The sequence below is a fragment of the Gorilla gorilla genome, chromosome 2 (genome assembly GCF_029281585.2).
Source record: "Gorilla gorilla gorilla isolate KB3781 chromosome 2, NHGRI_mGorGor1-v2.1_pri, whole genome shotgun sequence".
In the NCBI taxonomy this organism is placed as follows: Eukaryota; Metazoa; Chordata; class Mammalia; order Primates; family Hominidae; genus Gorilla; species Gorilla gorilla.
In genome coordinates, this window is record NC_086017.1 from 69397301 (window position 1) to 69541479 (window position 144179).

At 41.1% G+C, this 144179-nt stretch overlaps 1 long non-coding RNA gene across 1 annotated transcript; it reads right to left on the reverse strand.

The window, feature by feature from the left end:
- Positions 1-23146: 23146 nt before the first annotated feature.
- LOC129532298 (uncharacterized) lies at positions 23147-104190 on the reverse strand. Its single transcript, XR_008677982.2, has 3 exons — positions 104107-104190; positions 24702-24808; positions 23147-24139 (listed from the first exon to the last, which is right to left on the reverse strand). It is a non-coding gene; the product is annotated as an uncharacterized lncRNA (long non-coding RNA).
- Between the last annotated feature and the right edge of the window lie 39989 nt (positions 104191-144179).

The window sequence follows — 144179 nt, forward strand, 5'->3', positions numbered from 1 at the left end:
AAAGATAAGTTGTTTTAAAAAAATTAAATAAAACATTTCAACAATACTAACAGAATGGTGAATTACATAGCAAACACCCATGTGCCTTTTACCCAGCTTTATGAAATTTGATTTCTACCAAATGTGCATGAGGTATTTCTAAGAAATAAAACATTACAGATATGTTAAATTTCCATGTATACCACTCTCCGATTCCATTTCTCTCTTGCCTTCCAGAGAGAAAAGTTATCCTGAATTTGGGGTTTATCATTTCTGTGTATATATATTTTTACTACTTATATATCCTGAAAGAATATAAAGAATTGGTATTTTAAAATAAATGTGTACAAATGACACTGTACTATATATGTATCATTCTGCATCTACTCAGCATTATGTTTTTGAGAGTTATCCTTGACACAGGAAGCTCTAGTTGATATTTTTGGACTGATTAATAGTATATTATATCTTTAGTATATCATATTTTAAAGACATTTATGTTGCTGGATATTTACATTGTTTTATAAATTTTTGCCTTTACAAATAATGCTTGAATGAATTTCTCATCTTGTGAAAATGAGAGAGTATAGGTTGGGTATGGGTTGGGTATCGGTAAGTAGACATGAAATTGGAATTGCTAGGTCACAGGAATCACCCATGTACAATTTTACTAAAACTTTACTGCTTTCCAAAGTGGTCTTATCAGTTTACACTCCCACCAGCTGCATACAGGGCTCATATTACTCCATATCTTTTTCAGCACGTACTATTGACAGACATTTAAATTTGTGTCAATCTAATGAGTATGAAATGGTGCATCAGAGTCCAGCTGGGACACTCTCAGTCTTTCAACAGAGGAAATTTAACACAGACAATTGATTAGACAGATGATAGACTAGCTGAGAAACCAAACTAGATAGCGAAGCAACATTCACAATAGTAGAAGGCCACTCTCGATGGTACGGCTCCAGGACCAATGGAGGAGATGGTGTTAACAGAAATCAGAAACTAGGGTCACCTGTCTGAAATTAATACCAAAGGGGGATGCAGGAGGCGAGGTGGGAGCTGGACACAACAAGACCTCCAGGGGCTCATGGAGGCTGCCAGAGGTCCTGCAGGAAACAAAGTGGAAAGGGGAAGAATGCCTGTGTTCTCCCTCTTTCTGTCGTTCATTCCTCCCCCAGTGCCTTCCACTGGCCAAACTTAACCTGGAAGCCTGACATAGTTACATGTGATATGAACAAGAGCAGGGGAAGAGAGGAAAATCAGTGTGAAAGTTGATTGGAACAAATGGCACTGCATTGTAGTTTTCAGTTGCATGTCTCTGATTTAGAGTGAACATTTTTCCATCTGTTTGTCATTTTGTTTCCTTGCCTATGAATTGTTATCTATTTGTTTTTATCCATATTTTTCCTATTGGTTGTCTGTTTTTAATTTGTTTTAGAGATTCATTATATAGTCTAGATATTAATCTTTGTCAGTTATACGTAGTGTTAACATTACTCGTAATCTGGCTAATTTCCCCTTTTGTTTAGCCTCTTTTGTGATATAGAAGTTTGAAATCTAATATACAAATTTGGTCTTTTAAGCTTAAGGCTTGTGTTTTAGTCAAGAAAATCCTTCCATATTCTAAATCATATTCCTCTATATTGCCTTGTAAAAATTCTAGTTTAACTCTTCATATTTATGTCTTTAATGCACTGGGGTTTATTTTGCGTATAATGTGATATAGATATCTTTAAAAAATTTCTTCCCAAAACGTAACCACTTATTCCAGACCATTTTTAATACTATATTTTTTAAATTGCTACCCTTGTCATATATTCAGTGTCCAGGTGTGTTGGCTCCTTCTCGTGTGAATCTATTTCTAGAATCTCTACTATGTGTCATTGGTCTAGTTTATACCCATGAGCAACATGCTGTCTTAATATATCATTAAAATCTGATTCCCAGCAAGACTAGTCCCCCCACGTTGTCTTATTCCAAACTTGAGCAGGCTATTCCAGATTTTTCAATGCTTTGTATACATTTTAGAATAATTTTATGAAGTTCCATAATAAAACTGTTAAGGTTTTAATTTATGTTTTGCTGAACATAGAGATGAATATGAACAAAGCTGTCATTTTTATAGTTGGATCTTACCATTAACATGGTGTGTGTGTGTGTGTGTAATTCGTTTTTACAGGAAACATTTTATATATGTTTTATAATTTCCTCCATAAAATTATTACATACATTTGGTTGATTTTTTTCTCAGCAAGTTATAGTTTGGCTTATTACAAGTGGCATTTTTACTGAGTTGCTGCTAGTGCAGAAGAACACAGAGAATTCTTATGTATTCAACTTCTATCTAGAAAACTTGCCAAAATGTTTTATTAGTTCTAACTTTGTAGATTCCCTTGGATTGTCATGAAAATGAAATCATACCACATGTGACTTAGGGTAGATTTATTTCTTCCTTCCCAACCCTTTCACTTATTTTTTATGTCTTTACCACACTGGCCTGAATCTATGGAACAGATGTTGTGAAAGCTGTTTGTCCTTAGCTTTAAAAGGTATTCTAATATTCCATCATTAAAGATGCTTTTGGCTCTAGGGCTTTTGTTAATTTCTTTATCCAGGTGAAGGAAGGTCGCTTGTCTTCTTTGTTTGCTAAAAGTGGTAAAAATTGAATTAAATAATAGGTTTAAATTGAATTAGATTCTTTTCCTGCATCTACTGATATGATCACATGGCTTTTCTCAAACAGTACTTTGAAGACTAATGCTCTGCCTGAGTAAAATCTGAACTTGAAAAACATAAAAATCAATACTGCATATTTCCTTTGGACATAGATAGATGTAAAAGCATTTTTTAAAGGACTGTGAGACAATGTACAAAACTGATTATAGGTGGCACTTTTGGAGAGGGGGAGAGAAATGGAAAGGAGGTGGGTGGGGATAGGAGTGATGATCATAGAAAAAGAGCACTTGGCTTCCTCTGTAATGTCCTAATACTTTTTTAAAAGGGGAGCTGTGTTTACATTCGACTTCCATCGTTGTTTTAACAATGTTTATATAGAAAAAACAAGTGTATCAAATTAATGATGATAAATTTTTAGTTACAGAAATATGTATGAGTGCCACTCTTTTCTTTGTACTTTTCTATAACTATTTTCCAAAAACAACCAAAAAGCCCGTTAGAAAGTATTATTCACCTTATTAGTGACATATGGTTTAAATCAGGTTCAAAATTTCAAATGTAGAGTGAAAAAGTTGAAAGTGTGAACTTTGTTTCTTTATATTCATCATCAATCAACTAAGACTCATATATTTTAAGTACCTAATTGAGTATGGTTGGGCGAGATAATTACATAGACCCATTATCTAATAGTATGGATGGAAAATATAGACAGCCTTTTCAACGAAGCATTTAAGCCAACATGTGAATCGAAAGTGAAATATTGCTATCACATACGGACCGATAGCAATGGCTTTTCTTGCTTGCGGGCAATATAGACACCAATTCCTATTTGTTTTATATAATTAAACAGTATATACTGTACTTCTCTCTAGGATGGTCTCATTCTCTCTAATTTTCATGTTTTTCTCTGTTTAAGACCCAGGCACTCAACAATCAAGCTTTTTACCTCATGGATGAAGTAAGAGTAAAATGACCCAACATAAAAATTTGAGTACCTAGTGCTGGATTGTCCAACTGGCTGACAGACTGACAGTGTGAGCCTGGGCTTAGGGGGCCAGCGGGACAGACACACATATGCGTGCGCGCACACACACACACACACACACACATATGTATATATGTGTGTATATACATTGACAGTTTTAAACAAGAGATTTCAAATTTAAAGAATGCAAGTAATCATAATCAGAAAACTCAGAGTTGGGCTTATGTTTATGCTCTGGTATTGATTTAATTTTGAATTACATGGTGAGGGCGAGTGGATGAGGAGAATGAGTATCAAAGTCCTAATGTTTTGGGCAGCTAACCACTTAAATTGGCCCTGTGAACACATCTCCCAGGAGCTTTGTGATAGAATTTTTGTGTTTTCATATAGGTGACTCAACCAGGCATGATGTTCATAAATTAAAGACTGGGTGAAGCATAGCTCAGGAGGTGTGTGTGTGTGTGTGTGTGTGTGTGTGTGTGTGTGTGTGTGTGTGAAATATGTATTTAATCCCGAACAAACTAAAAAAAAAAAAGTCAGACCCTCTCTGATGAAATATCCCAAATCAGTAATAGATGGATGATTAGCCTGCAAAGGAGATCAACAACAACAAAAACTACACCCAGAGCATTTGGGATCTGGAGGGACAAGTTTGAGGATGTGAAGGAGGACACCTAGGCAGAGGGAAGAGAGAAGCAAAGGCTGGAAGCAGAAGCCAAGGGTGTCCTCTCTCAGCATTTCTCCCCTGACGTCCGCATTGACATCTCTGAGCTTGTTCATCCTTCTTAAACTTCCTCCTTTAATGATGTTTTTCAACACTAATCTCTATCGTGTTATGGTCAGAATAAGTCAAAGGGGGAAGAGAGACTGAAGATTGGGATATTAGTGACTCAAAATATTGGATTTCTTGGAAATCTTGCATATAAAGAAGGTGGGCACATAGGCTTTATTTTTTATCTGAATATGCAGAGAACATGAAGGTACATTTTGCACACTTTGTTACATTGTTTGAAGTTACGAAGAGAAAGGAATTGGAAATTGTTAGGCTTTAATAATGTCGGGAAATAAAATTTTATTGAAAAAATTCTGAAGAAATTAGAGAAACAGATTTATCTTAGCTAAATATCAATAATAGTATTTTTCAAATACCACCAATGGCTACTTATGTGATTTTTTATAAAGATCAACTCAGGCGCTTAAGGGTTAGGCTTTGGAGCTAGATTTCAATGCCAGTTCCGCTGTATTCTGACTTCTAACTTGCACAAGTTGCTTAATCACCCTGAGCTTCAGTTTTCTCATCTCTAAAATAAGATAATGATACCTCCCTCATAAGTTTTCTATGACGAATAAACGATACAATGCAGTAAAACTTAGCGTGGTGCCTTATGCAGGGCAAAGTACGGTAAATGGCAATGGTGTAGAGGTGGTGGTTATTCAACATTGAGTTTATCAATAGTATATTTTGTGTATGTGTAAGAATGGTATTGTAAATCAGTTGCATATACAAAAAGCCAAATTCAATGGCTTAATGCTGGTGTATTTTTCTCATGTCCAGGGAAAGACATCCTCGGGCTTGTGTGGCTGATGAGTAAATCCTCAACCACTCAAGCTCCTTCTTCCAGCTTCCTGTTCTGCCATCCTTAGCATATGACCCTTATCCTCACAGTCTCAAGATCCTCCTACCCCTTCTGGAATCACACCCCTGCTCCCTGGAAGACCTGGGCCAACAAAGTCAGTCCTTTTTCACCAGGCAAACACTGCTTTCCTAGAAGCTCCAGCCAGTGGGCTTCCTCTAACACCTCATTTGCTGGAGTTCAGTCACGTGAGCATCCCTCGTACAAAGGAGCCTGGGAAACTATTTTTTAGATAGTCCTGCCCCAAACAAAGTTGTGATTCTGGTAGTAAGAAAAGAAGGGAGGATAGATATTGAGTGAGCAGTGTCTGCCATAGTTTGGCATTAAGAATTGCTGCCTGCCTGTCTAAAGTCTTAAAAATAGGAGAGGGAGGAGGGGAGAGAGAGAGAGGGAAAGAAGACATTGCATATGGCCTGGTTTAACAGAGGAGCTATTGTGGCATGGCAACACCCAGTATCTCTTTAGAAGAAAGCAACATTAAATACTAGGCAAGACTTTTTAGTTGCTCCTAATATCCTCCTATCATAGAGGGGAGCATAGTGTTCTGGTTAAGAACATAGCACAGAAATCAAACAGTCATGACTTGGAATTCTGGCCCTGACCCTATTTGAATGTGTGACTTTGGGTTATTTACTGTCTCTAAAATGTAAACTCCTCTGACAGCAGAGCTTAGTTTTATCCCTGCTGTAGCCCCATCCACTAGGAGAGCCCTTTCCTTGTAGTGGGCATTCAGCATTAGTTGAATGGATAAATGGGTGGATGAATAAATGAACTTCTCAGAATCCTGGATTCCTCAGCAGTAAAAGGAATTAATAAAGACCATCTTTAGAGGTGATCATGAAGATATTAAATGAAAGAATATATGTTTTATAGGACACTCTGTTGACTCCGTGTTATAAACATATAGTTTCACTGGGAGCTTCCTGAAGGTTCCCTGAATCTAAGAGGCTCTGTGGACCATTTCTGAGGACCTCTTCAGGCAGCTATTCATGTCCAAATCTGTTTTTTTCTTAGATAAGCCACACTATTATGGTAACATTTAAGTTTGTTAATGTACTCAAAGCAAATATCTATGTGGTGGATCCCTAAAATTTATTGGATGGAGAGGAGAAAGTATGTGTGACTGTATTTACACACACACATGCAATGGTGACTTTATTTTGAATAAAAGTTTGCTGAGCTTTCAATATCAGCTATTTCAGAACAGGCTTGTTGCTGATTAAGGGTTAGCACACTAAATTAATGGTAAATTAATACTCATTTCTGTGCTAGTACACGAGAAAGACAGGAAAATTAGCTAAATTAGATGCGGGTAGTGATATCCATCATGGCCAAGAATAATGGTATCTAAAAGGATTTTCTGTGAAACTCTGCGTATGAGGGACATTCATAAACCCCAAAACTCTGATGTCCTTATTTAGTTATTTGCAGTGGATGAGTCTTTACAAAATAGTGGTTTAAAAGAAAATCCCCCTTGGTAGCAGGTGCCAAGCACATACAACATTTAACGCTGGCTGACTTACAGTGTTTATGAGAAAATTCTGATTTAAGATTCAGAATGACTTCATGCTGGCAAAGTAGAAATCACCAAATTGGAGTACAATGCAAGCAACCCATAAAAAGCCAAATCACTTTCTAACATTCCTAAGCTAGTTCATGATAATCCCTCATCATCAACTCCTTGCTGTTACAGAGTAGGGTTTTTACCCCAATGCCACAGAGTGAGGTATCTTTTTTGGGAAGAGAAGTACTTGCTCATGCTTTCTAATTTAAATTGTTTATCAGTTGGGTGTAACCATGTTACTCATGCCCATTTAAAATGTGTTCTTCTGTGGCAAGACCTTCAGCACCACCACAATGCAAAAGCAACTGCAACAAGCAACTCAACAAGAGAATGATCCACTTCTATGTAAAAGATGATGCCTTACGGAGGATGTTCTTCTATGTTGTGTCATTGTGAAGAGACTTAATTTCCAACCCCATAAAACACAGATTCCAGAAGACATCAAATGGTACCTGCCTATCCTTCTGAGCTCAGTGGCTCATGGGACCCTCTCCAGCCAACTCTGATGCTTGGGTCTGTGGGCCCCATTGAGTATATGTCTGCTTTGTATTTCTGCCTTGGCCATTCACCCTGCTCCAGCTTATAATGGGAATATTGACTGACCATTGACTAGGCCTAGGCAGGCAGACTTTGCAGTAATTATGAATGAAAGATGTCAGTGGCAAAGCATCTCATTCCAGATATTTCTACACATAGTCGATACTGTCTTTCGTAAGCATCACTGAGCTCCAAATGGCTTGCAGTCATAAGGGAATGACCAATTGAATAGCTATTATTTCATCCAATTGATGCTATGCTTTTTGTGCAAAGGGAAACAGGAATGCAGAAGCACGCACATTTTACACCAGCCTGGTTCTTGCTTTCAATAGCTGCTGCAAAATATTAGCTCTTTTCCCTACGAAGCCAGCTCCTGGGGAGAGGATATAGGTTGCAAGTGGAAAACCATGTTAATTTTCAATAGAGGTTACAAAAGAATAGAAATTGCTACCCAAACTTAATCGTTAATGCTTTTACTTCCACAGAAAGATGAGTGTTTACTTCCCAGAGTCTCTTGAATCTGCTTTAGCAGTAAAATAAGGAATATGGCTAAGAAAATAATTCAGATTAAAACATAGCATATTATTGGATTTGTGCAACATGCCTGGGTCTGGGCAAAGACACAAATCAAGGCTTCGGTATGATGAGTTTCCTGTCCACCATGAAGTCCAATCCACTTTCAAACAGAGGAGGTCTCTCCTCACATTCTAGGTGCCATTGTGTGTCAAAGCCACTTTACATTTTTATGATTACTATCCAAATATTTACCAGGATTTCATTATTTGCCCACAATTATCTTGATGAGAAGAGCTTAATCATTTTAACAGATAGTGAAAGCAATTACTTAGTACCTTCTAAAGCAATGTCCAGAAGATGCCAGATTTGAGGAGCAGAGTTGGGAGAAAGGGAATTCATACCAGGCAGGTTAAATTGCCCCAAGAGCACACAGCCAATAATGGGCAAAACCAGAAACTGACCCCAGAGCTGATACTTCTCATCACTATGCTCTATAGCCTCTCCACTAGCAATACTAGTAGCACTGAGATTAGTCAATAGTTGAAGCAGTAAAGAAGGAGTAATAATAGCAACAGTAGCATCAGCCATTGTTTGTTGAATTCTTACTAAGAACCAGATATTGAGGTTGCATACTAAGCATTTTCATGGATTATCCTTTTTTTATTACCAAAACAATCCTATGAAATAAATGCTATTATCCTCATTTTACAGAAGAGGAAATTAAAGCTCAGAAAGTGAGATTTGCTTGGATAAGAGATGTTAGGTTACTGAGCTGGGATTTCAACATAAGAGTCAGGCTTTTTTGCTTGTGTTCTAAATGATACCCTATCATCCCTCCGTAGAGAAAAGGAGAAAGGAGACATCAGCTCTGCTAACATCATAAAAGGGCCAAACACTGAACATGGGGATATTTGAATGTTGGAATGATAGAGAAGTCAGATTTCCTATCAGGTTTGGTTTGCCCTCTCCATTCAGGAGAGTGCTGAAGCCAGGAACTGTGTGAGCCTGTCCAAAATGAGCATGGGATTTCTAGGCTCCTCAGACAGGACCTCAAACCACAGGAATAAACAGATGGTGATGGATTGATGCATATGCTTCGGCAAGGCACTGTGCTGGGTTCTGTAAGGCAACTGTCTTCTGTGATGCAACCCTGTGATGTGTTGAAACACACTACCAATGAAGTAGAATAATTTATGACTCAGAGATGCTAAGTAACCTTGTGTTCTCCCAGTGAGTGAGAAACAAGGGGCAAGATGATTCATAGGTCTGTCTGACTCTAGAGTCTGCAGTACTGGGAATCAACTCTGGAAAGGGGTCCACGTGTTTGTGATCCTGCTCCCCATTCCACAGCTGAGCCTGCATCTCGACTGTGTCATTCCCGTCTTTGCTGTTAACACCCATTTATTAGGTTTCTCAGAACACTGCAATTGAGGTGTTGGCTAGGACTAAAGTCTCAGCAGAAAACTCAACTGGGGAAGGATCTGCTTTCAAGTTTACTCAGCGTCTTGGTAAAATTCAATCTCACTGATTGACAGAGGGTCTCATTGCTAGCTGTCAGCCAGAGGCGGCCCTCAGTTTCTTGACCTGTGACCCTCTCCATAGGGGAGTTCACAATGCAGAAGCTTGCTTCATTCATGCATGTAAGGGAAAGAGTCTACCAGCATGATGGGAGTTAAAATCTTATGTAGCGTAATTATGGAAGTGGCATCCTATCACCTTTGCCATATTCTGTTGATTAGAAGCAAGTCCTGTCCAGGACTAACTGGGAGGGAATTACACAAATTCATTAATACCAGAAGGCAGAGTTCACTGGGGCCATCTTAGGGTCTGTCCGTCACTGCGGCCCACGGCTGAGTTCTGCAGTGTTTGGAAGTGCAACACTGCACAATACCTTCCCTCGGAGGAGTGCTTTGGAACAGACTTTTTGAGTGGCTGCTGTTGGAAGTACTTCTACATTTACATGAACACAGACCAAGGCAATCCAGCAAAATGCCATTTCCTTAATTAAACAGATTAACCAGTAAACCGAATTGCATTCTGCATGGTGGACTTTAACTAACAAGGCTAATGTAGCCAGTGTGGTTCTCAGTGGAAGGCTTCCCCAGTCTCTTCTCTTTCCTCTCTCTACTGACCCCACTTCCTCTGCCATTTTCTTTGTATTCTGTACCTCCTTGAATTTTTCATCTCATATTTTTCTGCATCAAGATGACAGTTTTGTGTGTATATGAAATGTTCATTTTAATTATACATGCTTGGTAATAAGTGTATAGTCAGGTTGGCATCAGCCTTGGATGCAAAATCCTTCCTTTCAACTGATTATATCTTGAAAGGATTTGCAGCCCTGGGCACCTAGACATTGTAATGCATCATTGTTCACTAGATGAACATCAGGGGACAGAAATTAAAGCAGAAGCAGGGGACGGTGGCAGCCTTGGCCCTGAAATCAGCCAAGATGAAGGAGGATCAAGTGAAGCCAACAACTTGGAGTTGGAGGGGGAGGGTCCAAGTGCTCAGCCTCTGGCCTTCTCACAGTTTGATGGGATGACAAGCCATGGCTAAAGGTGCCACGAGGCCTTCTCAGGAAAGAATTAAGAAGTAGGCCAAACGTAAGGTGTTAGTCCCTAATGCAGTGCAGCAGACAGGACCTGGCAGAGAAGGCAGACCCTCTCAGAGCAGTGAGAAATGAGGAGTTGGCAGAACACATGCCCCAAGAATCACAGAGGCTTAGGTACCCCCTCTGAATATTGACTCCTGTGACATAACCATGTGGCACTTAGAGAGATCCTTGCCTTTGAAACTGAAAGGTAAAAGGCCTGAGAATCAGGTGCTCAGACCACAGAAGCAGAGTAGAGGTCAGATCCACTGAATCTTAGAACTGGAAGGAACTTTTGAAGAACCTCTAAATTTAGTACCCTAATGTGGCAGATGAGGAAACTCAAATTTAGATAGGCAATGGACTTAAACGAGGCTGCATTGATGAAGGTGTCATGTGCCCTTTGCGCCTGTCCATTTGCTTCTCTTAAGCAAGTATCCCAAAGTGCTGCTGCATAACCAGCTCCACCAACTGGGAATGAGAGAAGGTAGTGTTTTGTTTTGAGTGGATGTTGTAAATGGGTCTCTAGCCACCTCTTCTATGCGTGGTAGAGTGTGTTAGCTGTTCCAGCAAATCTCCCAGTGACCTTCCCTCTGAGAGATTTATACACCTCTGTCCCACTTAGGTAATCTCTGTGACTTGTTTTTGGCCAATGCAATGTGAGTGTATTAGGCTATTCTTGCATTGCTGTAAGGCAATACCTGAGAATGGGTAATTTATAAGAAAAGAGATTTCACTGGCTCATAGTTCTGCAGGCTGTACAGGAAGCATTGCAGCATCTGCTTCTGAGGAGGTCTCAGGAAGTTTCTAATCATGACAGAAGGTAAAGAGGGAACACACCTATCACATGGCAGGGGCAGGAGCAAGAAAGAGAGCAGGAAGGTGTGACACACTTTTAAATGACCAGAGCTCATGAGAACTCACTCACTATCATGAGGAGAGCACCAAGGGGATGGTGCTAAACCATTCATGAGAAATCCGCTCCCATTATCCAGTCACCTCCCACAAGGTCCCTACCTCCAACATTGGGGATTAAATTTGAACAAGAGATTTGGGAAGGGACATATATCCAAACTATATGAGTGGGTTGAAGTGAAGTGTGTCACTTCAGAGTCTTTTCCTCTGCCATGAGACAGGCAAGTGTTCTGGTCAGAAGCTGCCTCTCAGCCTGGATCCCAGAATGAAGGTGATATGGTCAGAGCCATAGCCCACTGCCGATGGACATACGGTGTGAGCCACGTTTGTTACCGGGCTTATTCTGGCTGTCACCACAACATGACTTGGCCTACCCTCAGTGACTTGACATGGTGGGCAGGCTCCATACACTCACACATATGTGTACAGTCACCTTTCCTCAGGTCCATGATCTTTCTCTAGGTTGCCTCCTTTTCCTGTGTGACCAGCCCTGTGAATGCCATCCCTTACTCAAGGAACCTGGGATAATCCTGGTCACCTCCCCGTGTTCCAGCCAAGTCACCAAGTGCTGCACTTCTTCCCATACCCTGCCTCCACCCTGGTTCATGCTGCTCATCACTGCCTTAGCTGCCAAGCGGGCTGCTTTGACTCCAGTCTTGACCTTCCCTCTCCAATCCAGTCCTCGTAGGTGGCGAGAGGGAGCCAAGCCCACTAGAAGGTTTTTAAGAGGGTTGCTTATTGCAAGATCAGCCTGAATGTGGCCTATAAAGTTCTTCCAGCAATAGCATCCATCTGTCTCTGGCTGTGTTCCTATCAGGATGCATTTCTTCCGTCTTGTCCAATTTCTTTCTCTCTGTCTCTGTTTTAATTTAAAAGGCCATTTTTCTGCATGGAAGCTCCACCTCCAACCTGCACCGCTCAGCAACCAGTCATCCATCCTCTGCCCTGTGCCCTCATTTACTTGCCTAACTCTGACTCATTATTGGGACCTCAGTTTGGAGTCACTTTGTCTAGGAACCTTTCCCAGACTACTTGAGTATATGCTGGGAGTGAGTCCTCTGGCTCACAGCACCACCCTATCCTGCCCCCTGCAGCTCTGCATGAGGCTGCGCTTCAGTTGACAGGCGACTATTCCCCAGTAGACTACACTCACCGCCAGGTCCCCCATGCCTTGCAAAGCAGTTTCTGGCACATGGTAGATGCCCCTTGAACATTTGCTGCTGAATGTTGGTTTTTCATCTTGAAGGCAAAAGAAAACAATGCCCAGACATGGGAGCAAAAGACCTTATCCTAAAACCAAAGGCTGTTTTGGATACAAAATGTTATATTTCATGTGAGGAAAAAATGCAGCATTGGAAAGAACTAGAACCCTCAAAAATATATGAAATGAGCTACATATATCATTAAACATGGCGCATGGGTCTGTCTGTTCTGAGTGTGCATAAAATCACAAATTTTTCATTGAGACGTAAATATTTAAAAACAGACAAAAAAAGTGACCGTGAGCGCCAGGAGAGTTTGGCTAGCAGTGCGAGGTGAGGAGGGGCAAGAGGTGAATGAGAGCGTGCTGGATTCTGTGGTCCCAGGCAGGCTCTGTGAGGTGTGGGTGTGCATGAGAACAGTGTTTTATTTTTAAAGATACTTCCTCAAGAGGTTGTTCATTAGGGAGTCCAAACGTTTCCTTGCTGTTCTCTGCTGCAAACATGACCTGATTCTGGAGATGGAGTTTGGAGGGATGTTAAGATCTAAGAGTCAGTGGAGTTGAAGAAGGCAGGGGTTGGGGGGTACAGAAATGTCCCACAGGCCTTGTGGTTGATGAGTGAGTCTACATAGTTGTGGTTGGTCTTCTGGGCAGACAAACTGGTGTTGGTAATGGTTTTCATTCCAATGGCTCTGAAGGAGTGATTCTTGGTATACAGTACATTGATGTGCATTTGAGTTGTGGTCTGTTTCTGCCACCAGAGCATCGCCACTTGTGATTGGTCCAGAGACTAAGGCAGTTAGGGAACACTGAGCCTGGATCTACCCAAATTCCTCAGGTAGGAGGTGGGGTTGCCATTTACTAACTCTGAACAATCACATGCCTCTGCATGATACTGATGATAAGCATCTACTTGGACAAGGCTACCAGATTTAAAAATCTTTGTTGGTAGGTAGATAGGCAGGTAGACGTCTTAGTTTGTTTTTTAATGCTATAGCAGAATACCTGAGGCTACATAATTTACGAAGGGAAGAGGTTTATTTGGCTCACAATTCTGGAGGCTGGAAGTTCGAGATTTGGCAGCTACATCTGGTGAGGGCCTCAGGCTGCTTCAACTCATGGCAGAAACTGTGCAAAGAGATCACACAGCGAGAGAGAAAAACCAGGGAAGCCAGACTCTTTGTAACAACCCACTCTCCTGGGAACTAATCCATTACTAAGAACTCATTTAGCTCCTGGGAGGGTATTAATTTATTCATAAGGGCTCCACCTCCATGACCCAGACACCTCCCATTAGGCCCCCACCTGCCAACACTGCCACATTAGGGATCAAATTTCAACATGAGTTTTGGTAGCGCAAACCATACCAAGATAGACATACAGGCTGACTGATAGATGGCTGGCTGGATGGGATGGATTAGCAGGTGGATATAACTATGCAGAGAGATGTAATAGAAAAAAGAACACTTTATAAGGAGTACAATGAGGGGAATATGTTCTTTTACGACCCTTGTTTGCAACTTATTAAAAGTCAACATGCTTGTTAGGTGGTGTTTTATAATTGCAAAGCAGAAGGTCTAAATAAATAGGAAGTTCTACCAAAGATTTAATTAACCTAACCTGTAAAACATCTTTAATTGATCTGTATAATCAACAAATGATTAATACATCATTTAGAATGAGGTGTCACAAAGGGGAGGCTGATAAACTTAAAACCCCTTTGTCTAGGCTTAAGAGAATTTCTCAAGAAGCAAGAGAGCTCATTTCTCCTGTGATAACACTATTTCTCTCCACTTATAAAATGACATCAGCTGCATAATGAGCAGATTAGGCACAAAATCACCAGCAAAGTACTGCACCTGCTAAAGCAATTAGCCCGTGTGCTTTCCTCCTGGGAGAAGCAGACACAGGTTATATGCAGAATACAAGGGCAGCACCTGAGCTAAGTGGGCTGCTTTGTCCATAACAACATGTATGTGGTTTGGCTGATTTTAGAGAGCATGAAGGAAGGGGAAGAATGGTTATGATTCTCTCCCCAGAACCAGTAGTCCTTTCTTCATGTCTGTATAGACATGCATAATATGTCAACCTGAACACCTTCCTTTTGTGTGAAACACATCTCTCCTGCTTCTTTAGGGGGTCGTTTTTTCCCTACTCCAACTACATGATTCTCATAAGGGCTTCTAAACACAGTACCCACTCTCAGGAATGGGCACAAGATTCAAGCGGGCCAATCATAGTAGGCCCAGGCCATGAGTCAAGCCAATCAGAATTCTTCTCAGGAAATTTTTAAGAGGGTGTCACTTTTTTTCTTTAGTTGTATAGCTATGAGGATTGGCTATTTGGGAGAACAAAGCCAGCTTGCAGAAAGGAACATGTGATGGTGATACTGAATGTTAACTTGGTTGCATTGAAGGATGCAAAGTATTGTTCATGGGTGTGTCTGTGAGGGTATTGCCGAAGGAGATTAACATTTGAGTCAGTGGACTGGGAAAGGCAGACCCATGCTCAATCTGGGTGGGCACCATCTAATCAGCTGCCAGAGAAGCCAGAATAAAAGTAGGCAGAAGAACATGGAAAGACTAGACTGACTTAGTCTCCCAACCTACATTTTTCTCCCTTGCTGGATGCTCCCTGCCCTTGAACATCTGACTCCAAATTCTTCAGCTTTGGTACTCTTCCGCTTACACCAGTGGTTTGCCAGGGGCTCTCAGGCCTTCAGCCACAGACTGAAGGCTGCACTGTCAGCTTCCCTACTTTTGAGGTTTTGGGACTCAGACTGGCTTCCTTACTCCTCAGCTTGCAGATGGCCTATTGTGGGACCTCACCTTGTGATCATGTGAGTCAATACTCCTTAATAAACTCCCCTTTTTGTAAACATCTATCCTATTAGTTCTGTCCCTGTAAAGAACCCTAATAGAGAAAAGAAGTAAGAAACAGCTAGAAAAAGGGAGTCCAGAGTCCAGATAACACTTAAATCATCAAATCTCCCCAGCTTCCCTGATTCTTTCCTTTCTGAGACTTGGCTGCTCAGCATGTCCAGACCTGTGCGCTTCTTCCAGCATTCTTTCAGGAAGTACTTAACGTTCTCAGGCTGTCTGATCTAGTTTTTTGTCATTGGCAAAGAAATGAGTCCTAAATATCTTTTCTTCTTTCACACTCACTTACCTAATGAGTAACTGAGTAGGTAATGAATACCTACATTACAAATGCATAAGGCCTCACATTTGCCCTAAAGGACCTGATGCTTTGCGGGGGAGACTGAAAGAGACAACAGTGGCATAGTTTGGTTAGGAGAATGATGTGACATGAAAACATTTGTCAAAACATGAAAACCCAGTTTGGGTTGTGATACATTAAGCTTTCTTTCTTTCTTTATTTTACTTTAAGTTCTGAGATACATGTGCAGAACGTGCAGGTTTGTTACGTAAGTATACAAGTGCCATGGTGGTTTGCTGCACCTGTCAACCTGTCATCTAGGCTTAAAGCCCTGCATGCATTAGGTGTTTGTCCTAATACTCTCCCTCCCCTTGCGCCCCCACCCTCTGACAGGCCCCAGTGTGTGATGTTCCCCTCCCTGTGTCCACGCGTTCTCACTGTTCAACTTCCACTTATGAATGAGAACATGCGGTGTTTGGTTTTCTTTTCCTGTGTTAGTTGGCTTAGGATGATGGCTTCCAGCTTCATCCATGTCCCTGCAAAGGACATGATCTCATTCTTTGTTATGGCTGCACAGTGTTCCATAGCGTATATGTGCCACATTTTCTGTATCCAGTCTATCTCTGATGGGCATTTGGGTTGGTTCCAAGTATTTGCTATTGTAAATAGTGCTGCAATAAACGTGTGTACATGTGTCTTTACAGTAGAATGATTTCTAATCCTTTGAGTATATACCCAGTAATGGGATGGCTGGGTCAAATGGTATTTCTGGTTCTAGATCCTTTAGGAATTGTCACACTGTCTTCCACAATGGTTGAACTAATTTACAGTCCCACCAACAGTGTAAAAGCATTCCTATTTGTCCACAGCCTCGTCAGCATCTGTTGTTTCCTGACTTTTAAGTAATCACCATTCTAACTGGCATGAGATGGTATCCCATTGTGGTTTTGATTTGCATTTCTCTAATGACCAGTGATAACACTAAGTTTTCTTAAAATGATTCTTAGTTTAAATACTTTCCTTATATTCCACCATGTGAACTGGTGTTTTTTATTAAAATATTTTAAATTTTTTAAAGCTTTTTCAGTCAAACAAGTATGGAAAATGTCAAATTAAACCAAAATAAGTAGAATTCTTTGCTGCAGAACTTGTTGCTGATGCACTTTGGAGTATCATAGAGACAAATTGAGTATGCAGGGATTCCCAAAGTTCCTGAAGCAAATGCATTTTTCTTGCAATGTCTGATCAAATTTCAGAGAAGCAGTGTTGACTTGAACACAGTTTGGGATCTCCATTCGATCATTATGAGCTCCTCATTACTTCCTGAAAGAATGCTGGGGGAAGCGCACCGGTCTGGACATGCTGAGCAGCCAAGTCTCAGAAAAGCAAGGATCAGGGAAGCTGGGGAGGTTTGATGACTGAAATGTTATCTGGACTCTAGACTCCTCTTTTTCTAGCTGTTTCTTACTTCTATATTAGGGTTCTTTAGAGGGACAGAACTCATAGGAGAAAGGTATATATAAGCTCTCTACTTGATGATTATGAGCTTCTCAGTTGGTGTAGGCTAAGATCCTGGCAGAGGTAGGCATGGGAGAAGCTCTGGATTAGTTGAATCCCAAGGCATCATCCTCTCTCTGCTACCATTGTGGGGAGGACACCAGAGCAAATCTTCCTTCTTGCTGGGATTAAGCAGCCTGCTAAGCCCTCAAAAGGAGTTCCTATATTACAATATGAAGAGCTGTTTTACTTTCTTTACGCCTAAGGTGGCACTACACAATGAGCAATAGATGTCATCTATATGGATGTTTAGAGGCATGAACCATAGAGGAAGATGGCAAAAGCTCCCACTCTTCTTTACCTCCTTTGACCCTTAAAAAAATTCCATAGAAGTTTGCATTACTATTTTCCCCTTTTCATTGCAAATACTTTTATAACAAGATATTGCTTCAACTACAGCACGCTGCTGGGAAAAAACTGCAGATGGGAAGGCTGAGGCTAAATGCCGCTGACAGGCAGGGGAGCTTCCTGTTGGCTCCAACATTTAGCTCTGATGGTTCGATGGACATTTGAGAATTGGAATTTACGAAGTAGAGGAATTTCTGCATATTCACCTTGATACTGTAGCATCAGAAGGTCACCAGAATGCAGCCTCCACTTTTAAGGAAGTGGAAGACCAAGGTTTCCATTTATACTCTGGTTCAATGTCTCAATTTGGTACATTTTTATGCTTTTGCTACTTATTGATTTGAGCAACGTGAATTACTCTTTGGCAAACAGGGCTGCATTAATGCGTTAAAAGCTCATTATGAGGATAATGGACACAAAGTAAAAAGGAATCAAATGATGTAAGTGTTAAAGGTTTTTCCCTAGACAGCTGAGAATAAATTGAAAACAAATTCAATTAAAATAACATTCAACCTTTTTTATTTCTTCCACGGTGTGCTTCCTCTGAAGGAGGTGCCTAAAGCTAACATGCTGCTTTGAAGGGCTACCCCGTCCTGCACCAGACAGATGTGGGAAGACCAATGCAAAACGTGTGTCCATGATGGGCTGATTTAGGAAGCTGTTCTCTAAAGCCACACGTTTCTGCCTCCCGCAGATATCTCTATGTCTGTTTGCCATATCCCTTTCTGCTTTCTTTTGGTTAAAAATCAGAAGACCCCTCAAAGCAAGGCAAGCTTCCCATCATGTAATAACCTTCCCGCATCTCAGCCTTATGCCCCAAGCTGAAATCTGGGTCTATCTTCACCCCAACCTTCGCTGCTGCTTTAGTTTCACAAGCGCAGTCAGGCTTCCTCTATCCACAGGGATTTTCAAGCCAGCCCCAGCAGTCATGCAGTTTTTCCTTCCTTTTCTTATTTACTGTTCTACTCTATCATTTTTATTATGAAAGTCCGACTCCCTCTTTTAAGGAGACAAAGGATGGAGTGGTGTATTTTATAAGGAAATGCTCGCTGTTTCTTCCTTCCCTCTAATCACTGCTGCCCTTCCACAGGTAACCAAGGGCAGTAGCTGGGTGTGGATTGCCAGCCTACACATTTCCTTTTCCCCACTTCCCTACATCCAACCCATCTCAAAGCTCTTTAATTCTATCTTTAAAATGTTTTTCGAAGCAGTGCATTTCTTACCTTCTTTCCTAGTCATTGTCACCCATTAGGTGTATTTATTTCCTAGGGCTGCTGGAATGAAGCACCGCAAACTGGGTGACTTAAAGCAACAGGATTGTATTATCTCACCATTCTGGAGGCTAGAAATCTGAAAATCAAAGGGTCAGTAGGGCCAGGCTCCCTCTGAAACCTGCAAGGGAGTCCTTCCTTGCCTCTTCCTGGCTTCTGGAGGTCTCTGGCCTTACTTGGCCTTACTTGGCTTGCAGCTGCAGCACGCCACACTCTGCCTTTATGCCATCTGGGGTTGTCCCTGTGTGCCTGTCTTCACATGCCAGCCTTTTTATAAGGACACCAGGCATTTGTTGGACCCTACTCCAGTATGACCTCATCTTAATAAATTATATCTGCAATGGACCCTATTTCCAAATAAGGTCACATTCCAAGGAGTAGGGGGTTAGGGCTTCAACACATTTTGGCGGGGGAGGAGGGGACACAATCGGACCCATAGCACAAGGCTACAGTGGACTAGCCTCTTACTTTCTCAGAGTAGAACCTGCCCAGCAGCCAGAAGAGTTCCTTCAATTTCATGGAGATCCAGGCACTCTTCTCCTTAAAACCCACCCTTACAAGGCTTCTGTTGCACCTAAGGTAAAATCCAAGCTCCTGATGCAGTTGGCAAGGCTTTTTTATCTGGATCCCGCTCAGCTGTGCTTCTCAAAGCCTTTACCTTCATTCAGCCCCCTCGCCCTCCTCCGTTGCCCTCCTCCCTCACCTTCCTCCCTCACCCTCCTCATTCTTTGCTGAGTTAGCCCTGCTCCTCCATCACATCATACTTTGAATGCTTCTCCTTCCTGGTGGCCTTTCCTGACCCCTCCAAAATCTTGGCCGTATGTATGCAGCCTTTTTTTCCTCTCTCACTCTCCTACGTGCTTATCTCACCTGTACTGATGTCATCCTCAGGGCATTTGTTTAATGTCTGTCTTAAACAAGTGTTGACGAACTAGGGCTAATGGGCCAAATTTGGCCTGTGGTCTATTTTTGAAAGACCCTTGATATGAGAATGGTTTTTTATATTTTTTAGTGTTGTTAAAAACAAGCATACAAAAAATACAAAGAAAATATGCTTCAGAGACTGCATGTGGCCTGCAAAGCCTTAAATATTTATGCTCTGGCTCTTTATAGAAATGTGTGATGATCCCTGGTCTTACCTACTATCAACTCCCTGGGAGCCAGAATCTTGTCTGTTTTATTTGCTGCTGTGTCTGGAAAATCTTGCAAGGGGTCTGGCACTTACTAAGATCCTTGCTAGATATACAGTGGTGAAGTGAATGAGTTATTCAATGAATGGTTGGTTCTCAGTGACTGTTGATTTAGGAGAAACCAATCTTTTCATAACAGCCAGAGAGACTTCTCTGGTAGTATGTATGGATTTTGAGAATCTGGCAATTCAGTCATTTAATAAATAGTGAGGACCAGTGATGTTTTAGACATTAGTTGAGTAACCAAGGAGGGAGACTGATTGAGCACTTCTCTTGGGAAACTCATCTGAAGAAGAGATGCAAAATGTGATGAAGGGTTTTAACCAGGGCATCACTTGTGAAAGAGAAATTTAAACAGTGTATTGCTGAAGGCTGGGTGTGATGGTTCACACCTGTAATCCCAGCACTTTGGGAGGCCAAGGAGGGTGGATCATGAGGTCAGAAGTTCGAGACCAGCCTGGCCAATATGGTGAAACCCCATCTCTACTAAAAATACAAAAATTGGCTGGGCATGGTGGCTCACGCCTGTAATCCCAGCACTTTGGGAGGCCAAGGTGGGTAGATCATGAGGTCAGGAGTTTGAGACCAGCCTGCCCAATATGGTGAAACCCCATCTCTACTAAAAATACAAAAATTAGCTGGGCATGGTGGCATGCATCTGTAGTCCCAGTTACTTGGGAGGCTGAGGCCAAAGAATCGCTTGAACCCAGGAGGCACAGGTTGCAGTGAGTCAAGATTGCTCCAAGGCACTCCAGCCTGGGCAACAGAGTGAGACTCCGTCTCAAACAAACAAACAAACAAAAAACCAGTGGATTTCTGAAGGTTCAGTTCCTCCTCGGTGGTAGGGAAGAGAAGAAGGGGATGCTGTCATCTAATTTTATATTATCAATACACAAACACTGTTCTCCTACAGACAAATTTTCCCCAGATGGGCTGCTTGTTGCTTTGCCTCTGGTCCAAACAGGACCATCTCTCATGAGTCATTCTCACTTTGTTGCCCTCAAAGTGCAGGTAGTTGTGGAAAAAAACAAAACTTTAAGCATCCTCAACTCCAGCCTAAATGAGAAAGCTGGTTGTCCTGTGCAGCCTATGGAAACTCTTGAGGAATGAACCAGAGACCGCGTCCCTTAGTAGACAGCTGAGCAGCCCTTCCTTATCCAACCACCATCTTTCACCACAAGGCATGTCCTTATGGCTGTCATTTAAAATCCCACCTCAGCTTTTATTTTTTCCAGGTTGCTGCAGTTTTAATGCCTATTTTCAGAAGCAGGATGAATCTGAGATACACAATCTGCCAGTTGACCTAGCTTCTTACAATTCAGTGATTCATTTCAAAATCTCTCCCTGTGAATCTTGAGAAATCAAGCTTAAGGATAGTGTTAAGTTGTACAGAAGGTCTTTGTTCTTCCCACTTTTGGCTAAATTAGAATCAGTTTGTCTTGGACTTATTCTAAGCCTTTCTACTAGAACTTACCGAGATCTTTTATTTCCTAACTGTATTTAAATTTTCTTTTTAATGTAAGTCCTTGAGAGGTGGCTTTTGTCCTCCAAAGGGGTAGTAGCCTCATCATACAGCTGGAAGTGCCCTTCTTCTCCTCAGTTCTTCCTGCAGCTCCCAACTTGAAGTCCACCCCCCTCCTGGAGGCCTTCCTTCAGCACCAGCAGCTAAACACACCTGTTTTTGAGGCTCCCACGCCTCCCCCAACAAATGAAAAGCCAAATCAAGGGCCCAAATTTGCAGAATAATTAAAATTATATCATTTGTCTATCACAATGAAAGATACAATGGGACTCAAATTCACTGACACACAAGAAGATGGAGAATTCATTAAAAGAACATGTAGCATAGAAGCTGAGTCCTGCGGTGTGGTGGTGAGGTCCTGGCACAGGACTGATCAGAGCCGCAAGTGTGACATCTTTCGGTCTGTAAGTTGCCCCCTGCACCTTTGCAAGGCTCTGCAGCATTGGGAATGGGAGGCCCTTTGAAATGAGAGGCCTGGCCAAACACTGCTGGGTTTTCTCTGTGTTCAGTGGATCTTTTTCCCCATTGTTCACCAGCACAGTGTCCTGTTCATTTCCTTTAAAGCATATCTTCCAATTTGTAACTATTTTACTTACTTTACCTGTTTGCATTCTGTGCCCTTTCCTTGCCCCCACCAGAATGTAAACTCCATGAAGGTGGGGTACATGTAGTATGTAATGCAGTCTCCTGGTCTCCCCAGCAGTCTCAGTGCCTGGCCTCCTGTAGACCCTGTGAGAGTGGCAGTGCCATTCGCAGGGCCTGTCGGTGGTAGGGTTGGGTAGGTGTGAGCAATCCACCACACCTGAGGGCATGGAAGATGGTCCGCTAGTCCTGCCGTGTTGGGCAGTGGTTTAACACCAAGGCCAACCCCCAGTCTGGCAACTGAACTGTTTCATGCTGTTTATCAGCAGTGCCCCTCCTCAGCTCCACGAGCTGCTTGGGTCTGTGGTTGAGCTAAGTTTATTCAGTTTCAATAATAAATATAAATAAATATGAAGGCTAAATAAATGCATAAGACTTTTGCCCCTTGGTCTTTGTTTTCCTGTTGGTCTCTATCTCTTTCATGTTCTCATATGACTGTACTGACCCATCCCTGATTCTCGCTGGGTTCCTGTTTCCCAGAACCTCCTTCTTTCACTCTAGCCATCACTCATCTGTGATCTCTCAAGTTGGATCCCCATTGTCAGTACCGGGGAGCCTCTACTTGTGATCATAAGACTCCATCATGTCAATGACCTCTCATGCTATTGCATTATGGTAGTCCACCCTTATCTTCAGGTGACCATTCCAAGACCCCCAGTGGATGTCTGAGACCACGAATGGTACAAAACCCTGTATACCTATATATACTATGTTTTTTTCCTATACATACATGCCTATGATAAAGTTTAATATAAGTTAGGCACAGTAAGAAATTAATGACAACAATAATAAAAATAGAACAATTACAACAATATCCCAGCATCACTACTCTTATGCTTTGGGGCTTTTAATAAGTACAATACAGGTTCCGTGAACACAAGCACGCAGTCCCTTGGCAGTCGATCTAATAAACAAACTCGCTGCCAAGTGACTAATGGGCAGGGAGTGTGGACAGTGCAGACACACTGTACAAAGGGAGGATTCACATCCCAGGCAGGACAGAGCAGGATTTCATCACACTCAGAGAGCATGCAATTTAAAGTTGATGAATTGTTTATTTCTGGAGTTCTCCATTTAATATCTTCTGACTCCCAATTGACTTTGGGTAACTGGAACCATGAAAGCAAAATTGTGCATAAGGAGTATTACTGTGTTTGGTCTTTCCATGTTAAATTAAGTATTTAGATCAAACATAGGGATTGGAAATGTGAATTCTGGAGCCAGGCAGCCTGGGTTCAAGTCCCAGCTCCACCAGTGGCAAGCTAGAAATCCTTGTGTAATTTGCTGGGACTGTCTGTGCCTCAGTTTTCTCACCTGTAAAATAAGGATAGTAATTGTATCTTCTTCAGAGAGTTGTTGTAAGGATTAAATGCCTTAATCCATGAAAACACATGTGACAATACCTGGCATATGGTAGGTGGTCAACATGGGTCAGCTTCTGTATGGTCTTACACATTAATGCATTTGGCTCAGAAGAAGTCTCCTAGAGTCCTCTTCCTAGGTGCTAAGAGCCTTCCATTGTGTGTGAGGCTTTCTCTGTGTTGAAATGTGTGTTTAAAATAAGGACTTGGGCCGGGTGCGGTGGCTCACGCCTGTAATCCCAGCACTTTGGGAGGCCGAGGTGGGCGGATCACGAGGTCAAGAGATCGAGACCGTCCTGACTAACACGGTGAAACCCCGTCTCTACTAAAAATACAAAAAATTAGCCGGGCGTGGTGGCGGGCGCCTGTAGTCCCAGCTTCTCGGTAGTCTGAGGCAGGAGAATGGCGTGAACCCAGGAGGCGGAGCTTGCAGTGAGCCGAGATCGCGCCACTGCACTCCAGGGTGACAGAGCGAGACTCCGTCTGAAAAAAAATAAAAAATAAAATTAAATAAAATAAGGACTTGACAAGAGCTGCTCACTGCCCAGGAGAGGTGGAACCTGGCGCAGTAAGCCCTGGGGTTGGACAGCATCTCTGTTCACCCAGCTCAGTGGGGGTGGCCCCTGCCTCAATTCCTGGTGGGCTGCATTGTCTCACACTTGGTGGAAGCCCTGGGGAGAGGAAGGGACATAGCCAAGGAGACCTGGAGCCTGTGGCGGCCTAAGCCTCCAGCAGAGGCCAGAAGGCAACAGGCTTTGATGTGCTGCCAGGCTAAGAATGGGGCAAAATGCCAAGGAACAGAGTGATTGGCACCTCAGGCCTGCTGTCTCTGAATTATCATCTGCTTCTAGAGTTGCAAAGGCAGGTGTTGTCCTGAGAGACAGGCAGGGACAGATGCCACACATGCAGGAGCATGGCAGACGGATTCAAGCTGTGACCCTCCAGAGACCACAATGATGGCTGGGTCCTCCATGCCCCCTTGGATCTCAAACCACCGGGCAGGTGACTGTCAGCCTTCCTGCACCGTTACCACCCGCGTAGTTACCTGTCTGTGGGCAGCTTCTCCCGAGCAGTTCTCCAAGTGGCCAGCAGATGGCGGTATTTCTCCTGTGTTCCAGCCAGAGGCTTTCAATTGGCGTAGCATTTCCACTGCTGAGAACCAGGGAGAATTAAGTACTGGTAACATTTTGAAAATAAAATGTAGCAGGCAAAATACCTTGGAGACCACAAATTGGGAGAGCCTTTTAATTTTTTAAATTTTTCAGAAAAAAGATGAAATATACATTAGAATTTACAAAACACTTTTATATTCATTATCTCACCGTAAAAAGGGAAAAGATGAAAATCAGTTTTAACCCCCTTTTGGAAAACAGGTAGGCTGCAGCTGAGTCTTCCATCTGCATGATTGTTAGACTGTAAATTAGATCACTCGGTGCTAGTATGTGACAATATTATTATTGCTGTAATGATATTGATAATGAGAATATCAGAAATAATAGCTGCTATTTATTAAATGCCACTATGGGCTAAGCATTTTACATGCATTATCTTGTTTAATCCATAGAATAACAACACGATGCAGGGATACACAGTGATTTACTGTTGAATCTTGAGACTATAGCAGCAGCCTCGTGCGTATTGTCCCAGAAGTAACTCAGCATCACCAGACAAAAGCCACCAAGAGTTAACTCACAGCGGGATTCGTCCTCTCAAATAAAAACATGCCAACCTGTCCCTTTTGCTTAGAATTTAATTCTGCTACTATTTTCCTATGTCCTGGTTAGCGGAACATACTATATATTACATTAATAATAACAGCAACAACAATAACAACTATCATTTATTCAATGCCTAGTATGTGCCAGGTGCTATTCTAAGAAAATCTTAAAACCTCACAGCAGCATTACTGGGTAGGAACTTTTAATCACCACTTTACTGACGAGGGAAATAAAGCTCAGAGAGGTCTGGCAGTACTTCTAAAGTCACACAGCTAGCAAACAGCAGTTAACTCCAGGGCTAGGAATCTGTCACTAAGTTAATGACCCTCGTGTCTTAATTGTCTGAATGAATTTCCTACTGTATATTCCGTGGTTTCATCGCAGCGTCATCATTAGTCTGACGTTCTGCTTGTAAGAGCATTTTCTTGATGTTCCATTCTTTGCCATGGGATTTTTTTTTTTTTTTTTATGGTGAGTTTTGCCTCTGAGCTGGTGTCCATGCTAATTCCAAACCAAAAATACAGTCCCAGTTGGTGAGTCCAGATTGGTGTTAGGGACACACTCCATATCCCAAGATAACCCTGTATTTCTAAATTATTGGAGGGATTTGACTGTTTGGCAGAGCAAATGGGCATGCAAGATGTTCGTCTCAGCAGAGTTATTTTACGTCTTTTTTGAGTATGTCTCTTTTCTCTGGCTCAGAAGAAAGGGCGCTGTAGGATGACTATAACTAACAGTAATTTATTATATATTTTAGATAGCTAGAAGAGAGGCTTTTGAATATCCCCAACAGAAAGAAATGATTGATGTTTGAGTTGATGTATGTGAATTATCTTGATTTGACCTCTATACATTGTACATATTGTAACTTCATGTTATACCCCATAAGTATGTACAATTATTATTTATCAATTAAAAATAAAAAGAAGCAAAGGGCACTTTGCTTCCTTCCTCAGCAGGTGTCTCATGGCCAGCACTGGCCGGAGTGTCACAGTTCTGAAGCCTTAACTTAGATCTCTCTCTGTTGTTCTCTCCCCTCCTCCCCTCTCCCCTTTGTCCCTACTCCACTTTCCTTCCTCTCTTGTGCACTCTATTTCCAGACACACTTTTGGGTACCCCATTTGGATGAGAAAATACAGGTTAGGTGTACATATCAGCTTCCTGTGTGCTGTCAAACTTTCTTTATAACATTTGGATTTTGGAAGTGCCTCATGGGTATATAGGATGGATTTTTGCCAGAAGGGCTTATTTTCAGGTCTCGTGAATACCTCTATCAGGTGAAGACAGCTGTCTCTTAAAACTCAAGTAATAGTGCCTGAGGCCTGGTTAGAAATCCTGTTGTCTCTGCAAATGGGACTGTGGCTGGTATCTGGGTTCCCCGTTCTCAGCCTTCACATCCCAGTTCCCAAAAGTCTCAATTCCCAAGGCTCAGGTGGACCACTTCCTTCCTTTCTGCTGCCAGAGGAAGACATCCTATTTTAGGGGCCACCCTCCAAGTCAGGAGCTGCCATCAGTACTCAGACGGTAGTACCAGCTGCAGAATGCATTTCAGAGCTCAGGGAGCCTTGAGGCAGGACAGGCTGGAGGTTTCCTGCAGTCAGTTTACCAGGAGAATGTTTTCAGAGTGGGGTCTGTGGAATGTTATTGGCTACCACATGTACGTAGGCATATGTGCGCTCTCTCTCCCTCTTTTTCTTTTTTTTTTCTCTCTCTCTCTCACTCTGTCACACACACACACACGCACACACACACACAGTCACACTGCTACAACCAGGATACAAAATGGTTCCCTGGCTGAGCAAGCCCCGGGAACATTGGATTAAACTGTTTTCTCTCAAAGGTCTTAATTCTAAAAAAGGGTCACAGCTTGGAGGGTTTTCTACATTTTTTTAGGCCAAGGAGTCTCTTCTGGCAGACCATGTCATGGGGCTGGTCATCTGTGGAACACACTTTTGGAAACTCTGCACTTGAGATATAGTTGTAAGTGCTAGTTCTTGTCTAAAGGCAGAAAAGTACCTCTTTGCCAAACACCCAGCTCAGCCCTTGAGGAGGGAGGCAACCGGATGTAGCTGTGCTGTGTGCCACTCCCTTGGAATGAGCAATGCCCAGGCAAGACCAGGCCCCTGTGTCAACAACCGATTACTCTCTTTAGTGCACTTCTCAGTGTGGGCTTCAGTCCCCACACTCCATGTTTTCCCTAGGGGTCCACAAGTTCACTCTGTGCGTCATTGTCACTTAACCTCAGGGTAGCTTTTGGGGCTGGCCTTATCTTCTGAGAGTTCCCATTTTGGCAGAGCTTCTGAGCTCTTCCACCAGCATCATGGTCTCCATGTATGCCTGGATGCAGCTCTTCTAATGAGACTGATCCCAAAGCTTGGAAACCTCCATGGTACTAGTCTGGCACTGCCAGCACCATGCCATGGTGTTCCTCCCAGAGCAGGGCAGGACTGACACTCAGGACATTACTGGGATTGAATATCAGACACCATGACTTCCTTTGTATGGCCCTGCCCACGCCTCTCTGTCCTCGGGCCACTTCAGGCCCTGCGGACCAGATACTTCTTGCCTCCCTGCAAATCTTTCATGAAAAAAAACAGCCCCGCTATAACAGGGCTACAAAAGGCAAAGGTAGCAGTCTAGTTTGGGGTCTTCTTAGAAGCAGTAGGTTTGGGGATTGGGTTGGGGGAGGCCTCTAACATCTTAGCCCAGCATCTTGGGACAGTGGATGTTACTACCTCGTGACTGTTGTTAACCTGACCTTTCCTACATCTGCCCTAATACAGAAACTAGGACTCTGTATCTCATCTCTGTCATCCTACAGTGAGGTGATTGCAGAGATCCTGCACTGATGTGAAGCCCATCTGGGATCTCTAGACACAAGGCCACCGGCATGAGCATGGCAGCCCAGGGAGAATACAGGTGGTGTACCTCTATGCCAAACGGATCAGAATGCTTCATACACGTAGCACAGATTAAAGGCTCCAATGACACCTTGAGTCAGGATTTTAGGAAATGAACAGAGATTGTAAGTCTCTCAAAAGCCACTCCAGACATAAAAACAAAATACAATAAATTATCCTAGACTGGAACCTTTACTAAAGGGAAAATATTGGCCAAAGGGCATCATCCTAACAATTGCCAAAGTTAGAGAATGCACTGTAGGTTACATAAAAATGGTACCTCAAAGTTAAATTTCCTGAATGTGATAACTGCACTGTGGTTACGTAACAGAACATCTTTATTCTTAGGAGGCATACCGTGAAGTATTAAGAGGTTAAGGGACATAAAGTATGCAACCTACTCTCAGCAGTTCATAAAAAATACTAATAAATATCTACAAGATAAATTCTTTAAAATTCATTAATCTGGGTGAAGAATACATTATTTTTGTATCTATTTGTCACACTTTTCTGTAAGTTTGAAAATATTTCAAATATTATCCAAGGGGGTAGTTGTTTAGAGATGAATTTCATCTCTGAGATGTAAAACATGCAAAAATATATCCCAAAACCAAGACCTGCAGAAACTGAGTTGGATATTTGCCCTGGTCTCCTTAGCCCAGGGGTTCCAGTGCTCCATGAGGCCACTCCCCGGAGCTAGATGAAAAGCCAGGCCTCCTGAACAGGTCCTTGATGGGGGGATCTTAGCCTTTTCTCCCTTTAGAGGAGTTGATGGCCAGATGTGGGGAATTCTGGCTGAAAGTAGATGCATAAATGCGAAGATAGCACAACACTACTTTGGTGAAAGTCGGGAAGTCTTTTTGCTTCACCTAACAAGGTCTGCATGTTTTTCTGAATGCTAACCTTATTACAAGGTATATGAACTCCAACCTGGCATTCATAGATCCCCAGAGCCCATGATAATAACTCAAAGGCATGCTACAAAGTAAATGATCAAATTCTATGATCATTTGTTGCCCCATAATTAGAAACTGGCCATCCAGGTATTTCCCCCAATGGTGCCGCTGACCTGCACCCAGACAGACCTATGACCTGTGAGCTGCTGTCCCCACCTGCCTCCCCCATCACCCAGCTCTCCCAGCACTTAGTGCCCAGCCACTGGGTGGAAACTTCCAGTCTTCAGGATCCACCTTGACAACTCCAACAAGTCTGCTTCTGTGTGCTCCTCAGGCTGTCAACAGCAGGGGTGCCAGAGTATAGGGGGGCACCATGAAGTGGTGAAAAGAGCCTCTCCTCCATAGCCTGTCACATTTTGTCGCTGGCACCTCAAGGCCACCCTGTTCACACCCGGAGTCTCCCCATTTATCCTAGGAACTGCGATTCTGCTTTGAGCTGAAATGTTGCCAAGCCTCACATGTAAAAAAATAAATACACAAATAAATCAAAATGAAACAGAAAAAAGACACAAGGATTCTGTCTGCCTGTCACCCCTACGACTGTACAGTCTCAAACTCAGTGCATGATGCCTGCTGAGAGACAAACCTAACACTTTCTGCTTCATCCCCTAGTACTTCCCCCAACCCAGATTTTTCTTTGTCACTGTATATGAAACAGAAACCTGCTCTGCATATTAGTGGATTTAAACAGCTCTCAGGAGATGATGGTAGAGTAGAAACATTACCAGAAGTTGTAGCTGTTCCAACCAAGTGGCCACCTTTTTTGTGTCTGGCTCAGTGCTGAGTGCTTTATGTGATTTATCTCATTCAGTACTTCTAATCATTAAGTTCTATGTCATCCCCATCTTTCAGATGAAGAAACCAGGAAGTTAACTGATGTGTTCAAGATCTCACAGTTAGCAAGAAGTGGAACCTGAACAATTGTCCAGACACATCTGACTCCAAAGTCCATATTCTTCACCCACTATATGATTTTGCTCCCCTCCCTGTAAACTACGGAACTGATGTGGGGCTGGGTGTTTTCTTCTAGCGTCTGGACTCTAGCAAAGGCTGCCCTGCCCAAAATGACCTGTTCCCCAGAATTTCTACAGGGAGAGGCTATAATACCTTTATGAGTCATATTTACCTACACTAATGACTGTTAACAACATTAAAGCTGAAACTTTAAAAACGAGTCAACTTGCAATAATCTAATGGAAGCCAGAACATACCTAACTCATTCCCATTTTAGATTTGACTTTGGGATACATTGAGTATTTTGGAAATGACAGACTCCTCTATTTTGTTGGCTCTGGGTGATTAGACTGAGTTTGCCTTCTGTGGGTTCCCCTGAGTCAAAGGAAAGAGAGGTAGCTCAGAAGCATATGGCATCACCAAGAAAAGTTGGTCTGAGAGTGAACATCTATAACAGAAAGCCCAGAATGTGAATTATTCAAAATTAGACAATATAGATTGCACATGCTTCTTGTTAAATAGATTTCAGGTGAGGAACTTGTTGCTTCTCTGTGCAGTTGAGTTCCTCATCCATGCCCAAAAATATAGGTAGAATTTATGTTCTGACAGATGCTTATTTATCCCGTTTTGTACCCATAATCTACACTTGTCTTAATTTCCTCTCAATTATGCTCAGGCATTAACTAATAACGACTAACTACAACCCCAAATAATTATTGCTATCTGTTCCCTTTGTAAATATAACCCCAGCACAGAGCTAGAAGAATAATGGCATATTTACAGAAGGCAGCTAATTAAACTGAGTTCCAATTGCTTTCACTTTGCCAGAAGGAGCCATTTTCACAGCAAAAATTGGGTGGATGCTTGCATGCTTACCAGGAACAACCTGAGGTAACATAATTCAGGGTTCCCGAGGCAAAAATTCAGTGCAAGACAAATATACACAAGCAATAAAAATCTCATTAAGGAAGATACGAAGATTGTTTTACCGTAGTCCAGCCATTAAAAGGGGGTATCATTTTGGTGGGTTTATTTAAGGAACAGTATATATTTCATTGTTTCATAATGAAAGTAATTGCAAGGGACTCTTAGACAATCCTTGAAGAACATTTTTGTCTTCTGTTTGAATCTTTCTTTTCTAGTTTATGAAACTACTTCACCATCTTTAGCCTCATCATTTCTAAACTTTCTAACAGATCTGAGCATTGTTAAGCCCAATACCCAAAATTGTGAAAGTCCAAACACCCACCCTTACCCCTTCTCCTCCATCTGCTCCTCATTTATTTCAGGAATTTGGTCTTAAGCACAACATGATCTTTCATGTAGAGTATGGATGCTTCTGTGGTGTGATTTCTGGAGTTTAACTCAACTCATTAGCAACAGTCATACGAATGCAAGTTCCTCTGACAAACTTAGGTTGGAAAGCATGTCTTCAGTTTTCTTTCTCTTCTGGGTTTATAGGTTATTCAAACCCAAACCAAACAAACACCTTCCTGAAATAACAACAGAAAAGGAACCCGACACCTTGCATTGTAAAGATGCCAGATGTTGTCTTGTATTAGTCTGTTTTAACGCTGCTGTTAAAGACATATCTGAGACTAGGTAATTTATAAAGATAAAGAGGGTTAATGAACTCACAGTTCCATGTGGGCGTGGAGGCCTCAAAGTCATGGTGGAAGGCTAAAGGCATGTCTTACATGGCGGCAGGCAAGAGAGAATGAGAGCCAAGTGAAAGGGAAAACCCGTTATAAAATAATCAGATCTCCTGAGACTTATTCACTACTATGAGAATAGTATGGGGGAACCGCCCCCATGATTCAACTTATCTCCCACTGGGTCCCTCCCAAAACACGTGGGAATTACAGGAGCTACAGTGCAAGATGAGATTTGGGTGGGGACACAGCCAAACCATATCTCATCTCTAAAGGAAGAATATGTCTTCCTTGTCCTAGCTTTAGGAGAGAAACTCAGGAACGTTTTAGTGCATACTTACCTGGATTACTTAAACAATATTTTCAGTTGCAACACTTTGCTGTGTTTCTGGATGCTGTGCTGAGTTTTCTTCCTGCCTGTGTGCAATTTCTGAATTCATTTCTATCTACTGGAAGTAGTGATTTGGCAGGCATCAGCACTTTTTCCATGTTTAATTAATTCCTCTAATTTTGTGGTAAATGAGAATAATGGGACTTAATTTTGCTATTTATGTAAAATTGATTGGTAATTATGGGGAGCACAGGAGATTTGGCTTTACAAACAAAAATTAAGTGACCTCTCCATCATGGTTCCTTGGCATGCCTCATTCACTCATCAGGGAAAAGCAGAAATGGCAGCAGAGCAGATGCTGGAGGGAGACGAGGGCAGGTTTTGACTTTTGCAGAAGTTGAAATATGGAAATGCGCAGGGTCTTGTTGAAAAGTCCAAATGAACTCAAGCCAGAATCATTCAGAAGATAAGATGTATAGGACAGAAACCTGTTTAACTGTTCTTTATTATCTCATATTTGGCATGATTTGGTCACCTTAATTTCAATATATTCCTATCTTTTGTGTTCTGACCAAACCAGGGATGGGTGGCAGGAAGAAGGTCTCTTCCTAGAGGTGTTTCATGTTAAAGGAAGCTCTCATAAGATGTGGTCTCAAGACAGAAGGTTTTTACAATTATTAATTTCTCTCTTGAAACTGGATGTAGCTCCAGATCTCTGATTCTTGGTAAATGATACTTACATTGTAAAAACTAGTTTGTTACAGGTTGATATCTAGACTTAAATGATGTCTACATCTCTGTGTCTATATCTGTTTCTATAAGTGCCTCTCTCTACACACACACACACACACACACACACACACACACAGAAATTTTGCTTTCAACTCAAGGAGTCTTGGATTAGAAGACAATATACATGAAAATTATTATCATCCCTAAGTATTAAGATTTAGTTATTATCATGATAGAATTTATTTTTAAAGAAATGTGGGCCGGGTACGGTGGCTCACGCCTGTAATCCCAGCACTTTGGGAGGCCGAGGTGGGCGGATCACGAGGTCAGGAGTTCAAGACTAGCCTGACCAACATGGTGAAACCCCGTCTCTACTAAAAATACAAAAATTAGCCGGGCGTGGTGGCGCATGCCTGTAATCCCAGCTACTCAGGAGGCTGAGGCAGGAGAATCACTTGAACCCAGGAGGCGAAGATTGCAGTGAGCTGAGATCGTGCCACTGCACTCTAGCCTGGGTGACAGAGCGAGACTCTGACTCAAAAACAAATAAAAAAAAAGTGGCCGAGCTCAGCGGCTCAAGCCTGTAATCCCAGCACTTTGGAAGGCTGAGGTGGGTGGATCACCTGAGGTCAGGAGTTCGAGACCAGCCTGGCTAACATGGTGAAAGCCTGTCTCTACTAAAAGTAATAAAAAAAAAAAATTAGCTGGGTGTGGTGGCAAGCATCTGTAGTTCCAGCTACTTGGGAGGCTGAGGCAGGAGAATCGCTTGAACCTGGGAGGCGTAGGTTGCAGTGAGCTGAGATTGCACCATTGCACTCCAGCCTGGGTGACAAGAGCAAAACTCTGTCTCCCAAAAAATAAATGAAAATTATTCTGAATAATTTTGTTTTCCTTCTTTTTGGCAGCATCAAAATTCAGTTCCTTGATGGGCAACATTCAGTCTTCTGGCTAGATGACAAGCAGTTCTGGTAGGGTTGTCATAAAGAAAAAGAGGCCGGAGGTTGCAGTGAGCCGAGATCATACCACTGCACTCCAGCCTGGGCTACAGAGCTGGAGTGAGACTCCATCTCAAAAAAAAGAAAAAGAAAAAGAAAAAGAGACAAATCATGCCCCGTTACTGTGCCAGTAGCATAGCATAGACATTCTCAGGTGAAATCAAAGAGACATTACATCCTGGAAGCTGATGTCCAACTTCAAAGACCTGATAAAATGAATTCTTGTGATTTAGCCACACAGAGCTATGGAAAATTATGGACAATATCTCAATTAGTTGATACTTATTACCTACATATTATAACTGTTTATTTTAGGAGCCTGGACAGTAATAGCTGAAATTTTCAAAACTATTACTTAGAAATAATAAGAAATTATTACTTTGAAATAAGATGTGTTTATCTCAGTACCACCCTTCATGGGGATCAGATTTTACCTTATAATGGAATAGACAGGAATATCTGGCAGTATTAATATTCATTTTCCGCCAAGATATTTTTTTCTTCAATAAAGTAATTCACTTCATCTGTGCTTTGTAAATCAATGCAGAGTTTCAGAAAGATTCACATTTAAGAAAGCTTTTGCCTTGGCTAAAACAAGAGCAGAGTGCCCAGAACATAAACACTAGCAACAGGTTGTGCCCTGGGTTGGTAATTTCCCACCTGTGACCCATTTGGAATCAGATCATCAGGGAACAGACTCAGCATTCTACGTGCCTTACAACATTCCATCCATTGAGGTTTAAGGTGGAAAATAGAGTTGAGACAACAAAGAGGCCTAGGGGATCAATTGCAAATACCACTGCATAATGAATAATATTTCCCTAATTTTTTTTATATTGATTCTACACCTATGGTCTCCCAAAACAGTTTTGATAACTTTAAAACTCAGAGGCTCATACTGCCTTCCTGGAAAAGAGATTCAAAGTACCCAGGCAAAAACCCAAATTCATTCTTTCAGATTTATTTTTCTTTCAAAAACCTACTTTCTGGTAAATCAAATCAGATAATCATTTCTGCTTGTTAAAACTATTAAATCAGGAGGTTTGGGGATAGTAGCAACAGTGGCAGCAAAATGTTTGCGTCTTCCTGAATCTTCACATAGAATCAGACTGAAAGACTACTCAGCAAAACCAAAGCTCATGGTTTCAGACCAAAGCAAGGTGACAGGGTATACCTCAAACCTCAAAATGCAACCCAGTATCAGCATTTGTCTAACAGAAAACAGAGGAAAGCAATGGGCATCTGACAGACCAAAGAACAGGAGAACCCCAAAAGAGCCAACAGACACTAGCTGGAATGCACAGCAGGCAGATTTTAAAGTGGCAGCAAAAACGGGGAGGGGTTTTGCTGCATCCCATAACAGATGAGTGCCTGTCAGGACTTAAGGAGCTGGGGCAGTCTTATCTGCATGAACTCTCCACTCTGACTCCCCAGGGTCCCTCCAGGACAGGACTCTGCACCAACGAGAAACTGTTGGGAGTTGAATCAAAATTTAACAGGACAGGGACAATAGATGCAACAGAAAAACAAGATCTGGATAAAAATAGGAGAGAGGAACAGATACAAAGAATCTCAAAAACAGGCCACCGTATTTTTAATACTACGTGAAAACAACTGAAAAGAGAGTTCTATTAAGTAAAAGAAATCTTCTCTGAACCAAGCTTTCTTCTAAAAGTTCAAGGAGAGTAATTTTACATAGATATGAGCAAAAGAAAAGTATCCAGGTCAAATCCCATACAAAATTATTATAACAAAGAAAGAGAATAAATGGTAGAAGATATCCTTATACATGATGAAAACATGCCAGAGATAGATACTCAAAAAACAAAGATAAAAAATTGGGACATTCTGTTTTTTTTTTTAAAAAAAAAGTCTAAAATATGTTGAGAAAACGATATAAGATATAAAAAAAAAACAAATCAAAATTAAAAATATTCAAATTAGGTGACAAAGCTCAAGGAATTAAAATAAAAATAAAAAATCATTTAAAAAATAGTGGCTAAACTAGAAGGAACAAAGGAGTAAATAAACAAAATATAATGCCTTAAGAAATATAGAAGATAAAAGGAGGGAATTTTTTAAAATCAAAAAGAAATGAAGAGATAAAAAGGATTCACATTAAATTGACAAATATTGAAGAGGCAAAGAAGATCCAGTATATAGATAATGGGAGTTTGTGAGAAAGAAAACTGAAGCAAGGAAGAAGAACAAATCTAAAAATATAATTAAGAATTTTATCCTGGAGTTAAAAATTTTTAAAGTGCATATTGTGAAAGACATTTTTTCAATATCAACCAATAGCGAGATATAGCCCAATAAAATGTCTGAACTTTTTTTAAAAATGGAAAATAACATTTGGGCATCCTAACAAAGAGAACCCTTGACTTACAAGGGAAAGAATATCAGATGTCATCAAGACTATTTGACAGCAACATTTTACTTCAGAAGAAAATGGAATTAAGAAGGCATAAGGAAAGTCATCATCCACCAAAATTGACCTTCTAGTGTAAAGGGCATAGACAGTCATCAGTATCCAAATTGGAAAGAAAAGTCACATTAGCCTTGTTTGCAGATGACATGGTCTTATACCTAGAAAAAACTAAAGACTCCACCAAAAAAACCTGTTAGTACTGAAAAACAAATTCAATAAAGTTGCAGGATACAAAATCAACTTACAAAAATTAGTAACATTTATATATAACAATATCAAACAATCTGAAAATAAAAAGAAATCTCATTTACAATAGCTACAAAAATATATAAAATAACTAGGAATCAAGCTAATCAAGGAAGTGAAAGACCTACAAAAGGAAAAGTACAAAGCTCTGGTGAAAGAAATTCAAGAGGACACAAAAAAGTGGAAAGATATTTCATGCTCATGGATTGAAAAAATTAATATTATTAAAATAAGGATACTACCAAAAGCAATTTACATATTCACTGCAATCCCTGTTGAAATATTAATGACATTCTTCACAGATATAGGGAAAAAAATCCTAAAATTTATATGGAACCACAAAAGACTCTGAAGAGCCAAGGCAATCCTGAGCAAAAAGAGCAAAGCTGTAGGCATCATACTACCTGACATCAAATTTACTATAAAGCTATAGTAACCAAAACAGCATGGCACTGATGTAAAAAGAGACACATAGACCAGTGCAACAGAATAGAGAACCTATATGTAAATCCACACATTCACAGCCGACTCATCTTTGACAAAGGCACCAGAAACGTATAATGGAGAAAGGGCAGTCTTTTCAATAAATAGGGGTAGAAAAACTGGATAACTATTATGCAGAAGGAAACTATATATTGTAAATGAAAATCTAATCAATAGATTAAAAGACTTAAATCTAAGGCCTGAAACTATGAAAGTACTAGAAGTAAACATTGGAGATATATTCCAGGACACTGGTCTGGGCAAAGGTTTTTTGTGTAAGACCTCAAAAGCACAGGCAACCAAAGAAAAAATAAGTGGGATTACCTCAAGCTGAAACGCTTCTGCACAGCAAAGGAAACAATCAACAAAGAAAAGAGACAACCCGCAGAATGGGAGCTAATATTTGCAAACTAGGCATCCAACAGGGATTAATGACCAGAGGAGTTCAAACAACTCAATAGCAAAAGGAACAGTCTAACTTAAAAATGAGAAAAAGATATGAACAGACATTTATCAAAAGAATACGTATAAATGGCCAACAATTATGTGAAAACATGTTCATCGCTAGTTGTCAAAGAAATACAAATCAAAACCACAATGAGATCTCATCTCACCCCAGTTAAAATGACTTGTGTCAAGAAGACAGACAATAATAGATGCTGGTGAGGATGTGGAGAAAGGGGAACCCTCATATACCTTCGGTGGGAGTGTAAAACAGTAAGTACAGCCATTGTAGAGAACAGAGTGGAGGTTCCTCAAAAAACCAAACATAGAGCTACCATATGTTCCAGCAATTCTACTACTGGAGAAAAAGAAAGAAAAAAAAAATATATATATATATACATATTTGTGTGTATATATGTGTGTACACACACACACACACACACACACATATATATACTTTTTTTTTTTGAGACAGCGTCTTGCTCTTTAGCTCAGGCTGGAGTGAAGTGGTGCCATCTTGGCTCACTGCAACTTCTGTCCCCCTGGGTTCAAGAAATTCTCCTGCCTCAACTTCCCAAGTAGCTGCCTTAGCCTCCCATGTAACAGGCCAGACGTGATGGCTCATACCTATATTCCCAGTGCTACTGGGAGGCCGAGTTCAGGTGGATAGCTTGAGCTCAGGAATTTGAGACAAGCCTGAACCACTGCACTCCAGCCTGGGCAACAGAGCGAGATTCTGTCTCTAAAGATCAAAAACAAAAAAAGGTAGCAGTGGGAAATGTTATGTGTGCATTTTACCACAATTTAGTTTACAGATGCCTGCCACCACATCTGGCTAAGTTTTTGTATTTTTATTAGAGACAGGGTTTTGCCATGTTGGCCAGGCTGGCCTTGAACTCCTGACCTCAGATGATCCACCCACCTCGGCCTCCCAAAGTGCTAGGATTATAGGCGTGAGCCACTGCACCTGGCCAAGAAATCCATATATTGAAGTGCCATCTGCACTCCCATGTTACAGCATTATTTACAACGGCCAAAATCAACCTATGTAAGTGCCCATCAGAGGACAAATGAATAAAGAGAATGTGGTATATACACACAATGGAATATTATTCAACCCTAAAAAGTCATAAAATCCTGTCATTTGTGGCAACATGGATCGAACCAGAGACCATGATAAGCGAAGCACTGGAAAACAAATATTGCATATTCTCATTTGTATGTGGAAACTTAAAAAGTGGATCTTATGAAGGTAGAGATTAGATTGGTGTGTATCAGAGGCTAGGAAAGATAAAGGGAAGTGGGGAGATGAAAGAGAAAAAATAAGAATATAAATGTATTTATTACCACCAAACTTTACACTTGAAAATGGTAACAGGCCAGATGTGGTGGCTCATACCTATATTCCCAGTGCTACTGGGAGGCCGAGTTCAGGTGGATAGCTTGAGCTCAGGAATTTGAGACAAGCCTGAACCACTGCACTCCAGCCTGGGCAACAGAGCAAGATTCTGTCTCTAAAGATCAAAAACAAAAAAAGGTAGCAGTGGTAAATGTTATGTGTGTATTTTACCACAATTTAAAAAATTAAGAAAAAGGAAAAAAATAAATAGAAATGTAAGATTTCAGGGGTTACCTTTCCCATTATCTTTTTTTTTTTTTTGTCAAGGAATCTAGTAGAGAATCGTCTTCAGATTACCAAAATGACTAGAGACTTCAATGTTAGAACTGGCAGTAGGCACTAAATGTATTGTGACAGTACTTCTGTATCTATGACTAAGAAGAGAAAGATTCTGGTAAGTAATGCTTGTATGATTTGAGGATGCAGACATAGTACCACAATAAAATGAGGAGAAAGATGGGAGAGCATATGTAAAAAATGTTCTATAATCAGGAATCATTATTGATGGCTTTAGTGTTGTTATTCCAAGACTCATGTATGTATACAAGTGTCATGTAGGAAAATTAAAGTAAATTTCTTAAGCTCCCAAATTTGAATTAAAAATATCATTATGAATTCATGATATATTTAGACGTTGAGCATTGATGACTTCTACATTCAAAAAAGAGCGAAAAACAAGACATGATGTGTCTCCAGGTGAAATAACCCAGTACCACCATTAGTCTTGCCAAAAGCATCAAACTTGAATGTAATTAAGCCTCTTGATCCAGTTGTTAGTTTGCAAGAAATACCAAAGAAAGAGGCTTATGTTGAATTGTCTGTGTGTGCAACCAGTAAAATCCAGACTGCAGGAAACTCTAAATGTATGGCACAGGTTCTTCAACAAATACATAGTAAGGGGAAAAAATGGTTGGAGGGAAAAATATCTCAACTAGAATACCTTCTTCACCTTGCATTTATATTGGAAGAATAATAGAAGAATTTAAGAATTGCCTTAAAACTCCTGAAATTTCTTAAACAATTGGTTGTATGATAAGAAAATGTAGGGAAGATTTGAGGATTCAACTCATGGCCATGATAGCAATAGCTATTATGCATGGAGAGCCTACCATGTATCTGGTACTGTAATAAGAACCTTCAATGTATTAGCTCTAATCTTTATAGCAATATAGAAATTCTGTGAAATAGTAAATATAATCCCCATTTTACAGTTGAGGAAATAGAAGCACTGACAGGTTAAGAAAATTTCACAAGATAATTAATACATAGCTGAGTCAATGGGCTAACCCAGGCCGATGGACTTCATAGCTCATAATTTTTAACTACATTGTATAAAAAATCAACTTGAAAATGTGTATTAAGAAGCCTATGTTGTAACCTTAATGCTATCATTTGGGAACTTAAAAAGGTTGTGTTAATATATCTTTTGTTACAGTTCAGACATAAAGCTAAAAATGATGGTGTGGGATTTAGCATTAGCCAAATGGTATTGGCATCTAATCATCAGCGTATCAGAGAGAATTTATATTGGACATTAATTTTTGGCTCTGTAGAGATGTCATATTTTTGAACTCTTATTCTACGCTTTGAGAATTGTCAAGCACTGCTTCTAAACATTTTATCACTTTCAATCTTATTTTGCATCTCTCATTTTATGGAAATTTTGTTTAGCGACATACTTAAAATCTTGGTTTCTGATAGAATCAGAACAAGATTTTGATGATGCCCCGAAGGCAAAGTGAGAAGCCATTAAACTGTTATTAGTATTCTATAACTGATCCCTTATACCATGGAGCTAAGCTTCTTGAAGAAAATAACTTCTGAGATGCTGACCCAGTGTAACCGTGTTCTCAGCTTAGCACAGCCCAGATATTTCATGCATGGTAAACAGGGAGCTGTCTCCAAAATGGCACTGATTTTAGGGAATTTCTCAGTTTGATTGGGCAGCACATACATTACAATCCATTTCACTTCATGATATCTTTATTCAGATGCCACCATGGGAAGTGGCATGATCTTAGAGTAGCATGGACCACCCCAGAGATTTCTGGAGGGGATTGCAATAATAATGTTTCAATTTGCTCTAAGGCCAAGAGTTTCATGCAGAACCTTTCTCTTTCTTTCTATTTCTTTTCCTGTCTGACTCATTCTCACTCAGCTTAAAGCCCATCTTGAAATGGTGTTAAATCTAATACCACTCTCAGATTTCATCAATCTTTGAAGTTGGCCAGGGCTACGTAGAGTAAAAAGGCAAGCAAAAATGGGCCACTATAAATTAGAGATTGGAAAATACCTATTAGAACACTAAGATTCTGACAAAACTTTCCCCTCCAATATACAGGGCTTGAAATTGAACTGGTTTTCTCCTTGGACACGCCTCAAAGAATTCTACACCTCCTTTGTAGTGGATTGTAATTCCTTGTGCATCGCTTGCTCACATTACCTCCAATTCTTTATTCCTGATTTTTAAATGAAGGTGATAACTTTTGCTGCATTACAAATTTACCAGGATTCCACAATCTGCATGTTGTTGATTTAGTCCCTGTTCTGGAGATTTTAGGATGCTAACAAATTGACGTAAATAAGCTTGGACCCCTGCCAAGGAATATAGAGAGCCACTGAGCAGCTTTTCACATGGAAGGTCAGTGCACTTTTAACAACATAGAGAAAAAAGATGAGCCTTGGGTATGTTTTAGATCCAGGAAAGATGAGGCCAGGGAAAACCATCTTCCCTCCCTTAGAAGACTTTGTGGAAGAGGGGGATTTTTAGGAATTGCTTAAATGATGGATGAGCTACCACCTGTTTCACAAGGATTCTGTGTTGCTGAATAAAATACTTTCAAATCACTCAGGTATTACTGGAAGAGATACTATACAAATACACAGCCAGATCTGTGTTTGAAGTGGCCCTTTAACTTTGGCCAGCCACTTATTCTTTAAATAATCTAATCTCCTCTTCTGAAAGTTGATTTGTGTATATTTGTACTTTTATATGTGGAGTATCCAATTGTGGTTAATATGGGCAATAATTTCAAGAATGATGTAAAACAAGATCCATAGCATCACTGAAAAATGTAACGGATTTGCACAGTGAAGTGTCTTTGGGATTGATTAGGACTGTTTTGCATGACTTGGTAAAGGTAAAATGTCATCTCTCTTTTCTTCAGACAAATGGATTTGGTTATCTTTTTTTTTTTTTTTTTTTTTTTTTGAGATGGAGTCTCACTCTATCACCCAGACTGGAGTGCAGTGGCACAATCTGAACTCACTGCAACCTCCACCTCCCAGTTTCAAGCAATTCTGCCTCAGCCTCCTGAGTAGCCAGGATCATAGGCATGTGCCACCACGCTCCACTAATTTTTGTATTTTTAGAAGAGACATGGACCTACTCTTAGCACCTACTCTTAGGACCAAATTAGGACCATAACAAAAGAATTTATTGAAAATGGTCATATTCTCTTTTACTATGAACTTTCAGACTATAATCTTTTATAGTGGTCTGGTCTTCCTAATTATGTTTGAAATCCTGACTTTTATTTCTTTTTCAATTCTTAGGGGAAACTAATTTAATTAGTAAGTTATCAAAATCTTTTGATCTTTAGTAAGTACTCGTTATGTTGGCAGTTTATAAGCTAAAAATAAGAAAAACAACAGGAACCCCTGAAAGATTCAATAAAACTTTCTAATTCTAGACCTAACATTTGTTGAGTGACTTGAATAAGTCACTTAACATCTCTATGGTTCACCTTCCCTTATGCCCAAAATCTAACAAATCTCTCTCCTCTTATTACCCCAAATGCCAATGGATGGATAAATGAATAGGTGGGTGCAAGGGTGATACATGGATGGATGCACGGTTGGATATGTGGACAGATGCATATTTGGGTGTGTGGACTGAAGCATGTTTGGGTGCATGGAAGGCTGGATGGGTGAGTGCATTGATGGGGTGCAGGGTTGGGTGCATGGAGGGATTCATGGATTGAAACCTGGTTTAAAGGAAAGGTGGAAGGACATACAAAAGAAAGTGTTTTTATTAAAAAATGAAATTAATTCAACAGAAGAATGAACTGAAATAAAACTGGAAAAACTGATAAAATTCACAGAAATGTTTCTTTACCCCTGAAAGGAACTGCAGTGCCTAAAATACTTTTTAAAATTTTTCAAAAAATGTGTTTGTGCCAAGCTCCATGTTAGATAATATCTCAGATGTTTTCTTTGGTAAGAGGCCTCTATGTTTTATATGGCAGAAACTTTATAGCAAGAGTCCTCCATTTGTATAATAAGATGATTGCAATCCATAGAGACAACCTCCTGCTATTTATCTTATGGTCCAGTCTAGTTCATCGCTGGGTCTGTAAGGAGAGGTACTGAACATCAGTTTGAAAGGTTCCTCAGAGCATCCAGAGCCCCCTGGTATAGGTAAAGCTAACCAGGGGAGCCATTGTTGTGTTAATTTGTTTTGTTAGATTAATGATTCTTCTGTTAATATTTAACCTTTTGTCAAATTGTGATGCATAAGGTTGTACCTCTAGATCAATACAAATGAATAATGAGACAGGCATATTTTTTTCATCTCATTTATTTTCCTGCTAGTACACAACAGTGTTTTATTGACAGTGTGTTTCAAATGGTCCATTATTAATTAAACTTAGAGAAGGACATATCCTTTTACCACATGAAAAGAAACACCAATGTTTCCCCGCTTTGATCTTTCCTGAGGACTTGGAATAGTAAAGAAGTCTCTTAGGACTGTGGATGGAGGGGAGAGTGAGGTATGCTTCATGGAGTGTTTGCAGATTGGGCACTATGTAATATGCCCTGAGGAGCAGCTCTGAAAGGTTCTGTGTGTTTTTATGGTTAGGATGTTATTGGCAATGATGCTAAGTTAGAAATGCAACAGTAGCTGGGAATTTCTTCAAATGGCATGGTTTTAAATTACTAGATCTCCCAGAATAGAAAAGAATAATAAAGTACAGATTTCCTCAATCCCTCACAATATCATTTTGCCAGTTTTATATTTTAAAAGCATCCTCATTTATGCATTCTCTCAATAAAATCTGTCAGGGCAAAGTCCTCACTCCATACAATGTAGTAATAAGAGCAGAAGCTTCACCATCATGTAGGGGTTCTGCGGAGACATTATTCTTTCAAATCCACATTTCTCACCAGGGCTCTGAACTCCCTGCTTTGTATTTGTCTGTCTGTGTGTCTCTCTGTCTAGCTCCTTTGCTTCTCTCCTGAACATCTGCTCTCTCTCCTCCCTCTCTGTCATCTGGACCCCTCATCCTCTGTCCAAATGATGCAAGGATGCTTTACTCTCTCCAAGTTCACATGCCACTTCCAGCCACTTATAGGGACTGATGAGCAAATTTTGATTCCAAATTCACGGAAGAAAGAAGCTGTTTGGCCCTGCTTGGGCCAGATGGTCCAACGTGGCTGTACGTCACCCATCTCCATGGGTGTGGAAGGAGGGGTGATTGTGGGAGGAGGGAAATAATCATGACCTAGGCAGACCCTCCAAGATGTGTCTACTACAATAAGGTACCTCATAAAGGTGTGCTGAATGGAAAGAAAGACAAGGAATTGGAATAAATAATGTCTATTTAATTGTAAATTGTACTTTCTTCTTGAGGGCACATAAATTTAAGAAACAGAATAATTATAACAGCATTTTCATAAATTAAGTAGTATTAGGCTTAACCTGAGTCACGGCTGGGTGCTCAACACAGCAGGGGTTTAATAAAGGCTTGTTAACTGTCTAGAACTCTGTTGAATTTAATTTAGCTTGATTTAGCATTTCCCATATGCAAAGTGCTTGACAACAATTGCATTTCCTGATATTTGCAGTCTTCCTGAGAACCTGAAATGCTATTTCTCATTTTATAAATGTGAAGCTATAATTGCCCAGTGAGACTCATTTCTTTGTGGGAGGAGGGTGGAAATAGTGGTTAAGGACACCAAATTAGATCCAGATCTTGGCTTCTCTGCTCACTAGTTTTGTGACGTTGGTCAAGTTACATAATCCCCTTGAGCTTCACTTTTATCTCTTAAACTGATATAATAGAAGTTACCAGGCCAAGGTTTCGTGAGAATTAATTGAGAGCTTAGAACACAGAAGGTGCTCAGTATGTTAGCTCTTACTAATTGCAATAGTTATTGTTGTATAAGATTTTACTGCATGTTAGGCAACAATTTCTTAAAGAGTCCCAGGAATGCTGTAACATAAATGGCTTAAGAGTGCATGCTGTTGTTTGCCTGATAGCTCCCTGTAACTGATACGCTCAGGTTACAGGCTTAAATATATGTGTTTTATTCTCTGCATCACACACAGAGTTCACCCCTCCTCTTGGGTGTTGGTCTGTTGGATCCGCCTCTTCAAGAGACAGACCCAGCTCTGAAATATTGACTTGAAAGGCTGGGTAAATTATTACCTTGCTGCTCTTACCTAAAGAAGAGAGAGCAAAGCTAAGGGGCAGGTGATGTGGTTTGGCTGTGTCCCCACCCAAATCTCATCTTGTTGCTCCCATAATTCCCATGTGTTGTGGGACGGACCCAGTGGGAGATGATTGAATCATGGTGGGGGGAGCCGTCTTTCCCATGCTGTTCTCATGATAATGAATGGATCTCACAAGATCTGATGGTTTTAAAAAGGGGAATTTCCCTGCACAAGCTCTCTATTTGCCGGCTGCCAACCATGTAAGGTGTGACTTGCTCCTCCTTGTCTTCCACCATGATTGTGAAGCCTCCCCAGCCATGTGGAACCATAGGTCTAATAAACCTCTTTCCTTTGTAAATTGTGCAGGCTCAGGTATGTCTTTATCAGCAGGCTGAAAATGGACTAATACAGCAGGTATGGAGAAGCCATGCACATGTCCAAGCAGAGCATAGGAGCATTGTGTGAGCACAGGAACAGGTTCAAAACAAGGCTGAGCAAGGAGAGAGGGCTCAGGCCTTAGTTAAAAAATGGCACTGGGGACCTGGAGGAAGCTGCCAGGGGAAGGGCTAGGGGTTTGGTGGGGAGAGGAGCTAGAGTTCAAGGCATCATGCTGGGGCAGAAGCCATTATTATGCAAATGTGATACTGGTCTTAGCAGTGATCAGAAAGCATTTATATGCTAATTATTATAATCATATGCTAATTATTATAATATTGGTTATGTGTTGACTGGCTTTCTTACTGCTAATTGGAAGAACTCAAAGCTGTCCTAGTAATGTGGCTCATGGTACTGTCTTCAGAGCAGCTAAGTTTAATCAGACCATAGCATCAGTGTTGGTACATTCATGTACCATTTTATATAAGGTACAATCCTTATGATTTCATTATTAATCATGGCTGCAGCGCTGTCTTGAAATCATCTGAATACCCGTTAGCCACTTGTTGATTACTTCAGTTATTCCAACTTTGTTGAGCAGGCTCCAGTGAAACCCATATTACCTAGACCCTACAGTCTAGAGGTAGAAATAGCTACATGCACCATATATGCACATGATGAATGTTTTATGCAGCTTAAACTTGCTTCTCACAGATTTGGGAAGCGAAAAGTGTAGTGCAAAAAATACAAGACATTTGGCAGATACACCCATGTCTCTTTTATCTATGCTGTCAGAGCTAAAAACTCTTGACTGAGCTGTAGAGGGTCAACAGATGGCCAAAGCATCAACCAGAGAAGCAAGTTCAGCCTGAATCCAACTCATTAGGATTCTAGGTCAGGCTTCAGGCAGGAAGCCTGAACTCACAGGCCAGTGGAAATAGGGGTTGACGCAAGTGACCTTCAACATCAAGACCTGATTGCTCCTGCCATTGAGACTGGCAATATGGAAGGAAAGGGCAATGATATACCTTCAAGCTGGGATTATAAAAGCAGCCTATGGTTGCAGTCTCAAGTTGGAAGGAAACAATGTGTTCTACAAGGGTCTGGCATTCACAGGAAATTGCTATCTTGGGAGAGAGTTGCCAAGCTAAGACTCTCAAATCTGGCAGGGTTTGCATAGTTAAGTCCTAGATGAGAGTTCATGGTCAAACGTTTTCTTTACAGTGTAAAGACATTTTTTTAAGGGAATTAGCAGCACTGAACAGTGCCCTTGTGATTTCCTGTGCTGGGGGAAATGATAATTGAAGCAAAACATTGCCATTCTACAAATTCTATATTTATTCATCCAATCAGTCAGTATCTTGCAGGCACCTACCATGTAAGGGACCACTAAAAAGCTCTGAATTACACCAGCGCAAGGTAGAGTTGATGCTCTTCTTCGAGAAAAGGAGAAATAATGGGCTGGCAAGAACATAGCAGAAGAGATGTATTCACCATGTACCCTTCTCCCAGGCATAAGAGAGCACCAGCAGGTGTGGTGTCTGATGAGGGCCTGCTTCCTGGTTCTCATGTGTCTCCAGGGGTGCAAGGGCAAGAGCAGCCTCAGGTGTACTTTATAAGGGCACCAACTGCATTGATGAGGGCTCTTCCCTCATGTCCTAATCACTTTTTTTTTTTTTTTTTTTTTTTTTCCCGAGACGGAGTTTCACTCTGTCGCCCAGGCTGGAGTGCAGTGGCGCAATTTCTGCATCCTCTGCCTCCCAGGTTCAAGCGATTCTCCTGCTTCAGCCTCCCAAGTAGCTGGGATTACAGGTGGGGGCCACCACACCTGGCTGTGTGTGTGTGTGTATTTTTAGTAGAGACGGGGTTTCACCATGTTGGCCCGGCTGGTCTTGAACTCCTGACTTCAGGTGATCCGCCCATCTCTGCCTCCCAAAGTGCTGGGATTGCAGGCACGAGCCACTGCGTCCAGGCCCCTAATCACTTCTGAAAGACCCAATTCCAAATACCATCACATTGGGAATTAGGTTTCAACATATGAATTTTCCAGGGACACAAACATTCAGTCTAGAGCAGCTCCTTAAGCCATGAGCAATGCACTTTATTCCTCAGGCTGTCGCTTCACCTTCAGCCCTCAGGTTTTTGCAATCCTGTCTACATGGCCTCTCACTTTGATTTCCTTAGCCATTTCTGGTAGGCTACTGGGAAGGAGTTAAAATGGCTCTAGGTCAGCCTTCCACCTTCAGCCCCACATAATCCACATCTTATTCCTAGTAAAGACTCACGCTTTTGTTACCTGGACATATTCTGGAAATGGAGACCAATCCCCATGCTGCCATCTCTATTTAACTCCCACCTACTCAATTGCTCAAGCAATTGTCAGATCCTAGTCTATCGGGTCCTTGGCTGTAGAAAATATACACCAGGTTCTCCTTTAATGTGCTGCTGGACCCAAGCCTTAGTCCTTCTCCATGGAAGGTGGGTGAGGACTTGTAGCATGCCAACAGCTCTCTCCAAAAATACCCTCTCCCAATTTTCTAACCACCCAGTCCTTTTATAGCCTCATTAGAGGCAAGGGATTTAAAAGTCAGGAAACCATGTTCTAGACAAGTTCTTTGAAAATTTTGCTTATGGTACCTCCTTTGGAATCTGGTCTGTGTTGAATCTTGGTGCCTCAACTAAAACTTCCAATGTAACATTCTGCTATGTAGATTTGGTAACACACTGCTGGGCGTTTGGGAGAACCAGGCAGAAGAGAAAGGAATGTCCTCTGTACTCCTTGATAATGAAAAATGGATATTGGTGGAGAGATAGGGCAGAGGGGAATTCACTGGCAGAATTTGGGACGAGTCTAAAGGAGGAAGAGAAATGAAACAGAGAAGGGAGAAATCAAGAAAAATGTAGACTTTCAATGGAGCATCTGAGAAACACTTGTTGAGAAGATGGGTCACTGCTCCGGTTTGAAGTCATAATTGTTCAAGGAAATATGCCCAGTTAGAGTCTTTGTCTCCATCCCAGGGCTGCTATTTTGGTTTCAGGGAAGCAGCTCAGTGATTCCTGAGAACATGCAGTTTACGAAAGAGCCGTTAGGTTTGTGAGAACACAATTGAACTGTGGATTCCTTAGTGGTCAGACCGATCATTAGTTCCCTCCATCCCCAAATGGCTCTATTTGTCTTACATTATAAACCAGCTCATTGAAGAACAGAAGGCTTATGCCAGGCCTAATAATCAACTCTGCCACTGGAAAGCACTGTCGTTTGGCTTCTGGATTTTTAGTTTTTTCCCTCTATAGGCTTAAAATTGGGGGGCCTGTCTTAGAAAACCATGCAGGTGAAGCTCAGTCATTTGTGTCTGAAATGAGATGTCTATTGGGATAATTGCAATCTGGTCCCAGAACAGACCATGAACGCGCCCCAGTCTCATCCAGGGCAGTGATGAGGAGTTATGTGTACCTGTGGTTCCTAGACCAGAAAGCGTAGTGGACGCCCACACTGTAACTCTCCAGATTGGGGCTGCTGAATAAATTTTATGAGTGTCAGGATTTCAGTGGTGAAAAGTTTGGCATTCTCATTTACCAATTTCATTATCCCATTAAGAAAACAGTGGCTAATGTGGATGAAAAATGAAAGGCCAATTTTAATCTACCTCCCAAAGCTTTGTCATTGATTGGGACATTCTAACTGTCTTTTACTCAAGGCGTGCTCCTTAGCGCCACTGTTTTAGCTCCCTACATGTTTTCTTCCTCATATAGTGAATACATTTGGGGTATTTTTCCAAGTCACCAGTCCCCAACTTTAACTGACCTCACTATCAAAATGTAACCCATCCCCTTCCACAGGAGCCATTCTATAAAATGTGAACCCATGCCCCAGCCTCAATCACATTAGACCAAGTTTGAGTGACATCCTACAAGCTGGACCAATCAGAATTCCTTCCTTCTAAATTTGGAATTGAGATCAACAGGTAATCAGGGAGATTATCTCCATTTGTCTGGACACGTAATGGCTATACTTAGGAACCCTGGTGAAGCCTAGAACAAAGTGAGGCAACCTACAGGGAGAGCAGAGAATGATGTGGATTCATAAAGAAAGAGAGACAAGGGAGAGGGAGAGAGTGCTGAGTTCTTGGCAACATCCAGTGCCCAGTTGCAACCTTTCCTGAGGCCTGGCTGCATTCTTGGTCTTCGTTTCCATGTGGAATGACAACATGATCTGGTTTGTCCAGTTTAATGATAATGGTGCTCCCCCTTTCACCAGTTTAGAGTCCACAGACACCCTATTTCTATGGGACTTCAATTTTAGTCATGTAAGAGAAACTCTGTTTAGCGTAAGTTATCTCAAGTTAGGTTTTCTGTCTTGCATGAGGACCAATGCCCATTGCAGCCTTAACACATAGACATTTTAGAGAGTTATCTCCATTTTGCAGATGAGAAAACTGAGGCTCTGGGAAGTTAGGCAAGTTATCCAAGGTCAAACATATAATAAATGGTGGAGCTGGGATTTGAACCAGATCTGACCACCTCTAAAACCCATACAGTTTTCACTGGACTTTAGCATTTCTCAAGGACACTGACTTTAGTTGTTTTTGTAGTCAACAGCAATTTTGTCTGTCTCAAAGCCTCTAAAGACAGATTGGGTGTCCAAAAAAATGAATCCCAAACTTTTCTGATTAAATATCTGCTTTCCAATTGCTCTTTGAAATATGAGATAGAAAATGGCAATGCTGATGAAGATTAAATGAACTCGGGCAGAAGCCTGAGCTGAATTTGGGAAAGATGATTAGTGGATCGAATGCTGGAGAAAAAGAGGTTGTTTGCCTTTTTCCTGCTGTCCATGTGTCATTGAAAAGGTGGACACATTCCCACCTGAGAGGACTCTAATTAGAAGGTCTTTTGGATAAAAATCTGAATGCAACAGAGGGACCATGAATTAAAGTGTATGTGTTCTCTGTACTGATCTGGTTTCATTAGCCACTGGACCACATCTTTCTCTGTTATACATCAGGGATCATTACCTAGAGTGGCAGTCAATGCAGCCACTGGCTGAGACTAGAAGGCCCATTAGACACTGATTCTTAGACTTTTTTCTCCCCAATCAAGTCAAGTCATGACTTTCAGAAATGAGTCATTATATACGTTTTTAATTAACCTTAACTGGGTGCCAGCTTTCTTCATATAGGTCAACTTTGACTTAACGAATGTAATGTGGCTAGATTTTTTTTCTTCAGGGATGACATGGCTCTGGTTAGTATTGCAAATAAGTTTTTGAACTAGACTTGCCCAGCCCAGCATCGTTTTCTCTCAGGGATCCAGCCCAAATTCCCACCAGAAGGAATCTTCCTTTCTTCTAATCACTACCACGCGCGAAATCCATCTACCTTTTGTGATATATTCATCACTGGCAAAAATCAGGGACCACGGAAGCTAAAAAGCGCTATGCCAATAGGACTGGCTGTTGGCATGCTTTTCCAAGTAAAGTGCTTATACTTTTCCCTGCCTCTCACTCTATCCTCTTAATGGCAAAGGATGTGGTGCTAATTTTACTGGTCAGCAATCGGAAGAGATCAATAGCGAACAGAGGTGCCAATTTGTAGAGGATGTGTTATTTTTAAACAGCCTGCCAAACTCCAGAATTAAATTGAGGCTTTCAGGGCAAAGAATGGACAAACCAGGTCTAATAACTCTTTATTCTTTCCAGTTTCCCATATTTTATCATTGTCTTGTTTTCTAAATGTAAGTTGCTCTGGCTGCTTTCAGAGAAGAATGGGGGAAGGATGGGAGAGGGGTAAAGGAGAGATGGAAGGGGGAGAGAAGGAAAGAGTGTGAAAAGCTGCATGAATTATCAGGGCCCCGAGGATGACATAATACCAACCAGTAACTTTAAATTGTTGGCAGTGTCTGTACTGCTGACTCTGTTATTGGCCGGTCCCCACTGAGGAAGATTATTTAATGCAAATTTGTCATTTCACTGTAACTCTCCAGCTAATATAAATAAAATTTCAACATTTGCTCAACATTGCAACCAAAGATACAGACAGAGAAAAGACATCATCTAATGCCTGGGGTAATTTCTCCTCAATCAGATTTCTTTCCCAGGACAAAGTCATTCAGTTTTGCTGCTGTATAGGTCAGGCCTTAGGAAAGAGGTCCCAGATCCATTGAGCATTCTCTATATTCATATGATGTGCCCTGTATGTGGAATAAATGATGCTGGGTGTGTGGGAGATGGTTTGGTTCTGAGGAAAACAGTATAGAATAAGCGAGATGATTCCTGGTCTTCCAGTCCATAGGCCAAAGTGCACTATCCCTATAGGGAAATATATGAAGGGAAGGGCCACCAGGGCAAGTGGAAGGGGCACTGGTATTTCCAGAACATTCCTTCATATTTTAATTTGGAGGAAAATGCATCCCTTTTGTGTTTTCACTACTAGATTACCCTGAGGAGGGATAGTCAGAATTTTGTTTTTTTACTTTTAAGTTCAGGGGTACAAGTGACAAGTGCAGGTTCATTACATGGGTAAACTTGTGTCATGCAGGTTTGTTGTACAGATTAGTTCATCACCCAGGTATTAAGCCTGGTACCCATCAGTTGTTTTTCCTGATCCTCTCCCTCCTCCCACCCTCCAGCCCCGATAGGCCCCAGTGTGTTTTGTACCCCTCTATATGTCCATGTGTTCTCACCATTTAACTCCCACTTACAAGTGAGAACATGCGGTATTTGGTTTTCTGTTCCCTTGTTAGTTTGCTAAGGATAGTGGCCTCCAGTTGCATCCATGTCCCTGAAAAGGACATGACATGGTTCTTATTTTTTTAAGCAACTATTTAAAATGGAAATGGGAGGCAAATCCTGCTTAGCCCAGATTTGAGAGGAAAGAGCAAATGAGTAGACCATGCACAGTAAGTAATTTCCAAACGATTCTTTCTCTTCAGCTTGAGATATTTCCATGAGGTGAGAGTCACACATTCTCATATATATTTACACCCAAATTACTGTACCAACATTTAGATCTTTCCCAAGTAACAGTGTGAAACCAGCAGCTCAGAAGTATTTATAACTGAGATGCATGATTGGTGGCACAATAATTGTTTTATAAAATACTACACCTATCATTTTCGACTGCTGACTTAAGGTGGATGATCTGAATAAAAAATAAATTATTTGTGTTAAGGAAATGGTGATTGAATATGGGCTTTGTGTGTTAGTCATTAATCTTTCCATTTAAATGCAAATTTTCATTTCAATCCCTACCTGAAAATACATCTAATAAGAAACAAATTTGATTTTCTGATTTATTATTTCAGACAAAGCCTTTGGAATATGCATTTTCTTTTCATGGGAAAGAGTGGGTTCTATTTACATTTTTCACATGTATTTTAAAAACTCAGCCAACCAAATATCACTTGCAACTCAAACATGAAAGTTATTTGGTTGGCCAAGAGACATCTAAACGTATGGTTTTGTGTGTTTGAGAGACAGGTGTTGAAGTGGATATCCACTCTCCCTTGGTGATCCCCAAGTCATGGATTACTGGGGATCTTGGAGTTACTGCTGGAGTTTGAAAACCCTGGTGTTCACCAAACATTATCTTAATAGTAGAAAAAGTATATCTTGCTATGTATTTTAATAGTAATTATTAGTATTGCATAGCAGGAGGTATCATATTAAACTTTAAGCTAGGTTCATTCATCTGATCCTCACAGTAGCCCGTTGACGTAGCCATTATTTTTATACTCATTTTATAGATAAAAAGGTGAGACCCAGAGAGATTAAGGAACTGGTCTAAGTTTATATGGATGTTAAATAAAGGATAGGTTGACACCAATACCTGTGAATTCACCTGTAGACCATGCAGCCTTTAGAGATTAAATGTTATTTAAAGGCATTTCTGATGAATTGTTTTTCAAAATCAATGTTTAAAAAAATGCGTTCCTTAAGCATGAGAAGGCTAACAGCCCATGCTCTTATTTAATCAAGACCTACAGTTAATCAAGTTGGTTGTTGTCAGCTGAATTCTTCCTAAAACTAGGAGATCAAAAGAGATGGGCAAGGGAGCAACCCAGAGTGTGCAGTTCATTCATGAACTAACTTACTTTTCACTCAGAGGAAATGATACAAGCTTTGGGTCAGGTGCTCAAGTACTCATCAGAAGGATGAAGAAAAGAGTCAACTACTAACAAGCCACTCTGTGAATATAGTTTTTCTGTTTCTTACAAATGGCCAGGTCAAGATGTCCCAAAGGAAAAAAAAAAATTTAGAAGGTGAAGTAACCAGGAGGCTGAGGTAGGTGGATCACTTGAGGTCAGGAGTTTGAGATCAGCCTGGCCAACATGGTAAACCCTGTCTCTACTAAAAAAATAAAATAAAATAAAAATTAGTGGGGCGTGGTGGCAGGCACCTGTAGTCCCAGCTACTCGGGAAGCTGAGGCAGGAGAATCATTTGAACCCAGGAGGTGGAGGTTGCAGTGAGCCAAGATTGCACCACTGCACTCCAGCCTGGGCGATAGAGTGAGACTCCATCTCAAAAAAAAAAAAAAAAAAAAAAATCAAGAAGGTGAAGTACAGATCAAGGTAGAAAATGCAGTTGCCAAGGGGTGCTTCCCTCTTTAGTAATATAGGGGAAAGAAATACTTCTGTAGGCTGCCACCCTGGAAAAAAATGTTAGTACCGGAGTGTCATCTAGCAATGTCCTGTTAACGTTACTCAGCTCCTCTTCTATCAAATCTATTACCAGCTTCACAGGCTTGTGGGAAGGCTAAGTTAGACAACCTCCACCTAGTAAATCCTTTAGTGCAGTAACTGATAGTTGCTCTTGTCACTGCTACCAAATCCCTCCCCCACCCTCACCCCCACCAACAAAGTGGTAAATGCAATGAAGAGAAAGAGGAAAATGCAACTACTTTTTTTTCTTTTTAGGCTACAATGAGACATCTCCTATGGCTCTAAGAAGCTAGGAACATTCTGTGGTCTTTAGGAGAGCCATTTAGTGGCTGCAAAATTGGTCATTATAACAAGAAGAGTCCTGCCTGCTGTGCCTCACCCGTGCTCCAGAAATCACTCTGGTCTCTGACCTCTTCAATCTTCCCTGTTTTTATTTGGTGGTCGGTCCATGCCCTGCCCTGCTCTGAGCATTACTAACCCATAAGTGAGAGCTGGGAGGGGAGTCAGCCTCTAAAAATCCAGATAATTGTAAAGGTTAAAGCAGTTCACGGCATTATAATTAACTGCTGTATTAGGTGTTTTACAATCCTGACACCACCACAGAGAGAAAATGTTTAATCAGAATTGAAAGCACCTTGGAATTAATCCATTTTCATGGTGGAAATTGCAGTGAAGGTATGAAATCAGGCCCAGGTGGGAGAACTAGCCCATTTTCCTTGCAGGTTGCATGCTAGTCACTGTCTTTCCTACAGCTGGTTACAACTTTACCACCCAGAACTTTCTATGCTGTGCAACAACTTTTTGTGACTACAGCAAAATCCATTTATCAGTCTTACCTGGAGTCAGGGTTCTCAACACGATTTCACCTATCAGAATTCTGTAAGCCACAACCTGTCTACAAAAACAGCCTAGCATGTGGCCAGGTCAATCTGGAATGAGGCTTATGTCACCCAGTACTGACACTGATGCATTCCTTCTGATCCTCCCAGCAAAGGCACTGAGGATCACCTGTCCCCGCTCCCCCTGGCTAGCACACCTGACTGAACAACAGGAAGAAAGGAGGAGCTGGCCATATTCCAAGGTGTCTGAGCCCTGAGTTACAACTGCTTCCTGCTCTATGATTCCATCCATAGGGCCCATAGCAAAACACCTGCCACAAAATTGACAGTCCCCAAGTGGTTACTCTTTTACAGGCACCATCATTTTGCTACTGGGCTGGGACAAGTTACTTACCTGCTCAAACATCTTACTTTCTTTATTACAAAAATAACCTTGTGGGACTTAGGTAAGAAACAGAGGTAACAGATATAGGATGCCTAGGACATGGTATGTGCCTGAAATCATGAATGAGCAGCATCGTGCAACAGAGGGTGCTCACAGGTGTCTGCTTGTATTATTGCAACAAATATTTGATAAACTTTGTCCTAGAAACAGAATAAAGATGGTCCTCTGGATTGAATAACTGCATTGGTGTGCTCAGACAAATATATTTGTTGATTTCCAAGCCTCTGAACTTTTGCACAGGCAAACATTACATAATTAATTATATTTAATAAAAGTTAGAAACCTCAAAAGATATATTATTTAAGTCAAACTTTAGTGCTTACTTTAAGAATAGGATGTTTTGTCTTTGGTGGTGACTACCTTGCAGGGAGCCCATTTGGACAGGTTGTACCCATTCTGCAAACAATAGATTTCTGCCTGCCACTGCCCAGCTGATGGACAATTTAAAAATGGTTTCTAGCACCTGTGAATTGCAGAGCTACCTGTGCAAACACTTTACCGTCTCCTAATAAGAAGCAATGAGGTCTGCAATGCAATCAGGTCTGGAGGGTAGCCAGGTAATCTATTTGTACAGTGTGTCTGTCCCTGTCTGTGAAGGTGTTTATTTTTAGCTCTCCACTGTTTCTAGCACCATCCCTCCTTTGGAGCCTGACAGCCCATTTGAGGGGCCTTAAACAAGCTGTTGAAAGCAAGAAACTGCTGAAAGTAGGAGAAAGTCAAGCAGCCAAGAAGGTGATTAGAGCAGGATTCACCTTAGGTGTCCGAGGTAGAAAGGTGGATTCAGCTTCAGCTTCGACAGAGTGTCAAGCAAGTTGGTCAACAAACTTTTAAAAGCCAGCCCCAGTGACACTCGCCTGGAGCTTTAAAGAAATAATGCCTCAGAGGACCTTGGAGTGTGAGGGCCCCTGGGTACAAAGGATGGCACTGGGCATGTGACTTCTCACAAACGGCAGCAAGCTAGACTCCTGAGCTCAGACTGCAAATGCCAAGGGCAGAAGCAGGAAAAGAAACCCTGAGTCAGTGACGTTTCCACAGGGCCAGCTGGTTGGTGCCTGTTTGGGCTAATTTGGGGCATCAGGAGGTCTGTGCTTAAGGTCACATTCATAATCGTGATAGTTAGTGTCAGAAGGTGACACAACCCAGACAGTCCCTGGACACCTGCAGGGGACAGAGCTCCAAGGTTATGAAAGTCAGCAATGACAGATCTTGGAGCAAGTTAAGTCCCACAGGGTCAAATTCTTTGCAGCAATGAAGGTAAAAGAGGCTGAGGACATTGCCTTTCTAAGTGGTACCAAGTACACTGAGTGCCCTAGATAAATATTAAATAGCAGTGATGGCATCATACCACATCAAGTGTGTCGTTAGGACTCAGTAAGTCTGGTTGAGCCAGCTCAGTGTGACCATCAGCAGAGGGCCTGACCCCAAGGATTTTTAGTGTGGAAGGGGAAAATGGGAAGCAAAACAGCAAATACCAGAGACTGTAAGAGCAGCTGCATCTCTCAGGCCTGCCAGGCCCACAAAAGAGTTCATGACCACAAGCACTGGTCAGCAGGCTCTCTGCCTGGGTGTTTTGATTTACAGCAGACACAAAACATGCAAGTAGTTTCACACAGTACCCAGGGGAGGCAAAGGAGATGAGAGACCTTCCTCACCAAGGTTTACAATCATATATGGCCCTTTAACTGGGAGGCACTTAAAGCCTTGGAGGCAACGGAGAAGCAAGTGGGGAGTTGACTTCTCAAGAACATCACAAAGGAAGAAATACCCTGCTGGTAGATGTTGCAGAAAGTATTCTCAGCTAATGGTGGGGTTTTGAGGAGTTGCAGAAACCGAACATTGACCTCTGAAAATGGTGGAGCATTTTCCCTGAGAGTTTCTTGGATTCTTCTTTCTGTGCCCAATCTTCAGGTGGTGGGGTATCCATCAAGAGGTGGAATGATTTGTCCAGGTCATGCAGCCAATCTGGCTGAACCCTGTCATATCTCTTAGCTGATGGTGAAATGTTTTGGACCTCTAACTCTAGATAAGTGACATAACTGAACATCAAGTCACTGAAAGCTAGGGGTCAGTCATGGGAAGAGCATGGACTTTGGAATCAGAGTGAACTTGGACTCAAACAACAACTCCACATTCACTAGCTCTGGGACCTTGGCAGAGTCGTTTAGCCTCTGAGTCTCAGGCTTCACGCGTATAATGTGGAGAAAATACTGCCAGCTTTGTCAGGCTAAGAGAGAATGTGTGTCAAGCACTTAGTACAGAATCTGGCGGAGTTGCCATTCAATTAACTGCATTTATCAATTCATGTTAATTGTAATGAAAACCAACAGGGAATTAGAACCAAAATAGCTGTCTTTCAGGTCAGAATCTACTGATGAACTGAAACAGAGGAAGAACCTACAATTGTATACTGTGTTTTAAGGTGCCTAACATCATGGCAACTATTTAAGTATGTATTGTGGATAATTCTCTAGAGTTGTATGTTAAAAGTGAACATCATTATCTCCTAAATATTTACAAGTTAATCCATTACATGAAAGGATAAGAGAAAATAAAAGATTCTAGGCCAACGAAAAGAACTGTGTATGGGTAGGTGTTTTTTTCAACCAAACTGAGAATGTGGATAGGGAAAAATAAATGAGAACAACAGAGACCATAAAGATACGATACTTCCAGCTCTGAGTAATGCAAATTGGAGAGGAGGACGGATTCCAACAACTGGGATAGATCAGAAGGGAAGAGAAGAATAGAAACCACTTGGCAGAAGATCTGAGAGTCAACAGCTACCACAAAGGTGGAGGTGAGTCTCTGGAGACATCCAGTCTCCACCTGCTGCCTCACAGTGTGATCTTCTGTGAAGTGGGAATCACTGGTGCTACTAGAACAAAGAGCCCATGCGGGCAGCCAAGCAGCATCCATCTGCTCAAGCTGGAAGCAGGAGACATGGGGAACACACAGGCTATTAAATATAAATAACCCGTATCGTCATAAATATTTTATATGGCTGCATACAGAGAAGGTACCATATTTTATACCCTCACTGTGAATCTAAATATTTTATTGTTGCCAATTTTGCCATTGACCTCAGCTACAGTGAGGTATTTGTGGAGGTTGACATTATTTGGTTATATGACCAATGATCATTCCTGTTACCATGTGACATGATCATCTCTCCCGAGGAAATAATTGACACTCATTGGCAAACACTGGACACTGATGAGTTTGTTTGCTTTTAAGTGATTCTGAGAGATGCACAAGTATGTGCACATATTAAGGAGAGGGTTTACTTTTAGAATGAAGAAACTTGAGGAAACTTATTAAGGAAGTAGCTTTCTGTGCTTGATTCAAATGAATAAAAGGCAATACATTTCTGAGTGGGAGCCTTGAAAAGATTTCTATTTTGTGTAAAATGAGAGTGAATTAATACACAAAATGTGCTATATCCATATGATGGAATAGTATCTTGTGACAAAAAGAAACACAGTACTGATATATGCTACAACATGAATGAGCCTCAAAAACATGCTAAGTGGAAGAAGCCAGACCAAAAATAAGAACATGTATAATTCCATTTATATGGAATATCCAAAACAGGCAAATCCATAGAGACAGAAAGTCAGTCCCAAAGCAAGAGGGTCTCAACAAGAATCAAAATCCCAACCTTGCCTAATGTCAGAGTGGAAAAGGGGAATAATTAATAATGTGCATTGAGGTTTCTTTCTGGGAGAATAGAAATGTTCTAAAATCAGATTGGGGTGATAGTTGGACAACTCTATAAATATAAAAAAGCTGAAATGTGCACTTAAAATAGATGAATTTTATGGAATATAAGTTATATTTCAAACTGTTAAGGTGGAAAAAGGAGTGTGACTTTGGCTGGATGCTACTGGAAGACCTCTTTGGAAAAAAGGTAGGGATATACGTTTTGAAGCCTCCCAGAAAGGTAATAAAATGGGGGCATGGGGACTGGAAGGCTGAACTGTGGACTCTGTTCCTCATGGTTACAGAAGCATCCTTCATCCCCTGACTAAGATGTGACCACAGTTCCCACAGTTCCCACCAGTTTGCCCTGTTCATATCTGGATACGTGTCCTTGTATGTGCTGAGACAGATGCTCCAGCTAAAGGGAGAGTGAACAAAATAAAACTAGATCAGACCAGTCTCACAGGGTGGGGAGGGGAAGCATTAATAGCACAAAAAGGAAAGAAAACTGGATCACAGGTGGCACAGTCCCAAGGCAAGAGGGTCTCACCAGGAGTCAAAAGTCCAGATTGAGTGTAAGCCAGAGACAGCTGTAATACAAGTAGCTTTGAGTTCTGGTAGCAGCAGAGAGCAGAGATGTCAGGGGTCACTGCACAGCACAGTAAGACGTGCCACGCGCTGCATCCTCCTGTCAGTGTGACATCCTGCCAGAAGCTGCAATCCAGCTTATTATTCATAAATAGGATTGGGAACCATACTTGGGTATTTTTCCCCATCTGTCTAATTAAATGGTAAGTCCCAAAAGGCAGAGACCAAGTTGAGCTCCAGCTTGTGCTCTCAGCATAGTTTTTGGTGCTCGATAAATAGCAAACAGTAGTCTTGGAAGAAAAGACTAGCATTTTCCACAGGGCATTTGTAGCTGACGTGAAAAGAAGCCCTTTGAGTGGAGTTGCAGAAGTTCCTCATTGTTTACTTATTTCTTAGTAAGAGGCTCACTCTTGTCAATCACATTTTTCATTTGTAGTAAACTAAGCTGACTGAGGGTTATAAATGAAATAGTTTCATGTTGGAGTATAACCATGTAAAGCCTCAGATGGGAAGTAGTTCTTGTTAAAACTAAGAAGCGACTGAGGAGTCACTGCCTCACATCAGTTCCTCTAGAAAGGGCTGGCCCAACTCAACCCAACACCTAGAGAGGTGCTGTCCAATAGAACTTACTGCGATGATGGACAGGCCCTGTGACATAGAAGACATATGTAGCTAGTGGCTGCCATACTGGACAACACAGCACTATAGGCTTTTTAGTACAGAAGATTCTGCAGCTTTTTGACAACCTGCACTGAAGTTTATTCTTATATAACAGTGACAAATTGACATTAGGTGGCGGGCACCTGTAGTCCCAGCTACCTGGGAAGCTGAGGCAGCAGAATGGCGTGAATCAGGAGGCAGAGCTTGCAGTGAGCCGAGATTGTGCCACGGCACTCCAACCTGGACGACAGAGCGAGACTCCATCTCAAATAATAATAATAATAATAATAATAATAATAATATGTTGATCCATCAATTCAACAAGTATTTACTGTGGACTTTCTAAGTGCCAGGTCCTGCTCTAAACTATGGAGCTATCTCTGTAAAAAAACAATACAAATAAAAAAAAACTGGCAAGGCCCTTGATTTCACGAAGTTTATAATCTAATGTGTAGAAATAAACAAGAAATATGAAGCAAATAAAGGCATGGTTATAAATAATAGTGTTTTCAAGGAAGCACAGGGAGTGTTGAGAGGGAGATTGAGCTTCCTTCAAGGCAGAAGTCAGGGAACGTCTACCCAAGGAGGTGGGATGGAGGCTTCAGTTGGAGAAATGGGTGAGAAGGATTGTTTTAGGCAGAGAGAACATCAAAGCAAGAAACCCCAGGTGGGAAAGAGCTTAATGTGTTTGAGGAACTAAATTAAGGCCAGTGTGGCTGGAACACAGTGGGTGAAAGGAGAAAGGAACAAGATCATGTTGATAGGTTGGGCAGGAGTCACTCGTACTGACTCTATTTCCAGTATATCAGAAGGTCTTGGGAGGATTTCAAGAAGAATGACATCAATCAGATATAATGTGAAAGTTTACTCTGACTGCAAAATAGAGAGTACTTGGAGAGGGGCAAGAGAGAGAGTAGGGACACCAGTTAGGAGGCTGCTATGGTCAAAAAGTGAAAGGCAGCTGATGATGCTATAATCTAAGACATGAGCTGAGCCATGAAGATGATGGAAGTGGAGTGGATTTGAGAAATGATTCAGGAGGAGTAATAGAACTGAATGATTTATTGGACATTAGAGCAAGAAGATGGAGAACTCAGAAATACTTCTCAGGTTTCCAGGCTGAGAAACTGGTAGACTTTGGCCTCATTGGCACTATTGGGAATGGAATGCAGATCTCTCTTCCCACACTAATTCTATGTTGACTTTGCACGCCCACAGTTTTTTTCCTGATCATGGAAGGCTGGTGATAACAGGGACTGAACACGAGCATCCCATTTAGCACTGATGCATTTCTGTTTCCAGACCTATCACTTTAAAGCATCTTTTACCCCTGAAGCAAGAATGAGCTTGAAAAAAAATTTTATATTAAAAAAATAAAAATAAAATGTCTGTTACATAATGGCTTCATTTAACTCTAAAATCCGTCGTGTTATAGAACTAGAAACTTCTGGAGGGTTTGCTTCATTGGTTCCCAATTTTTCAGAAATGTGGGACTCCTCTGTAACAGTGAAGTCCACCTCTCTGTATCATGGTAATAAAACTGTCTATCTGCTTCATTTAAATGAGATATGGGCTGAAAGAAAGATGCTAAACACATAGCCTCTGTGGAATTAGATTAAATTCTCAATTTAACCTGCTGAGATTATGAAAACAGTCTGACCCACAGGGCTGAGGGAGTTGCAGCAATTACCATCCCGTTAAGAGTTACAAAAACAGTGGAATTTTTGCAAAATCATTGTCCCAGGCTTTATATCACCAGCTTTCGAACTATGTCCCAGAAAGATTAAGTACTTACTTAAATTTAAGGGACTATTTAAAGAAACCACACTCTCCTACTTCCTGACTCCCACTTAGCCTCACTATGCAAGGGTGAAGGGAGAGTCTGCAGCCAGGTTGAGTAATATTTTTCTCATCCTGAATCCTGCGCAGCCCGTCTCCTTTTTCTGTGCCTGATAGAACACTTACCATGGGTCCGGCAGGGACTGTACCAAGCCCCTTCATGCATTATTTCATTTAGTCTTCACAAAAATTTCATGAGATAAGCTTTCTTTTTTTATGTTATTAACAAATGAGGATATGACACTTTAAGTTTTAAAGAATAAGCATTTTATTTTTGGTACATATTTATTGATCAAGAACTACATGGTGACAAAAGTGCTATAAATTTTAGTGATTGTAGATGAATTTGTATTTCATTCATTCCAACAATCTCTATCTGCTTGGGAAATTAGTTGCCATGTCATTCATTTAATATTTAAACAGTATGTAGAATGTTATGGGTTTGAGGCTTCTTGCAATTAATTATTATGGCTCCCCCCACCAGGGGTCCTTGGGTCATGATTGACATATTCTGATCAAACCGAAACTACTTGTTCTAGATTAGAAAATTGGACTTTAAAGAGGACAAGTGACTTGGCCAAGGGCACAGAACTTGTTGATAACAGAGTGGAGGCATGCACCTGGTCCTTCCATCTTTCCATTCACAATCTTTGCCACTATAGCTTCTGCCCTTATAAGGTGAAGATACTAGAAAAAAAGGTGATTACATCAGGACTGGTAGGAGAGTTGTAAATGCTATGAAGAGGAGTTGCCTAGAGATTTCTGCAGAGAAGGATCATGAGGCCCAATCTGTACTTATTGGAAAACAGTGCAGTGATTGATTAATAATGTCTACCATGAGTTCATGTTTGGGAGTTAAGTCACATATGCTATGTATTTGAATGTGACTGGGTCAAGTCTTTGTGGCTTTTAGGTGGCTTTAGGCTGGTTATCCTCATGGCATGGAGCTGTGCTCCATTTTCTTCATGGTTGTCCTGGCCATAAAAGCCTTAAGAAGTCTGGCATAATGGCATACAGCTGTAGTCCCAGCTATTTCGGAAGCCGAGGCAAGAGGATGGCTTGAGGGCAGGAGTTCCAGGCTGTAGTGTGCTATGATGGCACCTGTGAATAGCCACTGCTCTCCAGCCTGGGCAACATAGCAAGACCTTGTCTCTAGAAAAATGTAATTTTTTTAAAGTGGATATTTAAAAAGTCTTTAGAAAAGAGCAACAGAATTCCACTAGCTCTGGGCACTGAAGGAAAATTTCCATCTCCTTTCCATCTTACTCACCAGCCTATGTTATTTTGCTACAATCAGATACTAGTAAAAAAATTCTGCGCAGTTAAAAATTGAGCACTGTTGCAGTTCCTAGATGGCTGAATAGGAACAGCTCCAGTCTATAGCTCCCAGCATGATTGACGCAGAAGACGGGTGATTTCTGCATTTCCAACTGAGGTACCGGGTTCATCTCACTGGGGCTTGTTGGACAGTGGGGGCAGGACAGTGGGTGCAGCGCACTGAGCATGAGCCGAAGCAGGGTGAGGCATCGCCTTACCTGGGAAGTGCAAGGGGTCAGGGAATTCCCTTTTCTACCCAAGCAAAGCTGTGACAGATGGCACCCAGAAAATCGGGTCACTCCCAGCCTAATACCGTGCTTTTCCAATGGTCTTAGCAAACGGCACGCCAGGAGATTATATCCCATGCCTGGCTCAGAGGGTCCCACACCCATGGAGCCTTGCTCATTGCTAGCATAGCAGTTTGAGATCAAACTGCAAGGCAGCAGCGAGGCGGGGGAAGGGGCGCCCGCCATTGCTGAGGCTTCAGTAGGTAAACAAAGCAGCCAGGAAGCTCGAACTGGGTGGAGCCCACCACAGCTCAAATGGGCCTGCCTGCCTCTGTAGACTCCACCTCTGCAGGGCATAGCCAAACAGAAGGCAGCAGAAACCTCTGCAGACTTAAATGTCCCTGTCTGACAGCTTTGAAGAGAGTAGTGGTACTCCTAGCATGGAGTCTGAGATCTGAGAACGGACAGACTGCCTCCTCAAGTGGGTCCCTGACCCTCAAGTGGGTCCCTGACCCCCAAGTGGCCTAACTGGGAGGCACCCCCCAGTAGGGGCAGACTGACACCTCACATGGCAGGGTAACCCTCTGAGACGAAACCTCCAGAGGAACGATCAGGCAGCAACATTTGCTGTTCAGCAGTATTCACTGTTCTGCAGTCTCTGCTGCTGATACCCAGGCAAACAGGGTCTGGAATGGCCCTCCAGCAAACTCCAACAGACCTGCAGCTGAGGGGCCAGACTGTTAGAAGGAAAACTAACAAACAGAAAGGACATCCACACCAAACCCCATCTGTAGGTCACCATCATCAAAGACCAAAGGTAGATACAACCACAAAGATGGGGAAAAAACAGAACAGAAATATTGAAAATTCTAAAAATCAGAGCACCTCTCCTCCTCCTAAAGAACGCAGCTCCTCACCAGCAACAGAACAAAGCTGGATGCAGAATGACTTTGACAAGTTGAGAGAAGAAGGCTTCAGACCATCAACCTTCTCCGAGCTAAAGGAGGAAGTTCGAACCCATGGCAAAGAAGTTAAAAACCTTGAAAAAAGATTAGAAGAATGGCTAACTGGAATAACCAATGCAGAGAAGTCCTTAAAGGACCTGATGGAGCTGAAAACCATGGCATGAGAACTATGTGATGAATGCACAAGCTTCAGTAGCCAATTCGATCAACTGGAAGAAAGGGTATCAGTGATTGAAGATAAAATGAATGAAATGAAGCGAGAAGAGAAGTTTAGAGAAAAAAGAATAAAAAGAAACAAACAAAGCCTCCAAGAAATATGGGACTATGTGAAAAGACCAAATCTACGTCTGATTGGTTTACCTGAAAGTGACGGGGAGAATGGAACCAAATTGGAAAACACTCTGCAGGATATTATCCAGGAGAACTTCCCCAATCGAGCAAGGCAGGCCAACATTCAGATTCAGGAAATACAGAGAACACCACGATGACACTCCTCAAGAAGAGCAACTCCAAGACACATAATTGTCAGATTCACCAAAGTTGAAATGAAGGAAAAAATGTTAAGGGCAGCCAGAGAGAAAGGCCGGGTTACCCACAAAGGGAAGCCCATCAGAATAACAGCTGATCTCTCAGCAGAAACTCTACAAGGCAGAAGAGAGTGGGGGCCAATATTCAACATTCTTAAAGAAAAGAATTTTCAACCCAGAATTTCATATCCAGCCAAACTAAGCTTCATAAGTGAAGGAGAAATAAAATCCTTTACAGACAAGCAAATGCTGAGAGATTTTGTCACTACCAGGCCAGCCCTAAAAGAGCTCCTGAAGGAAGCACTAAACATGGAAAGGAACAACCAGTACCAGCCACTGCATAAACATGCCAAATTTCAAAGACCACTGATGCTAGGAAGAAACTGCATCAACTAACGAGCAAAATAACCAGCTAACATCATAATGACAGGATCAAATTTTCACACATAACAATATTAACCTTAATTGTAAACAGGCTAAATGTTCCAATTAAAAGACAGAGACTGGCAAATTGGATAAAGAGTCAAGACCCATCTCACATGCAGAGACATACATAGGCTCAAAATAAAGGGATGGAGGAAGATCTACCAAGCAAATGGAAAACAAAAAAAGGGAGGGGTTGCAATCCTAGTCTCGGATAAAACAGACTTTAAACCAACAAACATCAAAAGAGACAAAGAAGGCCATGACATAATGGTAAAGGGATCAATTCAACAAGAAGAGCTAACTATCCTAAATATATATGCACCCAATACAGGAGCACACAGATTCATAAAGCAAGTCCTTAGAGACCTACAAACAGACTAAGACTCCCACACAATAATAATAATGGGAGACTTAACACCCCACTGTCAACATTAAACAGATCAACAAGACAGAAATTTAACAAGGATATCCAGGAATTGAACTCAGCTCTGCACCAATTGGACCTAACAGACATCTACAGAATTCTCCACCCCAAATCAACAGAATATACATTCTTCTCAGCATCACACCACACCTATTCCAAAATTGACCACATAGTTGGAATGAAAGCACTCCTCAGCAAATGTAAAAGAATAGAAATGATAACAGACTGTCTCTCAGACCACAGTGCAATCAAACTAGAACTCAGGGTTAAGAAACTCAGTCAAAACCACTCAACTACATGGAAACTGAACAACCTGCTCCTGAATGACTACTGGGTACATAATGAAATGAAGGCAGAAATAAAGATGTTCTTTGAAACCAACAAGAACTAAGACACAGCATACCAGAATCTCTGGGACACATTTAAAGCAGTGTGTAGAGGGAAATTTATAGCACTAAATGCCCACAAGAGCAAGCAGAAAAGATCTAAAATTGACACCCTAACATCGCAATGAAAAGAACTAGAGATGCAAGAGCAAACACATTCAAAAGCTAGCAGAAGTCAAGAAATAACTAAGATCAGAGCAGAACTGAAGGAGATAGAGACACAAAAAACCCTTCAAAAAATCAATGAATCCAGGAGCTGGTTTTTTGAAAAGATCAACAATTTGATAGACCGCTAGCAAGACTAATAAAGAAGAAAAGAGAGAAGAATCAAATAGATGCAATAAAAAATGATAAAGGGGATGTCACCACCGATCCCACAGAAATGCAAACTACCATCAGAGAATACTATAAACACCTCAGTGCAAATAAACTAGAAAATCTAGAAGAAATGGATAAATTCCTGGGCACATACACCCTCCAAAGACTAAACCAGGAAGAAGTTGAATCTCTGAATAGACCAATAACAGGCTCTGAAATTGAGGCAATAATTAATAACTAACCAACCAAAAAAAGTCCAGGACCAGACAGATTCACAGCCGAATTCTACCAGAGTTACAAGCAGGAGCTGGTACCATTCCTTCTGAGACTATTCCAATCAATAGAAAAAGAGGGAATCTTCCCTAACTCATTTTATGAGGCCAACATCATCCTGATACCAAAGCCGGGCAGAGACACAACAAAAAAAGAGAATTTTAGACCAATATCCCTGATGAACATCGATGCAAAAATCCTCAATAAAATACTGGCAAACCGAATCCAGCAACACATCAAAAAGCTTATCCACCATGATCAAGTGGGCTTCATCCCTGGGATGCAAGGCTGGTTCAACATACGCAAATCAATAAATGCAATCCAGCATATAAAAAGAACCAGTGACAAAAACCACATAATTATCTCAATAGATGCAGAAAAGGCCTTTGAAAAAATTCAACAGCCCTTCATGATAAAAACTCTCAATAAATTAGGTATTGATGGGACATATCTCAAAATAATAAGAGCTATCTATGACAAACCCACAGCCAATGTCATACTGAATGGGCAAAAACCAGAAGCATTCCCTTTGAAAACTGGCACAAGACAGGGATGCCCTCTCTCACCACTCCTATTCAACATAGTGTTGGAAGTTATGGCCAGGGCAATTAGGCAGGAGAAGGAAATAAAGGGTATTCAATTAGGAAAAGAGGAAGTCAAATTGTCCCTGTTTGCAGATGACATGATTGTATATCTAGAAAACCCCATTGTCTCAGCCCAAAATCTCCTTAAGCTGATAAGCAACTTCAGCAAAGTCTCAGGATACAAAATCAATGTGCAAAAATCACAAGCATTCTTATACACCAATAACAGACAAACAGAGAGCCAAATAATGAGTGAACTCCCATTCACAATTGCTTCAAAGAGAAGAAAATACCTAGGAATCCAACTTACAAGGGATGTGAAGGACCTCTTCAAGAAGAACTACAAACCACTGCTCAACGAAATAAAAGAGGACACAAACAAATGGAAGAACATTCCATTCTCATGGATAGGAAGAATCAATATCGTGAAAATGACCATACTGCCCAAGGTAATTTATAGATTCAATGCCATCCCCATCAAGCTACCAATGACTTCCCTCAGAGAAATGGAAAAATCTACTTTAAAGTTCATATGGAACCATAAAAGAGCCCACATTGCAATCCTGAGCCAAAAGAACAAAGCTGGAGGCATCATGCTACCTGACTTCAAACTGTGCTACAAGGCTGCAGTAACCAAAACAGCATGGTACTGGTATCAAAACAGAGATACAGACCAATGGAACAGAACAGAGTCCTCAGAAATAACACCACACATCTACAACTATCTGATCTTTGACAAACCTGACAAAAACAAGAAATGGGGAAAGGATTCCCTATTTAACAAATGGTGCTGGGATAACTGCCTAGCCATATGTAGAAAGCTGAAACTGGATCATTTCCTTACACCTTATACAAAAATTAATTCAAGATGGAGTAAAGACTTAAATGTGAGACCTGAAACCATAAAAACCCTAGAAGAAAACCTAGGGAATACCATTTAGGACATAGGCATGGGCAAGAACCTCATGTCTAAAACACCAAAAGCAATGGCAACAAAAGCCAGAATTGACAAATGGGATCTAATTAAACTAAAGAGCTTCTACACAGCAAAAGAAACTACCATCAGAGTGAACAGGCAACTTACAGAATGGGAGAAAATTTTTGCAATCTACTCATCTGACAAAGGACTAATATCCAGAATCTACAAAGAACTCAAACAAATTTACAAGAAAAAACAACCCCATCAACAAGTGGGCGAAGGATATGAACAGACACTTCTCGAAAGAAGACATTTATGCAGCCAACAGACACATGAAAAAGTGCTCATCATCACTGGCCATCAGAGACATGCAAATCAAAACCACAATGAGATACCATCTCACACCAGTTAGAATAGCAATCATTAAAAAGTCAGGAAACAACAGGTGCTGGAGAGGATGTGGAGAAATAGGAACACTTTTACACTGTTGGTGGGGCTGTAAACTAGTTGAACCATTGTGGAAGTCGGTGTGGTGATTCCTCAGGGATCTAGAACTAGAAATACCATTTGACCCAGCCATCCCATTACTGGGTATATACCCAAAGGAATATAAATCATGCTGCTATAAAGACACATGAACACGTATGTTTATTGCGGCACTACTCACAATAGCAAAGACTTGGAACCAAGCCAAATGTCCAACAATGATAGACTGGATTAAGAAAGTGTGGCACATATACACCATGGAATACTATGCAGCCATAAAAAATGATGAGTTCAGTTCATGTCCTTTGTAGGGACATGGATGAAGCTGGAAAGCATCATTCTCAGCAAACTGTCACAAGGACGAAAAACCAAACACTGCATGTTCTCACTCATAGGTGGGAAATGAACAACGAGAATACTTGGTCACAGGAAGGGGAACATCACACACTGGGGCCTGTTGTGGGGTGGGGGGAGGGGGAGGGGGAGGGATAGCATTAGGAGATACACCTAATGTAAATGACGAGGTAATGGGTACAGCACACCAACATGGCACACATACACATGTGTAACAAATCTGCACATTGTGCACATGTACCCTAGAACTTAAAGTATTATATGTATGTGTATATATATATATATATATATATATATATATATAAATTCTGAGCACTATTCAAAAACTTTCCTTGACAAAGAAACAGAGGTTATGCTGAACTGTGAAAAATTTTGATCATGATAATTGGGAGTACCCCTTGACATTTTTTCAAAAATTTAAGTTGAAAAACTAAAAATATAACATTTCAATGTTTCTCTGCTCTCATTTACCTCCAAACTGGCAGTTGATTGCCCTGACATCTGAATACACAGCTGGGTCTTGAAGTAGCATTAGGAAAATAGAATTTCCAGTAGAAAGCCTGAGTCTACCCACAGACAGGGTATTGACCAGAAATATAAGGGCAAAGTAATTCCATTACTTTCAGTAGAGTTTAACCTATAATCTTCACCCAAGCATATAGGCACCTCAGAATGAGAGAAAGAACTTATAAAAAAATTGATTGTGTTACCCCCCCAAAAAGAGAAAGCCAGCAGCTGGTTTTGGGGAGGGCTAAAATCTGTTTCTGTCAGCACAGGAACTACCATCTTGGAACCATGAAAGAAATGAAAATCAAGGCGAAAGTTAAGTACTTTTTTCCGATGACCTGGTGTAATGATTAAAATGCTGAATTGCTTTTTTAAAAGGTTTTTCCCTGAAAGAAAGAATGTCAGAGCCTTCCCCCTGACTCAACCTCTGCTCCCTTCTTTCCAAATGACTGTGAAAGAAAATAAAATGGAATATATATTTATATATTTTTTCTTCCTAAACAATTCGGTCTCTTTTATCTGAAAGTTTTGCCAATGTTTTCATTAGTTCCCTCAGAGATGGCTGTGATTCCACTTTTTCTTTGAACAAAGAATAAATTGAGTTTCTTTGCAGTGAAAAATAGAAGCCTTGCTAAAAGCACTGACTTCAAAATAGTGCTTATTTCACATTTAGAGAAAGCATATTGAAAAAACAGTGCTCGTGCCGCCTTTACTGAGAAGCCCACTTTGGCTTACATTAAGCTGCCAGCATCTTCTGGAAAAAACAAACAAACAAACAAACAAAACCTTGGCGATATGCTAAGCTAGAGATGTTGTTGGTATTTTCCTTTGAAAATACCTCTGTTTCTCAGTCATTTATTTGTGCCTCCATTAGCAATTTATTTTTAATTCTGCATTCTATGGAAAAAGCATATTGCTCGAAAACAGGCACATCTTACATGCACATGCCTGACATTTTAAAAAATGAATGTAACGCACTCCACGCTCAAAATAAACAAGCTGTTTTTCCCTTTCCCCACACAATATTTATGAACCTCCAGGAGATTGCTAATGCATTTACCACCGCCAGCACACTAGTCCTTGCCATGTAACTCCTTTGTTCTTTTGAAAGTACTGTGTCCCTGGCTCCCAGAGTCCCACCCTGACTTCCCAGGATCAGGAGTCACTGGCCATCAGGTAGGCGACCTTCTCCTGGTGACCTGTTGGATTCAGAACAGCAGTATTTCAAAGTTAACCCAAGAAAATTCTTGAAGCTTGCATATTTCCAATGAACAGTAGTGTTTACTTTTTCGATAGTGTTAATCTGCCTTCTCTATGTTCTGCACATTAAAGAATAGTTAAAATCATCAGGCAGATCTGAGATGAGTCCCTATTCCATTATTCTCTGAAACCCCAGGCAAAAAACTTCTCTGAGTGTTAGCTTACTCATCCATATTTAAAATTTATACTGAAATATATATGTATACACACACCTACATTAAAAAGTTATTTGTAGGGATTCATGAGAAAATGCTTGTAGAGTGCTTAGCACAGGGCTGGACTTGCTAATAATTATTATTTGCTAAACCAGTGATTAGATAACATTATTGACATTTATAAATAAGTTCACATTTTACAAAGCTGCTATCCTGAACAGCATGTGAAAAGCAATAGGTGTCCACATTAATACTGTTTTTCTTTAAATGTCATTTTAATACTACAGATCAGTTACCTGGGCTAGTTGTCTTAGCCTATTCCAAAATAGATGGACTGTAACCATTTCTATTTCCTCCAGGGTCCTGACCTACTGGGCGGTCGTGATGTTCTAAAGAAGGATGGCCACTGCTATAAATATTAAGTGCTATGGTTTGAATTACCCTGTAAAACTCATGTTGAAATTTAATTGCCAATGTAACAGTATTTAAGAGGTGATTAGGCCATGAGGGCTCTGCTTTCATTAATGGATTAATGCTGTTGTCACTTAGTGGGTTTCTGATAAAAAGGATGAGTTCAGCCCAGTTTCCTTTCTCTGCCTCCTGTGCTTGCTTGCCCTTCTGCTGTGTTTTGATACAGTAAGAAAAGCCCCACTAGATGCTCATGCCATGCTGTTGGACTCCACAGCCTCCAAAACTGTGAGAAATCAATGTCTTGTCTTATAAATTACCCAATCTGTGGTACTGTGCTATAGCAGCAGAAAACTAAGACACTAACTTCGGGTTGAGTCTTAGGAACTCAAGCCACTGTAAAAAAAAAAAAAAAAAAAAAGATTTTCTTCTAGTGATTAAAACAAAAAAATCTGCTAAGCAAATTTTTTATTTATTTAGCTTGGATTAACTTGAAGTACGTTTTCAAGTTGAGTGCTAGTATTTCTTCAATTCTAGAAAAGTATAAGCCTTATCTTTTTGAAAAGTGCTTTCCCCTACATTCTTTTTTGGAGCTTCTGTGAAATATAGATCTGGACTTTTCCATCTGTCCCAGTTGGTCTTCATCTGTATTGCATTCTGAATGTTTTCCTCAAATTCAGTTAGCCAATTTTTTTTTAGGTGTATCTGATATGTTGTTCAACATGCTGATTGAGGTCTTAAATTTAATGATTACAGTCATCTCTTAGTATACCCAGGGATTGGTTCCAGGACTCTCTTGTTATACCAAATTTCGTGCATACTCAAGTCCCACAGTTGGCCCTTTGGAAGCTGCATACACAAAAATCAGTCTGCCATATAAGTGGATTTCTCATCTCACCAACACTGCATTTTCTATCCACATTGGGTTGCAAAAAATCTGCCTATAACTGGAACTATGCAGTTCAAACTCATGTTGTTCAAGGGTCAACTGTATATAACCTATTCCCAATTATTTGGTTCTCTTTTAAATTTTTATGATCTTTAAAAAATAATGTCTTGTTCTTTCACTAGGGTTTCTATGACATCTTTATCTTTGATGCTTTTGAACACATTGATTTTATACTTTCAATTAAACTATTACCTCTAGTTCTGGAGGTACTAATTTTCCTGTTATACAGCTGGTTCTCCTTCATAGTTCTGTGTTTTCCTGGGCAGATAATCTTATTTTTTAAAAATTAGGCTTATCATTGGAGATGGGGGGTGGGAACTTCTTTGCAAGTTCTTTATGTCCTGGATTATAAAAGTATTCCTGTGGACCAGTTAAACACTTGATTCTCCTGCACTTTTCTATATTTATGTTTATGTTCATTTCTCAGCTTGAGAGTCTCATTTCATAGGTTAATTTGAACCCTACATCTGATCATGGGATTTAGTCTGTGGGTTTTACTCTTTCTATGTGTAACTATTTCTCCACCTATAACTCCCTTATAGTTTTCTATGGTGCAATATTAGGCCAACAGGGTAATTTTTCTAGTCTTTTACTCATAGAAAGAAGAATATTTGAAGGCTCCAGTATTTTTGTTGTGGGCTGACTTCTAACTTCCAGCCTCTCATTATCCAAAAGGTCACCATGGCATCATGTCTATTTAGATTTTGTGGCCCTCTTTGTTTCTAGACATCTGGGGATCACTTGCAAGCTCTACTATGTATGTACTTGTTTTGTTGTTTTTACGTTTCACCGTTCTATTCCTCGTGCAACAGGAGGATCGGTTCAGTGCACTGAGTTGATCTAAGCATCTTTTCTTAGAGAGCACTTCTCACTACTGTATATCACTTAGGTCTGCCTGCCTATAACTCAGCAAAATTGCCCACTCAAAGCACTGAGACCAGAACCAATTTAATGCCTTGATTACAACTCTGGACCTTTTGGGGAAGCAATGCTTCCCATTTTATTTAATGAGTTGTCTTGAATTCTAGGTTTATTTTGTGGAAAAACCCTAGATGTTTGATCATTTAAAAATACAAAAAGCAATTTCTCACAAGGATGCCTTTTTACCTGAAGGATAAACTGGAAGGCATTTCTTTCTGCAAACCAGCTCCAGATGATCTCAACATCTAAAGGAATTTAAAAAGTTATTTTCCCCCTAATTTAATCAGCATTACAAGCCAGCGATGGTGTTTTCAGCAAAAAATAGATCATCTCACTACTGGCCTAATGTTTTCAGAGAGTATCCTAGGTGATGCATAAATTATGAAATTGTTATGAAAACTTTGACTAGAAGGGCTTAACCCCTTTCTTACTGATGAGGTGATATTCAGGCATTTTTATTGTCCTTAAGCTATAGAAATATAATTTGGGCTCTAGAAGTGTTCTGTTGTAACAAAAATGAAATAATCCAAACTTTTTCCCTCTCTTAATAAAAATTCCCCATCACCTGAAATAATCACATTTCCCTATGGTGGAACTAGCATGAAGGTCAAGAGTTAGAACCTGAGAGATGGTGTGGGAGGGAGTGAGGCAGGTAGAGAAAGAAAGATGGGTTTAGGTCTTTTGTCTAGCTCATAGTACAATACGGCCAGGACTAGGGTAAAGCAAATGAGATCCTTGCCCTGGGCAGGAAATGCAAAGCAAGTCTAGGAAACTTAGTAATTATTATAGTATTTTAAATTAATATTAAAAATATGTTAATTCACTTGATTCAATCATTCCATAATGTATGCATATATCAAAACATCACATTGTGCTTTATAAATGTAATACAATTATGATTTGTCAGTTAAATAGTATTAATAAAAATAAATTTAAAATTAATAAAACAATATTTTAAAAAATCAAGTTGGCAAACTGTGAGCCATGGACTGTCACCTGCTTGGGTAAATAAGATTTTATAGGAACCAGGGCTGCATCATGGTGAGGTAAATGAGACAGAGTTGTCCAAATGCAGGGTCAATGAGGTATAACAGTTGTCCCTTATTATCTGCTGGGGATTGGTTCCAGGACCCCCACAGACACCAAAATCCTGGGATGCTCAAATCCCTTACATAAAATGGCATAGTATTTGCACACAACCTATGCACATTGTTGTATATACTTTAGATCATCTCTAGATTACTTATAATACCTAATAGAATGTAAATTCTATGTAGATAGTGGTTAGATTGTAATTTTTATAATTTTTTTCTTGCTGTTATTTTTTTTTTCTGAATATGTTCAATGCGTGGAGGGCCATCTATAGTGTCCTTATTTAAAATTTGATATTTTGTTCATCATTGGATTTTTGCATTGCTTTTGATTTTTTAAGTCATTGCCTTAAAAATATCATTTATCTTGAGTACCCCCTTAAATTTTGTGCCCAAGAGGAGTGCCTCACTTATGTCACCCTGTTCCTAGCCCTGAGATGGGAAGATATCACAGAGAAATGGTGATGTCTGAGCTGTTACAGTTGCATATACAAGCATCATAGCAACATTCTGGGATGTATGATCTTCATCAGGGTGTTTAACTCTTGGTTTTCCCACCACGAGATGGGGGCAGTAAAAGTATTTACTTTACAGGGTTATACTGAGGATTAATTGTAGACTGCTCAGCACAATGCCCAGTACATTGGTTCAGTAAGTATCTTAGTCCATTCAGATTGCAATAACAAACTACCGTATACCGGGTGGCTAATAAACAACAGAAATTTATATTCTTATAGTTCTAGAGGCTGGAAGTCTAAGATCAAGGCGCTGGTAGATTCAGTGTCAGGAGAGGACCCACTTCCTTGTTCATAGATAGCATCGTCTTGCTGTCTTCTTATATGCCAGAAGGGTCAAGGCAGCTTTCTAGGGCCTCTTTTATACAGGGAATAATTCCATTAATGAGGGTTCTTTCTGCATGACCAATCACCTCCCAAAGATCCTACCTCCAAATACCATCACTTTGGAGATTAGGTTTCAACATATGAATTGGTGGAGTGGGGCAAACATTTAGTTTATGGCAGTGAGCATAAGTTAGTAGCAGCAATAATAGAAATGAAAGATAAGTTTTTAAAGCTCTAAGCAAAGGCAGATTGATTAGGGCCTTGATTAAGATTTTTTTGTTATAGTAAAATACGTATAATGTAAAAGTTATTTTAATGATTTTAAAGTATACAGTTCTGTGATGTAAGTACATTCACATTTTTCTGCAGTCATCACCATCGTCCATCTCTAGAACTTCCAAAAATTTCAAACTCTATCCAGGAAGCTTTTAAAGGACCACTGGAGGTTGTGGAGCAGGAACCTGGCCTAAAGAAGCGTGTGGCTAAAATGAATCTGAGAAAAGCATCTAGATGATACAGAGGAAGACAGGAGGCGGGAAACAGGAGGGTCCCACAGTGGTCTGAGTAGGAGGTGGTGGGCTTTGACTAGGAAGGTGACAAAAGAGGTAAGGAAGAACAGAAAATGGAACCTCATTAGACAAGAAGGGAAGAATGGAAAGGAATCAAATGGGTGAGGTGATATTTTGAAACAGAATACAATTAATTGAAAAGTTCCATTAGGCATAGAAACAGTAGAGCTGGGGGTCAGACAGCTGCTTCTCTTGCAAAGTTGTCTGCTGCCACTGGCTCCTGCTGGCAGAGCTGATTCTTTAATTTTCGGAAATGTTACGAGCCTATTGTTAAACATTGCCATAATTAAAAATTAAATTAAACTTACAATTAAATGAATTACATTAGAAACAAAGGTTATAACTGAATACCCATCACTCCTTAATTACTTTACTACATTTCACTATTATCTCTGCTTCTGAAGTTATTTAAATCTATCCTATCTGTATAGTAAAATACCATATAACAGCATGCTACTGCCCATACCTTCTCACTGCCACATTCATTGACATCCTTTTGGTAACCTGAAACTGGCTGAGGTGGGAGTATTTACACCAGGAAATTGGCAAGGGCCTCAAATTAGGACTTGATTCTTTGTTGTCTATCGCAATGTTGATAATGCACTTAAAAGTGTGTTGCACTTTTTTAGTATAATAGCTATTATACTAAAACTGTATGTTAAATCAAGGTCAAATGGCTAAGAAATTATAATGAGTTCAGCAAAAAATGAAAGCATTCTGAGAAAATCAATTGGAACTTACAGAACATTGCATATTTTGTTATTTATAACTTACATGATATATGTCCTTTTATCAGTAAAATTTGTAATAAACTTATATTTGTATAAATGCATACTTTTGGGGAGTCAATTGTTGAACATTTACTAGCACACCATTGACCATACTTTCCTCTGATAAAGAGATTTATTGTATAACATCCGTTTACATTCCTTCTGAAAATATTCCAATCAATAGAAAAAGAGGGAATCTTCCCTAACTCATTTTATGAGGCCAGCATCATCCTGATACCAAAGCCTGGCAGAGACACAACAAAAAAAGAGAATTTTAGACCAATATCCCTGATGAACATCGATGCAAAAATCCTCAATAAAATACTGGCAAACCGAATCCAGCAACACATCAAAAAGCTTATCCACCATGATCAAGTGGGCTTCATCCCTGGGATGCAAGGCTGGTTCAACATACGCAAATCAATAAACGCAATCCAGCATATAAACAGAACCAACGACAAAAACCACATGATTATCTCAATAGATGCAGAAAAGGCCTTTCACAAAACTCAACAGCACTTCATGCTAAAAACTCTCAATAAATTAGGTATTGATGGGACGTATCTCAAAATAATAAGAGCTATCTATGACAAACCCACAGCCAATATCATACTGAATGGGCAAAAACTGGAAGCATTCCCTTTGAAAAGTGTCATAAGACAGGGATGCCCTCTCTCACCACTCCTATTCAACATAGTGTTGGAAGTTCTGGCCAGGGCAATCAGGCAGGAGAAAGAAATAAAGGGTATTCATTTAGGAAAAGAGGAAGTCAAATTGTCCCTGTTTGCAGATGACATGATTGTATATCTAGAAAACCCCATTGTCTCAGCCCGAAATCTCCTTAAGCTGATAAGTAACTACAGCAAAGTCTCAGGATACAAGATCAATGTGCAAAAATCACAATCATTCTTATACACCAATAACAGACAAACAGAGAGCCAAATCATGAGTGAACTCCCATTCACAATTGCTTCAAAAAGAAGAAAATACCTAGGAATCCAACTTACAAGGGATGTGAAGGACCTCTTCAAGGAGAACTATAAACCACTGCTCAATGAAATAAAAGAGGATACAAACAAATGGAAGAACATTCCATGCTAATGGGTAGGAAGAATCAATATCGTGAAAATGGCCAAACTGCCCAAGGTAATTTATAGATTCAATGCAATCCCCATCAAGCTACCAATGGCTTCCCTCAGAGAAATGGAAAAATCTACTTTAAAGTTCATATGGAACCAAAAAAGAGCCCACATTGCTGAGTCGATCCTAAGCCAAAAGAACAAAGCTGGGGACATAATGCTACCTGACTTCAAACTATACTACAAGGCTACAGTAACCAAAACAGCATGGTACTGGTATCAAAACAGAGATATTGACCAATGGAACAGAACTGAGTCCTCAGAAATAATGCCACACGTCTACAACTATCTGGTCTTTGACAAACCTGAGAAAAACAAGCAATGGGGAAAGGATTCCCTATTTAATAAATGGTGCTGGGAAAACTGGCTAGCCATATGTAGAAAGCTGAAACTGGATCTCTTCCTTACACCTTATACAAAAATTAATTCAAGATGGAGTAAAGACTTAAATGTGAGACCTGAAACCATAAAAACCCTAGAAGAAAACCTAGGCAATACCATTCAGGACATAGGCATGGGCAAGGACTTCATGTCTAAAACACCAAAAGCAATGGCAACAAAAGCCAAAATTGACAAATGGGATCTAATTAAACTAAAGAGCTTCTGCACAGCAAAAGAAACTACCATCAGAGTGAACAGGCAACCTACAGAGTGGGAGAAAATTTTTGCAATCTACTCATCTGACAAAGGGCTTATATCCAGAATCTACAAAGAACCCAAACAAATTTACAAGAAAAAACAACCCCATCAATAAGTGGGTGAAGGATATGAACAGACACTTCTCAAAAGAAGACATTTATGCAGCCAACAGACACATGAAAAAATGCTCATCATCACTGGCCATCAGAGACATGCAAATCAAAACCACAATGAGATACCATCTCACACCAGTTAGAATGGCGATCATTAAAAAGTCAGGAAACAACAGGTGCTGGAGAGGATGTGGAGAAATAGGAACACTTTTACAGTGTTGGTGGGACTGTAAACTAGTTCAACCATTGTGGAAGTCAGTGTGGTGATTCCTCAAGGATCTAGAACTAGAAATACCATTTGACCCAGCCATCCCATTACTGGGTATATACCCAAAGGATTATAAATCATGCTGCTATAAAGACACATGCACACGTATGTTTATTGCGGCACTATTCACAATAGCAAAGACTTGGAACCAACCCAAATGTCCAACAATGATAGACTGGATTAAGAAAATGTGGCACATATACACCATGGAATACTATGCAGCCGTAAAAAATGATGAGTTTATGTCCTTTGTAGGGACATGGATGAAGCTGGAAACCATCATTCTCAGCAAACTATCGCAAGGACAAAAAACCAAACACTGCATGTTCTCACTCATAGGTGGGAATTGAACAATGAGAACACTTGGACACAGGAATGGAAACATCACACACTGGTGCCTGTTGTGGGGTGGGGGGAGGGGGAGGGATAGCATTAGGAGATATACCTAATGTAAATGATGAGTTAATGGGTGCAGCACACCAACATGGCACATGTATACATATGTAACAAACCTGCATGTTGTGCACATGTACCTTAAAACTTAAAGTATAATAAAAAAAAAAGTGTTTATTATTATATCCACCTTAAAGCTGTCTTTGCAAAAGACAAATTGACTCGTTTCCTGGTCAAAATGAAAAACTGGACACTTCCTCTACCTAATAAACACTGCAATGGTTTTTCTGTAGGCAAACCACAGCAGTTGATTGAAACTGACAGAAAAATGATTATTTTTCACTGTAATCACTAGCCATAGTTAACATCTTTTGAGCACCGCTATGTACCAGGCACTATGCAATGTATTTTATTCATATTTCAATCCTCGCTCCCCTATGCAAAGTAGGTCCTCATGTTATCCCCATTTTATAGATGGAAATATCAAGGTTGTATAATTAGTAAGTGGTAAGGTGGAGATTTGAAGGCGACCTTTCTGATTCTTTCTGATCTCTTCATTGTGATACATTCTCTACTATGTTGTCTCCAACTGTTTATATGGAGGTAAAATCTTCACTTCAAAAAACATCATATATTCCAGGCAATAGTTATTGACCAACTACTACATTCACTGTGTTGTGCTGGGTAATCACAGGAAATTTCTCAGGATAGTCACCTGAGAAGTATACAAAGTGGCCTCTGACTCCCAGGAATCCATTCTGTTTACAAGGGTGCTTATATAATCAAGTGTCCATGTGTCATCACCAGCAAGTCCACTTCCACAGTTGGAAGACTGACTTCCCAAACAAGCTGCACTCAGCTGATCCTGGTTGGCTTCACTTGCTCCAAGGGCCAGACCCTCTTTTCTCAAGTGTCTTATACTCATCCCCTAAATCTCCCTTGAAGAATTCACGTGCTTCTCCTCCCACTCAGTGCTTTCTAAGGGAGTTAAATGATGATGCAGAAATCAAGCAGCAGGTACCTCCAGCCAGGAGGTCCTTACTGATTGCACAGTTACATTTAGTTACAGAACCTTTGAGGAGTCTCCTATCAAAATTTTGTGTTGCCGTGTGTGCTGTCAGCTGATTCACCTGAGATAGGTCCAAAATGAGAAATTTCAAGGGCTGTTGAGCACTGTTGTTTTCCAAGCTGATTAGTACAAAAGCATTCAACATTGGAGTCTTGGAATCCTAGATACATTGGAAGAAATTTTTCAGCACTGGATGGTCCTAAAACTTCCCCTTACCCCAAAATTCCAAGGCAAGTCCAAATTCACAAATACCTCACGAACAAATGGCAGAAACTGGGAGGTGGCCCAAGGATTCTGGTTCTCTCTCCCTATTTTCTCTTTCTTCCTGTCTCCACCTGCCAAGATAACTTCCTTGCTTCTGCTTCAAACTAGGCCACTAATTATGAGAGAAGTCAGAAATAGTGTTGATACATGTCTGTGATGTAAACAGAAGCTCAGATGAAGCAAGACAGGAAGGTATGCTAAAGATAGAAAAGAGATCCTTCTGTTCATAAATGGCTGAAAAATAAAGATTCTAGAACATGAAAAAAACATAAATAAGCCAAATAGAAATAAACATGTATGTATGTGTGTGTAACTAAGCAAGTACACATATAATAGCATTAATTCCTTTTGTCTCCAGAGAAAAAGAGGGAGGGGCATTTGCAAACAGGAGTGCCCACTATTTAAATGTCCATGTGGGTGTTTGGAATCATGTAAATATAGGCTGATGCTTGTCTTCGAGTGGTCTATAACCTACATTTCCAAAAACGGAAAGTAAGTTCTGTTTATGCAAAGTCGTAAGATCACCAAAAATGATTGTTTTCCCATTCACCAACATCTTTGTGCCAGGCATGGAGTAAGTGCTCTGAGTACATGATCCCACTCACTCTCCCCATCAACACCTTTAGGAATGTGGTGATCATTTTACATCACAGGATGCTAAGGGTGAGATAGCTCAAGTTGTTTGCCCAATGTTATGGACCTGGCACAAGGCAAGGCTGGGATTTGAGCCCAGGTCTGTCTAATTCTGGGCCCTGGGCACTTAGCCTTTCTTCCAGGGCTGAGAAAAGGGCCTGGAGACCACATAGACCCAGATTCAAATTCAAAGCCCCCTCTGTTGCCTCCTATATTGCTGTAGTGTGGTAGTGGTGGTAGTTTACTTTCCCTTCTTGAGCCTCACTTTCCTTCACTGAAATAGAACCAACCTTGTAGTGTATTGTGACAATGGGAAAGAATGTGAGCAAGGAGCTTAAAACAAGACTTGGGCTGGGCTCAGTGGCTCACACCTGTAATCCCAGCACTTTGGGAGGCTGAGGCGGGCGGATCACGAGGTCGGGAGTTCGAGACCAGCCTGGACAACATGGTGAAACACCGTCTCTACTAAAAATACAAAAATTAGCAGGGCATGGTGGCACATGCCTGTAGCCCTAGCTACTCAGGAGGGTGAAGCAGGAGAATCACTTGAACCCAGGAGGCAGAGGTTGCAGTGAGCCGAGATCATGCCATTGCACTCTGGCCTGCATGACAGACTGAGACTCTGTCTCAAAAACAAACAAAGAAGACCTGGCTGATAGCTAACATTCGGTAACTAGCAATTGTGATTCGTGTAACTAATTCTGCTGTGAAATGGTGCCTGATCTTCAATAGGCAAACTTTACACATAAGTAAAGAGAGAGTTATTTTAAAAAACCCAATTCATCTGACATCCATTTGTTTATTCATTTGTTTAGCCATTCAACAAATATTCATTAAGCATCCACCCTGGCATGAGATGTTTTCCTTGGTGCTTTATGTGTTGCTTAAAAAAATAAGATGACAGTCACCTGAAAACCACACCATGCAGTAGGTGTGATGTCTGAGCCTTCCCCATCTCAACTTCTCACACCTTCTTTTGTATTTCAGGCACTGGGCTAGGCTCGAGGATGGACTGAAGGCACTTCCTGCCATGTCAGGGATGAGGGGCTCATGGTCTGGCCAGAGGCAACAGGCAGCATTGCAAGGAGTGTGGATAGAATGTTCGAAGGAGAGGGAGAGATTGCATATACACAAGACTGCACCTCGGAGATAACTTTTGAAGGTGTTTCGGGGGTGAGAGGAGGCGTGACAGGCCTAGGGAGCAGTGAGAAACGCAGCTTAGTTGAAGCATCAGGTGCAAGGCAGCTTGGGGGTGGAGTGTCCATTTACCCTTTGGAATACAGTCTTCCTGTTGGCATGGCAACTGCTGCAAAATAAATTCAAGGTGGTACTTCAAATGATGCCTCCGAGACTGTCCAGGAGTCATTTAAATTGCTTGTTTGTTATGTATGAGAATTTGCCTAACCTCCAACCTGCAATTGTAGCTTGGCAATCTTTTGTTTATTGTGCTGATGTGCTTTCTTGCATCATCGTCTTCCTTAAACCTCTTTTTTGGTTTGTTTTTATTTTGCCCATCTAGGAAATATACGCAGGCATTGTGTTTATTTTCCCACGCTCCCTTGAGATCGTGCAGGCCTTCCATCTCTTCATCTGATGAAAATGCTGCCAGGGTGATGTTTACAATCTCATTTTTCACCCCAGGATCCCTGCACTCAGCTGTGGTGGGAATCACAGTGTGCTCAGCCAGCCGTGTCCCTTCTTCCCATGGAATTTTTGGAATTTGGGCTGCTCATAGGGGCACAGAAGCACCAGCTACATTGCTCCTTCTATGCTGGGGAATGACAGAGTCAGTGCTCACACTATGAATGTCTCCCAGATGTACACAGCTGCCCTACAGACCGACACCACATGCTTGCCCTCCCTGACTGACTCTAAGTACAGAATAAAAAAGAATTCATGAAAAAACAAATAAATAACTTAGGGTGCCTTTTCCCATCTGAGATTCTAAAGCAAACAAACAAGAGTCCTGGCTTCTTAGGTCAGTGGTAGATTTGCCAAAGCAAAATAAATGTCTGAATCTCCTCTTGTTCCTGTTTCTCCTAAGCATGTGTGTGTGTGTGTGTGTGTGTGTGTGTGTGTGTGTGTGTGTGTGTGTGTGTGTGTGTAAGGAAGACAGAGACAGACAGATGGGGGCTGGGGAGCCTTGATGGAGGGAATGTGGCTTCAGCTTGTGCCAGGAGAGTTTATCTGTCTTCCTTTCTAGGGAAACTGAATATAAAATCCTTAGGCATAAAAAGAATCTTTCATATGTAGACTCCTTGGGAATTCAATTCACACTCTTCTGTACTTTCTTTCTCACTGTTTCTTTTGAACTTGACTGAAAAAAATTCTTATGCTGTTCACTTACCTTGCTCTCAGATAATGAAGAGAGAGAGAGCTAAGGTGCTTAAATGTCAAGGTTTGTAAAATTGGCAAACTGGCCCCATGAGGTTTGTGGTTTGAATGATGGGTCTCCATCAGGTTTGGTGACAACGATAGTGAAGGAGTCTAAGCTGATAATGTAGCAGATGCTTCTTTGGCCCTTCCTCTGTTTCAGTCACTGTTCTGAGATCTATGTGTGCATTAATTCATTTAATCATCCCAATGACCTTAGGAGGTAATGGTGTTATGATTGATGCTATTGTTAAATCACCTTACTTTTTTGCAGATGAGAAAACTAATGTCTGAGAGGTAAGTGTTGTGCCCGAGTTCTCATGGCTAAGAAGCACAAGAGCTTAAATTTGAATCCCTGCAGTTCAACTATAGACTGTGGTTCTCAACCAAGGGCAATTTGTTCCCCCACCCCACAAGACATTTGGCCATGTCTGGAGAGATTTTAAATTGTCATGACTTGGAGGGGTACTGCTACTGGCTTCTAGTGGGTAGAGGTGAGGGATGCCACTCGATCGTGAGCCCCATAATCAAGAATTATCAACCCAAAATGTGATGATTGCCAAGTCTGAGAAGCCCTGCTCTGCAGACAATATGTCTCACAGTTCTGGTGCTGATCAGACAGCACGTTTCTGGGGCTCAATATAGGCGAGCCAGAGATAATGCCCACAGCAAAGGCAATTGTAATTAGGAGAGGACGGTCTTTGGCAGTGTGCATTTGTGAGCAGACACACTCCTGAAAGGACAGGGCTGAGGGTACCTTATGGTTCTGTTTCTCCCTTACGATGGCAGCATCTGATAATCAGATACAAAACTTGAGAGGAAATTTTTAAGCTGTGACTAGTCTGATTCCCAGCTGGCCAGCTGAGCCACCCTACTTCTGTGTTTTCTGGTGCAAAGAACAAGGTTCTACTGAGTGACCTTAGACTTGGCTTCTGGATGAAATTGGCAGAGAGCTCCTAGCATTTTGCCTGAGCCATCACAGGGGACCTCGGTTTGGAATCTCAACCACTCATGGTAAAGTTATTTTCATTCCTCTTGCTCTCACCTGCCCCCATGGGAATCCTCCATAGGAGAAATGTTCTAATTGGGCTCATTAGAAAATATAGTTCATGATTTTGCAAGAATCAGCCGTAAAAGAAGGGTGACCTTTGAAATCCTTTGCTGGCTCATTTAAAATGCATTGAAGAGGGGAATTTCTTTTAAGCATCATCAATGCAGTTTGGTTTTAAAGTGTTCCAGGAGTCAGGCCCTCTCTCTGGGCACCCCAAGGACTTACTCCTGCTGACCCAGAAGAGGTTAGCTTTACCATTCCCTCCCAGTTTACTACATTCCACCTAAACTTCCACTGTACTTTTGGAGAATTGCAGTCATGAGACCAGCAGTCTTGGCATCACTTGGGAATTTGCTGATTATCTCAGGTTGTAACTCAGATCTCCTAAATCAGAATCTGTATTTTAACAAGATTCCCAAGTTACTCATATAAACTAATCTATAAAGTTTTGTTTTTTACTCTAAAAGTTGTTCTCTAGGAACTGTGAGTCCAAGTGGATGGCAGATTTCCTCTCAGTCTGATTCTGAATTTTTAGAATGTGGACATTCTGTTAGCTGAGTTCCAAGGCACTGTTGCAGCTCAAAAATGTTGTGATGGCCCAGACTTCTGTAACCAAAGAGTTCCCAAACAGTCCTACCAATACACCTAGGCAGAGATGTTTGAGCTGCTCTACCAGTGATATTTCATACACTCTCAGTTGACCATCAGGCTCTTTGCCTGACCTGTCCCACTGAGAAAGAAGATTTCCTGTTAACTGCCACTCTCTTTTGGCTGTGACAGGTTGTCACTTATTTGATCTGACTTCTTCCATCAATCAGCAGTTTCTCAGTCCAGTTGCCATGTCTCTCAGGGCATGTGAGTTAATCTACTTCTCGGTCCTCTACTTTTATTGGGACTGACATCATCTCAGTATACTCTTAAAAGTGATCCCAAGTTTCTAGGTTGAGGCCCAGTTTCAAAAACCTCATTCCAGGGTTCATGAATGCCTGGATCTATTCATCTGAATGTTCGCACAAGTTTTAAGATCACCATACTGTGAGGCTTATTCCCCTAACCTCTCTATTTAGCTAGAAGGCAGTAGGCTGTGCCTGTACCCACCAAGCAGGTGGCATTGTCATACTGACCTCAACCAGAAAGGGCTGGTGCCCTGGTTGATGATGGGCTCATCAAAGAGGTGTAAAGTTTCAGAATGAAGGGGGTTACAAAAGCAAATGTCAACAGAGGCCATAAGCAATGGGGCTGGGGCCTATTGCCACAGGACCTGGGAGACTGCTGTGACCACAGGTGAGGGTGGGAGGACAGCAGATGCAGATTCCAGATGGTTTTTCCCAGGAATAAGGGCATGCCCAGGGCCTTTACATGATCTGATCTTTTTCAAAGGGAGTCTGAAATCTGGCTTATGACATCTTCCTGTCTTTAAAACATTGGTGATAATTCAATTTCCTTTCTTAAACACACTGAGCAGGCAAAAAGAAAAACATCTGCAGGGTGGAGTTAGACATCAGTCTCCCCAGACTGATGCTCGGGTAGGGACAAATCAGTCCTCATGTCTTGATTGAGCCTCTTCCAGAGCTCCAGCACCTTGTGTTTTTCAAAGTTCAGTTTCTGGATCTGCAGTGGCAGAATTGTACAGAATGACCATATGCCGTTCCTAGTCCCTGCCCAAGACAGCCAGAACCCAAATTCTGTAGATGATTCCTGGGAATTTGTCCTTCATTGTACTTCTGAGGGTGCAGAAGTGTGATTGTTATAAAGCCAGGTGATACGCAAAATACCAAGAGATGTAAAAGCATAACCTCACCTTAGGGCCCAAGAATCTACTAAAGAAAATATGATTATTATATATGAAGTGGTACATTTAAAAACCAGCATGATGAGAGTATGTGTGTAGAATCTGGCCCAGGACTGGGGATCACTCAGATCAATTGCCTTAAGCACTAGGCAATGACCAGTTTCCTTGGAATTTTGAAGGGGGCTGACCTTTAGCTTGGAGGTCAGCCTTCAAGGACTAGTCTTGAGCTAATTGAATTTCTAAGCACAGGCATATAGATGTGGTTTGAATACTCAAATACCTCAGGTGGCAGGCAGATACATGAGGGAGGGAAGCAGGCCAATGTGAGATGGAGTAAGACGTGGAGTAGGCTGTGGAAAATTGGAACGTTCCTGGCCCTGCTAGAAGGGGCAACTAATTCTCCAGAGAAAAATAATTACTAGAGACCAAAACTAGGTATATTAAACAAAATACAGCTGTGAACTGCTAATTGACAACTATTTAGATTAATTTTATTAGAGGCTCAGAGATAGAGAGCTACATCTGCTTTTGACTTTGCTGCTATTTGAACAGGTCACTTCCACCTTGCAGGTTCTTAGATTCTTCATATGTCAAATGAAAAAATGGCCCAGATGCACAAAAGCTCTAGCACTCTTGTTCTTTCTGTCCTGCAGGGCACTTGTGTTAGGTAGCAGTCCTCCCATTGAGCTTCGGCCAGTAAAGAGCACCAATAACAACAGTAGAATAATGACCAGTGTTCACAGAGTTGTTGCAGTGTGCAAGACATTGGGGTGGGTGGTTTTTCTTCTAGAAAATAAGAGCAAGAGAGGAAGACAGGCAGGCAAGAACAAGCATGGTATGTGCACAGACAAAAGGGAGCCAGAGAAATAGAGCTGAGTTTCTCTTTGGTTAATGCTCGATAAAAGTCAATTGTTTTTTTCTAATGATTATTCAATCTTGCAGTAAATGGGCAAAAGTCATTCATATGTTCATTAAACACATTTATTGAATACGTATTATATGCTAGTGATTGGTAACTGTTAACTTGTCTCAGACCAATAGCCATAGGCAGACCTTCCAAAAAGAGGCTTGGCCTCTGTGTTTTCTGTTGCTATAATAGAATACCAAAAACTGGGTAATTTAAAAACAATGGATTTTTTTTTTTTGGCTCATGATTCTGGAGGCTGGGAAGTTCAAGATCAAGGGGTTGCATCTGGTGAGGCCCTTCTTGCTGCATCATATCATGTTGGAAGGGCAAAGAGAGGATGAGAGGCCAAGGGGAACCAAATGCATCCTTTTATAAGGAGCCTGCTTCAGCAGTAACTAACCCATTCCTGTAATAACTAATCTACTCCAGCAATAACTAACCCAACTAACCCACTGCAGCAATAACTAACTGACTCCTGCAATAATGGTATTAATCCATTTATGAGAGCGGAGCCCTCATACCTAATCACCACTTAAAAGTCTGACCTCTCAACATTGTGGCTTTGGGGATTAAGTTTCCAATATGTAAAATTTGAGGAACACATTCAAATCACAGTGGCTGCCAGTACTCTGTAGAAACTGGCCACTGCCAAGTGCTTTAAGAAGCAATCCTGGGGCCAGTTGCCGTGGCTCACGCCTGTAATCCCAGCACTTTGGGAAGCCAAGGCGGGCTGATCACAAGGTCAGAAGATAGAGACCATCCTGGCTAACATGGCTAACACAGTGAAACCCCGTCTCTACTAAAAATACAAAAAATTAGCCGGGCATGGTGGCGGGTGCCTGTAGTCCCAGCTACTTGGGAGGCTGAGGCAGGAGAATGGCATGAACCCGGGAGGCAGAGCTTGCAGTGAGCCGAGATCACGCCACTGCACTCCAGCCTGGGCGACAGAGAGAGATTCTGTTAAAAAAGAAAAAAAAAAAAAAAGCAATCCTGCTGCATTCCAAGTCTTGGATAGCAACCCTTGCTGCCACTGCCACCACCATTGCCACCCATTATGCCAGGTAAGAGACGGTTTCTTCTTCAAGCAGGAACTATGAAGTGACAAATTCGGTCTCAAGCTTTTCTTATTATAGATCCACAACTGTAAGGCTTGAAACTAAGCTTCCAGATCAGGGAAGGAGCTATAAACCCTGAGCCAGTTGGAGGGATTGGCACTGAGACTCCAACTTACCATATTGCTACTGTATTCTGGCCCCAGGTTATGCCAGGGGAGGGGTGAGTGCTTCCCTAACTATTTGGCTTTAAATGAAAAAAACTAATTTTTTTTTCTTTCTCCATTTTCACACGTTTCTCAGCACAACACTTCTGATATCACTTGTGTGATTTGCAGGGGGTTTGGGGAGCAGGTTCCCCACACACCAGGTAGTTATCCAGTAGACACCAACTATGTGTCCTATAACTCAATTCTGACATTTTCTACTGGGAGATATCATCAGATTCCACAGATTATGGGCTCAGTCCCACGAGACTGTCCCTCACTTCAGATGCCAATAGCAAGTACTAGGTTGTCACCTAAACTTCTGATTGACCAGCTATAAATCAGGGGTTCTCATGACCCCCTCCTTCGGTTCAATTAATTTGTTGGGATGGCTTAGTGAACTCAGGGAAACACTTTACTTGGGTTTACTGGCTTATTAATTAATGACAGAGTAAAGGATATAGATATGAATAGCCAGATTGAGGGGATATATAGGGCAAAGTATATGGGAAGGGACCTGGAGCTTCCATACCCACTCTGGATAAGTTGCTCTCCAGGAACTTCCACATGCTCAGCTTTCTGTAAGCTCCCTGTTCTTTTGGGTTTCATTGAGACTTTGTTAAGTAGGCATGATTGATCAAACCACTGGCTATTGGTGATCAGCTCAACTTTCAGTCCTTTCCCCTCCCCAGAGGTCAGGGTTTGGGGCTGAAAATTCCAACCCTCTAATAACATGGTTGGTTTCCCTAGCAACCAACCCCAATCCTGAGGCTATCCAGGAGCCAACCGAGAGTCATCTCATCAGGACAAAAGATGTTCCTATAACCCAGAAAATTCTAAGGGATTTAGGAGCTCTGTGTTAGATGCTTGCTATCACTCTGAAAATTACAAAGGTGGTCTTAGGATCTCTGTATCAGGAACTGGGGTCAAAGACCCAATACCAGAACAAAAGATTCTCCTGGTATCCCTATATATGAAGGTTTTAGGAGCTGTGTCTTAGGAACTGGGTCAGGAATCAAATACATATTTCTTACTATATCACAAGACCACAGCAGCTTAAAAGCCACATAGCCTGTAAGTCAGGGTCCTCCTACCGGGGTCTGAGCTCTAAATTGCTGTGGCTCTGAGTGCTGCTCCAGAATGCAATGGGCAATGAGTATCTATGTACCTGTTTCTGCTCCCCTGTCCATGAATTTTCCCCAGTGAACACTGCTCAAGCCAGCCTTGTGTATCTGACATTGACCATCTTGCTTCCATGACTGCCAGGAGCTGGAACCGCAACAGAGAACAAGTCAAAGTCCCTGCCCACCTGAGGTTTACATTCCAGTGGAGAGACTGAAAATACACAAGTGAACAAAGAAACATGCAGCAGACTGCAGGTGATTGTAGGGTATGAGAGAGACTGATCAAGGCTGGGAGGAAGAGGCTTTCTAAATACCATGGTCAGGAGAGACCTCCTTGCTGAGGGGGTAAATGAGACCAGAATGAATTTAGGGATGCAAGCCACAGGCACTATGGAGGAAGAGGAATACCGGAGGAGGGGAACAGTGCCTGCAAATATGTGAGAGGCTATCTGTGTGCAGCATATGATGTGTGGCTTCCAACTGGAAATGAGGACTGTGGGTTATTTCTTCATTTCTCAAATACTTTGAACAATTATTGTGTGCAAGGTGCTGGAAACACAGCTATGATAACCCACAGGCCCTGCCCTCAAGGAGGTTACCCTCTGGGTAGGAGTTGATGTATATGTGGGGAGTAGAGGAGTGAGGTAAAGAACTGAAGAGGCAATGACACTGCAAAGTGACCAGTGCTGAGATGGGATAGAGAGGATTGTGAGAACAGAGGATACCAGGGAGGAGCCACTGAGGAGGCAGGAGCTGCCAGACAGCTTAATTTATCTCACTCATGATCAGTATAGCTTCAACAAACAGCAATGTTTTTACTGTTTATTTTTAGTTTATCATAAAGCTAAACATGTTTTTTTTAAGTTCATGTCCATCCTACATTTGAGGCTTTCAGTTAGCCTTTATTTTTAGATTAAGATGTTATAGTTGATGGTTCTAGTACCTTTCATATGCAAAACAAAATGCTCAATATGAGAGGGAGGGAACTTTTTAATTTTGTGAGACTGAAATTTAAATATCCAAGAGCCACTGCTCCAGCCAAATGTCCTGCCAATTCTGTCCTTATCAAAGGAAGCTTATATTTATTGAGCACTTACTACATACAAGACACTTGTCTAGGTACTTCCATGTGCTTTGTGGATCTTCAAGCTAACCCTGTGAAGAAGGGTAGATTATCATCCCCATTTTATAGATGAGGAAAATGAGGCACAGAGAGGTAAGGAAACTTGCCCGTGGTTATGCAACTAGTAAGTGTCAGAGCTGGGATTTGATAGGGAAATTCCAGAACTCATGTTCTTATCTTCCTCTTCCCCACAAAAAAAAACAACCAGCAACTTTTGGAATATTAGAAGTCAAAGCTTTGATTATCATCTATAGCTCTTTTTCTTTCTCCCCTCCCCAGTACTGGCTTTGGAAACTCTTGGATAAAAATTACCCTGGAACCGAAGAGAAGAAGGAACCCATAGATAGGCAAAGATTCTTGGACATTCCCCTGAGAAATAAAAATGCTTTGCCAGCAAGCTCACTGTGCATATTTGCTGCTCCACGGATGCATCCCAGTTGGGCCAACTTCTGTTCTTGGCTGTTTGAATATATCCTGGCAGCTCAGAGGTGTAATTTCTCCAAATGCCGCATTCCTGCTGAGCCCATGGGATGAATTGTGCAATTTCGGGTGAGCACTTTTTTAAACTCTAGCAGCGCTTGTAGTTTCCTTCCTCCTACTTTCTCTGCAGGCTCCACATGGAAGATTGAGGGCTGAGTGGATGCTGGGGCCAGGGGTACAGAAGGTGGAGTGCTGGGATGGAGAGACGGAGAAAGGCAGGAGAGGGAGAGGAGGGTGGCAGCATCAGCTGCCCAGGCAAATGCCAGAGCCCCACTTTGAGAATTGAGATCATCTTTAATTTCCTGGAGTGTTCATTCATTCATGCATCCACTTGTAAAAATATTTTTGCATTATTTGCTTTATGCCAGATACAATTTGGGAGTGGGAAACAGAAATACAGGGAAAGGTGGAATCTCAGCTGTTAGGAAGGCAAGTCTATCTTATTATGAGCATACATACTGGGGGACAGGGTTAAAACAGTCAAGACCAGGGACATCTTCTTGGGGGGGGCACATTGAATTGAGCAGAAGTATGAAGGCAGAAAGGGGTTAATTCAGTACAGGGGAGAAGAAAGAGTGTCTGAGACCGGGGGCGGGGAGGGGGGCAGCCTATGAAAAGTTTCTGGGACAAGCAGGAGGGTACCTGAATATATGAAGAATTCAAAAGCAACCAATCTCCTCCCCACTCCATTTATGAGTGCTGACTGTGTGCTGGCCCAGGCTTTGGACTTTATAACCTCATGATAAAGCTTGCCAGGATTTCAGATTTTCAAACAAACAAACAAACAAAAAAACATTTTAAGAAGCTAAATAATTTTTCCACAGCCACACAAGTAGTGCACAGTGGCGTGAAAATTCAAGTCCAGGTTTGTGTGATTCCAAAGAAGGGCTTCTTGACCACCACTTTATATTGTTTTCCTAGAAATCTCTCATCATTTGCAGAGACCTATGTACCCTATGCATACTTCTGTCCTGGTTCTAACATTGAAAATGTGAGTAGATTGATTTCCTGTAGAATAAATAGAAAGTAAAGATAAAAAATAAAGTCACAATATCTAAAACTGTGGAAGTGATGCAGTTGTCCATTGAGGAATAATTGGATAAATTGTGGTGTACACATACAATGGAATATTATTCTGCCTTAAAAAAAATTCTGACACAGGCTACAACATGGATGAACTTTGAGGACATTATGCTGAGTGTAATAAACCAGTCACAAAAAAGATACTTTATGATTCCCTTTATATGATAAATCTAGAATAGACAAATTCATTAAAAGCAGGTGGTTTCCAGGGCTTGCAGGGAGGTGAAGACAGGGAGTTATCTAATGGGTGTAGAGTTTTAGTTGTGCAAGATGAAGGGAGTTCTAGAGATTGGGAGCACAATAATGTGAAAGTGCTGTCACAAACTACATAATAGTGTTGCAGTCAGCAACGAACTGCATATACAAAGGTGATCTCATAAGACTATAATACCATATACCTTTTCTATATTTAGATATGCTGAGATACACAAATGCTGTTGTGTTACAGTTGCCTACAGTATTCAGTATAGCAACATGCTGTAGAGGTTTGTAGCCTAGGAGCAGTAGACCATCCCATCTAGCGTAGGTGTGTTGTAGGCTATACCATCTAGACTTGTGTAAGTGAACTCTGATGTTCCCACAATGATGATATCCCATAACAACACATTTCTCAGAATATATCCCCATGTTATGACACATGACTGGACTTAAGATTGTTGAACTCTACACTTCAAAATAGTTAATACGATGGGCCAGGCGCAGTGGCTCACACTTGTAATCCCAGCACTTTGGGAAGCCGAGGCAGGTGGATCACTTGAGGCCAGGAGTTCAAGATCAGCCTGGCCAACATGGTGAAACTGCATCTCTGCTAAAAATACAAAAATTAGCTGGGCATAGTGGCACACACCTGTAGTCCCAGCTACTCAGGAGGCTGAGGCAGGAAAATCACTTGAACCCAGGAAGTGGAGGTTTCAGCGAGCCAAGATCGTGCCACTGAACTCCAGCCTGGGTGACAGAGTGAGACCCTGTCTCCAAAAAAACAAAAACAAAAACAAGCTAATATGCTGCGTGTCATGTGTATTTTGTAAGTAAAAATGTTTAAGGAAAAAAAGGAAGAAAAGAAGTTTTTTAATCATGCATAATTTCATCTGGAAATAACCACTGTTTAAAAAATCAGCATGTAAAAACTTTTAGACATGTTTTATGTAAATGACACATAGGAATCTTTATATGTTTGCACATAATCGGATCACATGATACATAGTTTGGTAGCCCATTTATTTTCCCTTAGTATGTCAGAAACTTATTTCTAGGTGAGTAAATACACATTCACATTATTATTAAAGACAATATAGTAGTTCCCATTAATCAATATCCAGGATGTGCACCATGGTTCACAATTATAAACATCATCATAATCAACACACTTAGGCTCAGTACCCTCATCTGATTATTACCTTGGGATGCAGCCCCAAATTGGAATTGCTCTGTTGATTTTTGTCATTTGTGAGCCCCTTAATACTCCCATCAAATGGCCCTTTTTAAAAAGTTGTACCACACTATATTATTTCCAAGAGTTGTCCTTCTGCCTGGACCTTCACCCTTTCGTGTTTGATGTCAGCTTTACAATGTATCAGTGGTATGATCTTGGTCAAAGGGGCCTCATTTGTCCCAGATGAATATGGTGCCTATTCCACAGGCTGAGGAGAGAGTAAATGATGGAATCCTCATACAGGGCTGACAGCATACAGCAGGTGCTCAGTATGCCTTCACTATGCTGTCATTACCTTCTCCTCATTCTCCAGGAATCAGAGCTCCTCAAGAGCAGGAATACCACACCCAGCTCTGGTGCAGCCTGGTATCTGTTGAACCAGTGTGAGCAGATCAGAACACAGCGAGTGATGTGTGAGTGTTTGTAGAAAGCCTTAGAAAGAGAACTAAGAGAAAAGCTTATTTCCTGGATCCGAGGGAAATGGAAATAAGAAGCATACTGTGAGGACAAATGGACACCTCTGCCTTTCTTGCTTTTACTTCCAGGTGTGTAAGCCTTTCAGTCCTGCTTTTAAATAATTTTTCATTTGCAACAAAAGGTGCCTGGCTGGGCAGGCTGGCAAGCATCCCCAAGCGGGCACAGAGGGTTCATTATTCCCAACTCCCTTATGGGGCCAGCCAGCCTGTGTCACTGCAATAGTGGGACTTTTCTGATCAATCTGAAATAAGGAGCAGGCCCAGCATGTTCATTCATGGGCAAACCCTTTTCCTCTGATAATGAAAGTCAGGATCTGAGCAGACCTGCAGTGTGAGTCCATCTGGGAAAGGCAGCTGGTGGGGTTCACGAGGAGCCAGCCAGCTCTTCTAAGGGGCTTTCACCAGAGGCTCTGAGGATCACGCTGCAGGTGGGGTTGGGGATGTGTGGTGCCTTTTAGTAATCTCTCTCTCTCAAAAGATATTTGATTTCATGGAGCTTCTTTTCATCCAGAAATCATCCTGGAGTTACTGACTCTGAGATACAGACTTGGCAATGGCAGTCAGGAAGGGACTCATCTGTGCTCATTTAATGGGATTTTTTGTTCTACAGAGATCCAGAGACTTCCAGAGGCAGCGATGGTAGGAGGCAGGTTAGGGCTGGAAGAATTTGGGAGGTCAGTACTTTTTAGAAGTTCCAACATTTGGTGAATGGGGATACTGAGGTCCAGAGAGAAGGAGCTTGGTGAAGGACAGATGATAATCAGCCTGGATTTTAAGTCTCTCCCTCCCTCCCTTCTTTCCTTCCCTCCTTTCCTTTCTAACTAGCATTTTGGTTCTCTTTGCATGTCAGGCATTGTGCCAGACGCTTTCCTCCATTAGTCCTTCCAACCACCTGTGCAGTAGGTTTTATTATTAGTTCCCTTTCACAGATGAGGAATGTGAGGCTCAGAGAAGCAAAATTACATGCCCAAGATCTCACAACTAATACACTGTAAAATCATTTCCTTTCTCTCCCTAGAGGTTCTATAGCCTTGATGGCAGGGGAGCAGGTTCTTATTCTCATGAAGAATCCTGAGGAAACAATCCTCTACAAGAAAGCAAAGTCAGCAGCCAGTCATCCTGGGTACAGCAGTGCCAAGCTCAGGTCAGGAGGTCCTGCTTCATGGGCATCAGCCAGCCGTGGGCAGACCAGCTTGGCTACATAGCACAGTCCTCCTTGCAGCCCCAGCAGGAGTCTAACATATAATTATTGAAGGGCTCATGGGAACCCACAGAGCAGGGAGCAGAGCATGAGATTGGGACCAGGGACTCTGGAATCAAATCAAATCCCAGCTGAGCCACTCTGGAGCAATATCTTGGCATATGTTTTATAATATCTCTGAATTCCATTTTCTTTATCTCCCAAGGAGAATCATAACAGAACTTAGCTCATAGGTTCATGAGAGAATTTAAATAAAGTGATCAGTACAAAATAACACGCATGGTGGACCTAGAAAGGATTCTACAAGGCCGAGCGCAGTGGCTCACGCCTGTAATCCCAGCACTTTGGGAGGCCGAGGCGGGTGGATCATGGGGTCAAGAAAGCGAGACCATCCTAGCTAACACGGTGAAACCCCATCTCTACTAAAAATGACAAAAAATTAGCCAGGTGTGGTGGTGGTCACCTGTAGTCCCAGCTACTCGGGAGGCTGAGGCAGGAGAATGGTGTGAACCTGGGAGGCGGAGCTTGCAGTCAGCCGAGATCATGCCACTGTACTCCAGCCTGGGGGACAGAGCGAGACTCCATCTCAAAAAAAAAAAAAAAAGGATTCTACAAATAGTAGAATCCTTCTAATAGTATCAACATTATCATCATCATCATCATCATCAACAACAACATCATCACCATAACATCATAAAAGACCATGTGGCAATGAGCCTTTGATATATTATTACCATTAGGAAATCATAGCAGGCTAGGATGACGTCTCTGCAATGTTGGTGGCCTAATTTATTGGTGGCAGACCCTTGTAGCAACAGAGAAGACCTCACAGGAAATTTGTCTTACATACTTATTTATCCTTTTCAGCTAGAACAATTTCTGAGTCATTGTAGCTACTTATTAAATATTTTCTGATTAATTGGATGAATGAGCAAATAAATAAATGAAAGAATTAACTACTCTCTGGCCTGGTTCAAAGGTCATTTTGCTCTAGCAAATACTCTTGGATCAGGAGATGGAAATGACAAACTACTCAAGAACAACCTGAGATTTACATCTGCAAACCCAAATACTCAAATAATATGAATACTTAATAAATGGTAATCACTGCAATTTGTTGCAAGCTATGCCTATGTGTTGATGGTGTACTAAGCACTTAATGTGAATTATCTCACGATACTCAACACCTTTGAGGTAGGCATTATTATTATCCCCATTTTACAGATGGGGAAAATAAGGTTTGGTGAGGGTAAGCAGCAGTTCGAGATGATGCAGCCAAAGCAGCAGCAGATCCTGGATTGGTTCCTGGGTCTGTCTGATTCCAGGGCCTGTGCTTTAAAGCACTACCCTCTTTAACCTCTCCCGGTCTTCACTGAGGGTCAAATGTAACCCTAAACTCAGCTTCACTCTTTTCAGAGCAGAAGGATAGACTTTGGGAAAGATAACCATGTAATATTGGGTATCCATGGACAAATGGAGGGTCAGACAAAGATAACTTTTCAGTCCTCTAACATCTATAGTACCTCCTCCCTGGCCAATTACAGGCCACCCCTGGCATGCACAGAACACCACTACCTTTGCTGCCTGTACCAGCTCACTTATCAATGTTTGTTCAGTGTCCCATTTCCTCCAATTTCCTCTGTACTCTAGTTCTCCCGAGCAACCAGTTTGAGCTAAGACATCAAAAGTGTGTTTTCCAGACAATTCCTCCAATCTCCGGTGCTCATTGTGAGAAGGAAGACCAGACCTGAGGCCCAGGGCTCCCAGCTTCCCACCCCTACTTTTAACGGAAGAGCTCAGCCTCTAACTGACCTTATTCTACCAGTCTGGTTCCTGCACTAGATTTGAACAAAGGGTTTTTGTGAAGCAAACAAACAAGTAAATAAATAAACTTAACTACTGGCTTAATGTAATCCACAACTTAGTCATTGAAAAATACTTTTTGGGCCAGGCACGGTGGCTCACGCCAGTAATCCCAGCACTTCGGGAGGCCGAGGCGGGCAGATCACAAGGTCAGGAGAATGGGACCATCCTGGCTAACATGGTGAAACCCTGTCTCTACTAAAAAATACAAAAAATTAACTGGGCATGGTGGCGGGTGCCTGTAGTCCCAGCTACTTGGGAAGCTGAGGCAGGAGAATGGCATAACCCGGGAGGTGGAGCTTGCAGTGAGCCAAGATCGCGCCACTGCACTCTAGCCTGGGCAACAGAGTGAGACTCCATCTCAAAAAAAAAAAAAAAAAAAGGAAAAAGAAAAATACTTTTTGGTGCCTGCTCTATGCTTATTCTCAATATCAGGGATTTCAAGGCAAGGAAAGTCCTTGCCTTCATGGCTGTTATATTCAAGTGGAGAGACAGGAATTAAACTAACAAGTTGACATAGAGATAAATGACAACAATAATGGTATGTGTTAAAGAGAGCTAAAAGCAGGCAATATGTCCTGCATGGTAAAGCTGAATGATGATCTCCAAAAGGATATCTAAGTCCTGACCCCTGGAATCTGTGCATATTACCTTATATGGCAACAAGATGTAATTAAGAATCTTGGAGGAAGGAGATTATCCCAGATTGTACTGGCAGGCCGTAAATGCAATCACATGCATCCTTTCAAGACGGGCAGATGTGGGAGCTCACATTGGCAAGATGGCTAACTAGAATTGCCTGGCATTCGTCCTCCCCACAGAAAGGGACCAAAACAATAAATAAACAACTATAGTTTGACTAGAGTGACTGAGGAAGTATATTTGAGAGCCCTAAAGGAGTGGCAAAATCCTAGTGGAGCATGGAGGCCCAAAATAGCACCATAAAAGAAGGAGAAAATCATCTTGCATCTACCACATTGTCTCCCCCATTGGGATCAGCATGGAGACATAGTGGATTTCTTCTTCCAGGGAACAGATAAGCTGGAGACCTATAGCAGTTCCTATAGCCACTACAGATGCCAGTGGTCTTTGCTATAGGAGCATCCCCCAGTCTTCATGGGCTCTGAATCCAATTAAGAAAGTTGCTAGGAGTTCATGCAGCTGCATTGCCCTAGAGTAGGAGCCCAGGTCATGCATAACCCCCTACCAATCCTATGACCTAAGCTGCTACAGCATGGTGCCATCTTGAAACCAGACCCACTGCTACAATGTGTCCTGACCTGGGGGCCAGTACCACTGCTCTCTCCATTCTTGAGGCTCTGCCATCATTTCATCATATTCATACCAGTGCCTACATCACCATGATCCTGGTTATGTGAAGCCTAGGCCCAGTGGAATGACCAAGATCCTGGTGTCCAAACAGATGTAGCACAATTCCCACCAGAAAACTGGCAGATCTGCACAGTGGGGAAGCCACTGAACAGCGGGCCATCCTACCCTGCTCATGTGTTCCTGTGCCAAGCCTGACAGCCATCTCAGTGGTGATCCCACCTCCCCAGAGACATTGCTGCACAGCCAGCCTGCCTGCCATGCCTGAACATGCCTGGCTTGAAAACCAAACCAGTGCCCTTGCCCTCAGTAAGACCATGCCACTGCCATGACAAACTCCCACAGCCTTTGGCACTGAGGCAATCACAGACATTGCTGATGAAGATTACAGCTGAAGAAATGATGCAAAGATCATGCTACTGAGCCACCCAGAACCAAAGCCCATGTTCCATACCCAACTGTCATCAAGAATCTGGCTACAGAGAAAAAGTCTCTCCCTACAAAACTACTCCACCTAATTGTAAAAAGCAAGTTTTCCACAAGATGTGCAGACATCAATGTAGGGATAAAAGAAACATGAAAAAGCAAGGAAACATGCCACCTCCAAAGGAACACAATAAATCTCCAGTAGCAGACTCCAGAGAAAATATTTGCAAAATGCTTCATAAGAAACTCAATGATCTTAAGAAAAATCAATGAGATACAAAAGAATATAGATAAATTCAATAAATAAAAATTATGATCTGAATGAGAAATGCAACAAAGAGATATTATAAGAAAGAACCAAACAGAAATCTTGGAGCTGAAGAATTCAGTGAATGAAATAAAAAATACAATTGAGAACTTCAACAAAAGACTAGATCCATCAGAAGAAAGACTTTCTGAACTTAAAGACAGGTCTTTTGAAGCAAACTAGTTAGAGTGGAATAAGGAAATAAGAATAAAAAAATAAAGTATACAGGACTTGTGGGACACTATCAAGCAAACAAATACTTACATTATAAGGGTGTCAGAGGGAGATGGGATGAAGAAAAGCCAAAAACCTATTTAACAAAATAATAGCTGAAAATTTACCAGTCTTGAGAGAGACATGAACATCCAGATCCAGCAGGATCAGAAGTCCTCAATTAGATTCAGTTAAAAAAAAAAAAAAAAAACTCTTTGAGGCATATTATAATTAATTTATCAAAAGTCAAAGTCAAAGAGAGAATTCTAAAAGCTACAAAAGGAAAGCGTCAAGCCACACACAAGGGAATCCCTATTAGATTAACAGCAGCTTTTTCAGCAGAAACTTTGTAACCCAGGAGAGAATAGGATGATATATTCAAAATGCTGAAAGAGTGTGGCACTGCTGACACTTTGGGATCTCATTTCTTGTCTCTAGAATTGTGAAAGAATAAATTTCTTTGTTTAAGCCACCCATCTTGTGGTAATTTGTTATAGCAGCACCAGAAAACTAATACATATGGCTACCTTAGACTAAACGGTCAGGAAAACCTTCTCAGATGCAGTAATGCTGAAGCTGATGCATGAATGATAAGAGGGAACCTCCTTATGAAGATCCAGGGGAAGAATACTGCAGGCAGAGGGGACAGACAGCGCAAAGACCCTGAAGCAGGAACAAACTTGGCTTGTCTAAGAAGGAAAATTAGTGTGGTAAGAATATAATGTGAAAGGAAGAGACTTATATGGGAGGTTGAAGTCAAAGGTACAGGCAAGAAAAATACATAAAATTTCAAAAAGCCAGGGCAAGGAGTTTAGATTTTATTCTAAGTGTGAAGGGGTTCCATTGCAGGATTTATAGAAGGGGTTGATGTGTACACTGTACATTTTTTTTTTTTTGAGACAAAATCTCACTCTGTCGCCCAGGCTGGAGTGCAGTGGCGCAATCTTGGCTCACTGCAACTTCCGCCTCCTGGATTCAAGTGACTCTCCTGCCTCAGCCTCCTGAGTAGCTGGGACTACAGGCACCTGCTACCACACCCAGCTAATTTTTGTATTTTTAGTAGGGACGGGGTTTCATCATGTTGATCAGGCTGATCTCGAACTCCTGACCTCGTGATCCACCCACCTTGGCCTCCCAAAGCGCTGAGATTACAGGCATGAGCCACCGTGCCCGGCCTACACTTTACATTTTTAAAAGTTTACTCTGGCAGCTGTATGGAGTTTGGAATGAGAGGGGCAAGAATTCTAGTAGGGAGGTCAGTTAGGATGTTATTATAGAGTCCAGGTAGAAGATGTTCCTGATTTGCACTAATGTAGTGGTTGAAGAGAAAGAGAAGAGACAGAGATGGATTTGGAATAGATCATGGAGTAAACTAAATGGGAATTATTTCTGGATTTGATGTGGTTGTGTGGGTAAGTGAAAGAAAATTTGGCTTGAACCACTGGAAAGATAATAGTGTTTTTCACTGAAATGAGGAAGGCATAAGTTGGGAAAGAAAACCAAGAAGGCTTTTCTTACATTAAGATTGAGATATATATAGACTTCCAAATCTGGGCTTAAGGAGTAAATCTAGATTTGGAGACACAGAATATGAGAGCTATTGACATAGATATTTAAAGTACAGGACTTGGTGAGATCCCTGGGGGGATGGGAGGAATTTATATAGAGAGGCAAAAGGAGCCCAAAGCTTCATCCTGAGGTACCAACACTGCCAAAAGGAAGAACCAGCAGGGGAATCTGAGACAGACAGTGAGAGGAAAATATTGCAAATGTGATGTCTCAGAAGCCAAGAGAAGGAAGGATGCCTAAAGAGGGAGTCATTAACCATATCAAAATAAGTTCTTCTTGCCAGGTAACTTATGTGCATTTTCACTGGGCAGTCAGTGTCTTAGCTCTTGGCCAACAGGTTTCTTCTCAACTGCCATCTCATATCATTGGCAGTGGCCCCCTAGAGTACTCTGACAAAAAGGATCCCTGTGTCTTGCCTGAGCTTGGCAGGAAAGCCAGCTATGATCAGCTGGTAATGGCTGTGTGAAAAGTTGGGCAAGAGTTGTTTGTGTTTTATGATCCTGCATAACCCAATGGAAAGACATGAGTTATGGTCATTTCAGGGGCTTTTGTAGTTTACAAGGAGCTAAACTGTGGCTAGGGCAGCCCATCAAATCAATCCCCAGAGCCAAATCCATCTTCATGTAAGGCCTACCCTGTAGTGGATACGAGATTAGTTGTAGGACTGCTTAAGGAAGAAGTAGATATAAAGAGACAGAGACAAAATGTAGGGGCTATAATTTAAACACCAAAAAGCCATCAAGGTTTTGAAGTCTAACATCTAGATTCAACTCTCAACTCTGCCACTTACTATGAGGATGTGGGTAAGTTCATCCAACTGTCCTTAGTCTCTTTTCTTTACATGCTGAGTGATACTAATGGAATTGTGAAGCAATAAAAACATATGAGGCTAAGACTCCCGGGAACTCTAAAGATCTATTTCTTGAGGGTTCAGGATAACTCTTGGAATCTGTTTCTTGAGGGTCCAGGGTGACACCTTTAATTTAGTTTTCTATGACATAGAAGTCTATACCTCTAAGGCTATAGCATCCTCTTTATAGAGTGTCTGACCCATGATAAGTTATTAATAAATGATCAAATAAACTTGGAGAACAATGATACTGATTTTGTGCTATTGAGACACTGTATAATCAGATTTGGTTAGATGGCAATCCCTTATTAAAGTTTTAACCAGTTACAACAACAAAATGTATGTAACTATTTTTCCATGCTTCCAGCTTTTGAGGAGAATACCATGTGGTCACAGCTCAGCTACTGGATCTCTGTTGGACAGATCAGGGTAATGAGTAGGAAGGCTGAGCTGAAGAAGGTAAGGGAAGGAAAAGTAGATTCCTCTGCACAAGTAAGCATATGAGTCAATCGACTTGGGGATAAAACTATTTAGGAAGGTGGAGGAAGAGATTAAAGAGAAGAAGAAAGTGAAAGATGTGGTAAGTATGGGCTGAACTCCTTGAAGATAGGAGAGAGAATTGAATAAGTACCATGAAGAAAGGGACCTTGGGAAAAGGGAGATGTGTCTATAAAGCTCTTTAAGGAAATTGCCATTTTTGGGTTGTTTTGGTTTTTGGGGTTTTTTTTTTTTTTTTTTTTTTGGTGACAGGGTCTTGCTCTATCACCCAGGCCAGAGTGCAGTGGCATGATCATAACTCACTGTAGCCTCAAACTCCAGGGCTCAAGCCATCCTCCCACCTCAGCCTCTGGAGTAGCTGAGACTACCATGTGGTGGTGCACACACCACCATGCCCAGCTAATTATTATTATTATTATTATTATTATTATCATTATTGTAGAGTTAGGGTCTTGCTTTGTTGCCCAAGCTGATCTTGAACTCCTGACCTCAAGCCATCTTCCCACCTTGGCCTCCCAAAGTGTTGGGGTTACAGGCATGAGCCAGGGCGCCTATTCGTACATTGCTATTCAAGACACTTTGGAGAGTGTACATGTGGTTGAATAGCTTTGTGCTTAGGCTAGCCTCAAGGTGGCCCTGTTTTATTTGGGTTACACTGGCAACAAAGCGCCTTCATACTCATCTTCTAATTTGACCTCATGTTAACACATCTGTGATAAAACCTTATCAGATTTTTAAATTATTATCCATTCAAAAAAAAGGAGAGTCTTGACCTGTGTTACCGAGGTTAACAATGAGCAGATCTGTAAGTAAAATCTAAGTCTTCTGACTCTCAGGCTAGTGTGTTTTCTCTTCCTTCCCTCTGTCACTCCCTCCCATTCTTTCTTCCTTCCCTTCTCTCTTTCCCTTTCTCTTGCTCCTCCTGCTCTCTCACCACCCTATTCTCTTTCTCAATATATTGATGTTAGCAATGAACCACAAGCATAAGACATTCCCGAACCGACTTCAAGCTTTTAGTTGAAAAGTTTTTAGTCCCAAAGAGTCCAAAGCAGTGTCTACCAGGAAACAAGAAGGCCTGTGTGTGGTGTTCAAAAATGTGAAGACCGCAGAGGACTTACATTTTCAGCCTGTATGGTGGTATATGGATCTCATCACTTTGCCTCCCGCATGCCAAAGATCCAGACTGCATAGGGATTTGAGAACTCGCCTGGGCAAAGCAGAGTTTTTAATAACTAGGAGACAGGATGCCGTCTGACAGGTTTCTGTGCTGCCGCTTCACATTGGATCACACACACAAGCGTGAGTGAGTGGCCAGCTGAAGTCCCGTAGGGCTGCATTCCTACTTGCTTCCTCCTTCCTTGGGCTGCTGAAAGAACCCATTTGTGTACAGTTTGGCTAAGAAAAATCCTGTTGCTTTTCAAGTGATGCTTTGTTTGTTTCTGTTACAAAACATCTGAAAAATCAGCATTTCCCACTCAGCATCGAGCCAAAATTGACTGCTGTCTCTATATAATAAAGCGGCATATTTTGCTGCTATCTTCTAATTGGAAGACAGAAAGTCTCAACAAACAGAACATGTTTATTGATTCAGCTTCATCCCAGAAACTGGACGGCACCACAGGGAATGAGCAGAGAGAAAGACAGAGCGGGCTGACTTCAAATACTTTGCAAATGCTCCTTAGCAGTATTAATAGGCAGGAGACCGTGTGGTATGTTACAACCTCATGTGATGGAGTAAATGAAGGCAGGGCATACTGTTTTGTAATGAAGTGAAGATTCAGTGGTAAGTGGAACTGCTCATTTCCTGAGTTGCTCATCGTCTTCTCTTGCTGATCTGGAAATATACTCGTTCCCAAAATGCAGAGATAATAAGGCTCTTATGAATGCAGGAACAAGTCTTGTGCACTTGCAGGGGAAAACAGAAATTCTTCAATGCAGTCTCAAAAGAAGCAGTAGAGAGGTAGAATTTAAGGTGGCACAGCTGGGCAGAAGGCAAGAAGAGACTTGCTCTTGGCCCTTGGCATGGGTCTGAATCACCTCTACTTTTCCTTATCTCATCCTGCTCCCTACTCTCCTCAACCTCTCTGCTCATTGTAGCAAAACAGGCCTGCAATTGGATGGGCCTGGCCTGCAGGGTCCCTCTGTGGTCCCTTGATCATTTCGCAGCCCAGAAGGAGCTTGCAGAGGCTCAGGAATGTGCTGCTAATGAATACACAGAGCCAGCCCTTTGGCAGAACCTACTGCTGTCTTGTCTGGCAACCTGTGGAAAGCGGAGGGCACACCTGCTGCTTGCTTGGATCCTGGCCTTGGGGGCCTGCAGCTCCCCTTGCCTGTTACAGATGCCTTTTTATTTGCTATGCCTGACACTAACGAGTTGTAATTCTTGCCCCCCACGGTAGGTCAGGGGGCTCCTCCAGCTGCAGTGCAATCACTGCAAGATCTGATCCTCACTCTCACCCAGAACACAGGCAACCTTGATCGACCCTGAACTTCAGAGCCATCAGCAAGGGGCTTCTTTTCCTTTCGGAAGCTATCTGTGGTTCCTAACAACAATGGGGAGAGCCAAGAATCCACGGAAATTTGACAGAAAGAGAAAGAGTAAAAACAGCATGAGGCATGGAAAACTTTGTTTCTGGCAGATCTAGGCTCCAATCCCAATTCTGCTACTTGCTAGAGGCACCGTGGGCAAGTCCACTTAACCTGCCTTAGCCTCGGGTCCTCAGCCCTAAAATGGGGATGATCATGATTCATAACATTGAAGGAAAGCTTAACTCATACAGCCCATAAAAAGCCTTTGGGGACAGAACCTGACATAGATAGACCACATGTTGACATCTGTTCCTTCCATTCACCCCTCACCACCAGTTTTTGATCACTGAGCACTTACTTACTAGGCATTCTATAAATGTCTGAAGAATGAAAAAAATGATTTGCATGAATCAATGAATATGTAATTTAAGGTCACAGAAATGAGGCTAACTGTTGTAATGGATTTAGCACTGAACTAAAAGTTAGATGATCTGGTTTTGAATTCTGTTATTTAGCTGAAGGAACTGCAGAGGATGTTTAATTGTGAAAATATTTCCTTAGCTTTGTTTTGTCTTATTTTTTTCTCATGATGTTTTTCATTAGAGAAAAATATATATAACAAAATTTACCATTTTAATTTTTTTTTTTTTTTGAGATGGAGTCTCGCTGTGTAGCCAGGCTGGAGTGCAGTGGCACAATCTCGGATCACTGCAACCTCCACTTCCCAGGTTCAAACAATTCTCCTGCCTCAGCCTCCTGAGTACCTGGGGCTACAGGTGCATGCCACCATGCCCAGCTAATTTTTGTATTTTCAGTAGAGATGGGGTTTCACTATATTGGCTAGGATGGTCTTGATCTCTTCATGATCCACCCACCTCTGCCTCCCAAAGTGCTGAGATTACAGGTGTGAGCCACCACACACAGCCCATTTTAATCATTTTTAAGCATACAATTCAGTGGTATTAGGTACATTCACAATGTTGTACTACCATCAGCACTTTCTATTTCCAAAACTTTCTCATCCACCCAAATAGAATCTCTGAATCCATTAAGCAATAACTCACCATTTCTTCCTCTCCGTTGTCCCTGATAACCTCTATTTTATTTTATGTCTCTATTAATTTACCATTCTAGATATTTCTTATAAATATCTAGGAGTCATCTAATATTTGTTCTTTTGTGTCTGGTGTATTTCACTTAGCGTAATGTTTTCAAGGTTCATCCTTGTTTTAGCATGTTTCAAAACTTTGTTTCTTTTTACACCTGAATAATATTCCATCGTATAGACATGCCACATTTTGTTTATCCACCCATCTGTTGATGGACACTTGGGTTGTTTTCACCTTTTGGCAATTGTGTATAATGCTGCAATGCACATTGGCATACAAATATCTTAGTCCCTACTTTTAGTTATTTTGAATATATACCCAGTAATAAAATGTCTGTTTCATAATGTATTTCTTGGTTTAGCTTTTTGAAGAATCATCAAACTGTTTTCCACAGTGGCTGCACTATTTTACATTCCCACCAGTAATGTACAGTGGTTCCAATTTTTCCACATTCTAGTCAACATCTCTTAATTTTTTTTTAATTTTAGCCACCCTAGTAGGTGTAAAGTGGTATCTCATTGGAGTTTTGATTTGCATTTCCCTAATGAATAATAATGATGTTATACTATCTGGTGTGTTTATTGGCCATATGTCTGTGTTCTTTGAGGAAATACCTGTACAAGTCTTTTGCCCATTTTTTAGTTAGATTGTCTTCTTATTGTTGAGTTACAGGAGTTCTTTATCTATTCTGGATGTTAAACTCTTAACCAGGCATTAGACATATGTTCTAATTTAGTTTCCAATTGCACATATTTTTTTCCATTCTATAGGTTGTCTTTTCACTTTATTTAGCTTTATTTTTAATTAAAAGTTACAAACATACATAGATAAGCATGACTTAAAATTATGAATGTGATTCCTTAGTTCAAGTGCCAGAATCAGCTTTGTAACTATTTATCTGTACCCTCCAGTGTAATGTCTACCCCTTGGCATTAAAGGGCAGGAAACTTGTCAGCAAAAGAAGTGTGTGACTTGGTAGAATCTTATTTCTGTACTCCACTAGCTTCCAGGGAGCAAGAGGTATTGCTCTTGCAAATATTTTGTTATACTAAGTATTAACCTAAACTGATTAGACCCAGCATTAAACTCACCACAGAGCCATGCAGTGTCTTCCAAGATCTGCCTTATTCCCTTGGTTCAGCAGTGGAAGGAGAGAGTAAAGTGACCCAATTAGATAGATTTCTAACATGGCTGAAGACCAAATAACCAGACAGCAGGGAAGATATCCCAACCCCAAAATATGGCCTATATTTGGACAGAGCTTCATGTTTACTTGAATACATGCTTCAGAATCCCTAGGGAGCATCTCTTAAAATTTGTATAATCTCTGAGTTAACTATCAAGCAGGAATTCTCCCCTCCTCACTTTGATAAGAGGCAATGGGCTCAGCCCCCTCTGGGAAATTTTTAGGGAAGAATAGGGAGACTCAGAAGCTTGGAAGGGGGAGAAAAAGGACATTGGAACAGTTTTTTCCTTGCCAGTACCCCTCATCCCCACTCTTAACCCCTTTGTACCTAGAGAAGAAATGGTCAGAAATGGGAGGAAAAGAAAAACAAGGAATTTTTTAAAAGTCAACTTTATCCATTTTAAGATGATGTAGTCTTACCACCAAAGTAGAAAGCATCCGCACTTCTGAATATCATCAGATCAGCAGGCATGAGAAACAAAGCTGAGGCTTTGAGGTCCCCAGTGACAGCCCTGGCCAAAGGAAGGGGTGAGGGCCCATGCTCTAACATGCAGCAGAGAAAAACACCATAACTCGGCACCTTTTTAGCCCAGGCAGGGGCTTCATGGTGCAAAGGAAAAGACAAACTCTTCTCACCAGGGAGCTTCATAGAAACAGGCCAAGGGCAGTTAGATGTTCCAAAGTCCAAAAGGCAAGTTCAAGAATGTTTCTGTTAAGTGCTAAAAAGGAGGCTCGGCTTAGCATGAGACTCTGGGCCAGCTGCTTTGAGGTGTCTGTAGCTGGAGGAAGCTTCCTACCAGAAAAGGCCAGAGGCCACTTGCGTAAAAAAATATTTATTTCTTATCTGCAGAAACAAAAGGAGAAATTTAAGCACTGGTCTGAGAGTCCAGCTGGTGGTCTACTGGTACCAAAAAAAAAAAAAGAAAGAGAGAGAGAGATAGAAGAGAAAGGAGAATGAGTGAGATGGTGATGGAAGAGAGGCATTGGCTTCCAGCAATCTAGCCAATGGGATGCCAGTCTCTTTGCCAAAATGTGATGCCAGGGGCTGCCTTCATGATAGGTTCTGAGTGCCAGATGACAGCAGAAGTAGCATGCTCTAATTTTTGTTTGTTTGTTTGTTTCTTACCCCTCTACCTTGCCAGATGCCCATGAAGGGATCTCTCCCTTAGCCAATAAACAACCAAGACTAATAGAATATCTTTGGCAAAGGTGGTTGGCAGAAGTCACTGCCATCTCAAGCATCAGACTCTAAGCAGGGACCCAGTTTCCTTGTTATACAAGCAAAATGTTGGCAGGCCACATGGTGAAAAAAGACTTGGGAAAAACATATACTTCTTGAGGGAAAAAAAATCCCTAGTTGAGCCATATTGTTTATGTTTGGAAGAATCTTTCTGTTTGAATTTGGTTTCCAATTGGAAAACATCCGAGCTATTGATCTTCCTACCAGAAAAATAGGGATAATGAGAACTGCCCCATGCACACAAGTAACTTGCCAAGGACCAGGAAAAGACACAGTCACTCTGTTCATGTCTGATTGATCTTCCTCTGACATTGGCATCAGGGTCAGAGGGTGGGCAGAGTGTGTAAAGATGTCTGAAGTCATTTATTCTCCAGGCACTGTGTCAGCAGCAAGTCTTTCGTGTCTTTCGAGCCCTGATGAGGGCATGGCTCCCTTAGCCAAGTCAGTACATCCTCTTCCCAGTGAAGAGCAACACTTTCCTATATGGCACCTAGAATTAGCCTTGAGGCAACATAGGACTGTGGTTAGTGGCCCAGGCTCTGAAGACAAACTTCTGCGGTGTCTTGAGTTCCTTGTGTCTTGGCAGTGTAGCCCGGTTGTCAATAGTGGAGGCTCAGAGTTAGAGTATCTGGGTTTGAATCCTTCATTTACTGGCTGTGTGAGCATAGACAAAATTGAATTCCTCACTCTAGATGACATGTTTATTCTCTGAAAGAAAAAAAAAGCATAATAGTACCTGCCTTGAAGGGTAGTTGGAAGCCTCAGGTGAGCTACTCCAGGGAAAGTGCTGGGACTGGCATTCTGGCTGCCCGTCTTCTTCCCAGCCTTGCCTTGCTGGGAGACTTGACCTGTCTCCCTGCACTCTGGCCACTCCTACTTTCCTTCAGATTTTGCAACAGGCTGGGATTTCTCCTGCTCAAGGACCTTTCCTGGGGCTGTTCCCTTCCCCAACCCTCAACTCCACCTTTGCCTTCAGCTCTTAGCTCCCCTGTCATCTGCAGGGAGGTTTTTCATGCCCCCTAAAACAGGACCAGGAACCCCCTAGTACCATGCATTTCCCTTTATGCCTTTTATTACCATCTTAATATTTTAATTTGTCGATGGGTTAGCACATACTAGATGTTAAAATGTAAACTCGCTTCATACCTTTATATCTTCAGCATTTAGTAAATTATACGTATTAGGCTTTTGTGGACTGAACAAACAAATGAATAACTAAATGGAGAAGTGCACCATGCCCTTGAGCTGACTGTCATTTCATGGGCCTTCTGCTTTCCTGCCTAAGAATGAGAATTATATCATCATAAACCTAAGCTTGAGCCTGCTCTGAATTTTTGCAAAGACAAGTGTTAGTAATGATGTTGCTTTGGCATTAGGAACAAGGCACTATTAACAATCTGAGACACAGAGTATGCAGGTGTTTGTGAACCTGCAAGTAACAAAAAGTAGTCTAGGATTTGAAGAGGCAGTGGGGTGGAGTATCTAAGAATGTGGGCTCGTGAGTCAGACTGCCTGGGCTGGAATCAGTTCCAGCCTCACTAGCTGTGTGATCTTGGGTGAAATCTGTGCCTTGACTCTGTCTTTATTTATAAAACCCTTCATAGGGTTATTGTGAAGATAAAACAACATTATGTATACAAAATGCTTTGTGTATAGTAAGTCGTCTCCTCCATAAGCACTAGTAATTACTTTTAAAATTCAGATATTATTTTTCAGACATTGTAACCAAATTCTTGGGACACAGAGAAAAAATCTTGCTTTTCTGAATTCTGGTCTCCTTTAATATGTCAGGTTCCCAACTCTAAGTGGAAATGTAATCAACAGAGCCATTTAAATTTATATGTGCTCAAGATATCTTGACTGATGTTAATCCAAGCGTTTATGATTACTTAAGGTGTGTTTACATTAGCCACCAGAAAAAATGTAAAGTGCACACAGTACATTTGAAAAGGCAGGCTTTTTTTTTTTTTTAACAGCTATGCAGCAGAGTATGCACATAAAAATTCACCAAGGTGCATGCATGTGGTGCCTCAAGTGCATTGTTGAAATGCATACGCATATTTTCATACAGTGCATTTCCCTCTGGGAGTTGCACAACCATGTCCATATAAATCATAATCTGCCTGGACATTTGGCTAAAGACTGAGTGTTTCAAACTATAAAAAAGTATTGTTTTCTTTCTGCCAGTATCAACAGTTCTTCAGTCTATTATCAGCAAAATTATCCTCCATTGCCCCATCACCACCATCTCTGTTTTCTACAGGGAACATCCTCATTTACCCAATTTTCTAATGATCAGTATGCAGTCCAAAGAGCAGGCTCTTTGCCAGCCTCTGCCCTCCCAGGAACCCCGCCAGCACTGTGCTTGTTTGTAAGTGGAGACTGTAGGGTAGCTGGTGCTGTTCTTGCCAACTAATTGCACCCCAGAATCACCTGTGCCAAAAGAGTGCCTGGACGGCACCTGGGAAGACTAGTGTTCATTAGAGTTGTGAACGTTCCATATTGGCCTGCCATTGGTGGTGCATGATAAGCAAAGTTTTGGATTAATTGCTTCATATGCCACATTTATGTATGGATTTGATGCTGTGGCTTGGGAAGGCCCTTTGATGGAGAAATTACTCAGTGTTTGCAAATCATTTACTCAAAAAATATGTACCATATGTCAACTATGTCCAGAGACTTTTCTAGGCTCTGATTACACAGTAATGACCAAGTCTGATTTCTGCTCTCAAAGTGCTTACACTCTGAAGGGGGCTGGGAATAATAAATAACTGAAATAAATAAGCCAACAGATAATTTCAAGTTGCATGCGAAGCATTCAAACAAACTGGACCACGCATGGAGAATTACTAAGGCTAGGAGTAACTACATTGGGTGATGAGCCCCACTTGGCACGAAGAAGCCAGTAATAGAAGAATCTGGAGGAAGAGGGTTCCAAGCAGAAAAGCAAGTTCAAACGCCCTGAAGACAAAAGTCAACTTGGCCCTGTGAGAGAAACCAGGAAGCTACCATAGTGGCTAATGTGTGATGAGCAGGAGGGAGGTCGCTCTGGCTCAGATCATGCAGACCCTCACTGGCCTCATTCAAGACTGGCTTTGACCATAAGGGTAGAGGTCTGAGTCACTGGGTTTTGAAACTTTTAACAGACCACTCTGGCTGCTGTAGTATCCTGACAATGGAAACTCACACTTAGACCCATTTCTTCATCATGGATCCTCTTCTAAAAGAATGACATAAAAATGTGCTTCTTTTCCCCTTATTTTGGAGTACTTGGTGCCCTAATATTACTCAGTCACTATAAAGACCCTGTGCTTATGCTTTCAGAGCTGCTGGGCTTTCCTGGCCTGGCTTTAGAAATATATTTGACTTCCTTTATCATTTGAAAGGCCCCCTGAAGGTGGGGTAAGCCCTCTAATTCCAATGGGAATTTGAGGAGTTTTGAGCAAAGTATCAAGTATAGAAAACTGCTACAAGCAAAGAAAAGAAGATCTACCTAAAATAGATGGTGCCTGCCAAGTCATTTCTTAGCTAGTTCATCCTAGTGGTTCTTAGTAGAAAAGAATCAAACAATTATGTAATTATAATAGGATGGACCCTGATTTTTCTCTTTGGGGCCTGGGGAGAATTGGCCAAGAAGATTAAGCTTCTAAAAACTTTTAAGAACAGTTTCTTATTAGTGTTTTCAGAGATGACCTCCAGACAATGGATTCAGATGTGTAGTCACCAGCAGGCTGTAAAAGTGACTACAGTTGCCTTGCCTGCCCACTCCACCACTGTGCCGGGCACTTAGCAGGTGCTCTATAAACATCAACAAAGACTGGATAAATTTCTACTGAACACCTACTACATTAAGCACTTTGACAGGAAATGGTGGCAAAGTCTTTTGCCTTTGAGTATTTGGGAAGGCAGAATACACCCAACTTCTGCTCAAGGGGTCAGCAGTTCCTGGAAAGTCAATAAAGAGTCTTAGAGAATATAGTCAAAGAAAATAGAAGGAGAGGAGTCCATAGTCAGAACCTAAGGCTAAAATTCAGACTTATGGCCATGGAGAAATGTTGAGCGATCACAGAGTCTAGGGTGTAACTTCCCAGGAGGTGATAGAGAGCAAATAGAAGAGGAGCTTATTGGAGATGAGGATGTCAGAACCTGAGAGGCAGGGATGCAGATAGATTGCCACATAAAAAGCATTGTCTCGGTTGAAGAGGCAGTCCGTGAGTCAGATGCCCACATCTCTGATGGATGGGAAGGATTGACCAGAAGACTAGTACATGGCAGTGACAAGGTCAGCATGGAGTGGGAGGGTGTCATGGTTCTGTGGCACAAGTCTAAAAAGATCACAGCTTTCTAAAGCTTTTGGATTGATCTGTTTGCTAGTCTTTCCACTAGACTATAATCTCCTTGAGAGCAAGGACATTTGTCATACCCACTGTTATATCCTCCATGCCTGAAATGTGGTAGGCCTTCAATACATATTGCTGTAATTTAAAAAGGACCCCTTTCTTGGTATTTGTGCATGGAATAACCCTTCTTCATGATTCACATCCTCTTGGTCAACCCTAGCAGTGATGTTTCCCCATTCCTGTGTTTTCTTGTGTGTGTTTATCCCTGTAAGTTCCACTTTCCTCAGCCTTTGCAATTGTTTATTTATTTATTTTTTATTTGGGCTCCAAAGCAGGGGCACCTGGGAGCAGGGATACTATCACAGTTGTCTCTGTAGTCCTTGTGCTGAGCCGACTTACAGGTATTATCGTAGATACCAAGTACCTTTGGTAAAACATAAAATGAAAGATTTATTTTAATGATATCCTGCATGGTTCTCATCTTCTGAATTTGAAAAAAATTAAACTGACTTAAGAGTTTTGCTCCAAGAGAAAGTATGGTGCACCCGTACTAGAAAAGTGCAGTTAACATAATGGGTAAAAAGACATTTGATAAGTCACAAGGCACTCTACAAGTACACAACGTTCTGACTTATTGGTGTTGTCCTTATTTAGAGTGTGACCTGACCAAAGGGCATGCATTGCTTGGCTGTTAAGAGACAGGGATCGGGAGGCTGAAGCAGGAGAATGGCGTGAACCCGGGAGGCGGAGCTTGCAGTGAGCCGAGATTGCGCCACAGCACTCCAGCCTGGGCGACAGAGCGAGACTCCGTCTCAAAAAAAAAAAAAAAAAAAAAAAAAAAAAGGCAGGGAGATCTGAGGGAGCGTATAGGAGCAATAAATGCAATGAAAAGATGGTGGTGGCAGTCTTGAGCGGGCTTTGATGAGGACAGGTAGGGAAAGGGGGCAGGAATGTGAGTGAGGACTGAGCTATCCCGGCTGTTCATTGAGAGTGAATTGAAGGATGCCCTCCAATAGCAGTTAAAAGCCAGAGCTCATCTTGAGTAAATAAGCTTTTTCAAGGGGCCACCAAGAGGTGAAACAGCCACTGAGATAAAATCTGACTGGTATCAGTCTCAGTAAGTTCAACTGCTTGCCACAGAGAGGACATACTCATTCTTTCTCTGCTAGAGTAAACTCTGCTATGTAAACATCCAACTAAGTATATCAGGCAGCCAGAAGTAAGGCCAAGAAATTGTGAAATACCCAGGGTGGAAGGGCCTCTTCACCCTGGAAGCAGTGTGATTTCACACTAAAATGACTCCCACACAATTCCCACCCCCATTTTGGGACTGGCAGGTCCAGTTAAGACAGAGCCCACCTGGCTTTTACTGGCTACCTCCAAAATTGTGTACAAAAGCTCAGCAGAGATCATCACAAGCCCATTCTTACTCTTGAAAATATGCCACCTTCCTTCATTTAGTTAAAAAACATGCCCTAAACATCTGGTACTAACCAAACATTGGAACTATAGAGAGACTTCCTTGCCCTCAAGGAGGAGATGGGGAGCTAGAGACACCAATAAATCTAACACGGTGTTATGGGGCAGCATCATGCTGTGATCACACCAAATGCTGCTAGTGGGTAAATAGTGTGGGGTATTAGAATGACCACTGCACCCTAGCCTGAGTGACAGGGTGAGACTTTGAAAAAAAAAAAAAGTTGCAAGTGATCATCCACACCAAATGCTGGTGGTTTTGCATTTTGACTCTGGACAGAGTTAGGCCTGGGTTTCACAGCTCACCTCCACACTTCAGCTGGATGATCTCAGGTAATTCAAACACCTGCTTAAAGCCTCAGTTGTGTCCTCTGTAAAGTGATGCTAATAACTGCCCTTGTAAGGATTCAGTAAAATAATGAATATGAAAGAATTATCCCAGTGTCTAGTAATAGTAAATGTTCACTAAATCTATCTGCTTCTCTTCCTCCCCATTTTATTACTCCTATTACTGTTCCCATCCCTCCTATAATCGCTCGGATCACTCCTGTTATCAGTGCTACTACATAGAGGCAGAAACCAAGCAGAGGAGAGAGATTGGAGGATAGGAAGAGAATTCCTAAAAGGCTTTGGGATGAGGAACTAGTAATTTCGGGTCTCAAAGCATGAATGGAGCTTCACTAGGAAGAAAGGAATGTGGAGATCACTCTGGGCAGAATAATCAGTAGAAGCAAAGGCACCACAGTTGGGAATGGCAAAGAATGTCTGGGGACAGTGAGGAGTCTAATGTGGCTGGAGTGAAAGCACATGCCTCTGTTGATGGGGGCTCCTGGAAGCAAACTTGCTCATGAAACCATGACAACTGAGACTTCTGGAAGCCAAGGGAGGACAATGTATCAAGAAGGTACAGCTGGGCACGATGGCTCATGCCTATAATCCCAGCACTTTGGGAGGCTGAGGCAGGCAGATCGCTTAAACCCGGAAGTTAGAGACCAGCCTGGGCAACATGGCAAAGCCCATCTCTACAAAATATACAAAAATTAGCCTGGTTTAATGGCATGCACCTGTAGTCCCAGCTACTTGGGAGGCTGAAATGGGAGGATCACCAGAGCCCAGGAGGTCAAGGCTGCAGTGAGCTGTGATCATGCTTCTGGACTTCATTCTGAGTGATAGAGCAAAAGACCTCATCTCAAAAAAAATAAAAATAAAAAAATAAGGTGCAAGTTGTCATCCACCCTAAATGCTGCTGCTGGGTAAATGGTGTGGGGTGTCAGAATGACCACAGAATTTAACAATGTGGGAAGGATCAACAATAACTTTGGCTTAGGTAATTTTGATGGATGTCACTTTTTAATTTAATATAGTCTGAAATAAATATGTAAATTTGTTACCTTGACTGTCTTCATCTCTTTTTCTTTTCACCCCAGGTACACTGACATTTGAAAAATATTTATTTGATTCCATATTCATGCTTGCATTTTAGAATGCCACAGACTGGGCAAGGGCGTGACTTAGGCATGAATGAACTGGTAGCTAGTAAACATCCCCTTTCCCTTCTGACAATTCAGAAAATCTTCCAAAACTCTAATTCATTTATTTCGTTTGCTAATTCATTCATTGATTCATCTATCTTCTCACCTACCCATCCAACCATCCACTTGTTTTTTCATTCATCCTATCATCCAAAATGTATTTATCAGATATCTTCCCTACACAATATAACCTCCTCAAACTCCTGCCCTGGCACACTCCACACAGGCAAACTTTATTTGAAAAAAATCAGGATCCCTAAGGTTTGATACTTTATAAAATAAATATATCCTCAAAAAGTAACCTGTGAATTGATTTTCCATAAATTGAATCACATTTCAAATGCTCCAGGAAAGCTCGCTACAGGAATCCTGTGACAGATCTTCTGACAAAGTAGAAAGTACTCACATAATGTGAAACATCATTAGTCTTAAATTTACTTATTGATAAATCTAAATATTGGGTCCTCTTCTCTCTGCTTACCCTAGGTATGCCAGATGGCTAGCTATGTTATTAAAATCACCTTAGGAAAAACAATTTCTACAAGAAAAACATCATTGAGATGGGGCTTTGACATTTATGTCATGCATTTTTGAATGGGCTGGCAACACTGGTGTTAGCTTCTTAGAGCAAGCCAATGAAGGAAATGAATATGGCTTTCATAGTTTTATAAACCTGGAAGCCAAAGGCCAAGAGATGCAATTTAGTTCCAGTTGTGCCACCGACAGCATGAATGTACTCTTAATCACAACCTCTGGGTCCTGGCAGCAGCCAGAACCATGGTGGATGCTGCTAGACTGAACATTTGGGTATATGAAACTTAACTCCCTCTGTTTATAAGGACGGCGGTGTGTGCTGCTAATTGTAACTCAGGAGTTCAAAGTTTAATACTGAAGAAAGAGACTAGCCAAAAGAAGGATCAATTAAAAGATTTTTGAGACATTAAAGAGGTTTCTAAAATATTTATTCTGGGCTCAGATGTCAGACCATCACATAAATAAAATATTAATATAGTCTAAAGATAAATGTTGTATTTTGTGTATTTTAGACTTCTCATTGCTGATATGTAATGGAATGTAATCAGAATTTCCATATGAGAATATTTAGAGGCAAAAACTCTTTGCTGTGCTTCCATGGATACCCACAGAAAAATCATGAGAAAGACAAAGTTACATCCCTAGGAGTCTTTGGAGAATTTATTGTTTGGTTAATCACAAAATGGTGTTATCACTTGGACAATAATAGCACATGGCTTATGTATTTTTAAATGTTAGGTATCAAAATATTATACTCCAGGTTTTCTGCCCATTAGGGATAGAAAGCAATCCAGCCTGGGGAAGGACTTGGCATCTTTAATAAATAATTAGGATGCTTCACAGTTAAGTGGCCCTTCATGGTTTATAAAGACTTAGAAGCATATTATTGTATTTAACCCTTATAGCAACCTGTGGTTGGTTAGTTATTACCATTGTCATTTCATAAATAATTCTAAAGCACATGGAAGCTAGATAATCCACTCAAGGTCACAGAATAATAAGCAGAGAGCTGCCAGGTGAAATGTCCTCTTTCCCAGTATCTAAATGGAGCTAATTTCTGGGAGGTTGGGGAGGGGAGAATGTCACAATGCATTCTTCTTTCTTTCTTTCTTTCTTTTTTTTTTTTTTTTTTTTTTTTTGTAAGTTATTGAATCTTATTTGGTCACCCAGGCTGGAGTGCGGTGGTACAATCATAGCTTACTGCAGCTTTGAACTCCTAGGCTCAAGCAACCCTCCCACCTCAGCATCCAGAATAGCTGGGACTGCAGGGGCCTACCATCAAATCTAGTTAATTTTTAAATTTTTTGTAGAGATGGAGTCTCACTATGTTGCCCAGGCTGGTTCCGCACTCCTGGCCTCAAGCGATCCTCCCACCTCAGCCTCCCAAAGTGTCCGAATTACAGGCATGAGCCACCATGACTGACCCATTCTGTCTTTTAAAGGCAGTCACATGGGCTGCAGTCCTGGAACTCCAGCCCAACCTGGAATAGCACTTCTTCTGGGAACCACTGAGATCTGTTTGTGCTTTAGAGGGTGAGCGCTACTTCATTTAGACACAGAACCTTTCCACCAAATTTAAAAGTCAATTGGAAAGAGCAAAACTACAGGACTGACAAATCTGGAAATCTGCTGTTGCTTCTCTGAGTATTGAACCTGGTGATCGAAGCCTTGTCTGCATCCTCTCTTGGCCATTGCCTCAACTGTTTGTTGCTTTACTTCATTTGTGCTCATTTACTACTGAAGATTGGAGTGAGCAGTAGATGTGTTTTAAATGAGAATAGAGTGAGGCTGGGTTTTCATTTTTATTTGAAGTCCAAGCAAAGTTTAGAATAGTGAAATTACAGTTGACCCAGACCTCTTGCCAACTGAAGCAAGCACATTTTTCCCAAATACAAAAAGGCACTAGCTATCTAGAAGGAGCAAGACAGTACTTCAACGGCAGGCTCACCATGATTAGCCACACTGGCCTCCTTCCTGTATCTTGAATGCACTAAGTTCTTTCCCACTCAGGGCCTTTGCTCTAGTTGTTCTATCTTTCTGGAGCATTCCACCCCTGGAACTTAGAACTGGCTCCTCCTTGTCAGGCAAATCTGGACTGAAATGTCACTTTTTCTAAGAAAACTTCACAGTCCAAGTAATCGAAAGCAGCATCCCGTCATATTTATAAGTCATATCATGCTTATCTATGTTGTCTTCTCTTTACTCGGATCAGGTCTATAAAAGCAAAGACCTGGTCTGTCTTGTTCTTCACTGTATCCCCAGAACCTAGCTTAGTGCCTGCACATAGTGGGTACTTAATAAATATTTGTTGAATGAAGGGAGGACCTTGAAAACTTGGGCCAAACCCATCCTTTTTGATTGTCTGATACATTAATGAGCTGTTATTATTTAACAGACTGCCCCAAGACTCAGTGGCTTGAAACAACAATCATTTCTCATTGTTCATGCAGTCTGCAGGTTGGCTGAAAGTTGACTCATCTAGGTTGGGCTCAGCTGGGGCGGCTCTGCTGATCTTAGCTGGGCTAGCTCACATGTCTGCAGGGCAGCTGGGGGTTGGCTGATTTAGCCTGGGCTCAGCTGATATGGCTCCAGGTTCCCTCATGAGTTTGTCATCTTCCTTGGACCAGAAGGGTACTCAGGGGCATGTTTTTCTCAAAGTGATGGTAGGGGCACAAGAGAACAAATAGACCATATGAGGACCCTCACAGCCTAAGTTCAGAACTGGCCCAATGGTACCTATGCATGCATGCCGTTGGGTAAAGCAAGTCATATGGCCAATCCCAAGTCAAGGGACACAGAAGTAGACTCTGCCCATGATAAGGCTATGTGAAAGGTACAGCTGAAGAGAGAGTTGAAGAATTAGGTCCAATATGGCAACCTGCCACACCTGAGGATACAAAACAGCACAAATGCATAATTCACAAAAGGCCCAGAAAGTGAGTGTTCTTGGTAGAAAAACCAGTCTCCTCATTTTCACTGAAATGTACTGGTGTCAAACTCATTGTATGACATCTTTCTATAGATCTCTTTCCTTTTTCTCTCTCCCTCTTTTACTATATATGCTTTTTCTTCTTTCTTAACATTTTGATATCTTCCCTTAAATAAGAGGGTTTTTTTATGTTTAATGATATTTATTGTATAGTTTTAAATTCCTTATTACAAAATTTAACAGATGAGTGAAATAGTTACACTAAATTTAGCCTCTTTTTATTTAATGTAGCCTTGCAGGATTTTTCTACAGGTTATTTATGCTTTATATAAAACTATCTCTTCATCTGGCACAAATACATGTACCTTAAATAAAATGTCTTTCTTCTTCCATACATTGATGAGAACACAAATTGTAAGCCCTCTCTTGTGGGCATTTTGGCAATATGTGGCAAAATTGAAAGCACATGCACCATTTAACTCAAGTACTCCTATTCCAGAAATGTATCCAACATGCGTGTTCATGTGTTCAAAGGTGTTCATTGCAGCACTGTTTATATTGAAAAAAAATCTCTGTAAAGAGTTTAAATATCCTTTAATATGGTGCTGGTTAAATAAAGTATGGTACATATATGCAGTGAGAGATCATGTAGTTATTTAAAAGAATGAGACAGCTCTGCAGCTCAGATCAATCAGCTGGAGTCCAGGAGAGAGATCATGTAGCATAAGCTTAGCTTCCAGGGACCCAAGCCAGGGGTGGTGTGTGTATGTGTGTGTGTGTGTGTGTGTGTGTGTGTGTGTTTATAATTTTAATCTACTTCATCCTTTAGCTAGATAGGAATAGAAATTGGGCAACTCACTTGTCAAAACTTGCCAATCTTTAGAAGGTCAGATTAATATCAATAGGCCTTCATGAATGCATGCTTGAATTCCATTTAATTACAGACACTCTTTAGTATGGACTTGGTGAAGTAAGAGGTCATTGGAACAGTCTATCCCTGCCTCTATCCAAGTCACATGACAATAAAAAAGAGTGACTTCTTCCTGTCTTTAAAAAAGTTATTCAAACACAATTTTAAAAGAATGTTTTGTGACTTTATTACTGTTTTTGATTTGGGAGACTATGCGTTACATGGCAATTCCTGAGTACCTTCTAGATATCACACAGACATCTGTGATCTGAACTTGATGTTTTAGAATACTTTTACCTAGAATAGGTTTTTAGACATTTGAAGAGCTCTTTTACTTTGCAGGTTTGGGGACAGTGGAGAAGACTGACATTTTTAATTCATTATATGCATGATGGCCTAATTCCTCTTCTTGATTGTGAACTCTTTGGGGTCAAGAGTCAATCCATCGAGTACTACATCCAGAATATATTAAACACTCAACTGATCAAATGTTAAATTAAGTGATCCCTTTAAAACTCCACCTTTTATCCACAGTTGCAAGTTATGGCTATGTTCTGAAAATAGATAGGTTTCCCCTTAAGAAAATTGGCTTGAGAAAAATCCAAGGTTATAAAACTAATTATTTTCAATGCTGTCCAAATATGTTGAAAACTACACATAAAATTTTAAATATTCTAGTAGCTACCTAAACAGGATAAAAAGAAACTGAAAATTAACTTTAGTAATATATTTTAATCTAGTTTATCCAAAATATCATTATTCAACGTGTAATCATCATAAAAAATATTAATGACATATTTTGAAAACTTTTTGGTGTATATTTTATTCTAAAACATCTCAGTTGGGATAAGCTGTACTCAAGCACTCTATGGGCACCTGTGGCTAGTGGGTACCATATTGGACAGTGTATATGTAATAGCTGATTGATTGCATTTAAAACATTACTCAGAAGAAGATCCTTCTAAATCAAGTATTCACATTACTCATAAGAAGATCCTTCTAAATCAAGTATTCTATCAGAGCATTTAAAATCTGGCTGGGTGTGGTGGCTCACGCCTGTAATCCCAGCACTTTGGCAGGCCGAGGCAGGTGGATCACCTGAGGTCAGGAGTTCGAGACCAGCCTGACCAACATGGTGAAACCCTGTCTCTACTGAAGATACAAAAATTACCTGGGCATGGTGGCAAGTGCCTGTAATCCCAGCTACTTGGGAGGCTGAGGCAGGAGAATCACTTGAACCTGGGAGGTGGAGGTTGCCATGAACCGAGATGGCACCACTGCACTCCAGCCTGGGCAACAGAGCAAGACTCTATCTCAAAAAATAATAAACAAATTAGTTAATTAAAATAAAATAAAATCCAATTCATGACCAGACACAGTGGATCACACCTGTAATCCCAGAGCTTTGGGAGACTAAGGCAGGAGGATTCTTTGAGCAAGGAGTATGAGGCTGCAGTGAGCTAGGACTGTGCCACTGCCTTTTGCCTGGGCAACAGAGCAAGACCTTGTTTCAAGGCAAACAAATACATAAAGAAATAAAATACAATTCAAGTTAAAAAGATGAAATTTCCATGCTCTTTAGGAATCTGTTTTCACAGACAGAGGTAAACTTAAAGTGGAGTTATTGTGAGACAGACATAAAAGCTCATATGCAGCATGCATTATTGCTAAGTCACCTCACAAAGAAAAATAGCTTAAGTAAAGTTTAGTAACTACAAAGCATGTGCATTGAACACCTTGATTATGGAAAAATAGTGCATTTAAGAAAAAAGTGGGGGCAGGCACAGTGGCTTAGGCCTGTAATCCCAGCACTTTGGGAAGTTGAAGAAGGAGGATCACTTGAGTTTGGGAGTTAGAGACCAGCTTAGGCAACGTGGCAAGACCCCATCTCTACTAAAAATTAAAAAAAAAATTAGCTGGGTATGGTGGCATGTGTCTATAGTCTCAGCTACTCAAGAGGCTGGGACAGGAGGATCACTTGAACTCAGGAGATGGAGGCTTCAATAAGTGGGGATCGTGCCACTGCACTCCAGCCTGGGTGACAGAATGAGACACTGTCTAAAAAAAAAAAAAAAAAAAAAATTTGGAGACGTGAAGGCAGTCCTTAAAATCTTTGCAGCATATGGACTTGAGAAGAGTCTAGAACCGTGTCCCCTGGTCCTGTAATTGGTAGCTTCTCTGCCACATTTCACTCACTTCAAGACAAAAATGAGAAACTTCAAGGGCTATTGAACACGGGCAGGATTTTCACAGCTGCTCAGAGTGAGTTAGCACAGGCGTTGTGGGAATCATGATGCATTGGGAAAAGTCTTTGCTCCCAACAGCCTCAGATTCCACCTGCTCAGTGGATGGTACAGCACTGGTGCAGGTGAAAGGCAGTTGGTGAGACCATTAGCAGCCTCTGGGGTCTCATCCTGCAGTGGACTTTCCCCTGCCATGGAGTACCATGGGAAGAACTTGGACTTGGAGCCAAAGAGCCAGCTCCTAGTTCCTACCCTGACAGTTCTTTTGCTGTGAGATCATAAGCAAGCCATTGAAACTCTCCACTGCATTATCTCTAAAAGGAGAGAAATGGGTTACATCATCCCCAAGGCCTTTGCTGTTTCTCAGATTCTGTGATGCCAAGTGAATTGTGTTAGCGTGTGCAGACATCTGAAAGTGTGCCAGGGGCATCCAGGTATTAGCTTGTGATAGAGTGAAAAAGCAATTAAATAAAAGGCAAAAAATCCACAAACGCATCTCAGTTTAGGGGATGATGTAGGTTCAGGAGGGCTCAGAGAAATTGAAATTCTTTCTTTTTCTGTTATTTTAAAAATGTATATTAGTAATACATGAATACATTCTGATTCTGGCCATGCATAAACATATAAAGCAAACCATGAAAGTTTTCCTTCAACTTTTCCTGCTCCAATTCTGTTCCCCAGAGGTAATCTCTGTCATTATTTTGGGGTACATATTTCCAAGCCCCCTTTTCTGTGCATGTATACCACATATTTAGATATTACATAGGTATCTTATTTTTAACATAAATGGCATCATATGATATATGCTATTCTGTAACCTGCTTTTTTTTCACCAATAATGTATCTTGGAGATCTATATTTCAGTGTGTATAGGTCCACTTCATTCTTTTGAACAGACTTCATAGAATGACTGTACCACGATTTGTTCAAGCGTTCTTCTATATGATAAGTATTTAAGCTGGTTCCAGTTTTTCACTATTATAATGTTGCTATGAATGCCCGTAGGATCCCATTTATATCCACCTGTGCAAGTGTTTCCAAAGATAAGAGTCCAAGAAAAAGGACTGCTGAGTCAAAAGCCCTGTCCACTTTTAATTTTGACAAATACTGCTAAATTAACTTTTATGAAAGCTCCATCCATTTATGCTCTCACCAACTGTATATTCAAAGGCCATAATAACCAATAGACTACTATCAATGTTTTAAACATTTTTTGCTAATCTTGTTTTAATTTACAATTTCCCAACTTCTAGAGAGCTTGAGATCTCTTCAAATATTTACTGGACTTTTGCATTCTTTTCTGTGCAAATCTGTTTAAATTCTCTTCAATATTTTGAATACTTCATTTGTCTATTCCTCATTGATTCATGAGAACACTATATATATCCTGGATATTAATGCTGTCCTTTGTCTTTTGAATAGCTTACATAAATTTTTCTCAGTTTTATTTTTTTAACTCCATGACATATTTTGTTATATAGAAATCTTTAATCTTTATATATTTCTTTTTTCAGTTTTTGCTTAGAACAAGATTATTTTTCAATGATAGTTCCCAACTTTCGATTCTATAATATTAGAAGGTAAGCTTATATATACTGATGTATATATTATTTTGGTGTCAAAATTGTTTTCAAAGATAATTGGACAAATATGCATTATTATCGATCTTCTCTGTTGATTTCCTATCAGTGAAAATTTATTGTTCTTTGCATCCCTTTCTTCTAATTCCTCTATGGGACACTCCTGATGGTTTAGCTACTCTAGCACAGAGCAAGCCGGTGTACAGATGAACCAACCTGTCAGTGGTTAAAAGAGGTTCTCTTGTTTATTCCTCAGCAGTGATGGCAGCTCCTGACCTCCAAGCAATGAGTCTGGTTCTCTGACATTTTGTTTTCGTAGATACAAAACACAAACTTTCGTCTTGCCAAAGACTGTTTTCTCCCTTCCTTCCTCCCATTCATCTATCCTACCTTCCTTCTCTTCCTTTCTTTTGGATTTTTCCCTTCCCTTGTTTGCCTTCTTTTCTCTCTCTCACGTACACATTTACTGAGCATCCACAGCATGTTAGGAGCTGTCCCAAATGCTCTGAGGACACAACAATGAACAGAGCAGCCAAGCCCCCACTTTCATGCAGCTCATTTTCCATATAATTCATGCTGTTCATTTCAACAGACTCTGCAGAGCTCACACTTACATACATCCCAGGGGCGGTGAAGGGCATGGATTTGAGAATTGGGAGACATAGATATAGATCTTGGCTCTTCCTCTTATCTGTGTGACTTGGTCAAGTTGCTTCATCTCTTCCTGAGTCTCAGTTTCCTCCTCTATAAAACAGATTAACTGCATCTACCACATAAGATTGCCATAAGGATTGACTGGATAAAGTGTATCAAGAATTTAACTCCATGCTAAAATTTAATAAATACAATTAGTAAGTGGCAGGGACTGCTCATATTATTTCCCTGTATCCTCACAAGCAATCTGCAGCTGGTGGATGATTGAAAATGATCCACTCCCATTTTGCAGATAAAGGAACTAAGGCTTGGTGCAATCGCAGCCACGAGACCAGGTCTCCCAGGTCCTGGGGAGAGAGCTGTGATTGCCTTTTCTGGTTTGCCCAGACCAAACTTGGAGTTCTGTTGTATCTGTGCACCACCTGTGCTTCTGTGTACTCAGTACTTTCTTTAAGTTGACTTATCTTTAAACATTAATATGAGTAAATAACTGTAATATCTGTGTAAAATATGATTTTGAAATACTGGTTATGGTTTACCTCATACATATCAAAAGAAATACTCAACTGTGAACATTTTAGAACAGGAACATGAGCCCCACCTAGAAACATCTCGTGTGATAATGATGATCTCTGGCCTCCATGTGGAGAAAGACGTCTCTGAACCACTCAGCCCTTACACTATATAATGATGTCTCAAGATCCACACCTAAACCAAAACGCCGTGACTGGGGTGGAATTTCTTTTAGCTCATGAAGAACTGATGCTTCAGTCCTGCAGTTTCAGTGGAAGCAGCCTATTGGCCATCCCAACTCCAATTTTGTGAAGTGGCAGGGCAACCCGAGTTATCCAGTGGTCCCTGACATCAATAAATACAATGAAGCTAGTTCAGTTTAATTTAAATTGCAGTTTACACATAAATATCTCGACCAAGTGTGAAAGAGAGAGAAGCTGCGTGTAGACTCTAATAGGGTTGGCACTGAGAACCCCTGGAACTATTGGCGTCATTGGTTGTAGCCAATGAGTCTGAAGGAATTAGTGCTGGTCAGGCCACAGTGGGAATATTTTGTCCAGTTCTAAATAGCACAGTCATAGGGACACTGCTCTCCTTAGGAGATGAGAGGGGAGTAATGAATGTGGCTAAGGAAGGGGAGGAAAAAAAACCTGTGTCCTGTGAGGCAGGGGTGTCCAATCTTTTGGCTTCCCCAGGCCACATTGGAAGAATTGTTTTGAGCCACACATAAAGTACACTAACATTGATGATAGCTGATGAGCTAAAAAAAAAAATGGCAAGAAGAATCTCATAATGTTTTAAGAAAGTTTACAAATTTGTGTTGGGCCACATTCAAAGCTGCCCTGGGGCTGCATGCAACCTGTGGGCTGCAGGTTGGACAAGCTTGCTGTAAGGAATGCCTTGAGGGAATATTGGAAGGGGTCTTAGACCTGATACTCTGGGATGTTCCAGGTGGCCAGCAAGGACTTAATTCAGCTCTCAATTAGGGGTGGTTAGAAGCAGGGCTCCTCTTTCTTCCCACAGCACTCTGGGCTTCCCTCTATCACTATATTTTCCATGCTCGATTACATCTCCCAAAGTGCTTATTCATATTTTTCAATGACTATTTATTGAGGACCTACTGTGTGCCATTCCTCATGTTATGCTCTAGAAATACAGAGGTAAACAGGAAAAAAGGAGACATGGTCCCTGTGGACTGTAAAGAAGATGGTCTAGTAGGCCTTCTAGTATGCCTCATCCATAGTGAATAGATCACTATTATATAACATACGGTATATAATTTCCCATAATATATAATATATCCCATAATATATAGTATGTTATATCCCATAATACATAGTATATTCTATATATCATATATGGTATATAATGAAGCATGTTTAAAATGTCACAAAGCCCTATATCAAGATCTTAAATCATATTATCTTTCTTCATAATAACCCAAAGAGGTAAGTACCATTATTAATCCCTGTTTTACAGATGAGAAAATTGAGGTTCAGAGAAATTAACCTACTTGCTGATCACACAGCTAGCAAGCGACAGAGGTAGGATTTAAACCTCCTTCTGAAGCAATTGTTTAATAAATGGATTGTTGAAATTAAAAGAGCCTACTGTGGAAAACATGGACTAAGCAGTGTATGGGCTACCATGGAAGGCTGTGAGCCCTTCACCCACCCTGAGAAGCAGAGGCTGGATGAGATGTTTCAGACATGATAGAATTGTAAGTCATTGGCTAGAAGAATTCGAAGACTCTTCCCTTTTCACATCCCTCAAATTTAGGGTTAATTTCCAGAAGATGTGGCCTTCCGCTCTCTCAGGGTGCTGCTGCTGGGTATGTAGACCATCCCTGAGAAAGAAACTTCCAGGGCTGCTGCATGGCATAGGATCAGCCCCCAAGAGGCATTTTCTTCTAACTTCAGGGAGAAGCAGCAGATGCTGGAGGAAAGAAAAGAAATCTTAAGCCCAAGAGAACTTGAAAGGCCAGGATTGAATTTTTCTTTTACTTATCACATTCAAAGTCCCCTCTCTCTTCCTGCCTCTGCTCCAATGGGCTTTTGAGGGAAGGACGTTCTGCCTTTTCATGCCCAACTGGACTGATTAGAAAGCTTTGCAAACCTGGAATGCGAATGTGGCTGCAGACAGTGGGAAGAGAAATCTTTTAATTCCCCCTCTTGCTTTCCCCCTGGCAGCATGACAGGCCCTGTAAGAGTCCTTGCTGAGGTAACGACATGGAGCATAATTAAAGAATAATTAAAACACTGGGGATCATTTTGTCACCTCTGCCTGTTAATTCCCTGGAGCCGAGTCGGGGTCCTGCCCTGCCTTGTGAGCGAGCAGCGCTGCTCCTGAGCGTGTAGCTGGGGAGACAGGAGGTCACCTGAGCACACAGGGCTTGTCCAGCTGCACACTCTGCAGCTTCATGCAGGCCCCGACAGGCCCTTCTGGTGGCCTGGGAGGTGGCAGACCTCAGAGACAGAAATTGCAACTCCACCGGGCCAGGATCTTCAAATGAACCTATCTTCTTATTCAGATTAACTCATTTCTCCATCCACTTATGTAAAACCCAGTTACTGCGCCAGGTATGTATACAAAATGAGCCCATCAAATATTTGTTTAAAAAATAACAAGAACAATTTGTGTTTCCATGGAGAAGGCTTCTATGCTTTGAAACTTGATCCTTGACTTAAATCTGACTTGAGACCTTCATTCAATGCTTCTCCTACCCATTCCCCCTGCCATCACCACTTTCAGCTGTGTCTGAGCTTCCTCATTCTTTATCAAGGAGCTATGTTCCTGAATACATATAGCAAAAAAAAAAAAAAAACTCAAAGTGTGAGCTGGAGCTGCTGCTGTGTGTCGTTGGGCACATTAGGAAAATGTGTCTCTGCCTTTATTTGCAGGAAGCCCTGTGCCAAGATGGATGGCTTGGCAGACAGAGGAGGTGTGGGACTTCAGCCTTAACCCCCTTTTAGCTGACACCCTTGTCCAGGGGTGGCCAGCCATTGAGCCTGGGAGTTGAATCATCAAAAGCCCTGATTCTACAACAAATGTGTGCAAGAAAACTGACTGAGGATAAGGCCCGAGGCCCCATATTCTCCATTAAGAACTAGACTGGGTTCTCACATTGGTGATATAAGCTTAGAGATTCCTACGAAGGTAATTCAATGCAATGTTTTTCAAACTAGCCTTTGAGGACCCTTTATATTGCAAAGAGGAATCTCAGAGGCTGGTATAAGGATGAGATAGGAGGTCAAGAACATATATTTTTAATCGGACAGCTCAATCTTTATATTCAGCACGACATTGGACTCTGGCATGAAATTGTGTTTAAAAAGTGACAGAGGCATGGGATCCTGAGGCTAGAAAAATGGATTGAAAGCAATTAGTCTGTGCTTCAGATCAAGGGCTCAAGTCAACGGGAATGTTGTGCATGTGAGTTATTCATGTTTGGGGAAGGCTTGTCTGTCCTTATTGCTTCTATTGAATCAGGCACAGAGCAGGAGATTGTTCACTCTTGTACCTGCTGGTCATAATAGTCAGCCCTAGGTTTCCAGGTGTTTCTAGGTGTTTCCAGATGGGAAAGAAGGGAGGTTTCTGGATGCCCCAAGTGTTTTAACCAGCCCAAGGTGGTCTTAGGATTTTGATTTTATGTAGCAGCTGGCCCCTCATCTGGTGTTCATCCAGTGGACCTCGTCATGAGTAAGAAGGAGGAGGGTGGGAGGGTCACACAAATACCATCCTCTGAATCAGGGATGGACTGACTCTACTGCTTGTTACTGCTGTGTGAGATGTACTGCCCATTCCAGCCAATAAAAGTTAATCAATGTTAACTATCCCAATGGCTGGAAAGTGGCACTCCCTGCATATTTGCTTGTCTTCAGATGGCAAGTGTCCCAGAACAAATGGATTGCTGAAGGCAGTCAAAAGTAAAGGAAGGGTCCTGGGTCACTCCTGGGGTGATGAAGCTTCCCATGGAGCCAGCAGGGCAACTCAGTTGGGCTCTGTTTTCATAGACAATTGAATTGCACTCCCAGTTCTGAGCACCCAATCTAATTGCCTATGACATGTGACTGTCTTGAAAGAAGACCTAGGGTCTGGTAGGGTGACCTCCCTGCCCCTGCTGCCCCTGCTGCCCCTGCTGAGCCTCAGGACATCCATCTTAGCCTTAATCATTTAGCCTATGAATAGTCTCTTGGGGAAAAGTCTGATGAGAGTCTGGGAGATGAAAGCTGACTTGTGGCTCAAGCCATGTGCCTCTGTACAGATTGTCCTGTGCTGAAGCCATCTTGGAGCTTAACCCAGGTGTATCCAGTGCTATCTGATCTGCATCTGAGAAAAATCACAATAATGTCTTACTTATTTAATGGTTGCTCAGGTGTCTATGACACCTTTAGACTTATTTTCTTATGAAATCTTGAATATGGAGAAGCTTATTTTGCATAGTTTGAGGTTATCGTAGGCCAGGACAAAAACATAGAAAAGGGAGAAAAAGAAGGGAAGAAGAAGGCAATTACTCAGGGGACATGACTTTGTGACCCCTAAGTATATGTTTCCTGGTCTCTACTAGAAATAATAATAATAATAGTAAAGTAATGTCACAACTATTATTTATTGAGTGTTTACTGTTAAGATATTTTACAGGATGCTTTAAAAACATTCTCTTGATTAATCTCATTTATTCATTCAACAAGCTTTGAATCTATCACATTCTGACTACTATGCTAGAGTCTGGAGTTTAATAGTGTGTAACAATAGCCACAGTTCTACCTTCATGAAGGTCACACTCCTGTGAGGGAAAATGATGATCAAATGATTACTAAAATACAAGTAAAATTGCAAATAATGAAAAATTTCTTAAAAGGGGGGACAAGATAGAAGTGGTACCTCAAGAGGGGATTTCACCCAATCATGAGATTTTAGAAAGTTTCCCCAAGGAGTATAATTGAGCTGGGATTCAAATGATGAAATGGACAATAACTAGAGAAGATGGTAAGCACTTACTGGTTTGTGAACACACAGCTTAGTGAGCAACAGCTGGGTAGATACAGAGGTACTGAAAGAGGCATGGGGTGAGACACACTGAATATGCTGAGGATTCAGAAGAGGGGGCATCCTCTTCCAGATGGAAGGACTAGGGAGTTCTCTTGCTGAAGGAGGCATTGAAAAGGGCCTTGATTGCAGTAAGAGGGAGGGTCTGCCCTTGCTTGAAGCTGAGGTCTGGTCCTGGACGCTACAGTGGGTTGGTGGGTGAGAAAGTCTATGTGGTGACTTCAGGGGGCTGTAAGAACACTGAGTTTCTGAGCACGGCAGATGTGGCTGTCCATCACCGATAGCAAGGATACCAGAGCAGTCGGTGCCTACTTGGCAGTCTTGGCACATGTCACCCGAAGACATCTGTCTGCTTCTGTTCCCATCCCAAATGTCACTCTGCTCGAGGTGGCCTTACCTTCTGCCAGGGAACACTGAGGAGGGAGCAGGGGCCAGCTTCCCTTTGACTTCAGCCTAGAACACTGTCAATATTAATTTAATTAGCATTTGTGTAATCATAACTTTATAATTTCCAAGTCTAATTTATTTTAATTTCATGTATGCTGATTTAATGATCAAAGGATTTGTTGATACTTTTGTTTTCATTCAAAACATGATGTATTTATCATCCATTTAAACCTATAATTCCCACCCCTCTCCAAAAAGACCTCCTTGGAGTGTAAAGAGATGTGGCAGATTGGGATGGTTCATCTCATTTATAATTTCCCTGATAGGTTTTTCTTTTGTTTTGTTTGTAAGTTATCAAAGAGAATCCATTGTCATCAGGGCAGTTGTGAAAATGGATGAGTTTGCTGTGAGCTTTTCTACCTCACTCAGTTTTGAAGTGAGTTTCAGAATAGATTTCAGATATTAAGGTTTTAGGCTCCTAATGTAGTCAGAGACATGGAAGCAGCATAATGTCATTATTAAGAGCACAGTCTTTGAAATCAAGCAGCCCAAGTTTAACAATGGAGACAGGGAAGCGTGGAAAGGTGGGTGGGTGGGAGGAGGGCGAGGGATAAAAAGTTATTTAATGGATACAAGACACCTTATTTGGGTGATGGTTACACTAAATCCCAGACTTCACCACTAGGCAATATATCCATGTAACAAAACTGCACTTGGACTCCTTAACCCATTTCCCATTTACAAAGCGTAGCTCACATCAGTGCACTTTTCTCCGGGCAAACAAGAAATGGATTAAATTTATACAAATATATATTTGTTCCTTAATTGTACGACCTTCAGCAGGTTAAAGAATCTCAGTGAATCCTGTTTATTTTTTTCACCCATTGTTTTCTTCATCCATAGAATGTGGACAATCATGGGACCTAATTGACTTGTTTGGCATTTGCCGATGCATTTGTTATGCCTTGAATGCTCTAGGGAAAGAAATAAAATAGAGGTAAATAAAGATTCAGTCAACATTCACTCAACATTTATGAGTGGCTACTGTCTTTCTATTCAGTTTTATACATCCTTACTTTGCAGTAAATTTGTGGCAGGCATGAAACCAGATGCAAGAGATACTAGAAATAAGTAGGACACACACATTGCTCTCACTGTCAGTCCAGAGGGAAGACCAATACACACACACGTAGTAGCCACACGATGAGCCAAGTGCAGTGATGGAGTCCAAGGTTTGCACTGTGTCCCAAAGGAGCTCAAGGAAGCTGTAACACTGAGTGGGAAGAGGCATTGAGGAAGGCTTTGGGGTAGCATTTACATCAGGGCTAGAGAGTAGGAATTGCTATTCCATATAGAACAGAGAGCAAGTGCAAAGATTAGCTCAGCACTGGTGTGCTTCTGGAAAGGAAAGTGCTCAGAAACCTTGGGCCTCCCAGATCCTTAGCAACTGCCAAAGGGCAGACTGTGCCAAATCAGCCTATTGGAGGTGTTTGCTCTTGGCTTAGAGAGTTGGTTCAAGATTCCCCATGACAATAGATGTCACACTCAATTCCTAAAGTCCTTGTCCTTATTGATTTCCCATCCATCCAGAGGCAAGTATACTCATAGAGATTTACAGTGAACAATAGCGACAGCCTGGGGAAGCTTCCCACAGGAGCTGGACCATTTCCAAAATGTCGCTTGTTCCTTCCTTCACAAGATGGTTTTTTTGAGACATCTTGGACTACTCTCTAATTAGAGAGTCTCGTATCAGTCAGGGTATGAGCATTTTATATTAGGTAAATTAAAATATTTTGATTCTCTGCATGATTTTAACAATTACCTATGTTTTTCTTGATAATCAGTGTATATTTATTAGCAGGTTCAGTCACATCATAGAATTCCAGCCTTGACCAGGGACCCAGAGAAGTACAAGTGGACTGTTCCTTCCTGCACTGCGTGCACTATTCTTCCTCTCTCAGGTGCTTCTTCACCCAACCCTTCCATCCCCAGTGCTTTCCTTGCCATTCTATATGGTCATCCTTTTGATAATGCCAGGATCAAGAGATTGCCAACAAATTCTAAAGAATGACATTATAAAGTATTGTTAGCGATATGGGGTAACATGTACCCTCCTATAATGCCAATGGAAGTAAAATTGGTACAACCCCAGGGGGAATGATTTAGCTGTATGTATCAAACACCATAATCTGTAATTCCATGTGACAAGGTAGTACCACTTCTAGGAGTGTCTCTTAAATAAAACTTTAGCTGCAAGATTTAAGCTTTATCTTAATTTTAACTTAAGTATTTATCTTAGGCTGGGTGTGGTGTCTCACATCTGTAATCTCAGCACTTTGGGAGGCTGAGGCAAGTAGATCACTTGAGCTCAGGAGTTTGACACCAGCTTGGGCAACATGGTGAAAGCCCATCTCTACAAAATAATATACAAATTATCCAGGTGTGGTGGCATGCACCTGTAGTCCTAGCTGCTTGCAGGGGCTGAGGTGGGAGGATTGTTTGAACCTGGGAGGTCAAGGCTGCAGTGAGCCAAGATCCCACCACTGCACTCCAGCCTGGGCAACAGAGCAAGACGCTGTGTCAAAAATAGATAGATAGATAGATAGATAGATACATAGATAATTTAAAGATTTGCATATCTATTTAACTACAGATAGGATCTGGCCTCATTGATTATAATAAAAAAATTAAAGAAGAAGCTCCTATCTGTTAGCATGGATTATAAATTATGATATAGCAAAAAGGAAAATATTGGCCTATATTACTGAATAATTTTTTCATTACATTGAAAAAAAGTGCATGTCATACTGGTAAGTAACAAAAGCAAGTAATAAAACTCTATGCCAAATGTGATATTATTCCAATTTTTAAAAAAGAAATAGAACTTTCTTACTCTTTATAATAGATTTAGATAAAATATATAGAAGATATGTTAGTACTTTTTTCTTTCTTCTCTATGATTTTTGAGATGTCTTTTTTGACAAGCAAATATAAATTTTAATACCAGAAGAAAATAAGATGATTTCCTCTGACAAAAAGTGCCTGCTCACCTCTGGTCAAATTTGGCATTGCTCTTCCTGAGTGCTCTAGAAACCATCTTTATCATTACTTGTTGTCAGCACAGTCGGGACTTCAGATACATCTTCAGAATTCTAAGTGGATGGCCTCCTCTGGGGAGTGACCAGGCTTTTCCCCAGGAAATGTGGAAATAATTCCCTTCTCTCTACTACTGGGGAGGCAGGTACTTAGTAGACCCTTGAGAAACTGGACTTGGGAGCTGGGAGTAGTGGTTTTTATTCCTCCATTTGTTCTAGGCATATTTTTCAAGTCTAAAAGATGACCTTATATTCTGATCATTCGACATCAATTTTTAACATATGCATATATTGTCTGATAACTGGCATGTGGCTTCTTGAGATTTAAATAAATTATTGTTCTGCTATAATTCCTTCACAGTTGCCCAAATCTAGATTTTAATATCTTCAACATGCAGGTAGAATGAGAAAATCTCTTTAAAGAGGCAGCCACTGCTTCTTCCTGCTGCAATTCATTTTGTAGCCCAGAGCTTAATCTAATCTTCCTTCCACACGATCCATTGAACTTTCAAAACTTCAGATCTGAATTAGAAAAGGAATTATAAGAACAGTCATATGTTCAGCTCTTATTAGGCTTTGCTGTAATCTCTTTATGCTGGAAGAAAGAACAGGCAAGGCTTTTCTTATGTAGCTGTTGTTCCTCTGTAATATCCTCTCTTGTGGGTTCATAATTAAGGCAAAAACATGCATTAATAAGCATTTTTCTACCAATTTATAACTCACCAGGTGCTTTTGCACTCATTACCTCATCTGATCCTTATAATCACTCTGAGTATGATATCATCATTACTGCCTTTCTATAGTCAAAGAAATTAAAGCAGAGAAAGGTTATCTGCTCAAGTATAGTAAAACGGTTCATTTGGTTGCAAAGCCAGAAGCACAAATCCAACTACATTAAGGAAAAATGGGAATTTATTAACTTGTGTAACTATAATGTCCAATGATAGTACCAACTTCAGGCACAGATGGATCCAGGTGCTCCAATGATATTGTCACACTCACCACTACCTCTGGACTCTGGTCTGTGTTGGCTTTTTCCCTAGTAGATTCTTCCCAAATAGTGTCTAGATGGCCCCTATAGCTCCAGGCTATGTCCTACCAGTTTAACAACCCCAAAAGAAAAACATCTTCTATTTCCCAATTATTTTACCCAAATTCCCAAGACTGACCATTAGTTGGTCCTGTCTGCTTCTTTTGCCCACTGCGCCTGTCACTAGGGAATGGAATGTTCTGATTAGCAGGCTTTGGGATAGAGTGAGGTCAGCCCTACCACATGATCTGAACTGAGTGCAGGGGAATGGGGTTATTTAAAGTGAAACATGGTGCTGTTTGCAGAAGGAAACACAAACAGGAGGCAGATGGGAGTGCCAGCTCTCTGCTGTACCAAGTCAGGTGGCTAATAAGCAGGAGGCAAGGCTGCAACCCATTTGCTGATGCTCCCCATGGAATGCTGGAATATGACATCCAAACTCTAGGAGTCTTTGCAGGAAATCCGAAGAAAGACTAGAAACCACAGGTTCTGCAGAGATTCTGAAACCATGCTCTCTGATCCCCAACCCTTAGCGTGTTGACACTAGACTATTTGGATTACACATTACCCTCAGGATTAATATATACATATACACACACATATATAATGACTTATTTACATGATCACTTTCCAAATACATATTATAGCTATGATTAGTAAAATATAAATTCATTTTGAAACATCACTAAATTCACAGTGATTTTTGGTCCTTATGTACATGCTTAATATATATTAAAAGGTTATTATGCTCTGTGCAGTGTTTTCAGAAAGTTTTCCGCATTAAAAGGGTGTTCTTAAACACAAATTACTTAGGAAGTCTTGGAATATTGAAAGACCTCCAGGACAAGGGTTAGAAGTCCATCTCTGCCACGATTTCTAGTGACCAAATCTTTCTTGGACTTCAGTTTCCTGACCTGTGCTATGTGGATAGACTGTCGTGCCCACAAAGCTTGTAGTGAGGTTCATGTGTGGGAATGTCATTGGAACTCTTAAGAAATATATTTTTTAACTTATAAAATATCATTGATATTTTTTATTTTTTCTTTACTCTGGGCTCAAGGACGTTGCTCTTAATGTGTTCTATAAACCACTAATGGCCCATGATGCAAAATGTGCTTGTCTATTTCTAATATAATTGTGCAGATCAATGAAGGTCTGTCCTTCTCTACGATGAGCAGCAGGCTTATAGATTTTTTTTAAAGATATCCTTCTTCAGGGGTCTATATTCCAGAAAGCATATTTTTATCTTTCTTATGTATCAAATACACTAGAGACTGTAGAAAATACTCAACCATTCAAAATTTGTTTAATTTTCTACTGAAGTCTAACATAGAGAAAAGTACATGTATTCAAAATACACTTTAGATAAATCTTTTAAAACTTAACATACTGGTGGCCAGGCGCAGTGGCTCATGCCTGTAATCCCAGCACTTTGGGAGGCTGAGGCGAGCGGATCACGAGGTCAGGAGTTCAAGACCAGCCTGGCCAACAGGGTGAAACCCCGTGTCTACTAAAAATACAAAAATTAGCTAGGTGTGGTGGTGCGTGCCTGTAATCCCAGCTACTCAGGAGGTGGAGGCAGGAGAATTCTTCAAGCCCGGGAGGTGGAGGGTGTGGTGAGCCAAGATCGTGCCACTGCATTCCAGCCTGGGCAACAGAGCAAGACTCCGTCTCAAAAAAAAAAAAAAAAAAAAAAAAAAACTTAACATACTGGTACAACCGCACCCAGATCAATAAAGAGAACATTAACAGTTCTCCATAAGCATACTTTAGGGCCCCTTTTCAGTTCCTACCCTCACCCAAAGATAACCATTACCCTGACCTCTAACAGCGCAATTATGTTTTACCTGTTTTTTAAAAAATACACATTAATGAACTCATCTTGTATCTGGTGTCTCTCTATATATATTGCATTTGAAAGATTCATCCATTTTGTTGTGTAGAGTGACAGATTATTCATTGTAATTTAGTATTCCAATGTATGTGTGTACGTATATATCACAATGTATTTATCCTATTCATGGGCATTCATCTGGGGCTGTTCCAAATAGTGCTACTATTGACATTCTCTATAGGTCTTCGGGTGAACCCATGTGTGGAATTCTATTGAGTCTCAGAGAACAGAGGAGTTCAGCTTTAGTAGATACTGCTAAAAGTTTTCCAATGCAGTTGCACTGATTTACACTCCACCAGTAGTGTAAGAAAATTTGTTTCTCCATGGGCTTGCTGATATATGGTATGTTCTGCCTTTTAAGTTTCAGCCCTTCTAGTGTATTTGTATTGTTTTAATTTACAATGTGCGTTGCTTTAATTTGCATTTCCATGATAAAAAATGAAGTTGCAGCAACTTTTCATATGTTTATTGGCTATTTGGACATCCTCTTTGGTAGGCACTTACCTGTTCAAGTAATTTGCTTATTTTTTTGAGTTTCTATGTTCTTTTTTTTCTTTTCTTTTCTTTTCTTTTTTTTTTTTTTTTTTTTTTTTTGAGGTGGAGTCTCACGTTGTTGCCCAGGCCAGAGTGCAATGGTGCAACCTTGGCTCACTGCAACCTCCACCTTGCAAATTCAAGTGATTCTCCTGCCTCAGCCTCCCAAGTAGCTTGGATTACAGGTGCATGCCGCCACACCCGGCTAATTTTTTGTATTTTAGTAGAGACAGGGTTTCACCATGTTGGCCAGGCTGGTCTCAAACTCCTGAGCTCAGGCAATCCACCCACCTTGGCCTCCCAAAATGTTAGGATTACAGGCATGAGCCACTGCGCCCAGCCTATCTTCTTCTTAGTAGTTTATGAGAAGCAGTCAACCATTTGCTGTGACTATTTTATTGATGAAGAAATTATTTTAAGTTTCTATGTTTTAAAAATATATAAAATCCATTAAATGTCTTCCAACAACCATGTAATTTTATCAATTTTCAATTCCTTGAACAGAGCATCTATTTAGCACCTTATCTTTAAAGGACCTTAACTATTAGATATACAATGATGAATAAAACAAACATGGCCCCCATCCACATGGCAGTTACCATTAGACAATAAACAAATATATACATAATTGAAAACTACGGCCAATTACAAAAGTTCCATGAAGGATTCAAACAGAGCGGAAAGATTGAACAGATGGCATCTTTTCAGTTCCAAAGACTTGTCTGCCCTTTAATCTGAGACCTGAAGGCCAAGAAAGATTCAATGCAAAAGGGAGGATGGATGCTTCAGGAAGATAGAATATCACGTGCTATTCCCCAAGGTGGGAAAACATTTTTTATCCTCTAAAACTTGAAAGGAGGTGGTGTGTCTAGAGCAGGGGTTGGCAAACTTTTTCTGTAAAGGGCCAAATAAGAAATATTTTAAGCCTTGCAGGCCAGATGGTCTCTGTTGCAACCCAACTACTTAACTCCGCTGTCATAGCATGAAAGCAGCTATAGACAATATGTAAACAAATAGGCATGGCTGTGTTCCAGTAAAACTTTATTTACAAAACAGGCTGTGGGCCAAATTTGGTCCATGTATCATAATTTCCCAATACCCAGTCTGGATCATAGAGAATAATGTCAGCCTTCTGACTGAACCACCTCAATAGGCTCCCTTCCAGCTTCCACTCTTACTCCTCTATATAGTTCCCAGAGCAAATGTTTTAAAGTCCTCACTGAGATAATGACGCCTTCTCTGATTAAAGTTTTCGAGAAGCTTCTTGTTGAACATAGACTAAAATCTAAAGCTGAGATGACTCAGGCCAGGTGATGCAAAATTTCTGAGCCATTGGGAATAGCCTGGATTTCAGAGCAAGACAATGAACTTTCCTTTCTATCTTTATGCTTGAGACCTGGTGATGGCTGTGGGCAGGGAAGAAAAGGAGGGAATATGAGAATGGTCACCAGCTGCTCTTCAGCTAAAAATAATCTCTTCCTTTTCTGAAAACTCATACCTGCCTTACTTTGTGCACTTATCATCTACCCTCGGTTATATACTAATACACAAAACTCTCTACTTGCTCTTTTGTTTGATCTATCCTAACATCCATGGTCTAGTAGCAGATGTGTGAGATTTGGTGAATCTATAAATATTAATTATACTCTACTGCTTGACTCATAGTAAATAGGTGAATAAGTTAATTAATAAATTAGATTTTAGAGAAGAAAGCACTACCAAAGAAGATTCTGGAGTTTTAGTTTAGGAATAGGTGTGTCATAACCAGAAATTGGGGAAGTCAGTGGAAGGTCCTGATTTGTCAGGTCACAGACAGGATAAGTCTCTAGTATGGAGCATCAGCAGTGCCCAGGAGATGGGTAAAATGAGTTCTGGAGCTTCGGGGAGAGAGCTGGGTTGGACCTAGAGATAATGAATAAGGGTAAAGAGTTAAAGGTAAAATGGATTAGATGCTTAGATAGAGAGATAAACATGGTCCAAGGACAAAAAGTATGTTAAGAGGAAGGATAGGAAAAATAGAAAGCTTTCTATGAATGGCAAAATTGTATTTTTAGTTGAGATGGGGTTTCACCATGTTGGCCAGGCTAGTCTTGAACTCCTGACCTCAGGTGATCCACCCACCTCGGCCTCCCAAAGTGCTGGGATTATAGGTGTGAGCCACTGTGCCCAGCTGCAAAATTGAATAAGTACAAGATTTCTAGATTTCCAAATAATAACATTACTCAATAGGAATGAAGGTCTGAAGAGCCCTCAAGGTCAATGCTATAGTTATGCATATAACTTTGGTATAAAGTTGTAATAGGGAGAAGGCATTAATCTAGACTCCTAGCAAGATATTTATTTTTTTAAATTGAAAATTAACCATCTCTTTTTCTCGCAATGTTATATTCTGAAAGAGCAAAAAATAACATATCCTTAAAAAACTAGATTTGGAATCAGATACAGCTTGGGTTCAAGTGCTGACCCTAGAACTCACCAGCTATTTGACCTTGGGCAACTATCTTAACTGCTGTAAGTTTCAGTTTCTATATCCTTAAAGTGAAATGATAATAGTACTTTCTTCAGGAAATGGTTGTAAGGACTAAATTAGATGATGTATATAAAAGACCCTGTCACCTGCAGGACACAAAGAAATAGATGTTAGCAGTTATGACTTTAAAAACATCTTCATCATCATGGCAGTGAGCTCTGTCTCTGGAAGTTCTTGATTACAGCAGACCAAACAGCATAAAGGTGTGTGCTATGCATTGAGCTGGGTAGCCTGGGCACTTAATCTAATCTCTCAATTTACCCACATGCAGATGGGGGAAATAATAGCACTTCCTTCCCTAGAATTAAAGAGTTAACACATTCAAGACTTTTAATATAGTGCTTCTCACACAAATAAGTTACCAATAAATATCATTTTGTAATTTCATCATTATCATTATTACTCTCATCGGGTATGTAGTGATTTTAAAGCAAGACATAATGCAAATTGTATTTAGTTTCTACTTGAGGTCACCTTGGAAATATATCAAAAGGATAATCATAAAATTCAGTATCCCAAGGTCAACAGATTTGCTTCTCATATCTGTTCTTAGAAGTCCATATTCTGTCCAAATCAAGGTAGCATTTGTAGGAAATGGTAGTGGATCTTTTGCCCCATGAAGGAGCTCCCTTGTCTGTGCCTGAGTTATCATCTCCTCCAACTGTGAAACCCATTCTTATTCTCTTGCTCTCATCTCCTCCCCTCTCCTCCACCCCCAGCCTCATTCAGTGGAGAAAGCTGCCTTAGACTCTGTGGAAAGATTTGGACAATGACCCACAGGGCGATTGTTCATGATAGAGCTAAGGATTCCACATAAAAAGCAGCAGGGAGCTTGCAGGGCATCAGAGGAGCAGAGCAGGACTCAAAGGCCCAGATGCAACACTGATTATTGAGGGGGCCACAGAAATGAGCCCCCAGCATTGACAGCATTATTATAAAAATATATATATCCTGGAGTGGGGAGGGCTTGAAAAAGATGATCTTAACAGAGGTGTAGATGAAGAATAGCAGAGGAGCAACCTGGAAAGATGTCATGAAAGAGAAATTCTCACATTCTGCCTGGGAGTGAACTGTAAAGCCAGTTCAGTAAATTGTACCACTGAGCCATCTCGACTGCAATGGCAAAGCTCACTAACAGCCCGGGCTCCAATCTGCCTCTGCTGCTTTCTGGCTGTGAGGATTCTCTGTGCCTCAGTTTTCTCACATGCAAAATGGCAATCATAATAGGACCTGTGTCCTAGGATAATTAGTGAACTACATATATGTGAAGCATGTAGCAGAGAGCCTGGCACATGTGTTTGCTATCACTGTCATTGCCACCACTGCATCATTATTACAAGGGCCATGTCTGAAGTCAGTGGTGGCTTCGATTCCAGAAGAGGCAAATGGCAGTATGAAGAAGACTTGGGGAGACAGAACAGTATTGGCTTAAAGCAGGGGTGTTGGAGTCAGGAAGAGCTGTGCCCATACCCCACTTCTCACACTTAGTTGGATGACCTTGGGCAAGTTATTTGCCACTCAAGGGTATGGTTTCCTCATCTAAAAACTGGGAACAGTAATCATACCCACCTCATGCTATTGAGAGGATTAAATGACATGAAGAATGAAAAGCACTTAGCGTAGTGCCTGTGCATACCAACTGATCCATAAATAATATACATTATTAAAATAGTGACCCAAAACATTATTCACAGCTGTAACTCAAGCTCTACATGGAGAGGCAGAGGTCTGGGGTTGAGCAGGATTCCTGGGAATCTAAGCCTGCAGAGTCAGATCCATAAGAGGCAAAACTTGGAAATGGCTGGTCCCACACTTGCCTATCCTGCAAAAGGGTCTTGGCCTCCACTTTCCGGGCTGTCAGAAAATCAGTAGATAAAATGAATGTCACTCTGATGGCTAATTATGAGGGCTGTGTGGTTGCAAATTATTGCTAGACCAAGGGAGGGAGAGGAGAGGAGAGGAGAGGAGAGAGCTGGGAACACACACTGAGCTTTCAGGGTCATGATAGTCCCTAGAGCCACCCAGGAGGAAGTGGTATTCTTTAAGGAACGTCTTAGTCACTATCTTTGGGGTAACTGTACCCACATACCCTAGTGACTCTCAGAAAATACTTTGCCTTCATTGCCGAAAAAAAAAAAGATTCATAAGGGAATTAATAAATAAGCCAAAGAAAATTTTCGTCTGCCTTTTAATTATAGAAGAGTGATTGCTATGCTAATCATAATCAGCATCAAGGTCAAAAGTTTCCACCTCTCTGGAATGAACATTTAGAAAACAGATTAACTGGAATACCAATGCTATTTCTGAACTTCCAGCTCACACGGATTTGAAACAGAGTGCTGTATCTTTTAAGTGTCTTTCAAGAGGAGCCATATAATGCTAATACATTAATTAAATAAATGTCACTCCATGAACCTGCTAATGCCCAGGGCAGAGGGGAACAATTAGGAGGCCCATGAATTGGTGTGATTGCTTAGATGGCTAAAGTAAAGGCTGGTAATTCGTTGTTTAAGTAATATCTTGCTTTATCTCTGCCAACTGTCACTACAGGATGTGTCGAAAGTGTTTAGGTCTCTGGTTAATGTGGGTGATGAAATATAAATGCATTTGGAGAATACTAATTCATTTTGATTTCCTCTTGGGCATTGCTGTCTACAAAAAAATAAAATATCCCTTTAATGTCTATCACTTTACCAAATTAAAGCCCTGCCTCACACCATTTACAAAAATAGATTCCAATTCTAAAACAACAAAGTCTATGTTATCCATACAATGGAATATTATTCAGACATAAAAAGAAATGAAGTAGTGATACATGCTACAACTTGAATTGACCTTGAAAGCATTATGATAGTGAAAAAAGACACAAAATGACACACCTATTGTATAATTTGATTGATATGTAATATCCAGTATAAATAAATCCATGGAGATAAAAGATTAGTGGATGCCAAGGGCTGGGGTGAGGAAGGAATGAGGAATGACTGCTAATGGACACTGGGTCTCCTTTATATTGTAACATTGCTGATAGTAATAAAATAACTAGAAACAGCATGAATGCCCATCAGTTGGAGAATAGTTACATACATCGTCCTATCTGTACCTTGGAATATTATGTAACTATTAAAAAGAATATGTTAGAAACTTAGTTACTGGCCGGGTGCAATGGCTCATGCCTTTCCCAGCACTTTGGGAGGCCAAGACTAGCAGATTACCTGAGGTCAGCAGTTTGAGAATAGCCTGGCCAACAGGGTGAAACCCCTTCTCTACTAAAAATACAAAAAAATTAGCTAAGTGTGGTGGCATATGCCTGTAGTCCCAGCTACTCAGAAGGCTGAGGCAGGAGAATCGCTTGAGCTCAGGAGGTGGAAGTTGCAGTGAGCTGAGATCGTGCTAATGCATACCAGCCTGGGCAACAGAGTGAGACTCTATCTCAAAAAAAAAAAAAAAAAGCCAGATGTAGTGGCACATACCTATAATCCTAACTACTTGGGAAGCTGAGGTGGAAGGATCACTTGAGCCCAGAAGTTCAATGTTACAGTGAGCTATGATCACATTACTGCAGTCTGGGTGACAGTGTAAGACCCTGTCTCAAAAAAAAAAAGAAGAATTAAAATTAAAAATTAAATAAATAATAAAATTATATATGTGTGTGTGTATGTATGAAAGAAACATACTTACCGATATGGAAACGTGACCATGTTACATTAAATTCAAAAGACGAAGAAAACACACCCAGTGGTTGATATTATTTATTTCAAGGGGTTAGAATTGGTGTGTATCAGAGGGTGGGGGGGGGGGGGGGTGTTGATTAATTTTTATTATACTTCTCCACTCTTTAAATTCATTTGGTGAATATCTGTATCTCTCTATATATATATATAGATTATTTTTTTC